The sequence below is a fragment of the Papilio machaon genome, chromosome 18 (genome assembly GCF_912999745.1).
Source record: "Papilio machaon chromosome 18, ilPapMach1.1, whole genome shotgun sequence".
NCBI lineage: Eukaryota > Metazoa > Arthropoda > Insecta > Lepidoptera > Papilionidae > Papilio > Papilio machaon.
This window is the reverse complement of record NC_060003.1, coordinates 2,282,400-2,393,931: the sequence shown is the minus strand read 5'-3', so window position 1 is coordinate 2,393,931 and position 111,532 is coordinate 2,282,400. Positions and strand designations below refer to the sequence as shown.

General features: G+C 33.5%; 4 protein-coding genes across 4 annotated transcripts; 3 read left to right on the top strand and 1 right to left on the bottom strand.

Annotated features, from left to right (window-relative positions):
• Window positions 1-5,149: 5,149 nt before the first annotated feature.
• On the top strand, window positions 5,150-47,005 carry LOC106715493 (ecdysone 20-monooxygenase). The gene is made up of 9 exons (XM_045682109.1): window positions 5,150-5,364; window positions 30,605-30,815; window positions 31,226-31,424; window positions 36,593-36,783; window positions 43,899-44,094; window positions 44,341-44,503; window positions 44,779-45,012; window positions 45,692-45,889; window positions 46,667-47,005. The coding sequence occupies exons 1-9, from the start codon at window positions 5,314-5,316 to the stop codon at window positions 46,769-46,771; spliced, it is 1,548 nt and encodes a 515-aa protein (XP_045538065.1). The 5' UTR covers window positions 5,150-5,313; the 3' UTR covers window positions 46,772-47,005.
• A 2,476-nt stretch (window positions 47,006-49,481) lies between these two features.
• On the top strand, window positions 49,482-51,327 carry LOC106715414 (putative hydroxypyruvate isomerase). The gene is made up of 4 exons (XM_014508699.2): window positions 49,482-49,800; window positions 50,026-50,310; window positions 50,450-50,580; window positions 51,076-51,327. Exons 1-4 carry the CDS (start codon window positions 49,611-49,613, stop codon window positions 51,250-51,252), a joined length of 783 nt encoding a protein of 260 aa, XP_014364185.2. The 5' UTR covers window positions 49,482-49,610; the 3' UTR covers window positions 51,253-51,327.
• A 310-nt stretch (window positions 51,328-51,637) lies between these two features.
• Window positions 51,638-54,419, bottom strand: LOC106715413 (aurora kinase C). The gene is made up of 6 exons (XM_014508698.2): window positions 54,241-54,419; window positions 53,964-54,155; window positions 53,683-53,839; window positions 52,886-53,022; window positions 52,437-52,668; window positions 51,638-51,770 (listed from the first exon to the last, which is right to left on the bottom strand). The coding sequence occupies exons 1-6, from the start codon at window positions 54,318-54,320 to the stop codon at window positions 51,669-51,671; spliced, it is 900 nt and encodes a 299-aa protein (XP_014364184.1). The 5' UTR covers window positions 54,321-54,419; the 3' UTR covers window positions 51,638-51,668.
• Window positions 54,420-59,525: 5,106 nt separating this feature from the next.
• On the top strand, window positions 59,526-103,541 carry LOC106715394. The gene is made up of 23 exons (XM_045682308.1): window positions 59,526-59,667; window positions 85,665-86,926; window positions 87,124-87,331; window positions 87,451-87,496; window positions 87,716-87,804; window positions 87,894-88,683; window positions 88,751-89,437; window positions 89,594-89,789; window positions 90,466-93,759; window positions 94,114-94,337; window positions 94,548-94,667; window positions 94,803-94,967; window positions 95,187-95,431; window positions 96,181-96,338; window positions 96,541-96,698; window positions 97,135-97,294; window positions 97,699-97,821; window positions 98,131-98,439; window positions 98,836-99,542; window positions 100,116-100,277; window positions 100,532-100,627; window positions 101,660-101,756; window positions 103,079-103,541. Exons 1-23 carry the CDS (start codon window positions 59,549-59,551, stop codon window positions 103,186-103,188), a joined length of 9,525 nt encoding a protein of 3,174 aa, XP_045538264.1. The 5' UTR covers window positions 59,526-59,548; the 3' UTR covers window positions 103,189-103,541.
• Window positions 103,542-111,532: the final 7,991 nt, after the last annotated feature.

Below are 111,532 nucleotides of genomic sequence, written 5' to 3'. Positions count from 1 at the left end.
TTACCAGCAATACAAATACATTATTTGTACCAAATATGATTTTTTAGATATTACGTACAGACGCTCTATTTTATGTATAGATATCACCTTTTTAATTATTACAAATTAACAATATATTGCAATTACGGACAACTAAACGTTAGTATTTATAAATAAGAAAAGAAACGGGTTTGCATCATTCTCGGACTTGATCTTGTATTTTGAACTTAGTCGTAAAGTCGATCTCAAACATCGTATCATTAAGTTGCCTGTTACGTAAACCTGAGAGATGTCACGTTGGCACACGCTCTGCAAGATGCCATTCATCACATCAACTAAGATGTTTCCTCATGTTTTTTTTTACCAACTTAGCTTTATAAACAATCTGAAAAAGCTAACTTAATCAATCAAAATCTTATCGAAAAATCTGGCAATTGCAAATAGCAAGATGTTTTTGCTGTTTTAGCCTAACTAAAGTGTAATACTTTACTTAATTTTGAACTGTATTCATAATATGATTAAAAATCGCTAAAGTTGTACACCGCCAAAGCGCTTTTTTAAATTTCATAGCTGTCGGTCGTCGCCCTACAAGGTTCAAGTTTGTAGATTTGCACGTTACTTACACCTCGTTAAACGTACACGTACGACGGTGTTTACTTCGATATTTTTTTAAAATAAAAGGCATCTAGCCTTTTATTAAAAAAAACACAAAGTGGAAAGTTTTCGGATCTTCTTTCAATTCAGCCACGTTCGGATAAATCTTTTTTCTTCGCTAGGAATATTTTTATCTTCATTCCAAGATCCGTGGAATGAAGATAAAATACAAAAAAAGAGCGCTGAAAGACAATCAGCGTTAATGTTTATAATATTTAATGATTATTATTATTCCTTACAACTTTTACCTATGTAATGTATGGCGCTGACTTCATACACACATGCAAAGAATATGACATATCGTGTGATACCATATGAAACGGGTGTGAATACGATATCGCATAGGATTACTTGTTATCTAAGACTTAGGTCATTGAACTACAAAATCTGGCATTAAAAAGAAACAAAACAATCTATATAAACAATTAATAAAATTGGATTGTCTGTATGTAACATTGAAAAATAAATCATATTTTGCCAATGAGATGTGTTTGTGTTGTTTATAACGAAAATCCCTTTTTAGCCGACTTCAAAAAGAAGGAGGTTATCAATTTGACTGTATTTTTTTTTTATGTGTGTTACCGCGAATCTCCGCCCCTGGTGGTCCGATTTTGATAAAAATTATTTTAATCGAAAGGAAGTGCTTGCAGATCCCATTTTTTTTAAATAACTAGAAGACTAGAAGATTTTGAATATAGCTTCAAAATTTGTTGCGAAAATTAGGGACATTTTTGCTTTCAGCGCTTACGTAGGCTAAACTATAAGACCTACATAAAAATGATGTATGGCGAATTGTAGCTCTTTAAATGTGCTAAATAAAAGTCCGCGATAGCATATATTTATCTTTTATAGTTTTCTCACAATAACCATTTTATTTTTGTATTTCTGTCTGTCTCAAATCCGCGTTTGTTCCGGTACAGTTGGGATGATTTGGACAGGAATTTGACTGGAAGGTAGCTGATGTAAGCATGGATTTTATAGGCTACTTCTTTCTGCATGACTAGCAAATAAAAAATAGACATGCCATCATGATCTGTGCAGATGAATAATGGTGATACGAAATCTATGATTTGTTCTTCTGGAATTTAAAACTTTTCGTCTTAAAGTACAAAAAGTTACTGAGCTCTCCTGCTTGAATGATAATAAGCTGATGTTAGGAAAGCAAGAAAATAACAGCATTATTTAAAATTACATTAATGCAAAGTTTTTTTTTGGAAAAAAGTTTACGTAGCACATTTACTTGGGATTATAGCTATGTGCAATACATTAAAAATTATTTTGATCAGTTCGAGGTGTTTTTAATTTTACTCTTAACAAACTTATGAATCTGTTTTTATCTTAGTGCATAGTTCAATAAACTTTAATAACATTATCTTTAACTCTGTATAGGATGGATGTTAGAAAAGTTAATGAAGATTTTAAATCTATTAAAGAGTCCATTTCTTATCCCGACTGTCTCCCTGTCTAGCCTATGTCGTCGATCAATAGACCTGTCTACATCGGACGCTTTGTGGATTTACCAGTTGCATAAAGTTCCTACTCAATTTAAAGAAATTTTCTAACTTTAAAATATGAAAATGAACTAAGGAACTAAGAACTGAACTTTAAAATAGGAAATTCAAAGATATGTGTGAATTTAACCCGCCCCTAACTTATGGTAGGCTCCGAGACCCTCAGTGGGGACTTACAGTGAGCTGAGCTGATGAGGATGTCAAAAAATAAAAATTAAGTTCTATGTATCTTTAACGCGTTTAATACGTATTTTAGATACTACGCAAAATACTTGAGATCACCAAGCATGATGCATAATTGTAAAATATATTGTCGGTGTTACTATGGTTAAGAATAGAATAATAAGTTTTTTATTGAAGATTTCTATAAAATGTTTTTTTATCTCAACTACTAAATGTGCGAGTCATTGACAAGACATGATTTAGAAGTACATAATATGACATACTCTTACGAATTGAACGTGAGTTTTCACTGCCCATATATAAATACCAAAAACTTGAGAGGTGTCAAGGGACACCCTGATGGAACGAAATTCCTTTCGATTAATTAGTGAAGGAACCAATGTTTATTCTATGAATAAAAAACTTAAGTCTTCACAAGAAGTACATTTTATTTCTATGAATTTTCGTTATATATTGTCACGTCGTTGCCATGGTGAAGTAGCGCTCATTCGTCGTTAACATACTTACTATAGCAAAAAGTGTCGTGACAACTTTTCGTAAGATTTTTTTCCGTCTAGCCCCCTTTCACAACGCGCGATAAGGAACTTCGTTCCAAAAACATATAGCTTTCGCAATTTTAATTATCCGACTGACAGTTTTTCACTCGTATTGAGTATGTATGGTCTATTGTGATGGCCTACAGCCTGACTGAACTGATTTTGACGAGTGAGGTGGTATTCGATTCGTCGTCTTCCCCGAGTGTCAAAGGGCATATTTCATCGGCACAAAACAATTTTTTTTTAATATTACAAGTTGGCAAATGAGCAAGCGGCCATTTGAATTCGCCGCCTGAAGCGACCGCTACCCATAAACATCCACAATTACAGATGCGTTACCTATCTATAATCGACGGAGAGGAGACGGACAAAAAGAGAATATTTCCCCTTCCTATGCATCTCCGCCTCACTCATCAGACGAAACGCTAAATTACTCCCACTTCACGCCTGTCTTCTGTGTGGTATTGCACCGGGCGAGCCGGTCCATTCGTGCAACAGATCTTGTTGTTGCTGCCGTCTAACACTGTTAAAGACGTTCACATGTAGTGGACACAGGAAGTAAATTATTTAAATTTCGAATCTCACTCGCCGTATCGTTTTAAATTGTAATTTATTAACTAAATTAAAAAAGTTAAAATCTTTGTTTTCTGAAACGGTCAGTGAAGTTTTTTGTTTTTTAGAATTTAGGTTAGTTTATTTAAATATAAAATCTTATTGCTAATATATTTTTTAATAGACTAAACGGCCGTTAATTCAATTATTTAAAGAAGAATGAGACGCATGGGAAATGTTATTGTACAAGTGAGAGGAATGGTAGTGGAAATCTGCTGTGACAGTCTAACTATTAAAAAACAAATAAACTTCCTAGTTATAAAATACAATTTATAAATTAACATAAAATGATGATTTAATGTTTGATTAATATCACGTTATGTCACATTAATAGTTACTTATCAGCTTATATTTTTATTGCGAGCACTTAACAACGTTTATTTATTGTGTGAGTTAATATTTTTCTAGACACTGTTATTACGTTATTTTCTTTTCGAGTTTAATGACATTATATCTGTCGTGATTTAGTGTACGTAACTAAATGTCGTCTTAGCACAAATACGATTGGAATTGTACAGATTATAACAGCGTTGCGTATTTGATTCGTATATTATCTTATATGTATTTCATAGCGACATTGCGCATACACACCATGGTTGTAACAAGAGTCACGAAAGTACAACCATACAACCTGCACGGCACTCATTTTTCTAAGCAATCGCATGTGCAAGATTTAATAAGCTTGTCACCTTCCTAAATTACAGTCGTACAACGTGACAATTTGAACGAACAAACGCACATGAACTAAGAGAGTTTGTAAAATACTAATCTAATGCAAAAAAATTGGGGTAATTGCGATATATTTGTTTAATCAAATCAAAATCATAGCCTCAGCCTAGTTGCCTTTATTCAAAAAAAAAAAAACATTTTTAATCACGTAATTTCTAAAGGAATTCCTTCATGTCTTTATTACAAATCTATATATATATATATAAAAGAAAGTCGTGTTACTTACACTATTTATAACTCAAGAACGGCTGAATCGATTTTACTGAAAATTGGTGGACAGGTAGCTTAGAACCAGGAAACGGACATAGGATAGTTTTTATCCCGTTTTTATTTTTTATTCCGCGCGGACGGAGTAGCGGGTAAAAGCTAGTATTATATAATCATAGTGCCTGTGCATTATTTATTTGTAGGTCCTATTTCCGTGCCTCGAAGTATACATAAATCGGGAGTCGATAATCTTCCAACAGTTGCATGACGTATCAGACACTATCAGTGGAACGTCCTTGAACCAGTTTATATATTTGATTCGCTAACCTAAGAGCCCTTATCGGATATTCAATAGGTCAATTGTAACTATTGTGATACATCTTTGATAGAGATTATGACCTTGTCACATTAGAGAACTATCAAGTTTGATATAATGCTATATTTAGCATTATAAATTGTTGGTGTTAAGGTGCAATCATTGACAAATCATATCAAGGTTTATCTCCTAAACACAAAATATTTTAAAACCATGTTTTTTTTATAAATTTTGACGCCTTGTGTTGGCAGAATTGGCTGACTTGTTAAGAGATACGATGCACCTTAGTGGCCGACTGGTATCCGAGATGCATAGCTATTAATCCGTGGATGTAGAGCGTGAAATGAAGCGTTCAGCTTCAAGCAAAGCAGTATTGGTATATAGGGGCTACGATCGCGGGCCGCGTTCAGTTGCCAGTCGTTTCTCTACCGCTGGGGACCTTAAGCGCGTACGTCTCCGCGCCGGCGAGTCGCCTATCGGACTTTATAAAGGAATTTCTATGTGATGTTAGTAAACAATAAGTGTATAAATAAAAAGCGAGTCTTGAACATTTATTCATTCTCGCTGTGAACTTAATTTGGTAATCATGTCTCTTCCGGTTGTTTTTCTTTTTTCACACTACGTCGAAAGCTTTTGGGTAAGATTGATTAATTCTAATTTTTTTATTTATATTTAAATGATATATTATTATACTTATGTTTAACGAATATTTATCGTCAAGTATCTATTTAAAAAAATGTTATTATAACTTGTGTTACATAAATAAAAATTATGTGCTGATTATTTATTTTTAATGAATGAAGCGTCTGAATATTGCAGTAACAATCTACTTTAAAAGAAATGTTCAACTATCTTTGTTTATTATTTTTCCATCGCAATTTGCGCCGAGTTTATAAGTGGCCAGGCACAAATCAATCCAAAGCATAAAATATAAAAAGCGTTGCCTGTGGAAAATATAAATTATTCAATCATTTCTTGTGTCCGTAGTTACATTAGAATCGCGTGTTTTCGGAAATGAATTAAAATTATGTTCATTAAGTTTTTAGTATAGTTTCTGTGTTAATGAAGTTAATTAGAAATAAAATAATACAAGATTACATCCTTAATTTTATGTAAATTACTTAAATTATTTTTTATACTTTTTTACGATCAGTTAAGGATATTTTAATCGAAACGTAGTCGGATGTGGGCGGATTTAAATGTGGTTACTGTATATAAAATAAAATAACGTTAAATGAACTTATTTTTGTTGATGTTGACTAACAATTAAGTAAAGTAAACCGATGAAGCGTAGCACTAGCTACTATTGGCATTTACGGTTGGATCGTTTAAATTAAAGTTCACAACACCCTGTGTAAAACAATAACTGTTTTACACCACCTGACCTTTCCTAAACGTTCATTGAAGGCCCTTTGGAACAAACGTGATGCGGCTGACAATGTGTAAAGTAATTCCTCTCCTCCTCCTATTATCATATCTGTATAAATAAATTACGGTTATAATAATATAATAACATAAAATTTAATTCCAAAATAGTAGTGCATTTTAAACGTGGTTTTCAACTGACAAAAGAGTTACATGAAACATATGGTCATCCCTTTTATTTTCGTTAAAAAAACAGAGTTGAAATATGTTTTGTGCTGTTTCCGTAGCGGAGACTCTTTTTTATTAATGACGGCACACGCATACCTGCTTATCGTTAACGACATACGACAAGCGAACTACGCATTACTAAATTAAAAATACCGTAAATCATTTTTATAAAAAGATCTCCACAGACACAGAAATCTTAATTTTGGTCTAGTTTAATTGAAAAAGACAAAAGCTAGCTATTAATTTTGTTTTCCAATAAAAGGTAACCAGGTTAGTTAAAAAAAAAAACATTCAAAAGCACGACCTCGGCACAATACGAATCGAATCGTATAAAGAATAAACTTCTCACACTTTAAAATCAGTCAAGCCCTCATTAAGCAGTTCATACAAAGGTAGTTAGATACCCGCGAGAAACATTACCCTCCTGTCAGTCGGGCAATAACCTAGGAATTTTAATTCATTAGGCTACTAGGTGGCTCGCTAACGTGATAGTAAGAAAACGTGCGATTAGTATTTTTTATCGTAATATAACGTCGGAGCTATGTACCATGAACTTTAGTGCCGGCATTAATATGATATACAGTGGCTCTTCTCGCTATCTATGCGCAAGCGCAGGTGCTCCTGTTGGTATGGCAACAGTGACCGTCTATTGTCTATTACTAAAAATTAGGGACAGAAAGCAATAATTGTTAATTAAAATAAATGATTGTATTCATAATTTCTGATTAAGTTTCTGCTTGGAATCCAAAAAGCTAAAAATTGAGTTCCATAAAAGAGAAGAAAGCTTATAGAAAAGTTTTGGCGAAGCGTTTTATTTTTTTTAGTATAAGGTGGCAAATGAGGACACCAGCAGCCACCGAACTTTCGCAAAAATAACGAAGGAAAGACATCCGTATTTGCAGATGCGTTGCTTACCTCTAATGTACAGAGGAGTGGACGCGCAGAGGATAAAAATTCTTGTCCTATGCAACCTTTCCTCTGTCCATTATCACCTTCCCTTCCCAACTCTAATTACAAGAAAAGTGTGGGTAGAGGACCAAAATTAGTCTTACGGCACGTATAATCGTTAAGCGAAACGTCGTATTGCTTCCACACCACGTCGTAGTATTTCCGAGCCGGCCATTTCGTGCAACAGATTTTGATTTACCACTATTAAGCTCTCGATATTTTAAGCCCAGAAACCTTAAAGCAAAAAGTTTCAAATGTAATAAGAAAGAAAGTAATGTGGCATTATGAAATTACCTTACTAATATTATAAATGCGAAAGTTTATATGAATTGATGGATGTTTGTTACAAGGTATCTCGAAAACGGCTCAAAAGATCTCGCTGAGATTTGGCATAGATGTAGAACATAGCCTGGAAGAACGTATAGGCTACTAATTAAGTTTTCTTAAATTCCGCGTGAACGGAGTTTCGACATCGAGTGATGAATATTTTATGATATTCGAATATTGTGTAAGGTAATTGAAAATCGTACGTAATTATTATTTGTGTCTACTTCAGATCCAATTGATGAGATTGAATAGTTAAATTATTTTATTTGTTGATTTGATAGGTATGATAGCTTTATTCATATATTCGTAATCAAGTATGTTACATTAGGGTGGAATAGGGGAGAGGGAGCTATTGCGTACAAACCTACAATAGTCTACGCAATAAACGTCTCACGATCGCGACAAAATGACGCCATCGATGTCTGTAAAAGAAACAGTATTAATATTGTTGTACAACTATAAAAAGTAAGGTTATAAAAAACAAGGAACAGATTAATATACTTAAAATATTAAATAAATCAAAAAATCTTTATTAAATGGATCAAAAGTTCTATGTTCTTTCTTTTATGTATTTGAAGTCTCTTTCCAATCAACGTAATATTTGTTATATTTTTTTGTTGAACACAATGATATCTTTGTTTTTTACCAACTTTATTGGACTTGTATGCTATTAATTAGACTATTGTGAAAAACGCTAAAAAAATATTAAAATATCTTAGCTTAAAGATACTTAAAATGAATTTGTACATTGGAATACAAAGTTAAAAATGTTAAATAATTTTGTCTTTCCGTGGTAAACATCGCAATGAATGAGTTTCCATATGTTGGCGTCTGTGTTCTCAATCCATTAAGCATGGACAACTACGTCATTATGGCACCCGAGTAGATTTAAGTTGAAAAATGGATAATGTATAAAACATTTCATAATTATGTTATATTACCCATTATTTAAGAATACTGAAGCAGTATTTGTTCACTTTTTTCTGTACATAGGGTTGCCAGGTCGCCAAACTTACTAGCCGGACAGACTAGTTTGGCCGGACATTTGGGTAGAAAGGTCGGACACCCGATATTATTTAGGGTTTTGTCTCAGTATTAATAGGTACACTCTCGTTTGGGAAATTTAAAAAGCCTAACAAAAGCCGGAAAACCGTTTATTTTGGCCGGACACGTAATCAAAAAGCCTACCTATGTCCGGCTTTATCCGGACGCCTGACAACGCTATCTGTACATATAGTTATGTATGTAATATTATATTTTTAATGCTTAATTTTAGGATTCACCATTTAAAAAATAATTTTATTAACACTGACTCTTTTAGTATAGGGTATATTATGTAGGTTACATTGAAGAACTGTTTTTAATTTGGCAGAATGAAAAAAATTGATTCTTGTATTGATTTCCCAATCTTCGTAAAAAATTCACCAAAATTAATTTAATTTTAATGTGAAAATCAATTCATTCTCCAATTCATCGCGCATTTTAGTCGCGGCTGATTTTTTAATTGGCGTGATAAGCAATTATTATTAATTATATTGAAGACATAAAAAAAATTAACCTTGAAGCGTAGAGTAAGCGACCGTTTGAATATTAACACAGTTGAAAAAAAAACGTTGAATATTCAACGTTTCGGTTAAATAGTTGCACGCACTGCAGTGCTCTTACAGCATACGTTTAGTGTATTACAATCCTTATAAAGACTATGATCTATTTATTATTCGATAGAATATATATCGCAGTTGCGGGCAAAGATGTTAAATGTTGGAACATTAAAAAGGTAAGATCGAGCAAAGAGCGAAGCAGACATCATCATACGGCATACTAGCTCAGGTGAATAGTCTTGTGAGTGAAGATCTTGATTTTGCCCTTTCTGGCTTCTCTTTTACAATATGATTATTATATAAATGTTGGACACATACAAGGTTCGATTTGGAAGTCGATAATTAATTGTGGTGACCACATGAAATAGAGCAGTCTACATTTTACATAATACTTCTCTGACTGACATGAAACAATTGAAGACAGTAGAATAAAGGTTAAAAAGTAGTAGCATAAATATATGAGAAGCATCACTTAGCAGAGACAACGATTTTTTATCCGTTAGATAAAGATAATTCTTCGACCAAACTGTCTAGGCTAGGTATGCTTCTTATCTAGACGACTTTCCGCATTAGTTTTGAAGAAAAACGTAATTGCGGTCGAGTAATTCATAAATGAATCGGTCATTTCAAAAACCTCATAAGTCACAAAATTATAATTTTTCAGAAATCAATAAAAACTGTTTCATACACAAACAAATGAGTTTTGAAGAGCTTCTTTATGGTTAATTTAGTATTCGAGGGGTAAAAAATTAAAATAGCGTATAATCTTTTCGCTTTATTAATAGAAATAATGAAAAAAACCTGATAAACAGTTCTTGACTTATGTTGTTTTAGCGAGAAATAGGTTTAGTGGTATATAATTTAACCAAAAAAATTGTAGTAATCATATTTTTTATTGCTTGTAATTAAGAATTACACTTAAAAATAATCTTATTAATATTTCACATGTATTAATTTGTCATGTTTTAATATCTTTATGGTACATAGTCATATTCTCCATCATTCTCATCTGGATTATCTTCAACATTTGCAGTTGGCCAGCTAAAAATGTTGTTATAAAATGGCATATGCTCTTCCGGAATGCTATCTTGAACTAGTTTTAAATCGTCTATTTTATTTTTATTGATGGGCACTTTCAAATTATAGGCTTTCGTTGATGGAAGTGAAACAGAAGTTGTTATTTTCTTCAATAATGAGAATGAATGTTCAATCAATCCATCAATATATTCCTCGGCTATGATAGTTCCTTTTCGATCTGAATCATATGAAAAACTCATGTATGTCGAAGGTGCAAAAGACTTTTTCTGGTCCTTTGGGACTTTTTTTCCATAAGATTCAGTTGACAAACATTTTTTTTTGTACAAATTTGGCCACCATTTCTTATATTCTAAAACATCTTCAGTTTTTAGCTCTATAACTGTGAATGTTGAGCTGGAGTTCGAAACCAAATCAATGTATTCTCTTGGGACGTAGATACGATCATGCTTCCGAACTTTTTTTTTTATGACTCCAAAATCACGGTCATTTGGTAAGAAGGAGTGACCACGTATGGGAAAATACTGATAAACTACCTTTGAAAAACCATTTTCTGTAAAAAAAGCATGTTGGAAAAAATGTTGACTTAAGTGGTTTTTGAAATGACCGATTCAAATATACCTTGATTAAATATCCTAATGCAAATTGTATAGTTTTTGTTTCTTTATCGTTGGCTATTTTGGTTGCGGTGCGTGCCATTGTCGAAAATGATTTTAGCCAAATGAAATCGGATCGTTTGTTTAGTATCGTGTTGCACAAAAATGGTCACTGCTTAAGGGTTTATTCAACAGCTGTGGAAGCCACCCAGTTTTCGCGTCAAAATGTCCAATGTTTTGGATAACTCAGGCGCTAACAGTTTACACACTAGAATGAATGTTTCTTTAGTACGTTTACTCGATTATTTTTAGCCGACTTCAAAAAGAAGGAGGTTATCAATTCGACTGTATTTTTTTTTAAAGTAACCAAAGATTGATGATTTGATTTAAACATCTATTCAAATAAGGTTAAGAAACCATAGACATTTTCATGAATTTAGCTGGTCAAATGTTTATCAAACATAATATTTTTGTTTTTTACTTATTTGGTGGTTCGTCGGATTATTGGGTGGTCTACCGCTATCTTTGATTTCTTGATAAAATATGCGACGACGCGTCTGAACGATTTTTCTTGGAAATATGAATATTTATAATAAGTTTAATAATTTATACATGATGAAACATTATTGTTTTGACTTTTATTTAGTTAATACGGGCTTCCCACATAATTTATTCAGGCTGTCTATTTTTGTCAATGTAAAGGTGAATCAATTCAGTTATCTTTGTTTTTAATAACCAGTGAGAATAACTCATATACTTCATTTGTATCCAACTCCTAAATTATTTAAACAGAGAAACTTCAATCATACGCCGCCATTATTTTTTCAGTTATTTTGTTAAAACCATGTGATAAAGTAAATGGTTATTATAAAAAAGAGTTGTTAGTGTTTCATTATTGTTATTATATTGGAATTTGGAAAGGAAAATTTTGTCACTTTGTCTATGGTAAAAAATGAAACTTACAATTGGAACGAAATTTAGTATTATTTTCCATTCTACATTACAGGCTAGAGTAACGTAAGTCTACTACTAAAGTCTATTATCGAGTTTGATTCAGTTTATTTTTTTTATTTTATTAAAGTACTTTGTTTGTTACGAATAAAGCAACGTAAAATGGAATATGTAAAGATATAAAATCCAGTTCACTTAAATTTAACATTTCCGTTTACTTAGTATCTAATTAAACTTTAATTGCCAATTGGTTTGATGATAAATTCAATATCTTTATGATCCGTCAACATAAAGAATAATTGGGGAATTAACAGGTTTGACAGGTCGGATTAAATCTTACTAATATTATAAAATGCAAATGTTTATATGTACGTATTGATGATTGGATGTTTGTTAGAAGGTATCTCGAGAACGTCTCAACAGATCTCGAGGAAATTTGGCATATAGAACGTAGTTGGAAAGAACACATAGGCTATTAAGTTTTTATTAAATCCGCGCGGACGAAGTCTCGGGCAAAAGCTAGTAGCTCATATTAATTTAATAGCAATATAGTACGATTAAGAATATTATTATCTATTGAAGTGAAGTTAGTCAAGAATATAAAGGTGGTACAGTGGTGACAGGCAGGCGGCCGGCTGTAAAAAATGAAGAAAAATCTTTGAGGTTTATAAAACCTTGTGTACCGACCCCACATGAGCGGGATAAGGCCAGATGATGACAATACGATTAATATTGTAATTAAAATAAATAATTAATTAATAAAGCATATAAATAATATGCTTATCTAATTTATTGGTAAAAAAATAATTGATAAAGTATATCTTGGTAGTACAAATTTGCTCTTCTTTTATAGGTACAAATGATTTTACAAGGGTGCAAAGGATGCTCTATATTACACCTTCTGCAACCACGAAAATTTTTCTCCAAAAATAGTACCCGTGGTCGTGGGTTCGAATCCGCCATTCGACTGTTATCCTAGCACTAGCTTTAAGCTCAGTTGAAATGTTTAAAATAAATATTATTAAATTATTTAAATAATCTGGTAGGATAAAAGAAATGTCATTTTGTAGAGATAGATTGTCTCGTTATATAAGACATATTTGTCGCTAAAGAAAACATAGCTTTTATATTTTCTTCTATATTAATACTAGCTTTTGCCCGCGACTTCGTTCCCGCGGAATTAAAAAAAAAAAAGGAAACAGGATAAAAATTATCCTATGTCCTATTCCTGGTTCTAAGCTACCTGCCCACCAATTTTCAGTCAAATCGATTCAGCCGTTCTTGAGTTATAAATGGTGTAACTAACACAACTTTCTTTTATATATATAGATATATATATATATATATATATATATATATAGATTTGTTAAAAAATAACCATTGCTATTATCAAACAACAGAGAAGACAGGCGTGAAGTGGAAGTAATTCCGCATTTCGTCTGATGAGTATGGTGTTGGAGGCCTAATTTTAGTCCTCTTTCTATTCTCACCCCTTTTCTTATAAGGAAAGGATGGGAGGGGAGGTGGATTTGATGGAGGAGGAGATGCGTTGGAAGGTTTAAAATTCTCTTTTTGGGCGTCTCCTCCTTCGTCGATTGAGGGTAGGCAACGCATCTGCAATTGCAATGTCTATGGTCAGCGGTCGCTTCGCCATTTCGGCGAATTCATGTGGCCGCTTGTTCGCTTGCCACCGCTTGTAATATAAAAGAAAAACAAAAAAAATGACTTTCAAAATATCATTATGTTTACGGTCTGGTGATTTAAATTGGTACTTAAATATGTTTTAAATGGCAACCCTAATAAAAATGGTATTAAACCACAGTAGGATTTTGGTCGAATTGTATTTATTTAGTTATCATTGTACCTGTACGTAAGGTAAAGAAGGAGATGCGTCAAACAAACAAATGAAAATTCGTATTTCGAACTTAATTTATTGAGATAGCTGAAACAAATTGAATGAGTTCTTGCAAGTTTTTACTATGTTCTCATTTGGAGATCCCGGTATGGAACAAAACTTGTTTCGTGATTTTTTATTATTTCTACAAGTCGTTAGTGGTTCGACGTAGTGTATGTAGACCTACCGCAACCTTTCGACGATCTGGTTAAAATTGCGAGAATCTCCAGTAGAGTTTAACAGTCTATAACAACATCTGTTGCGGAATGGGTTTGACTGGTGAAATACCACGACATCAGAGAAGATTGGCGTGATGTTGAATTATTCTGCGTTTCATTCGCTGATGGCTGACTCTGAAGTCGTGATTTTAATTTTCTACCCTTTTATATTCCAATTCTCTTATGAAGGAATGAGAAGAGGAAAGAGAACAGTTACATACAAACGACAGCTTGCTGCTTTAATCTCTACACACGCTTTAATCTCTACACACGTATGACATCACGTACTTCTTAAGCAAATACCTTGTCATAAATATTTACAATTTTATATGTTATCACATCGAGTCCAATTTTATATTTACTGAGTCAAGACCAAGGCGTATAGGTACAATCATATCGTAATGTTTACATTAAATTAACGTAGGCACAGTTTTAAATTGCGTCGTAGAATGCACAAATCAAACACATGGAATTGACATCGAAATGTTTACATCAACATTTGTGTACTAACAATGATAAGGAGAAAATGTTTTGTTTGCATGTAAGGGATGTAAAAATTCCACCATTAATAAATTACAATATTGAGCCAAAATTAATTACCCAGGCGATGCCGGGCGCGAATAACTAGTTTTATATTTCATGACTTCACTAAATTTCCTGATCCAGTCAGGAATAAAAAAAAAGTGTAGTTCGAAGTTGTTTCAAGCAAATATATTTCTTTCATTGAGACGTTACGTTATAAAATGAAAATAAAAAAAAACTTTAATCATTTATATGTATCGTCGTATAAACTGGTAACTAAAACTACCCCATTAGTATGTTAAATTGATTGCCGAACCGGTCGTAATCCTTGATACGAAATTTTCGTGTCGACTACGCGCCTACTCGCCTTGAACCTGAGAAGGACGAGGCATTGTAGACCCACGAGTCGCTCCAACTGTAGTTCACCATCCGACTTATTTATCTACTAGCTGTTGCCCGCGTCTTTGTCTGTAATTAAAAAAAAACTTTACTTTTTCAGGGGTAGTATGTATCCGATGCATTCTCCCGGACTACGTTTTATTTCCAGCTGAATTGTGATTGTGCTGAACTTTTTTCTAAATCTGTTCAGTCGTTCCGGAGTTACGTAGTAAAATATATCCTTACATCCATCCATTTAAGTGCAAGTTTTTTCGTATTTCGTTATATAACATTAAATCGTACGTACGTATCGTTTTTTTCGCACAGAGTAAATTTTCTCGAAGATTCTTTTTTAATACTTCCGTATTTTATTTTAAATATTATATTGTTGCACCATGCTATTAACTAGCTTTTAACTAGTTCGTATTAGGCTATATTGCCTGAATTCGTTCTACAGCTACATTAAAGGTCAATCAGGTTTCATGCGTAGTACATCTACGGAGTTAAGGTGACCCTTAGTTTCGATTTAGTACAAGATATTTACACTAAGGGTCGGTTTACATTTAATGTACTTAGATCATTGTGAAAGACTTGTTCGAAGTATATTTCAGTGAGTTGATTAATTGACTTAGTTCGATATTTGGAATGAATTCAAGACCTGAAGGTACGCAGGGAAGCGTATGCGTAGTGTTATAGTGACACATATCCGATGCGGCGAGACAGACGGAGACCGGGCGACCTTCGCGACACAAAACGAACATCGAGCGACGCCGGTCTGCGGGGAAGCTGCGCCCTATACGTATATACGTATCAACATATAAAGATTGTAAAAAATTGTACAATTCAACGTTTATATCAATTTTTTTTAATCGCTGAAACCAACTTTGGTTATGATAACACCGTTTCAAAAATATGATAGTTTCCACAAAGTTATGACATTTCCGAATCTTATATTATGGATACGAATGTTTAGATGGATGGATGGATATTTATTTTAAGGTATCTCCGAAACGGTTCAACGGATATCGATGAAATTTGGCATAGATGTAGAGTAAAGACTGGTAGAACACATAGGCTACTAATACCGTTTTTTTAAGTCCGCGCGGTGCGGACTTAAACAGCGGGCGTCAGCTAGTAAAATATAAAATACTGTTAATAATTTATAGTTAGTGATGTTTGTTTCCGATTTTGTACACACAATTGGTTTTTTCATTAAAATATCTAAATATTTCAGATGAAAATACAAAATGATTGTGAGATAATTTTCGTTCACATTTATATATCTGGTGTACTTTTAAAATCATATCAATACAATGTAAATTCTAGTAATTATTCTAACCTAAAACAGTCACGTCAACAAACTACGAGTATAACAATTGTATCCTTGGCGCTGATAGCGGTTGAAAATACTAAATTGGCAACAAGACATTAACATAAAAGACATGACATTAAAAGGATTTAAGAATTTATTCCGTATGACTTTGGCTCGAAAGCGAAGGGTGGATGTCTCGACGATTTTTATTTTGTTAGTATTCTTTTACTCCTCTTAAAAAAAAATTATTTTATTACCGCTTATATTGGCTTTATAGTAAACTAGTAATTAGTTATTCATTATTAAACACTAAATAATATCTTATTAAAATTACTTCACACTTGCGAGTTTTTTTAAACATACTTCGTAAACGTTTAATCGGACAGGAAATTAATGTTAATTAGTGTTATCTACAAGTTTATGTTCGCAAAAGTTAAAATAAAAGTCAACTTATAGCTTCGTTTGAAGCAGCCACGCTGTTTTCATTTGTCTTTAATTTAATTTTTAAAAAAATTCATTTATAAATTTCATTAAAAAATTGTTGAAGTTAGTAAAAAAAATCAACTAGCTCTGTACCTACAAGCGTATATTAGGTACATATTTGAAACATACATACGTCTACGCATACATACTCTTTGGTTGCGAGCACTTTTTTCCCGGCTTTCTTTTGTCATGTCTCCAATCTGGTTGATGCTCGTCAAGGGCGCCTCAATTTCGCAACATAAACTTGACTCGTTACTTTTTCTTAGTAGCCGATCCTTACATAAATACGACCAATTACTGAGAGACTAACTGACTGATAAATTTAGATATATAAAGATATAGATTATGTTTGTACAGCAAATTATATTATTACGTAGACGAGACCTAAGCAATAATGAAGTAGTACTAAATAGCAATATATTATTATTTGTACTTTGTGAGAACGGTCCACAGTGAGAGAGTAATCAATTAAAATTGCCGATGAACTATGTGAACCGGCCTCAATAAACGCGGAAGAGGTTGCCACATATCGCCTTCAAACTACACCTTGTCATCGACAATGTTTACAGATCATAAATATAACTTTCACAATTAAACTTGTAATCCTTGTTGTTATAAATACTTTTATTGCCTACTTATTTTTTATATGAATGTGATTTATTTAAACAATAACATGATAACCCATTTTCCACTACAGCTAGCCGCACGGCCGGCCCGTCCGCACCAGTGGAAATAGTACACAATACGTCTGTAGAAGTAACGGTTGTTAGCTAGCCACTAAGTGGCAAAGGCACTAAAAGCTGGCTTTTCTGGTCACGACAAAAATATAGACAAATTTTATAGCTTTGATTGTATTTATTAACCGGTAATAGTTGCCCGCGACTTCGTCCGCGTGGAATTAAAAAATGTAGTAATAAATATAATCTATGTAACCCGGAATATTGTATTTTCCCAATTTTTTTCACATCGGTTCAGTAGTTTCGGAGCTTATTCAATCTTTACGCTTTAAAACATTAGTATAAATAAATCGGAAACACTATTTAAATAATTTGTTAAGAAATCGATTTTTGATTTTATGATATTTTTCAATATAATATTGATTATTGAGCGCCACAGGACTTCTTTTCGCTTTTAAACGGGACCAAATTATATACAAGTTAGATTTCCAGGCGTGGTGGTAATGATTTTTGCATATTTTAGCACCATATAAACTACCTGTTCTGGTCGGGACAGTAATTTAAATATTACACGTTAAAGATAACCTGTAAAACATAAACGTAGCTTTGCATAGTTACTTAATATAGCTTTTTTGTATGTAGAAATTATTCAAAATGGTTCCAATATTTCAAAAAATACTCTATCTTATATGAGGCAAATGTATAAGTATGTAAGACATATTTTTTTAATTAGAATTATTCTTCCAGCCGTCGCACATCAATTTGAGACATTAAAAAAATTTATATGAAAATTCAATTATCAATTAAAATCGAATTCAATCAATTATTAGTTTCGAACAATAAAACTGGCCGCATATAATGGCGGTATCTATTGCTCATTTTTTATCTGTGATACAATGGTGTGAATAAAATAGTTCACTAAACGTTTTTACTCGTGTTTGCGTCCGTCGGTTTCTTTGTATCTAGAGATGGATTTTTAGATAATACGATGCAAATGTAAATTAATTATTATTGTGATCAACTCGAGCCATTTCGCGGTAAGTAGCAAAAAGTTTATTTGGAATTAAAAAGATAATAAAAGTGTTACAGACTAAAAATTAAGAGCTATTAAAAACAAAAGAATAAGACGGACTGCCGTTTTAATGCATGTTAATTTTATACCATTAGTGACTAAATTGAATGATTATTATGTTTGTAACTGTGTAATTTCAGTGTGGTCCCATTTTTATAAGTATTTTTTTTATTTATTTTGCCACCGACGCAACCCATTATCTAAACGAAAAATCACTTCTTTTTTTTTCGAATATATAGGTAGCTATAGATATATATTTGTTATACTCTTGTAAAATTGCTTCCTTTAAGATTGCTTCATTCTGATTATCTGTTTGTTTTTGTTTGTTTAAACATTTTTTTCGCTCGGCAAGTGTTCAGTAAATGTTTGTATGGAATATTTGTTGTCTGGTACAATGACATATTCATTTTGTATTAACAAATATAGATTAACTAACATTACAACAAATTATAAATCGAAAAAACGAACATTAATCGATCAAGAAAAATCTTCAACAAGCTTTTGTCAAGTTTTAATATTTTTTAGAAAAATAATAAACATGTCTATTTATACAACGTGATAAATTAAAATAACAAATTAGAAATTAACGTCATGCAAATAATAAAACGTGAATAATTTATATACATCTAAGAATGACCGATGTTTCCCAACCAATATTTGCGCATGATTAATTCTGATACAGGACGCAGCTCTATAAGAACATTAAAGGATACGCTTTAGGCAAAATGCCTTTGCTTTTTTACTTATTTTATTCTGAGAAATGCGAGCAAATTTTTGGCAAGTCTGGCGCAGGACCTTGTAGGTAGATTAGGAAACTGGTTCGTCTCGGGAATTTTGTGCTTTTTAAATATGTATCTTATTAATAAACCTTCTTACCGCCTGTCACTCAAAAATGATCTTCAAAGGTTAGTCTTCAGGCATTAAAACATATTTGCTTATGCTATACTATCAACCAGACATCTAACGGTAAAAATTTAGTAAATTTACTAGATTTTTTATTTAAATGTAATGAAATACTAGTCAAATACAAAAAAAAAACATGTTGATATAAGGGAAATATATAGACAAATTAAGACATAAAATGACAGACATTTATATTTAAAGATTAATATATTCAGTTCTTTTTCACATAAACATTTTCGCCTATCATTTCTAGTTATTTAATAATGAAGACGAACACGCGATGGCCAATTTTACGAGTTTTTTGACCTAGGCGAGATCTTTCGTCGAGTGAAACGGATTTGATAAAGTATGTTCGTACAAGATATTAAAATATCAAACGGTCTCCGGGAAGATAACCTTAACAGAAATAGTTATATAAAAATTTAAAAAACAATAATATGCTTTTTAATCTGTGTAAATGGCAATATTTTTATGCTAGTACCGTAGTATTGTAATGTCTTACGAATGATTCAAAAAGGGGTATCCGACAAAGTTCTGACCCGGTGGGCACAAGGAAACTAAATTATGATAGCCCACTAGCGCCCTCATAAAGTGTCTCAAGATCTTGGTCGTACTGCTTGTCATTTTCTATGCCAGAGTAGGTATTACATGTTTTATGATAGACCTAACCGCGACAGCAGCGCCTCTCTCGTCAGATCAATGTATATTTCTAATAAATCATTTTGTGACTATATGTGGTCTTAACCCCATATAGTAGTCTAGGCTCTAATATGATAATAAATTAAATTAGACTCGTCTTAAATTAGACAAACATCGGTACTGTCGCAAAATCAATTTCGTTATAGTGTAAATTCGAAGATGGTACATCAATTTAATCCGACCAACCGACCCGGGTAATGTCGTTAAACTGCGTCCAGACCACCGGAGGACGGGCAGCAGCGTCCCTTACAAAACGGTGGAGAAGCACTGCGATCGCCAACCCGCCTGCCAAGCGTGGCGATTATGGCAAATTCCCCCCACATGATGGCCACAAATGAAGTACGGCCCCCAGTACCCGGCGGCGCCGCCGTTCCTGGTTACGGTAGCGGCCAGGGTGACGGCGGTGCAGGGGGTGCTAAGAATCCCCGGTTCGGATACGGCTACCACACACGACGACCTTTGGCCCTGGCAACACTGAACACGCGCACACTGCGGACGGACGAGAGGATCGCGGAGCTCGAAGAAGAATTGAGCAAGTTACGTTGGGACATTATAGGTTTATCCGAAGTCCGAAGAGAGGGGGAGGACACGATAATCCTCAAGTCCGGCAACTTGTTCTTCTTCCGGGAAGGCGACCAACAGTCCCAAGGTGGTGTCGGGTTTATCGTCCACAAGTCCCTCGTGAACAATGTGGTGAAGATCGTGAGTGTGTCCACCAGGGTGGCGTACCTTATACTCAGAATATCCAAACGGTATTCGCTGAAGGTCATACAGGTCTACGCGCCGACTTCGACACACTCCGACGAAGAGGTTGAAACTATGTATGAGGACATCTCACAAGCCATACATAGTTCCGAAACCTACTACACCGTTGTCATGGGGGACTTCAACGCAAAATTGGGCAAACGGGACGGAAACGAGCTGCTGGTAGGCAAGTTTGGATATGGACAGCGGAACCACCGGGGCCACTTGCTGGCCGGCTTCATGGAGAAGGAGGGACTCTACATGATGAACTCCTTCTTCAGGAAGCAAGTGCAGAGGAAGTGGACCTGGATGAGTCCAGATGGTGTTACGAAGAATGAGATTGACTTCATCATGTCGACAAAGAAGCAAATATTCAATGATGTCTCAGTGATCAACGCGGTTAAACCTGGGAGCGATCACCGAATAGTCCGAGGCACATTGAATATCGATGTCAAGCTCGAACGAAGTCGACTGATGGGGTCTACGCTCCGACCAGCGCCCGTCCATATTCACAATGCCGAAAACTTTCAGCTCGAACTCCGAAACCAATTTGACTGCCTGGGGAGTAGCGTGGACGATCTGAATGACGGGTTCGTGCAGGCTCTGCACACGGTGGGTTCTAAGTACTTCAAGACCCACCGTAGAAGCGCGTCCAAGAAACTCTCAGACCATACTCTTGGGCTCATGAAGGAAAGGCGTGACATGACACTGCGCTCTTCAGACGATGCGGAACGGTATCGGCTGCTAAATAGACAGATCTCGACTAGCATAAAGCGCGACATACGCCGATTTAACACCAATCGTGTTAAATTGGCTATCGAGCGAAATCAGGGCTCCAAAGTGTTTTCCCGAGATCTGTCTATTGGGCAAAGTCAGCTGACGACGCTGAAAACTGAGGAGGGCAGGGTTGTGTCCTCCAGACCTGAGCTCTTGAGTGAGGTTGAGAGGTTCTATGGGCAGCTATACGCTACGCAAAAACCCGTCACAAATCTGGCGGAAGATCCTAGAGCCAGGTTGACCCGACACTTCACCGAAGACATCCCCGACGTCAGTCTCGACGAGATTAGTGTGGCCCTCCAACAACTGAAGAACAACAAGGCGCCGGGGGATGACGGAGTTACAACAGAGTTATTGAGGGCAGCTGGAGAACCGGCACTCAGGGTTCTTCAAAAGCTCTTTAATTCCGTCATTCTCGAGGGACATACGCCAAAGGCATGGAGCAGAAGTGTGGTGGTGCTGTTCTTCAAAAAGGGCGATAAAGCCCTTCTGAAGAACTACAGGCCCATCTCACTTCTGAGCCATGTCTATAAGTTGTTCTCGAGGGTCATCACGAACCGTCTCGCTCGCAGATTCGACGACTTCCAGCCTCCCGAACAAGCCGGTTTCCGTAAAGGCTTTAGTACCGTAGACCACATACATACGCTGAGGCAGGTGATACAGAAGACCGAAGAGTACAACCTGCCATTATGCTTGGCGTTTGTGGACTACGAGAAAGCCTTCGATTCGGTCGAGACCTGGGCGGTACTGCAGTCTCTCCAGAGGTGCCAAATCGACTACCGGTACATCGAAGCGCTACGGTGTTTGTACGAAAACGCCACTATGTCAGTCCGAGTACAGGGTCAGGACACGAAACCGATTCAACTGCAGCGCGGTGTAAGACAGGGTGACGTCATTTCCCCGAAACTCTTCACCGCGGCGTTGGAAGACGTTTTCAAGGTCCTCGACTGGAAAGGACTAGGCATCAACATCAACGGCGAGTACATCACGCACTTGCGCTTTGCTGATGACATTGTAGTCATGGCTGAGACCATGGAGGGACTCTGTACAATGCTCGATGACCTCAATACAGCCTCCGAACGAGTGGGTCTGAAAATGAACATGGATAAGACGAAGATCATGTCGAATATCCATGTTCCACCCACTCCAATAACCATCGGAGGCCATACCCTCGAAGTTGTCGACGAGTATGTTTACCTAGGACAAACTGTCCAGTTAGGTAGGTCCAACTTCGAGAAGGAGGTCAATCGCCGAATCCGACTTGGATGGGCAGCGTTCGGGAAGCTACGGGGTATCCTCTCGTCCCAAGACTTACCGCAGTGTCTCAAGACGAAAGTCTACGACCAGTGTGTGTTGCCAGTGTTGACCTATGGAACTGAGACGTGGCCCCTCACTGCGGGCAACATTAGGCGGCTCAAAGTCACAGAAAGGGCAATGGAGAGGGCAATGCTCGGAATCTCTCTGCGTGATCGCATCAGAAATGATGTGATCCGCAGCAGAACCAAAGTAACCGACATTGCCCAAAGAATTGTAAACCTTAAGTGGCGATGGGCCGGCCATATTGCCCGCAGAACGGACGGCCGATGGGGCCGCAAAGTGCTGGAATGGCGGCCACGTACAGGTCGACGCAGCGTGGGCAGGCCTCCCGCAAGATGGACCGATGATCTGGTCAAGGTTGCGGGAGTATCCTGGATGCGGGTTGCACAGGACCGATCATCGTGGCGATCTTTGGGGGAGGCCTATGCCCAGCAGTGGGCGTTACGAGGCTGAATGGATGGATGGATGGATGGACATCAATTTAATTTCCGACAGTTTTCACTTCATTGAGTTAATGCAATATGCAAGGCTTGTAATAGTTTCTTTCACAATAACTGTTGCGGATTTGTAAATTTCATTTTATCTAAAAATGAAATTACTAGATTATAACTGTATGCAATAATAATGGTTCAATAAGGTTTCATATGTCTACCTTAGCGATGTAAAAATTTGCAAGATACATCAAAGTGACACGTAGACAATTTCAGTAGATAGTTCTTCCAAATGTCTTCTTAGCTTCACTTAATTATTTCGCCAAAACGTTCTCGAAATTAGACACTGTTTTAAATTAAGCAGCTTTTACTCTGTTTTGTAACAACAAATGTACTTAATTGTGGCAAAAACAAATTAGTCTTGTATTCAGTAAGTTGTTTAATTTAATAACAATATGTTTATGAAGACAAATATTGACAAAACTAATTACACTAAAATTATGTATTATTTGCAATACTTTATCCACTTTCTGGAATATAAAAGAAATGTGAATGAACTGTTCAGAAGTTGCTTACCTAATATTATATGCTTATCATGCGAAGTAATTTAATCCAAATTGTAAACATTCTAATTACAGATTACATATTTGTTACCACAAAACGGGGGTATTGCCCACAAGGCAATTAAAATTGTTTGCTATTTTTACGAATCATCAGAGTACTTTTTCAAGTATTTTCTATGATATTAGGTTTTACAAATTGCAACAAGTTGCAGTTCAATTGCCGTTTTATTATTTACATGAACTGGCTGAAGTTTAATTTTAATTGAAACGATTTGAGATAACATTAATAAGGTGTACATTTTGCATTGTAATAATTAACAAACAAAATCACTAATAAATGCAAACATCAACTATTAAATGATACCAAATAGATACAATGTTGAATTGAGTACTATTCTATGCATTTTACATTAAGGCATAGTACCTATATGCAATCGTAGAGCTAATCCTATCCAATGCAACTTTAACCAGTTTGTATGTTCACAGATTGTTAATATTTTGTTCTTTTTAGTGATGTGTAGTATTGTGATAAAATAACGAGTATGGTTAAGTAGTAATCATTGCAATGCGTTGCCGAGTCTTGACTAATCAAAGACGGACCGAAGGAGTCTCGATCATAAATTGGCATTAAATGCTTCGCTTACAATCTTTTTGAAACATATGCTATTCGATTATTGTAATTGGTAATTAATGTTATAATATTATTTATAATTATTTCTCATCTTACGGTGGACCGACGATATAGTTCGCACGGCGGGAAGTCGTTGGATGCGGAAGGCGGAGGACCACGGAATATCGAAGACATTGGGAAAGGCCTATGTGGGCAGATAAATGCTGTTGATGTTGATGATGATGATCTTCGAGGGGTCGTTTAATTTTCATCGAATTCCTAGGAAGTTTGTGTGTATGGTTCACTAATTCGCAACTAAGTCTAGTCATATTATTCTGTGAAATTTCTGATGAAAGACTTATGATAGTCCGCGTATTCTTTGCACCAAAAAGTTCGCTCTGATCGTAGTTTTCTAAGGAGCAAATTAAAAACGAGTTATTTTCACAATGTAGTGATCCATTTTCGTTTGATAAGTTAATTTTGCATTTTGATTATTTAATTTTGTTTAACATTTTTGTTTGTTTTTTTCAATCCTGCGGTTGCTGTTATTTGATATATTAACCACATAGAAAGTAGTCTTGTTGTCCCTGAACATTGAACAGTTGTAAAGATATTGCCGGAAAATAACGCTGACTGATTGACCATGGTTTCCACTATCGTAATGCTCTTACAAATACATTCAATGTTCCTTTACTATAATTTATTTCCTGTTAAATTCAATTTATTACGGAAGAACTCTCTGGAAAGAAAATAAGCTGCTAGAAAAACAATGTTTAAATGTAATAATTTATTATTTAATAGAACATGTATATTGCCACGTACATTTTAATCACAAGAAGCGCTTTGAAATTTATCGATTCGCGATTTTTTTTCCTTAATTCAAATATTTTTTTTATAAATTACCAGCGTGTTTGAATTATCACGCCAGCACGTAACTAGGTGACCATTTAATAACGCAGTGATTACTTTAGCAAAACAATTTTCGTGCGCTATTTTTGCTTATCATTTAATTAGCTTATAGCTTCGAGAGAAATATGCTTAATGATTTAACAATAATAACAAAATGTCGTCTTGAAGATTCATCGGACTGGATTGTGAATTATTTCGGTACATCGCATGTCCTTGAAAGTTATTTTAACGTGTGACGTAATAAGCGATATAATTATGATGGTTGCTATTTTTAGCCGACTTCAAAAAGAAGGAGGTTATCAATTCGACTGTATTTTTTTTTTTTTTTTATGTGTGTTACCGCGAAACTCCGCCCCTGGTGGTCCGATTTTGATGAAAAATATTTTAATCGAAAGGAAGTGCTTGCAGGTGGGTCCCATTTTTTTGTTTTTTTTTTTAAATAACTAGAAGACTAGTAGATTTTGAATATAGCTTCAAAATTTGTTGTGAAAATTAGGGACATTTTTGCTTTCAGCGCTTACGTAGGCTAAACTATAGGACCTACATAAAAATGTTGTATGGCGAATTGTAGCTCTTTAAATGTGCTAAATAAAAGTCAGCGATAGCATATATCTATCTTTTATAGTTTTCTCACAATAACCATTTTTTTCTTCAGAAACATCAATTAAATTCATGCCCTATTTCCGACGCTATTATTCGAGTTCAGTATTAACCCTTATGTAAATAAACATGTTCATTATCAAGAGAATTTAATGTAGATTATATTTGCAATTGAAACTATATCATTCTGTCTAATAGTTTAGGAGATATCGTAAGAATAAAATTACGCGGAAACGAAAAATGCTACACGAAAAGCACAATTTTGCTTTCTGGGCTTACGTAGGTCAAACTATATGACTTACATAAAAATGATGTATCGAGTAATTATAGATCCTTAAATTTGCTAAATAACAGTCTTCGGTGGCATATATCTATCATCTATGGATGTCTCACAAAAACCATGTTATTGTGAACAAACTTCGATTAAAATGCACACGAAAAACAGCGTCGTAAGCTTACGGCGCTATTATATTATATTCAATATGAATCCTTATCCAAATAAATATGTTTGATGGCTAGAGTATTAAATGCAGATTACATTAGCCTTTAAACTATGTAATTCTGATCAATAGTTTGGGAGATATTAAATAATTAAACTCTACGCGCATTCGAAAAATGCTAGTGCGGCGCGCGGCTGGACAAAATTAAAGGCACGCTACGATGTATTAGTTCGTTAATTTTCAATTTGTATACCGATTTTGATAATTATTTCATTGTTTAAAGGATAAGTGGTTATCTGCTGCATTCTAAATTAGTTTTTGAATTGAAGTACACACATATCAAATAGGAAAGTCCTTTTCTTTATTTGTCTTATTTATGTCTTTATATGTATTAAGGAAATTTGTAATTGAACTTCAAATTCACTAAAAATTGTGAAATAAAACAAAAATTTTAAGAAAAAAAATAGCCGACTTCAAAAAAAAACAATCTCAAACAAAATGCACTCAAAAGTAACCTAAAAAAACCAATTTCAAACAAAATGCACTCAAAAGTAACATAAAAAAACAATTTTAAACAAAATGCATTCAAAAGTACCATAAAAAACAATCTCAAACAAAATGCACTAAAAAGAAACAAAATAATGACATGAAAACTTCTTTCTTTCTTTCTTCTCTCTTTCAAAAACCCTCTAAACTCTAAAGAAAGTTCTCTTCTTTCTTGTAACATGTCTATATTGTATAATTATTGTTATTTTGGAGTCGGTTTCGGCCTAAGTAGGGACATAAACGTAAGTATGTCTCATACATCTCAAATATAAAATGTATAATATTATATTTACTTCGGCCGACACCGACTGCGAAATAACAATAATTATACAATATAGACATGTTACAAGAAAGAAGAGAACTTTCTTTAGAGTTTAGAGGGTTTTTGAAAGAGAGAAGAAAGAAAGAAAGAAGTTTTCATGTCATTATTTTGTTTCTTTTTAGTGCATTTTGTTTGAGATTGTTTTTTATGGTACTTTTGAATGCATTTTGTTTAAAATTGTTTTTTTATGTTACTTTTGAGTGCATTTTGTTTGAAATTGGTTTTTTTAGGTTACTTTTGAGTGCATTTTGTTTGAAATTGGTTTTTTTAGGTTACTTTTGAGTGCATTTTGTTTGAGATTGTTTTTTTTTTGAAGTCGGCTATTTTTTTTCTTATTTTGTTTAATTGTGACAATGTTTCTGATGTTGTCAGAATCATAATACGACTAATTTACGAGTTGACAATAATTTTTTTTCACACTTCATTTCATTTATCGCCCGGTATGTAAATTCCGGTCGTAAGTCCGCACCTTATGTTATTTTCCCTTTTAAGGTACGATATTGTATTTTTTATGGATAGAAGTGTACATGAATTAATTTCACCATTCAAATGTTTTGAATCTAGATCTATTCTAGAACATTCCTTCGTTAATATAGTTGCAAGTACCATATAAGTAGGTACAAATTCCTCACTAAGGCCGATGGTTTAAAAAAGAATCAGAGCAATGTATTTGAATTTTCTATTTTAACACAGACAGACACCCAGACAAGAACTTTTTAGACGTCTAAAGTTGTCCCCGTCGATGTTCACTTGAGTTATGTTACTTTTTGTTAGCACATTACAACGTCGGCTAAATTGGCGCGCTTTTGCACTACATTTTGATCAATGCAAAAAAGATGGCGGATAAAAAAAGGCTGCCATAATGTCGAAATCATAAAATTAAGCAATATAATTATAACGTATGCTTTTAAGAGTTTAAATATTTAATATTTATAGTCATTTAAAGATAAGTTAGACTTCCTAACAAGTAATTTTTTTTTTAAAGAATTTGTACAATCTATTTACGAAATAATAACAACATAATTAAAATATAATTATGCCTTAAACCTTGGGTTTCTGAGACAAAAATCCCCGTTTAAAACATATTGTTATCTTTGTTTTTCAAAGATAACGACAGGGATGGAGATATGTTTTATACGGAGATTTGGTTTTCAGAAATAAACGATGAGTATTCTTTAGCCTAGATTTTCACTAATATATATAACCATAAATTACTATGTATTTATATAATTATTAGCAGAATCGATAACATAGAAGTTATTTGATATCCAAGTTATATTGCGACATCTCCATTCAATAACAATTTGCTGAGTCTTGTACGACATACGCCTATGTATTGTGGGTATGTATGCATTTCAATTGCGTCGTATTTAACTCGTGTCAAATTTAGCGATTAGGCAAAAAATATACACAAGTCCATTGCGACAAAAAGTAACTAACGTTGGAGTAATCAAATACCTAAAGCATTAGTGATAATCTGCAATTTTGGTTTCAACCTTTACTAAGTATGGGACTCTTATGTCAAAGACAAAATTTAAGTTGTATGATATTAGATTTTTAAAGAATTGGTAGCTTCACCTTAACTTTGCTACGCCTGCGAAAATTTATTTAAAAACACACATTGTTAGCTATTCGAATTTAATTCGGAGTCTTGCCCGACTTTCTCTCCTCTCGATTATGTCTTATTTAAATTTTGTTAAGTTACTCTTTTAGTAGCTTATTTTCCTTTGTGCAAAACTAGGGTAGTCAATCGCATTCCGCTCTTCAGATTGATTTAGCACAATTAAAAAAGAATTAAACAGCGACATAAACACCAGTACGAATTTATAGTATAATCTTCGAATAATACTTAATATTACTGATCGAAGTGGATTATTGTAGTATTCGTAGTTATATGACATATTGTTGTTTACTGTTACCCAGTCTATCCGTTACCGTAATTTGAGGCCTGGGGTGATTTACGAGCGATAAGCGGTTGCAAGTCATCGGCATACCGAGACGTCACCCGTTGTCAGATCCCGTTAATTTTTTATACATTTTATAGCAATATGCACTTGTGATGCAATGACCGCGCCTATAAAAATGATTGATGGATACAGATAAGAAATCGATCTTAAACAGTTGTTTATGGATTGCCTTTTGTATCCATAGATAAGTTTTGATGTTATATATATTTTTTTTGATAGAAAATACGTTATACATATTAATATATCTTAAAGTAGTCCAAACTTTTCTTCTCGTCTATGCTGACAATGGAATTCATATACTAGAAGAGTATGATACTTAACCTCTTTAAAAATAAACGAACAAACAGACCTAATCGTATTAAGTCAACATACTTATTCAATAACTCAAACAAACATTTGAGTTCTCCTATTTTAATTTGAGGGAGAAGTTGTGAAATCATAGATGTCAGATATGTCGAAATGATATTCGATCGTAAAAAAATACCGATCAATCTGCTGATCTGTCGGTCACTCATCGTGAAGTGCATCAGGTATTGGGGCGTAGCACTAACCGACGGTTACGTAACGCAGTTACGCAAAGTCAATGTCAAGATCGCTGCGTCAACCAACAGAGGTTAACAACCTCGATACCAAACATTCGACTTAAACACGTTCTGATGAAAAAATATTTAAGAACGAGATTCATTCATAAATGCGATCGATATATTTTCGTTTGAGTAGGTACCTGCGGTTTTGTTTCGCGTAATTTCTAAAAATAAAGTTGTAGTTACTTTACCGCTTTTTTATAGTTTTTGATTTGTGTTGGTGTTGAGACAGTTGTCATTTTTCCATACGAGTAATCTTCTACAGGGAGTAATTGTCGCATTGTTGAAATGTAGCAAACGCTTGTTACTTAGATACGTAACTTATTTGTTTCCATTCTCCCACTTTGATAGGAATAGTTAGATCAGTCAATTATGTTTCATCATGAATGATTAACCTTTGCTTAGAATGATTATTTACGGGCGTATAATGTTTTCTTTTGAATCAAGAAGGTACTTTGTAAAATTTCTATTATCTTAAAGATAACCAATTATACTGACGTTGTTAAACCAATTTCCGCATAATATGTAAAGATTAAAATAACTTCCGTTTAAAAAAGTCTCTCTGTTGAAATTATTCAAAAAACAACCAAAGCAAGAAAGGAACAATGTAAAAGCCTTCATGCTTAAATCAACAATAAGAAAAATCGATTAAAATAGTAATTGTCGTATTGTCCTGCTATTGTGATCGCAGACTACTTTTTACCTATTTTCCTACAAATAAAAGACTACAGGAATGTTTGGGTATTAATTTTATGATTACAAAGAAAAATAAACAAAGACATCCAGTTTTGCCAACATGAAGAAGTGAAGTTATATAATGTTATTCCTAATAACTAATGAAGTGATTTTTGTCAACAGAGTACACCTCCTCCCCTGGTGGACTGGTCAGGGGTGCCTACGCTCGTGTTAGTGCTGGTCGCACTGCTGATAGCAGCCACTGCACTACTAGCGCGGCCTCCCGACCGCAAGCAGTCACGGCTGCCCGGCCCTCCCGCACTGCCGCTACTCGGCACCAGATGGCTCTTCTGGAGTAGATACAGAATGAATAAACTGCATGAAGCTTATGAAGGTTAGAGAAGACAATTTTTCGAAGGTCCCAATATGAGAATACGAGAATATGAGAAATACTTTATTTATAACGTTATTTTTCTTAACGTGCACAAAAAGAAGGTGTGAAAACGAAAGAGTGAAAATGAGGATGAGAAGGGTACATCTTACCCTGTTGTTGTATGTTGCTTGTCAAGTAACTCTTAAATTGAATTTATAGGACGAAGAATTATACATAAGACCTTTTCATAAAGATTATGAAAAATAGTTAGATGCAAAAGTGAACCACTAGTAGAAACTGAGTAGTTACATAATAGTTAACAGGAATCATTAAATATCAAATGTGTATTATTTCATTACAATATGTGTAATGTCGAGATGTCGCTATCACTAACCAGCATCTCGCCGTCACAATGAGATATTTGCACGCAGACATGTTCAGGCGGTACGGGCCGATCTTCGCGGAGACGACACCAGGGGGCGCGGCGGTGGTGTCGATAGCGGAGCGCGCGGCGCTCGAGGCTGTGTTGCGCAACTCCAACAAGAGACCCTACCGGCCACCTACAGAGATCGTGCAGGTCTACCGCAAGAGCAGGCCCGACAGATATGCCACTACAGGACTTGTTAATGAGTTAGTATTTTATAGATATTGTCATATTTCTCACCGCCTCGAAAAATCTTACGAGTAACTCGGCAGAATTCAATTTTCAGTTTAGCGGGACGTAAAGGATGCGACATAAAGTATTGTAGCGGGCATGAGCCGCTAAGATATTTGAAAAAACGTAGGTGTTCATCTTAAGTACGAATAACTGCTGTACTTAGAGTCGTTTGAGGAAAAACCTTTGTATGAGAAGTCTACTACTTATGTGACCAAATAACTTAATTATTTCTGTTCAAACTGATATTTAATTTAGAAGCCTTACAGGTATATGTAAGTTATGTATTTTTATGTAGGTCCAAGTTCGTGTAATGTATGTATGTATGTATGTATGTTTACCACACCGGGTCAAGAAATATCTATAAGTTGTTCTGTAATTAGCATAATTTAAAAACAGTAATTTAATACATAATTTATAGCTAGAAGTTTTTACCGTAAGCACTAAGTCTTTGTGCCAGTTATCCAAGGCCTATCCAATCTAGACTCGCTAAACCTGCCCAACATAACCTATATCTAGGTTAAATACATTGGTTATTAGCTAACGGTTAATCTTACCTAGCTGGATTTCCATGGCTGTGTTACACCGCCATATTTGGTTGCTAAGCAACTTTACTTAAGCAGTGTTTCTAAGTAAGAAACCCGTGTTCATATTACTCGTTAATACTAGAAATACGAGAATAGTCTAACACTTCATTACTAAATTAGGAAGCACATAGTTAGTACGCCCAGTTTTTCCATAATTGGTTTTTTTACTATTATCAAATGAGGTTGCACTCTCCTGCGGCACTACGGACTGAAGGCAAACTTAATATATTTTATCAATGTTTAATTAAAAATGACAAAAAACTGTAAGACAAGACCTTTATGACATTTCGGAGGAGACTACGAATCAAATAATACCTCAAATTTTGAAATCGGTAAAGGCAAACATTAGCGAAATAATCAAAACAATTTTCTCGAACAATAACAATCGACAATACTAGACAATATGCTGATAGACGTATCTTGAATGGCGAATGTCAAATGAAAGTGCTTTAAGCAGTATTAAGGCCAATGTTAAGGCCATAAATAGTGAAATAATCTCCGCTGCGTCGTAGTCTTAATATAGTAACAACAAACAGTCCCTTGCAATAAGTCAGTAAATAATAATAATTTTGATAAAAAGCTCAGGCGCAATAAGATATTTTGACTTTTTATAAGTGCGCATATAATTTGCAAAAAGCATTGCTTAACAATTTAATAATAATTATGTAAATTTTTTTTCTATCAAGAGCAAAAAAAATGAGCAAAACGCAGATCCTCGTAGAAATCAAAGGTTTTCTCAGTTTTTAACTCTCTTTTTATTCGAAAGAAAATCGTAAATAATTAAGTTTTGTTAAACTCTACACTTTTCTAGTGATTGTGTTAGATTAAGATTGATGACAGACACATTACTATTTGAAAACGTACTCAGCGATCACTCTATGCATCATAAATGGCAATGCGGAGAACTTTTTGCTTCCCAGTACCATTTGCAATGAAAAAGCAATATGACTTCGTGATTTTTTTTTATCAACGTTTGCAACAAAGTTCCGTGACAAGAGAAAGCTGTTTTGAAACCTAGTTATATTTAATTAGAAATTGACAACTTCATTGTACTATGTTTTTCACATCAATCAATTTAATTTGTAGTATTTGTAATTGTAAGTATTTCATAAAATTTCTAACTGTATCTCTAACGATAGAAAAATAAATATTTACTGTATTACTCCAAATAAAAAAAATAGCCGACTTAAAAAAATACAATCTCAAACAAAATGCACTCAAAAGTAACATAAAAAAACAATTTCAAACAAAATGCATTCAAAAGTACCATAAAAAACAATCTCAAACAAAATGCACTAAAAAGAAACAAAATAATGTCATGAAAACTTCTTTCTTTCTTTCTTATCTCTTTCAAAAACCCTCTAAACTCTAAAGAAAGTTCTCTTCTTTCTTGTAACATGTCTATATTGTATAATAATTGTTATTTCGCAGTCGGTGTCGGCCGAAGTAAATATAATATTATACATTTTATATTTGAGAAGACATACTTACGTTTATGCCCCTACTTAGGCCGAAACCGACTCCAAAATAACAATTATTATACAATATAGACATGTTACAAGAAAGAAGAGAACTTTCTTTAGAGTTTAGAGGCTTTTTGAAAGAGAGAAGAAAGAAAGAAAGGAGTTTTCATGACATTATTTTGTTTCTTTTTAGTGCATTTTGTTTGAGATTGTTTTTTTTGGTACTTTGAATGCATTTTTTTTTAAATTGTTTTTTTATGTTACTTTTGAGTGCATTTTGTTTGAGATTGTTTTTTTCTTGAAGTCGGCTATTTTTTTTTCTTAAAATTTTTGTTTTATTTCACAATTTTTTGTGAATTTGAAGTTCAGTTACAAATTTCCTTAATACGTATGAGGAAAGAAATAAGACAAATAAAGAAAAGGACTTTCCTAATTAATATGTGTGTACTTCAATTCAAAAACTAATTTAGAATGCAGCAGATAACCACTTATCCTTTAAACAATGAACTAATTATCAAAATCGGTATACAAATTGAAAATTAACGAACTAATACATCGTAGCTTGCCTTTAATTTTGTCCAGCCGCGCGCCGCAGTAGCATTTTTCGAATGTACGTAGTTTTTAATCATTTAATATCTTCCAAACTATTGATCAGAATTACATAGTTTAAAGGCTAATGTAATCTGCATTTAATACTCTAGCCATCAAACATATTTATTTGGATAAGGATTCATATCGAATATGATATAATAGCGCCGTAAGCTTACGACGCTGTTTTTCGTGTGCATTTTAATCGAAGTTTGTTCACAATAACATGGTTTTTGTGAGACATCCATAGATGATAGATATATGCCACCTAAGACTTTAATTTAGCAAATTTAAGGATCTATAATTACTCCATACATCGTTTTAATGTAGGTCGTATAGTTTGACCTACGTAAGCCCAGAAAGCAAATTTGTGCTATTCATTGTAACGCAATGTAGCATTTTTCGTTTCCGCGTAATTTTATTCTTACGATATCTCCTAAACTATTAGACAGAATGATATAGTTTCAAGGGCAAATATAATCTACATTAAATTCTCTTGATAATGAGCATATTTATTTACATAAGGGTTAATACTGAACTTGAATAATAGCGTCGGAAATGGGCATGAATTTAATTAATGTTTCTAAAGAAAAAAATGGTTATTGTGAGAAAACTATAAAAGATAGATATATGCTATCGCGGACTTTTATTTAGCACATTTAAAGAGCTACAATTCGCCATACATCATTTTTATGTTACGGTTGTATGTACGGTTAGGCCTTTAAGTTTTTAAACATTTTAATATTTTGAATTTTCATAACCTCCTTTATGACTAAGTTATAGATTAATGTTTGATTTTCTCCGCGGAACGAATCATAATTTCCTTTCAATTGTAATATGTAAACATACGGTAGGAGATCTGAAGAGGTGTTATTAGCTACCATGTGGTTTATACAGTGGATAGGTAATTCATGCTGATCGAAGGAAATCAGGACGGATAAATATACTTGGAACTAGTTTGCTGAGATCGGTGGTGTGGCGGACTAACCTGTGCCATTAGTTTAAAATATCTATTTTCTAATAGTGTTTTTGTTCAGACAATAATAGTTCTAAGTTGTATGTAAATTCCTTTGTTGCTGATTTAAATCTATTTAGTTCATATTTAATATTCAGCTCATAAAGGTTCGTTATTAAGTGAGGCGAAGAAAGGACCCACGGTTTTCAAATTTCTTTTTATAGACCTTAAAGTAGTAATACCAACTCGTGGATCATTTACACATATAGGCGAATTATTAAAAAAAGCTTTTTTCTAACATTGTGTCAAAGTTCTAAATGCAAGGCAATAACGCCGTGTAATATTGTAGTGTCGGGTTCAGCTAGTAACTAGAGTTATAAAGTATGGTAAAAGGTATTACGAGTACAACAAAACTATCGGTTGTAGCGAAATCATCAAAGTAATTCGTGAGAGGAAAATAATAAATATTCAAACAGAACATCATTGATATTTTGACGAGGTTTTATATTTGCCGGTCACGTAGCTATCTAAACCTTGACAGTGCCTCGACTAGTTTTTTCTACGAAGTCCCGAATACCTAACTTCCTGCTGCTACTCTGTGCCCAAAATGTGAACAATATAATAACTATAACAAAGGTCACGTTTAAGCGATAACATTCTATTGTGTATTTGGTCTTTAACGTTTTAAATAGAAGTTTTCGCAATTGTATCGTTTACAATAAACACGCACGTGAGGTGAGGTCCTGAGGGTCAAAATGATTATGAAATCTCTTAGACTATATTTGTAGCGAAATTACAAGGACGCGTCACCTTTAGAATAATGCAGAACGGAAGTGAAAAAGAGCTGGTATAAACGGAACATTTTCAACGGGATTTTGTGTTGTTACATAGGAAGAAAGTAACGAACTGCTTAGGAAGCCATTTAATATCGATGTGACGATTAAGTGTGACAATTAGACTATTTCTAAGAATTTTAGGAAATATTACTATGTTTGTACTAAGTGTGGGATAACGTTGTGCTAACGGGAACATTCCAAGCGGGTTCTGATGGCTGAGGTCGATAGGAAATACGAACTGGCCTTTCACCGGTATTAACTGTTAGCTAAACGGGACTTAACCGCTTAAAGATTGTCACGTGTTAATGCAATATTATAAAGTCTTGGAATCGAGTCTTCAGTTATCTGGATTCCAATAGCAACGTGTAAAATGTTGATTTTGTCATGAGATAGAACATGCCCAGACTAAATTCAGTGGGACAGTACCTAGTACATTAAGGTATCAGGAATTATTAAATACTTACCAAATATTTTTGCATAATAAATTTTACACTAGTTATTCGGTAATCCGCATTTGTGGCTTTAAACAGTTGAAAAGTTAAAACCATTACGCAATCTTTGTTGCTTCTTGGTGGAACTTATACACTATAATAAATCACAAAAATCATACTTAACGCAATTGCCTTAAAATTGGTCTGTCATCTTTCATCATCTGTCTTCTAACTCATATCTAGTACCTTCGATAGTCGGTCTTATAGCGAACTCATCTTTCAGACAAGGTGACAACTGGGTGCACTTACGCCGCCACCTAACATCAGAGATCACGAGCCCGCAAACGATGCAGGGCTTCCTGCCGCAACTGAACTGCATTTGCGATGACTTCATCCACCTACTGAACTCCTGTCGTAGATCTGACGGCGCGGTCTATGGTTTCGAACAGCTCACCAATAGAATGGGACTCGAGTGTAAGTATTATATGACTTTGTCTTAGAAGAACGCGGAGTTATATGATAACAGCTTATGGGGTTGCGGCTTGAGTTGAGGGTTGTTGTAGACTCCAGGTAGTGGAAATAACGACAACAAATAACAACTAGTTCAGCAAGCCAGAAGGTAAATAGGCACAGTAGTTACACAGATCACAGTAGAATATTAGAATATTGCGAAGAAATTTAGGAAACACAAAAGCGTCACAGAGATCGAGCGAAGCTATGCTAATATGCTGATATCTACCAGAAACCGATATCCCCGCCGCCTAGTCGTTTCGATTGTGTCGCTTCAGAAAACTGAAGATTTTCTGATTCTTGAAAATTTAGAAAAGTAGTAACTAGTAGTCGTTTGTGAATGTCATGTGTAAAAAATTCACGACGTTTATTATTTAATAGTACATAGTTAAAAATGGTACATAAAAAGCTTCCGTTTTAATATAATTAAACTGTTTCGTTACTTGTGTAATTTGTCTGGAAAGTATTTTTTTTCTAAATAATGATTATGAAATAATTAATCAAACGATAGACAGACAATGATTTTTAAATTTTTGAGTTATCACAATTCTTCCTACACGAATCTAATTGCTTTCCGTCTAGACGAAATAGATTATACCTAAGTATAATTAAGGAATTCCTGTATAAGGTTAGTGATCTAAAATTGACATGATACAGTCAAGGAAAATTGAATTTTTTTGACGCGAAATTTTATATTTATTAAGTGATTTATATTTATACATCTATCTAACACAAAAATACGTTTTTCATAACAAAATAAGAACAATCAGAATTCATATTATTTAGAAAAATATATTTATTCATACTGATAATATTATATACTAGCTAGCTAATGGGGGGGGGGGTATGAAAAATAGATATTGGCCGATTCTCAGACCTACTCAATATGCTCACAAAATTTCATGAGAATCGGTCAAGCCGTTTCGGAGGAGTACGGGAACGAAAACTGTGACACGAGAATTTTATATATTAGATTAAATACCTTTTGAAGTCTTCCACTATAGCCTATAACCTATATTGCCCACTGAGAATGTATCTTTCTAATGCCAAAATAATTTTATTAAATATGCAATTATGAGTCATCTTACTCATATTATAAATGCGAATGTTTAGATGGATAGATGGATGGATGGATGTTTGTTTGATTGAAGGTATCTCCGGAACAGCTCAACGGATCTCGATGAAATTGGATGAAGTCGCGGGCGACAGCTAGTCATTACATAAATGTTAAAAATAATTTTAATTACTTTATATTTATTATTAATTTTAAATATATTTTACAATTATCAAAATAATGCCTGTCGCGATTTCATTACACTGAAATTTATGTTATGTAAATTGTCTCATTGAAAATTATATAAATATTAAATATAAATCTAATTTAATTTTCTTATTGTTATTACTCTTGTTATTAATTAAATTCCCAGCATGACATGTCGAGTTGTAATAAAATAGTTTATCTAATACAAGCCATTTTTGTACAGCTGTTATCTACATGTATCTTGGCGGCCATGTATACCCGAACACCATGACTCTTTTGTTCTCAAGGCTGTATTTTTTTCATGTCAGCTTAAATCTTTTATGTTTTAAATAAACTATTTCCCGTTCTCACGCTAAAAATGTTAAATTATTCAAACACTCGATAAAAGCATGGACTCAAAGTAGGGTTTTACGTATAAAATTGCTGAATTGAGTAATGGGGTAAAACATTCTTATATTAGTTCACCAATTTAAGGGGAAATATATAATATACGGTTGGATTTAGGAAAATAGCATATTTCAGGATTAAGTGTTTTAAAACTACAAAAAAAAAAACTAAACCGAACATCCGTTTGTACAATTTGGATATATAATAATTTAATTTGAAACACTGCCAAGAGAAAACAGAGATTTCAAAATAAAGATACAAAAATTCTTAAAATAGGGTCCGCAATTTTTGACGATACGATCGTTTTTCCGTTAAAAGTACCCAACCCTTTTAACCGATTTAATCAAATATGTCAAAAGGGGTCTTTTTGGTAGTTCCCCCGCATTCAAAATATTCTCGCAAATTCGGTCTGCACCTGCCTTTGTAATTCAAGGTCGAGGGAAGCAATTTCAAGTTCTGTCCCCACCAAAAAGTTGAAACAAAAGGCTCGTACACCTACGTGTGGCTACATATAGCTACCGTTCTTATATGGGCATACGGACGATTTGAGGACTTGATTAATTAAAAAATACAAGGCCATGCTTTTCTTTCGTCTACAGTTTCGTACTTGTTGGAAAATACGCCATGGAATTTACTGAATCGTGCTAAATGGTAGGTTGATGAAATAACTAAAATAAAACACTCTTTTCGTCCTTGTGATCCATTAAATTACTTTAAATATTTTCTCACATATTAAAAAATAAAGTGTTCGATTTTTTGGTTTGAGTATATATTATTTTGTATTAAACCTCTTTGTTAATCCTTAACAGTACCTATACAATAGAACTCTAGTCAATTAATGTGTAAAACAAATAAAGAGGGTTACTTACATGTTACATAGAAATACGTGCACCGAACCTAAGCCCTACTGTTTAGGTTAGGCATTGACTTTGACTTTGGTTATTTTGATTATTTATATAATTAGGTTTGTGACACACAGAGTAACAATTGCGTAATAAAGTCCTACGATTATATGTATAACATTTACAAATGTGATACTTTGTAAGATAATGTTTAACGTAAACTATGTTCATTATAGTCCATTAAATTGAAGTTAATATTTAATAATATAATATGAGATTATTATAATTAATGATAGCATACCATTATAGATACTTATGTATGAGCATGTTGTCATGTTGGAGCGTCGATGGCTCAGAGGTTAAGCTCTGGATCTGTAATCTACACATCCTGGTTTGATTCCCGCCATGTACCAATGTTTTTTTTTTGAATTTCGCACGCATATCCTGATTTGGGTAAGCTGCCTTCGGTGGTGACGTATATGAGCTGATTACGAGAGTTTTCATGATCCAAAACATTTTGATGATCTACTTAACAACATGCATAATTTATTCCAATGCATTTTTATTGGCATATATTTAATATGAACATAGTGACGGTTGATAGCAAACTACATGATATAGGGTAAGCGGCCATTTGTAATTCAAGGTTACGAAGGATCACTACAAGAAGGCAATAATGATTAACTTCGATTGTTATTTTTGTCGGTTGATGTCGAAAAATACTTTTTAAATAGATAAGTATGCATACGTTACCTAATTTAGCTCCGTAGTATTGTTATACAGTTTTAAAATTGTGGTATTTAATTCTTATTTTTCGTATGAATAAATATTATTTTTAGCTGGATTATACGTTTGATGATACGAACGATATGTAAACAAGCGATGAACAATTAACTTTGGTATAACAACGATATTTTCAATGAGATCCTTTGCCCACCTCAAAGACCTTTGCCGGGTCAACAGTGCAGTAATTAATTTACTGGTGCGATAGTGCACGTGATAGCGATGCATTTTGTTCACTTGAACGTTTCTTTTTATATTTGTTCAATGCCAACTGGTTTTATCAATGTTTAAAAATAATTACCCTTCATATCAGTCCTTAACGAAAGTGGCCACTTTACCAATAATAATTAATAGCTTCAATTAATATAATGATAACATTATAGGTATGTTTTACTATGGAAAGAATTGCATGTGACAAGAAGAACTTTAAAAATGTATGTGGAGAGAAAGAGATGGATGGATCTTGGTCTAAAACATGGTTTTGGAAACCATTTTCAAGGTTATCTTGTTTTGTGGAGGCTACGAAATTAATTAATTTAACATTTAAATAAGTGTTATCTAATTACAGTCGTAATATATTTGATACCCAAATTTTATCTGCGACAGGTGGTAGTCAAGGTCTAAACTATTTCTATAAAATTGTTTTAGTTTTTCTGTTAAGTTGGGACTAAAATTAGAATATAAAATAATACTACCTTTCTATGCATCATTTACTTAACACATCAACATCTAAATAAAAATAAAAAAACTTAATTAATCAGAGCTTGTTTTGGTTAGACAGTAGGTTTATACCTAATGTTTTTTATGAGGGCTATTCAATAATCCCTTACTCTTTCCTATTCTTACCCCATATTTGTTTTATGACAATATTGATAATACATATCTAAATAATAAATCATTCAGTTTTCCTTCAAATAATCGTAAAGTTATAGATAAATAAGATGTCATTACGTTGTTTGTTTGAAGACATGAGACATAAATCGACAGACAGACATTCAATGACGAAAATATGACGCTGCATCTGAGATAAAATCGCGTAATGTAGGTCAGATATCGTAGGAATAGCGGCGATAGTGATAGAGCCCGCATCGCATCGCCTCGCCTCGCATCACCGCGAGGAATGCAACATTAGAAGTACATCATGATACCACTCTGTTATCGACGTAAGAGTTATGACAGCTGCGAATAGGGTGACCAACATTATACAATCAATAACAGGACACCTTAAACGTTAGGCATCTCCATAGCAAACGTCAAAGACTTAATATTAATTTATCATAAACTTATTAATTTAACAGAATCTGACGTAGACTTTTTATAGGAGAAAAAATAGGGTTAGGCTATGCGAAATATAAGTCATAGGCATTTTACAATGATGTTTCGGCGTGAACTGACATGGTTTGCTGGTGCAACTGCAATTTGGATGGAAAAAAATAATTTGACAAAGTAACTATAATTATTTCAGGGTTTCCTTCATTGGTTTGTTTGAATAATATTTTGACGACATTGATTTCCGGCGTAACATTTTATTTCTTTTGTACATCGTAGATTTAAAGTTCATCGTTAAAAGTTGTGTTGCTCAAAAGTTGTGTTCTAGAAGAAGTAACTAGAACAGTTTATTTATATCAACAAGGACATGACTAAGAAATAACTAGAAATCGATATTAAAAATGGTAAATCAGGACAGTCCATCAATATATTTACCTCATGGTATATGTAGGACCTAGTTAGCGAGATATGGCCCGGCCGTAACGCTTCGTAGTTGTGGGAGATAACTCAACAGCAGATGCTATTGATTCGCTTCGTTCACACCGAGTTTGCCATGTGCAACAAAATTTTTACACAAATGTTCGTCAGATTTAACAGTTTTGTCTATATTATAAACCTAAAAAAATATTACAATAATTAAAATAAAAGATATTTCATCAGTAACAACACTAATTAATTTTTCGCATTCATAACGTTATTGTTATACTAAAGAAATTCGTTCAAAGGAGTATGGTTACCCGACAATTATGTGCATAGATGCATGGCTAATGTTTATAGAATAAGAGAAAGAGGTGTGACAGGATCGTGCAAAATGCAAATTTATAATCTCTGCCTACCCTTCGGAGCTATAGACTAGATTGAATAAAAGCAATAATACGTATAACGCCATTGGGCGTCTGAAAGGATTGCGTCTTTATTTTATCTCAAGGTCGAACCAGATTATATCTGTGAGTTTCCACTGCCAAAATACCAAAACAAAAACATAGTTATCTCTGTTTTTTCAAAGCGAATGAAAAGGACGACATTACATTTTTATACAAATCGTTGGCAGGAGAAACCCACGGTAAAGTAACTTGGGATAATCGGTCGTACCATTTTTATTTATATAAAAGCCTAAATATCTACAGGGCCACGTCCCGAAATTCTGCATCCTTTATTTGTACTTGAAACCTGTTTGACCATGTATAGAGTATGTTGGGGTGCAAAGGAAGATGTTTATTCTAAAGTTTCTGGTTTCAGCACAATGTATTTCATCTTAAAACAAGATTGCTATAGTATTGGTTAAATTATGATACAAGTATGTGGTATTGTTATTTTGACTCAATCTCTTTGTATTTTTAATAGTAAAGTGATTGTTAATACTTGTTGTCACTGTATATTTTTTATTTTGATATTGGTACACATTTTGCGGACTTTTGCAATTTTTTTTTAGTGAGACGAATTATCTATATATATAAAAGAAAGTCGTGTTAGTTACACTATTTATAACTCAAGAACGGCTGAATTGATTTGACTGAAAATTGGTGGGCAGGTAGCTTAGAACCAGGAAAAGGACATAGGATAATTTTTACCCCGTTTTCTATTTTTTATTCCGCGCGGACGGAGTCGCGGGTAAAAGCTAGTTTCCTATAAAGAAATATACTGTTATATAATTCTCACTTTTTTTATATTATTAAAGATTTAATAAGTAAAGTACAGATATTATTCAAAAGTAATGACCATAGACGAAATATTTTTTTTTATCCCGCCTATGGTTAATAAAGAAAAAGCAATACAAATGTAGAGTACATCGGAAATTGATTTGTATCAGAGCTGTATTCGTGATTTTGATATTTCAAAAATATGTTACATAAACTCTTTTGTGCGTAAAATAAACATAATATTTACGTTTGAATAATATTATCGTGCGTCGTACAAAACTCGCGTCGTAGTATCTACGTTCAAGTATGTAGGTAGTTGGTAATCGCCGCTCATTACCAACGCTGCCAAATTTTTAAGTACTTGCTTTGGCCTTGCGTATTAAAAAAACAATCGATACTACGGAACTAATACAAATGATTCCTTTAATTTGCGTCATGTTATAAAAATACCTATAAATTTGTACACATTAGAGTTTAAAGGTTTTGTTTGAGGTACTCTAATGGGTTTTCCACACTGAAGTTTTCGTGACGGAGTTGTCGACGTCAAGTAACTTTTGATATATTATTAATTATCAACAGAATTGAAGAAGATTAAAACTGAAAGCGTTTTTTATTAACTGTTTATTCCACCTGATGTTAATGATGTGGTCCTAAGTACGTGCTAGCTTAATGAATTTGACGGAGGGCATGTATAGTAAGGCAAAATATTCACTTTCTGTGCCACCCTCCTCCGTCGATTAGAGGTAAGCAACGCACCTGCATTTGTGGATGTCCATGGGCTGCGGTCGCTTTTTCATTTCGGCGAATTCAAGTGGTCAGTCGCTAGTTTACCATCTTATGATATAACGAAAATGCCTAGTACAAATAATGTAAGACATGTATGTCTTGTGTTTCTAGCTGTATGCGGTCTGATGCTGGGCACCCGGCTGGGATTCCTTGAACGCTGGATGTCAGGGCGGGCAGCGGCGCTCGCGGCGGCCGTCAAAGCGCACTTCAGAGCCCAGCGGGACTCCTACTACGGAGCACCCCTATGGAAGTTCGCCCCCACCAATCTGTACAGGACTTTTGTCAAGAGCGAAGAGACCATACATATGTAAGTGTTAGCTGATGTTTTATAAAGTGAAGTAAAAAATTGAGAAACCGCCAACTTTTTTCGTCTATTATAATTTTTTTACCATCATCCTGATCGAGTCATAGAAAAAACTAACGATAAATAAACCTTAGAATTTTGAACCTGAATTTTTACAAATGGGTGCCAGATAAAATAAAACTAAAAAAGTTTTTTTTTAATCTGGCCAGTAGACAGTACTCTAAAGGAAAAGTAACGATCGACTAATAGGATAATATCTGAGCTGATGGAGGAGGCGATGTCGCGCACAACCGGCGCGGCGCAGGACGACGGCATGCGGGAGATCTTCCTCAACATCCTCTCCAACCCAGAACTCGACGCGCGCGACAAGAAGGCTGCTGTTATTGACTTCATTACTGCCGGCATTGAGACGGTAAGGTTTCATAGAATGTATAATCATAGAGAATTAAAGACAGATGACAAGTATCAAGATTATTCGGTTCTATCATTTGTCAACGATCAATATAAACATTGCAATCTGTGAATAATACTTATTTATTCTAAAGTGCTAAGTTGACAACCTCCTTCTTTTTGAAGTCGGCTAACAAAGTTCCGTTCACAGTAGCCATGGGGACATTATTTTCTTGTGAAGCCGACGTGATTACTTTCTATGTTCTCTACGTGTACACATTGTCTGTGGTTCTGCAGTTAGCAAACAGCCTCGTCTTCCTGCTGTACCTGTTGAGCGGGCGTCCGGACTGGCAGGAGAGGATCCGCTCCGAGTTGCCGGTCAGCAAGCGGCTGGAATTAGAAGACTTGTCTGCTGCTACTTCCATACGAGATGCCACCAAAGAGGCCTTCCGATTACTACCTACCGCGCCATTCCTCGCGCGTCTACTCGACAAGCCTATGACTCTTGCCGGACATAGGTTACCTGCTGGTGTAAGTGTTACTTTTTTACCTTTACTCGACCTCTACGCCATCTTTGTGACAAAATACTACTCAAAACTATTGTTAAAGTTTTGCGTTGTAATTTTTTATTTTAGAAAAGCAGATTAGTATATACTCATGACAATTATCAAATAAAACTACAAAGTAACAAAATTTTACTACTTGACATTGTTTATTGCACCAATATAATTATAATAAAAAAAATTAAAAATAAATGAAATCAGTAAAATGGACTGTACAAATAAACATGAAAGAACAATGGACAGTTGATGGTTCATATTTGTTGCATTAAGATAAAAAATTATCATTTTTATAACAATAGCGTTAACTGTTATTGTCGTAGATTAAAACGTTATGTTTTTGTCCATACATAATACTTACTATAGGTACAATATTATTTGCGTCATACAATTAACTAAAAGCTACTGCGTCATATATTTTAACTAGTAAATAATTTCGTCGATTAAGTACCTACCCTAATAAAATCCGGACTTAACTTACCAACATAACCTGACGAAAAACAATACCAACCAGTCAGGCAAAAAACACCTTTTTCCTGAATATTTAGCGTTATTTTTATTATTAAAAAGAGTTTTATTATAATTGGTATTATTAAAATGAGTATTACAACAATGAGTATTATTAAATTGAGTATTATAACAATGATCAGACGTTCGTGTTGGCGCACACTGGTGCGGCGTGCCGGCGCGAGGAGAACTTCCGTCGCGCGCGCGAGTACCTGCCCGAGCGGTGGGCGGGCGGCTTCGAGCCGCACTCGCCGGGACTCGTCGCGCCTTTCGGCCGCGGCCGGAGAATGTGTCCCGGGAAAAGATTCGTTGAATTGGAACTACATCTGCTACTGGCCAAGGTATGTCTGACAAATTATAGGCAGATACAGGAACAGTCATAATTTCTATGTATCAATCTTCTTACTGACTGGTAATTAAGTTATTAACGCAAGTCTGTAGAGCTGAACTTGAACTTGGTACCAACATTTAGTTTATAATCTTATTCATTGATAATTCTGCTCATGATATCGAGAAACAACAAACTTCAGAAAAAATATTATAGTTTAAAAATAAAGGTGGGTTGCCATGAAAGGTAAAGATAGCAAAAAAAAGACAGACAAGAGAACTTGAGAGTTAGCTTATTGTTATAGTTTTGTAGAGAAGCATCTGTTACAAAATTAAGGGAGTCTTTGTATTGCGAATGACAGAATGGAAACAGTACCATTTTATCTATTGTAAGATTGCTTGTGACTTGTGACATGGCGGAAGTGATTCATCATAAACTAAGTATGTCGCCGAGAGGACGTTTGATTTCACAACAAATTTAAGTTATCACTCCTTAAACAAATTGTTGTTGCGCAATGTTCAACCAGATAATGGCAGAACATAACTCATAAGATAACAGGGCTATGGTTACACATGAAGCTTTCTTTGTATTAGAAATATAAATAGAACAGATAAAATTATTATGTTCTTTATGGTAATTTAGTAGAATTTAAGAAGTGATGAATCAATACTATAAAATTTTGATACCTTAATTTGATAGTTTCATAATTTTTATTAAAATTGAAAACAGCACCATCTATAGACAAGAAAATAAGTGAGAGCTTTTTCGAAGTTTTTTTTTTTTGTTATAGATAATGCAACAATGGCGGGTTGAATTCGACGGTGAGCTGGACATCCAGTTCGACTTCCTGTTGTCGCCTAAGTCACCAGTCTCACTGCGGCTGGTCGAGTGGTAGACTTTAATCCAATTTCCACTTAGCGGTTAGCCGTGCGACCATTTGTATGGAGTTGAATCTCACATTTCCACTGAGGCGGTCGCAACTTCTACACAAAATCGCAATCACGCACAACCAGAATCGCGCGGTTAATCGATAAGTGGAAATATGCATTTAGACATAAGTGTGTTCAAGGGCGACCGTTGGACTTTCCGAACTTTCTTATTTAATACACATTATATTAAATACATTCTACAAAGTAAATTTATAACGTATAATATTTATTTCCAAATAGAATTATAAATGAAGGACTACAAAAAATAAGCAAATAAATTATTTAATTTACTTTAGAGAAAGACAGTGTGCTTTTTTCACGATATTCATGTCTGAATTATTTCAATAGTTGTCAACATTGATTCCCACGCGTTGGTTTTCAATATTAATAAATGTAGATAATATATCTCGGAAGTTACATAGACAAGTCCGGTCGAGCGGGTTTACTCTTGAACACAACCTTATTTATTACAGTCGTCTACACATCAAGTGTTACATTTTATTCATCGGTAATATTATTATTACCTGGTAATAATTGCTATTGTCACTCTTGGTTTGTAGATGACTGTACCACGGTCGCTTCCGATAAAAACGGGCCCACTGATTAGTGTCGTAAGTCAAATATATTGCTTTATCGGTGGATGTGTATTAAGGATTGCATTATTATTGTTTCTTGATTTTATTGGTAGTAACAGATTAACAATAGCTATGACCAGTAATTATAGTTCGTACGTTTTGTAAACGGTGATTCTTAAAGTTTGACAGCTTTACATATTTTCTGACAGAAATAACGGCGACAACAGCGCCTCTCACCGTCATATCCTTGTTTGACTGTAATAAAGCTGTCAGATAATTATATTAGAAATTAAAAAATAAAATAAATTTGTCTATGCCTTTAACAGTGGCGCGAGAAAATCAAAATGGTTGCCATTAAAGCTCAAAGAAATAACGCTTTACAGGGTATTGGCACAGTCTGCTCAAATTTACATTTCTTTCTGCTAAATACCGAAAGAACTGTTGACATATGATTCATAGTTAGTATTTTATATATGATTGTATACATAGTTCTACGCTAGAGTAAGTTGATAACTTTACAACGTTATAAAACATGGCTGTGTTAATATCAAAAAGCATATTTATATTAATATTATATCGACCATGAATACCTCTTTATACGAAGACTGTATACTAAAAGCACATGCATTTATTTTAGATTTAAGATTTATCCACCAATCTTAAATTGATTTATAATTATTAATTAAAAAAGTAAGATAAGTGGTTTTCGTTTTGTTTACGCAAAAAAGTAACTAAACCAGACTTGGTTTAATGGTTGAAAATTAAATGGAAAATCATGTGCCCTGTGGTACAGTTACTAAGTGTTTTGTTTTTTTTTGTTTTTAATGTTTGTTTTTGTGCCCTTTTTATTTTAAGATTGATAAGAATATACTTATTTTAAACCAGCACAGTATCTTCATGCAAGTACCATTGTGTTTTTATCTTGTATCAAGGCCGTAGAATTTTCAAAAAAATCATTGTGAGTTCTTTTAAAAAATATCTGTGTAAATTGTACAGAAAGTATTTAATGGCATATTTGCGAATAAAATCTATAAATATACGCAACGTTGGTTTGAAATATGTATAATACTATATTAGTTAAGTTAATGAGTTAATTTTTAATCTGTAGTCTGTTTAAAACCTATTTTTATCAGTTGATCCTAAAAAGGCGGCCATTTTCTAATTATTATGCCTATTGTTTTTTTTTTATTTAAATAACTTAAATAACTTCCGGGTTTTGTTAATTTTTACCTATTAAATAATTATGTTGATCATTCCGTCTTTGTTGGATTTTACGTAATATTAATTGAACTGTGTTTATGTATTCATTAAAATAAAATGTAAGTAGGCGTATAACGGTATTATGTTTATAATGATAACAAACGAATTTATTATTCATAAATAAAAATAATACGGCTTGTCAGTGCTCATGTTTTATTTATTGTTACTACCTCTTCCCATATAACAAGCGGAAGGTACTAAGTGAACTGTGGACACTATGAGGGCTATTAAAGTAAGGTTATCGTTGGGTTCGTATTCGTAGGTCAGTGATAACTTTAAATCTTCGTGCTATTTCCAATTTGGGGCCTAGAAAAACTATCAGTAACGAAAAAGATTAGATTATTGATATTCCACTTAGAATTTTATGATTAATTAGCGGTCGCCCAGGACTCTCATCGCAGAATTTAAAAACAGTAGAGTTTAATATGTCCATATGTATATCAGCTATGTACCTTCACGTCGAAATCGGGATAACCGTTTCGAAGATTATACCCGAAAAAACGCGGATTTGCGCGGAGACATGCAGATAAAAATTAAGAAAATTTTTCATTGTAAGTAACCAAAAATATATCGTGTCGCAAAATGAATTTTATTCGATATTAAATCCAGATAAAGATATAGATTAATCGTTTATCCTACTTGACGAGGGCGTCTTCGCACACAATATTCCATCATTCGAATAAAATATTTAACATAACGCCGAAATCATGGGCGAAATTTTAACGAACAATTAAAACGATTTTAATTTGCAAATTGTTTTTTATTCCGGCGTACATTATAAAGAAGGTTGACATTGCTTATCTTATCACTCAGTTCATATAGATTGTGGTTTTTGCGGTGAACTGTTACTGAAAATAATATAAACATATTTTTGATAACGCTATATTTTAACTTTTGCTAATGTCATTTGTGACAGAGCAACATAACCTACAAGTTCCGTTTGTTAACTTTCTAAAAAGAGTTAATAATTATGAAGTTCTGTGCGAATCTTTCGTTTATGTTCACTGAAGGGGCTAGTATACTAGAACGATATGCTCTGGCAAAAGAAGCAGGTTTCAAAGCTGTCGAAACCGGCTTTCCCTTTGGTCATACGTTGGAACAAGTGAAAAAAGCAAAGGAATCTGCCGGGATCGAGCAGATACTAATAAATCTTAAGACCGGTAAGTCCGTACTATTATAAAATTTCAAAACACAAACGCTATGCAAAAGTTATTTCTTAGTAACATCGTGATAATAAAAGTTTTTTTTTAAAGTAAGAAAAGAGGTTGATAACAAATATTATACTTATATCCTAAAAAAAATAATGAATAATTAAATTAATGACCATTGATATGCCAATTGGTTATTATAAGTCTAATAGAAAATATATTTCACAAACTTTACAGGTGATGTGAGCAAAGGAGAATTGGGTGTTACAGCTATTCCTGGCAAAGAGAATGAATTTAAAGAGAATTTACAAGTGACCATAGACTATGCAAAAGCAGTTGGCGCAAAAAAAATACACATAATGGCGGGAAAACTGGAAAATGTGACCTCTAGTAATTGGGAAACATATGAGAACAATTTAAAATATGCAGCTGATGTTCTTAAAAATGTCAACTTGTTAGGGGTCATAGAACCAATTAATCAGCATTCTGTCCCAAAATATTTCTTGAGTGATTATGGAAAAGGTATGACCATTTTATTTAATTAGTATGATTTTAACCAATTCTCATTGATCCTACCTTATATTTGTTATATTGATTCTTTAATTTTTCTGAAATACTCAAATTAGGAAAAACATTCTATTCTACATATCTATTTTTACAGCTGTGGATATAATTAAACGCATTGGCAGTGAACATCTGAAACTTCAGCTAGATATATTTCACCTTCAGCACATTTGCGGAGATTTGTCCCACAATATAAAAAATCTAATGCCTTATGTGGGTCATGTTCAGGTAAATATTTTTCAATTATTTATCAAACATAACATTTAGGTATATTTCCTATGTATAATAATGTATAAACAAATGCAGATGAATTTAGTTTGACTGACCAAATATCTTTATTAAAAACTAGCAGTTGGTCACGACTGTCCATGTGGAATTAGAAAAAATAGTAACAAAAATAGTCTATGTCATTAGAGGATGGTGTAGCTTTGCGGCTGTGACAGATTTTTTAATATTGGTTCAGTAGTTTCAGAGCCTATACGATGCAAACAATAATCTATCCTCCTTATATATATAAAAGAAAGTCGTGTTAGTTACACTATTTTGACCCCATTTTCTATTTTTTATTCCGCGCGGATGGAGTCGCGGGTAAAAGCTAGTATTAGTATAAAAGAAACACTAATCAATACTGACATGTGCTAACTTCCAATTATCTCCTAAAATACTGTTAATCCATAACAGTTATGACAATTTGATAACACATATGAAAACACTTCTCTGCAGATTGCTCAGGTGCCAAATCGGAATGAACCAGATGTTCCTGGAGAAATAAACTATCCATACATACTGCAACATTTAGAGGCCAATGGATACAATGATTGGATTGGGTTGGAATACAAACTGGCTAAGAGTAGTAAAGATGGATTAAAATGGATTGCAAATTTTGGTTACAGTTTATAGTATAGAACCTGTTCAAAATGAAATAATTAAAAGATCAGAAAAGGTCAATTATTTAATATTTAAAGTCAAAATTTAACAGTTTTTATATTAATATGAATTATAAATACAAATTAATGGTCGCCAATTCGTCGTAATTCGATCATAATTCATAGCAAAGTTTTTTTTATTCTCAATTTAAAATAGCAAATGCACTTCTACAAATTAATATAACCATTTGTGTTATTTCCTTAAAAAGGGGTACGAAGTTTTCGCTTTACGTATTAATAAAATGAATCCTACAATTATATTTACATTAAACTGATGAAAAAAAACTCATTTTTCACCTTCAAGATAGATAGATAATAATATTTATAAAAAGTTCAGCAGTCATAAGTCATAATAAGTAAATTTAAGTCTAAGGGTATTATTATAATATGCTAATGTTTCTGTGTGCTCGGACCACTGTAATACTGTTTGACCCAAGGGTGATTCTTCACTTCTACAAGTGATATTCTCTCTGTGGCTTGATATTTTAAAAGCTGAAAAAAAATGTAACATTGTAACTAAAATTACACACTGTATCGTAAGAAAATTGTTAATATATTTATTTACAAGAAATATAATTGCTCAGAACAAAACTTGTACAAAATGTATACAACATTATTGTTTGGAACAAAGTTGTAATTCTTTCTTGCTTTTTTTTACCAACATTTATTACTGTAATTACTAATATGACGGTTTTACATTACAATAAAACCGATATTATGTGCCGAGAAAACATACAGCATTGCCAGAAGTTCTTCCTGGTGAAGACGACTATGAGCTCCGCAAATGACATTGGCTGCCTCGTCCTGGCTGGCGAGTGAAATAGCCACAGAACAGGTAGTACCAACCGTAGCTGATACCAACTGTCAACGGCGAAAGACCGCGAAATTTAAGCTAAGTATACAATGCGTCTTCATAAGCAATGCTGTATGTTTTCCTGAGGCATATAATAAACCATATTAAGTCAATTATCAAACATTCTTTATGTGAAGGAAAACATTGTGGTGTACAAAATCTGGGAAGAAATTCAATATATGTGAAGTCAATCATCCCGCACTGGGCCAGCACGGTTGAGTATGGCCTAGTCACCACATTGGGTAAGACTCCACAGACTTAATATAAAGGTAGACTAGTCATAATTGATAGTAAATAGTTATTACCTTAGAAATTAGATCTCTGGCACCTTCTGGGACATAAGAGGGGAATCTTAAGTCTATAGCAATAATCCTAGCATATGTATTGTCTTGGTCTTGACTTTCAAATGGTGGTTTTCCGACCAAAAACTCGTACAATAAAACTCCAATGCACCACAAGTCAACTGATAAATTATATACTTGTCTCTTTATCATTTCTGGAGGTAGATAATCTAAGGTTCCACACATTGTTTTACGTCTGTAAAAAATATATAATTTTCATACTTTTAACACTAAAAACTGTTTTATCTTCACAAATTTACAATCACTATTCAATAATATAAATACTATAAAGTATGTAATAATGTCAATAAAATATTGATGCAATAAATAGTAAACTAAATATTCTGATATGATTTAGTTTTATGGTTACGTATTTACCGTTTTTTATATAAGTTTATCCATCTGATACATACCTATCTGATGGGGCGTGCACAGACCAACCAAAGTCACCCAGTTTCAGATCACCGTTGTAGGAGACAAGAATGTTTTCAGGTTTGATATCTCTGTGTATGACATGTCTTTGGTGACAGTACTCCACTGCATCTGCTACCTGAAATATATGACATACTACTACTAAAAGTCTAAAGTATTAAACATTTTGTTATTTTTGTATAACATAATAGTGAAGTAGAAACCTACATAATAAAGTGCCATTTTATTAATCATTTCGCTATCAAGTCAAAATTGTATAACACTGGTGGTAGGTTTTAATATATCACACTAGCTTTTACCCGCGACTCCATCCGCGCGAAATAAAAAAAAGCACACAAGAAAAAAAAGTTCCTATGTCCGTCTCCTAGTTCTAAGCTACCTCTCCATCAATTTTCAGCTAAATCAGTTCGACCAATCTTGAGTTATAAATAGTGTAACTAACACGACTTTCTTTTATATATATATATATATTAGCTTTTACCCGCGACTCCGTCCGCGCGGAACAAAAAAAAAATAAAAAATAGAAGGTAAAAATTCTCCTATGTCCGTTTCCTGGTTCTAAGCTACCTGCCCACCAATTTTCAGTCAAATCGATTCAGCCGTTCTTGAGTTATAAATAGAGAAACTAACACGACTTTCTTTTATATATATAGATATGAATTAGCCAAATATATTTTGATGATTCTCCTAGCAAAATCACTAACTGAATGTGTCTATTTTATGAGATTTTATATTCACTAAGTAGGCCCCTATTTGCTTGGTAAAAAATTATTTGTACTTGATATATGCTTTTAGCAGCTCTAGGTTCTGGAAAGCGTCCATGTGGTGAATTAGTAAGGTGCTTGTAAAGCTCCCCACCAGCTGCGAACTCAACGACAAGGTAAATTCTTTTTTCATCATGGAACCAAGTCAGCATTCGAAGAATGTTTGGATGTCTGTCAAAAGAGTTGTTTTAACTGTAATTATATTCTTTAACTCGCACATTTAACGACATTATTAGTATATTTAAGTAACAAACAATAGTATTACATACAAAGTTTTAATAATTTAGAAACTTACTTCAGATGCGTTTGTATTTCAATTTCTCGAAGCACTTGGGGTTCACAACGTGAATCAACTAATTGCGACTTAAACAACGTTTTTATAGCAACTAAATATCCAGTTTTTTTCTCTCTAGCTACATGAACGTGACCAAATTTTCCTCTTCCCAGCCCACTACCGAGTTCGAAGTCTCTGGGAGACCATTTATATCTAAAAACAAATTATATTTCACATATATCACTATACACATATTTTATTTCAAGTTTGATTTTAAGTAAACAAAAGTGTTATTTACGGCTTTCCATAAGCTTCGTGATTTCTTATTTTGTTCCGAAGTTCTGCCACTTCAGCGGCTTTGTCGATCTGCATGGTCATAGCTTTATTATAAATGAAATCACAGCTTTGTTGAAATGTATTATTTTTACAATAGCATAATATTATCAGAATTAAGTGTACTTTCACAGACGACCGTTAACAAAAGTCCAGTTTGATTTGACGTAAGTTTAAATTCGCGCATAGACAAAATACATATAGAGTAAAATTTAATAGACAAAATTTTTATATTTTACTGTGGCAAAATGCAAACCTCTTTACAGCAAAATATTCTTTTTTTGTAGACACAAGAAAAGTAGACAAAGCCAAAAAATTAACACTTCTTTATTTCTTTCTTTTTGATATTTTTTAGGGTTTAATGGATTTTTTTTGTCGCTTAGTTTCTATAGTTTCCAGCATATGTTGAAGCAGCTGCTTTAGTAAAAAACATTTTATTTTATTTTTTAGGCGAACAGTGTCAATAGAAAGTTCACTTTAAATTCCTAAAGTACAGTGTTAAGACTAACGACGTCCATATTCCTTACATGAATATTTGCTGTGAAAACATTGCAAGGCGCCGAAAAACTTAACATTTAAAATTAAATTTATATGACATAGTAGTCTAATACTGTTTAATAGGAAATAAAATCTTGAGATAAACATGCTGTTACCACTAAAAACAATTTTTAATCATCAGCGAAAGTCTTTTTACTACTAAGAAGAATGTGTAAAAACACTTTGTGCAGTTAACACGGGCAATGATCATCACATAGGAGAGTCACTTCAGGTACTGCAACATACTTTGTTGGAAACACGTGTTTAACCCCCGACGCATAAACAAGTGTTAAATATTTATCTGTATGATTGTACTATAATAACTTCTAAACAAAGAGATCGGTTTCGATGGAGATTTTCTTTTTCGATAACTCAAAACGTCGCGAACGATAGCTTATAACATAATTTATATGGTTTTGCCTATGTCTTATTATAAAATATTCATTTATAGTTAATCAGTTGATATTGTATTTGCATAAAAAACACTTTTCAGAGGGTTTCCTTCCGTCAGGGGTTTATAAATTATTTATTTAATTTTACTACGTGACGTTGACTGAAGTTGCGGGGGTTGGAAATACGAGTAGCTCCCTAACCAACCCCAATGCTCAGGGGCTCAACCCTAACGACATTCTCGAAGCATCCCTATTGTCTATACATTGTTAGATATTTATTAAATATTTGATATCAAAGTTGTTAGAATATTTTAATGATCTTGGGGTAAGAAAAAGTTCACTATTAGCGATTTTAACAATATTTCAATAGTATCCGTATCAAAACCTGAACTAACTTACTTGAAAAACTCAGCTTTTTCGTAACAACTGTTGGTAGTTAGAATTACAATTTTATTGATATCGACATCCAAAAATCAATTCGTCTGTATGGATAATTTAAATGCCGACTTAGCTAATCCAGTTTTTCACATTACTAGACTGACAAGAGAATAATGTTTTTTGTCAATGTTTATAAGCGGCGATTTTGATTTAACGTGAGTACATTATTAGTACAAGCTTATAATGTAAAGTGAGATAAATACGTACAGAAAACAACGTAGAGCTTATCGTAGTAAATGAAGTATTCCTCGTACTACGAAATAAGTTTGCGAACATCCCCCTCCCCAGGAAAATGAGGAAAACGCGCGCACCGGGCGACGGGGTGGCTTTCATTCTGTGAGAGACGGCGATGCCGGGCGCCGCATGATCGATACGGCAAATATGCTCAAATAAAACATCAATTTTTAAATCAAAGATAGCGATTAAATTTCTAGCTTTATTACAAATGATTTTATAATAAATGTAATGAGTGTTTCCAGTTATAAAGACAATATTTTCCAATAAAAAGTGCGCAATAAAATCGTTTAAGAACAGACCGGGTGAGTGATACATAATTATTAGCACGTTGGTATGACCTACATACTCGGCTTTGATTCTTGGACATGTATTCATGTTACTGATAGATAGGAAATTGCTATTGCTACATTTGGTACGTTAAATATATGTACTTAGTCGTTAAGAGAAGAAGCGGTTGCTAATGTACTTACTTTTTCAACTACGCATTATTTTTTCTTGAGCCATTTAAATTATGAAATTTAATATTTCATATCCATTATAAAAATATGCAACTCAATTCAAGAGTAAATATTCATATTACAAATTATATAAAGCCTTATAAGTTACAATAATGTATGCGTAATTGTAACTCAGTCCAGAAAAATATTTTTAAACTAGTCGTTGCATGTAAACCACTTTTATTAAATAGTATATTTTATAACCTTTTCATATGATGCAAATTAAAACCTCGTCGTGTTATATTTTAACACCTTTCTATTAACTTTCCGCCCCATCGTTCGTATCTTCCTGAAAATTTGTCCTAAATATGTAATAAGTTCTCAAACATGAAGAAAAAAAGAAAAAGCCATGGAAAATGGTTGAATAACTTGTAACATTATTTGTCAAAAGATATAGGTAACTTACATTTTGTAACAAACAATTTTAAAAATGTAAACGAAAATTATTCCTTACACCGCACCGTAGACTGAGAATGTCAGTGCATGTCTACGTAATTTAGATAAATTGGGAATTTGAATTAAGAATTTGAGTTACTTGATTTTTCGTTTATTACTTTTAATATGTTATTAACGACAAATATTAATATGTCGTTGTCATTGAAAGTGTTCATCATTATTACTGATTCTCACTTACGTGCCGAAACGATCTTTTAAAACTTGAAAAGCTGTTTACAAACGTGAACTGCTGGCCAGTGAAGAGCTCTGTTAGAGAAAAGATCTTTTGAAGTGACCATGCATACTAAATCGTGACATTGAGAATGTCTACTACTGAAAATTTAAAAAAAAATGTCTACGTAAGTTAAAAGCGATGTTGTTTGATATTTTAATTTTAAAATAATTTTATGTCAGAAATGACAAATCAATTCCAAGAGTTTTGGGATTTTTTATAAAAATATTTTGAAGGACTTAAACAATTAATTATGATATTACTAGCTGTTGCTCGTGACTCCGTCCTCACGGAATTATAAAAAAACTTAATAAGTAGCCTATTTGTTCTTCCAGACATTGTTCTACGTCTTTATAAAATTTCATCAAGATTCGTTGAGCCGTTCCGTAGATCTTTTAATAAACATCCACCCTTTCATCTAAACTTTCGCATTTATAATATCAGTAAGATAACTTCGAAAAAATGGAAATTTAATTATTATAAATATCTTTGTTGTATAAATTGCTTAAGTTCTAATGACTTTCTCATTGTGTTTGTTGTGTAGAAATTATAGCGCAGGTACCTATAGTACTGCTATCTAATAGTTAGGTCACTTTCACTGGCACGTGGCACGCCCCTGATCATCTGGCACAGCGTACGTGCGTACCAAATTATTGCCATAACAGGCCGGTTGGAAACTTACTTAATTTTTTACTGTCTATGGTTATTACAATTTTACGTTTTTCTATTGCTGGCCGGTTGTAAATTATTTGTTTTTTTTTTAATTTTGTTACCTATGGCCGTTATATTTAATTTATTTTTAATGCTGAAATCGGCTGGGTTGTTTTGTAATTGAAACGAACTTGCGGTGCAACAAAGCGGTGAATAGGTATGAATTACAATATTAATTTCATAACAGATGTGATTTAGAAGTAGATTTGTTATCTATTCATAATTATAATTACACAGTTTAGATTTATTCACAAGAAAGTGTTTTTCGGGGATAACTTTAATCGGGGATTATGTTTTCCTGCAATTTTAGGTAGTTTGACTAATTTCGAAAATTTTAACAATTTTTCTGTATCATTTTGACTTCCAAAGTGTTTTCTTTCTTTTTCAAAGTGTTAAAAGATTATTATTAGTGAGTCGGCCATATTGAAATTTTCTATCAATGTGTTTAACTATCCAGTAAATAATAACATTGTTCAAAGTATGTTTTGATGGTCTAGTGGCCTACTTTTAGGTCTGTGTGACGACTTAACGTTTTATTCGTTACTACAAGAAAATTTTATAATAATTTTATCTGTGACTATAATGGCAAAAAAGATTTTGTTTGTTTGTTTACTACGAAATTAAAAAAAAATACATTTTGCATCCTCAGTATTTAGAATGCCACATTATTCAGAAATAACGTAGGCTAAATTATGCACTATTAGTAATTCAATAAGGAAATGCCGGGTACGGACAGAAAAATTTACATAACCTTGTTATATCTTAGTAGTACTTAGGTACATTGTAAATGTACCTATAACGATTGACCTTAGGTTTTATCACGCGATATCTCACCTCTACGGCGGTAAAGAGGGGTGGGTAAAGGCGCCCTCCCCAAGACAAAAAGGGTGAATCGTTATCGTTAACCGCGAGTCAACGTGTAAATTATCGACGTTAACCTTGGTATAAGGAATTTTACTGCCTACTACAACCTTAACTCTTGCAATGATCTCAAATATCAACAGAATAAAAAAGAAATGCGAAGTTAATTTTGAGGTTATGTGTCAGTTATGTTCATAATATTGCTAGTAATCGTTGTAAGGCGCATGAAGAGTTTTGTAATATCAGTTTTATTGATTTAACATTACCCATTTCTTTTCAGAAAAGATTTTTAAGCTGTATTAATCTTTGTTTTACACAATACTAAAGGTCATAAAAATGTAACAGAGTAAATATTTCTGCAATGACATAACAGGAATATTCTGATGCAATAAAATTCTGTGGTTTTAGTGAGCATTATGGTTGCATTCAGGAATTTATCTATTGTTATTTACAGCTAGACTTTTAATACAACTTTGATTGCCCACGTTTCTTTTTTAAATAAAACAAATAACAAAAGGCTATTGTTATTAGGTTATTCTTTTTTCTATTTCGTATTTCACTATTCATCATTCTTTTTAAATCCAAAAATACTTGCGATGGTTGTTGTATTTATTGTTTGTACTAATATAATAGTAAGAGCTTCTTCAAAAAATCTGGCAATTGGAGTTTACGGTTTTTTTCTTTTAAGCTGACGGCAAGCAGTTATTATTTATGTGTGATTTATCTGGGTTTGTCATATTATTGTATAACGTTACAAGTTGCAATTTCCAGCGATATAAAAAAATGACGTCTGCATAGTTTGACTATTTGTGTTGTCTTTATGAAATTGCTAATTGTTTATATTTTTCTTTTCAGATTTTACTTTCGTAAAATTGAATATTATCGATGGATCGAGAGATGTGATCTCGAGGTTTTGTGCTGAGTGAGGTTACAATGGGTCCGTGGGATGACAAGGACGGGCAGGACAACATGGCGTCAGCGCCACCCGCCTCCTGTATCAGCGCGGAACATGGCTGTGTCATGTTTGACTGCCTCTCTCATCTGTGGGAATGGTAAGTTTTTTTTTTAAATAATAGACGGTGGCAAACGAGTAAACAGCCACTTCTAAAGTAGCGAAGTGGCCTCTGTTAGATAAGAAGTTAGAAGGTTGCAGATGTGTATGATGTTCTTTTTTTTTTTTTACTACCGCTAATTAATTTACGTAATCGTAGAAAGCTTTCTTTATATTTAAACCCTATGCGAGCTTTGGTTAAATAACACTACATCGTTTAAAAAATAATTCGAATGAATCTATTAATGTACAAAATCGCTAGTAGGTACAATTTGCGCATTAAGTTTTTATTTTCTTTTTTTGTGCTACTGACCTAGTTATTGTACGATATTTAAGCAGAAAACTTATAATTCATGCACATTTTCACAGCGCTACAAAGGAAATTTTTAATTAAATTCCTTTTATGAACCAGATTTAAACATTTTTAAAATTAAACCATGTAATAACGTAACATTATGTGCTTGAAAACTAAAGGCAGGAAATAATAAATTAAATTAATTTATTAAAATGTTGCCTAGGGTAATTAGATTTCTAGACACATATGATGTCTTTTAATTTTTTCAGTGTTTCCTATATATACCAAATTTAATGGGCAGAAAAGTTAAAGGCTCTTCGTAGCTGGCACCACCACCAGCCAGCTTTTGTAAGCTGTCAAAGTTCATAATAGTTCACGAAATATATAAAACCTACATAAACACAGATAATGCCATAAAAGAAAAATATACATGACAGCTACCCTTTTTTGTCAGGTTATAAAACGTGGTATTTTGAGTCTATTTGATTTTTGCGCTGACGGTAGTGGTTTGTAACTGTGATGCAGATCGAATTAATAATAGAGATGAAATTAACTATCAGTAACATCAACAGACATATTCAAATCGGAACCAAGAAAAAGCTCTCATTTCCAAGCAAATCACCTATCCATTTATAGAAATTGGTTGTCAGCATTGTCGATCATAGACAACTATCATGAATAAAAGGCAGTTTTCCTCCCCATTAATTTATCATTTCAATCGGAAATAGTTTAATGATAAAAGCAGATGACCTACTTTTTAGGAGCGATCGCGAAATCTTTCGGAAATTACGCGACGATCCGCTGCGATTGCTGTTTTATGAAGACTGAGATCATAAAACGAACATTGACTGTGTCAATGTACTGCTTACTAAAGTTTTTTGATGGTCAGTAATTTTTATATGACTAACCGTGGGTTTCTGGCACCAAAATATCTGTATAAAACATATTGTTGTCTCTGTCATTAACTTTGACAAAACAGAGATAACAATATGTTTTAAACGCAATATTTTGGTCTCAGAAACCCACGGCTAGTCTATAAAAAGCGTTTTGTATAAAAGACACGCTTGATGTTAACATTTGAAACTATTGAAAACCTGATATCTACGTGAATTGCAGATGTGCGGAAATGCGCGTGGTTACCGAAATCGGCCAAATACTTTGGGTGTTAATACGGAATTTACCTACAATTTTTTGCCCGTGAATTGTACAACCACGATTATCGGGATAGTGAATAAGGGGATTTCCCTGTATGGAAAGAATTTGGTCAAGGAATATAGATACTCCAAAAAGTAAACGAATCATTTAACAAATAGTGTCTGAGTAATGCCACTTTTTGCTAGTCGACGAAATAACGGCCGACTGAGTTATCACGCCTGTGACGTCATAATATTAAAAGTATTAAAACATAACGATGCTTCACGTCATATACAAAAGGTATAGTGCAGTACAAAGGTTCCGTCTGGCTTACAACTCGGCTTGCTTTCCCGGCTTTGTCCGCGCGGCGTTTGTTGCCGCCGACACAGCCCGCAAGCCGGTAAACTCGGCAAAGGCATTGTTCATGAATATTAAATGCTTCACTGTAGAGATTTAATAATACACACTAAAGTTGACTAGTGATTTTACTACATGTGAGTGTGATTAAGTTTACGTTATGTTTACACTTTAACAAGATTAAAATTTAGTAGGCACCAGATGAACTTTGTGTTGTAGACTCATCGAAGCAAGTTTTTGTAACTTTAACAGTCAGGATATCTTTTTTCTTATATTTTATCTGGCCACTTTGTTTGTCAGAAGCAAAACATGAGTGAAGCAGTAATGTATATTTTGAAATCAAGCAAAATAAAAGTAAAATTGTACACACCGGACATACCTGGTCCCAGGTCCAAGTACCAGTTATGCTTTGTGTGAAGCATACAATGTCGGGTTTTGTTGTCATGTTTTACATCCCGAGCCATACGCAATGTATTCTTCTCGGCGAGCTTTCTTTAAATGAAGTACTATGAAATACCCAGCGTAATTAAATGTCTAGACGCATTGTTGCAAACCAAACTACATTTCGTCTCTATTTCGTTACCCATTTATTTTTGTTGGCAAGCATCTTTACGAGATGTTGAGTTATACAACTTTACGGATAATCCAAACCCCGGTTACTTACATTTTTTTTAATATATTAATTATATTTTATAAGACAACGATATGATACGGTATTAAACTAATTTTATGTGGAAATCACAGATATAAATTATTCTAGATTTTTTATATTATAAATATTTTAAACTAGTATAGTATTTTATTTGGTGTTTAACGAGTAAGGCAAACCGGGTTAAAATGACCAATCATTATTTTGCTACCAAGTTTTTAAAGTAGTGAACGATTTTTTTCTGCTGCAGTATTCAGATCAAATGCATCGTCGAACATTTTAATATTATGATTATGTTTTTTATTTTACAATCCAGTATATTTTCACTTTCGAACTACTTGCAACCAGCTGCTTTTATATTTAACGTTGAAAAACGTGTAATACAAGTTTATGAGAACATTAATGTCTTTTTATACGTCTGCGGACACTTTCCATGGGCACTGTTGGACTTTCTCGCAGTAGCGACATGTTACACGCCCTTAGGGCCATTTCGTAATTTTAATTGGAAGATGAAAGTATTTTAAAACGATTTTTAATTTATAAATGTCAGCCAGTACTTAGCGTACTTTCCTTGGATTACTAATATGGTTAATTATGCAATTAATAAGCCGACTTTATTGACTACTAGCTTGTTAGTTTAATTCTACATCTATACCAAATTTCATCGGGATCCATTAAGCCGCTCTAGTGCTTCCTTCTGATATACATCCATCCATCTAATCATTCGTATTTATAATATTAATATTATAAAACTGCAGGAGCAAATTTTTGTAGATGATGATCTTTCTCCGTTGAGTTCCTTCTTGCCTTAGAATCCATCTCAATATTTTGTTTAGTTATGTCTTTTTAGATAATTTTTTATGTTATTAATAATCCTAACAAATAAATAATTGGTTTCATTTTTCATTCCACTAAGATATGAAAACTTTCTTTTCGATTTACATGTTTATAATTTTACATTGTATAGAAAGTTATATAAGTCGCTGCTAAAATGTAACAAATATTTTTTTAAAGCATTGAAGCGTCAATCGAAAAGAAGGCTGCGACAGTCGTTAATCTAATCTTGGATCAAAAGTTTTTCACGTGGAAAGCAATTTCGGTTTCACGTCAATCTTGAGTGAAAGTGTCACATAGCGGTGTTCGATGTGGCAATGCCTTTGAAATAGATCATTATCTATTTAATATTAAATGTATTGCACAGAACTCGTACCTTCACGGTTTTCTACACAACTTAGGAACAGAACTGGATATTTTTATTTTTAGATTTTAGACTTTTTCTAGACTAAAATCTTGTCCTGAAAACATCTTTGATTGTTTTAATAAACAACTGTGTAAATTACATTCAGTAATATTGAAAATTGTTTATTCTTGTATCGTGTTAGTATATCGGTGTAAGTAGTGCACGGTGACAGTTGGAGTGGGCTCAAAACTGCGTGGAATTTAGGTGACATTGCTGACGGCACGCAAATTATACACCGAGCTTCTATTGGGGTTTGTTTGCTTGCTTCTTTTAAAGTCAACGCACACTAAAGATTACAAGGGTAGATATTATAAAGAAATGTGTTATCATTTTTTATCTTTTTAAGCACGATATGTTTTTCGCGAGTATACTTCCTTGCTTTGTCACCTCCTTTTCAAAATCTTCCAAGCTTTTTATTTGTATTTTTTACTATTTGTCCTAGGTAAACTACGATGATGATGTGGTTAATTTTGACTATCAGATAATCATAAATATAACGTTTGGTACTAATGATGTTAGCTTAGAAAAAACAAAGTCAGGTTACAGGCTTTTCTATACTTCGATGCATTTATCGGTTGCAATGGAATGCTAGTCACTAAGTAATATCTAGAAATATGTGTAGAAACACGAGATACTGTTAGTTAGCTGTGGGCACGTTTACGGACGTCAATAGAGTAGCTAATAATAAACGTAAGCCTGGAAGTTTTCAACTAAAACGGTATAGATCACGTTTATTGTAGAGTTACGGAACCTAGAGAGTTTAAAACAACAGATGTTTTATTTTCGATATGTTTTAATAACGAATAAAAGCCCACCGTTGGACTTAGGCCCTTCGTACACAAGGCCACGATAATCTCTGAAACCCGTCGATTTTTATTGCTAAACGCCTTGCCAAATAAAATGCGACGCAAAGATACGATATTAGTTTTGAAGATTTAGCCTTGTGTACGTAGGGCCTTAGCAAACTACATTAATGAGTTAAAACAGTTGCAACTAATGTCTCTCTTTGGAAAAGGGATGTAGCTAAGAAAAGACGAGGCTTAGAATGTCATGGAGAACGTTCATGACAATTCGTAGCTAGAGTTTGTGCCTGCAATAATAGTCGATTAGTATCAACTATGTTATGTTAAATAAGCTCCAAAAAAATGTAATAAAGTTACTATTTAGGTGTGAACAAGTCTCTTAAGTGTTAATAGACCAATGAGTCAACCTTTATATAAATGGATTAAAAAATGTATAGGAGACATCCGTGAAAAAACAAATTTTGAGGCGTGAGTCATCTTTACCGAAGCGAAGTCATTATGAGATGAATAGAAGACATTATGAGGCACAGCATACGACTCTCGACTTATGTCATGTTCCTATTTTTGTTACGTAAGAAAACAAGTAAATAGAAACGCGTTGTATTTCAAAACAAATTTTGAAATTATGGCTACTTTATACTATTGACTGTTTTATTGAAAATCTTCTAGATTGATATAAATTTCCCATAAGTATTTCTCAGACCTCTCGAAAAACATTTGTTTAATATTTGATACGTTATTACCAAGTTTTTTAAAAACACAGTATAGTAAATTATTAGAGTAAGAGCTTATTTACTGTGCTAAAAACTAAAATCTTATATTGACCACGAATCGAGATCCGCAAGTTATGAGTAATGCTTGCTGATGACACATTCTCACATGTCAGTTACCCAAGCTGTCGGTTGAAGGTTCGATTCTAGTGATGCGACATGCGACAGCTATTCGAGCCGCGTACGGTCATTACTATTCGATGCCGAAAGAGGTCACTCGACGAATCGATTTCGAGAATTCGAATGGCATCCAGCGAAAATGCTCGCGTCTTCTGTGTCAATCCCTTCACTTGAGACCTATTGAGTGGCACTAATGTACTGAACTCGCCTGAATCTAATTCCTATTTAGTAAGTTGTTCTATTTATCTTGTCTAGAGTATTGAAGATGTTCACTATATATATAAGCTAGGAAAAATTACAATCTTTTCAAATATATATAAAATATTCTCGTGCATTTAACAAAAGGTCACTACGGTCACTGAGTTTATCGGTCTAAAATATGAATTAATCACTTAACAGAATTAAAACTTTTAGCTTTTTGACGTGTAAATGTTAGATGCAGAACAGGTTATTGCAACATTTTGACACTATTAATAGATAGCAGTTTTAAATTAATATCTGAAATTAATTTCAGACATTAGTTTTATATAAATAAAACCTTTATCATTGGTTACCTACGAATTTTCATTGTGAAATCTAAGAATATTAAATTACTGTCAACTTTCCATTGCCGTCTAACGAATAATATGCTACTCATTTGTTTTCTACTTTTTATTTCGATTTTAAAAAGTATTAAAATTGAATACATTAAATAAATTATTTAATAATAATTATTCCTATATCACACTAAAATAATTGTCAAACAAAATTAAAACTTAGGAAAATTATTTGTAACGCTTTTAAAAATATTTTTTCTAAATTTCTCGCCTTGAACAATAGCACAAAAGTAAGATAAAAGATATAAAAGATTCATTTACAACTCGCAACGCGTAAAAATCGACTGCAATACAATAAAGCTTTGAGCACAGAACAATGAAAGCGTATGAATACTAAACAAACATTTATTATAAAGAATAAGTTTCCATTACTTAAAAGAAATATTCAAAATTTTTAATGAAACACATTAAAACGACATAAAATCTCCCACTATTTTGTATATGTATCAATCAATACATAGTATAAAACAAAGTCGCTTTCGCTGTATGTCCGTATGTATGCTTAGATCTTTAAAACTACGCAACGGATTTTGACGCGGTTTTTTTTAATAGATAGAGTGATTCTTAAGGAAGGTTTGTATATATAATAAATGCATAATATAGTAGAGAAATACTGATAAATTTAAAGTTTTCTAATGTGATGTCGTAAATAAGCACGTTTTTTTGCGCTTATATTGCAAACGCTGGCTGAACCCTACGAGATAGACCAAAATAATGTACTACAGTATTGTTCACCTTAAAAAGTTCAACAAAAAAGTCCGCGATGGTATATGTCTATCTCTTAGGGATAACCCAGCATAACCATTTTTATTCTTTTACGAAGTGATTTTAAACAATACAGCATTAATCCTTATCCATTTAAGTACCTTAAATAAATTGTGCATTTATTCTGTAGTAGGTATATTTTGCATTGCACCCGTGCGAAGCCGGGGCGGGTCGCTAGTATACTATATAAATATGTATGTACTTTAGTAGTAGTAGGTACTACTATTAGTAGTAACAGCAACCTCTATGAGAGATGTGTTGTAACGATTCTTGTCAGGATCCTAGGTGTGTCACTTCCCTTGGACTTCTGCTTAGAGTAAGTCAATAACCCAACTGTAATCGTTATTTTGTTAAACCGGAAATGATGACGGCAACTAACATATAACCGAAAAATTCTTATGTCGATTTGATTACTTATATATACTTATATTGATTATTAAATATCTATATATATTACGAAATGTAGGACATAATTCAGAGTTGCTATAATTAGATATATCAATTTGTTAGTCTGTGTGTTTCTTCTTTTATATTTATATGAATATAGAACCATTAGGATTTGTATAACGTCAACGTTTTCCGTCCACGAGTGCTCGTTAACAATGGAAACCCGCAACAGGTGGTACGGTACGCAAGTGTGTCGATATCTAGTAGATTTTAACTTGTTTTGGGAAACAAAGCGACGTCTGTCCGCATTGAGGCGTGCGCTAACTAACTAATTGGTAAAAGTGAAGCATTTCTTTGTACACGGCCAATAAGAAAGGCAAATAAAATTACAACCGACCGGTGTACTTTCTGAATCATTTTACAAATCGAACGATCGATTTCTTCAATGAATAATCGTTACACCGATACATAAGAAATACTTTTTTTTTAGTTAAAATATACTTACGTAAGTAGAAAGCTTATACATTCGATTGGAATTAAAAAGTTTCTCAGGTCCGCATTTTGACTCAAAAACGGCCCATGTTTATAACCGTTACAAAATCCAGTATTCAAATTAAAATTAAACGACTTCTATCAGTTTTATTATTATGTAGACGTGTAGACAGTCCGCCGAAACCTCCGTCTTTTTCACTCTATAGGAATCCAAATTACCTTATCGGCATGCAACTGTGTACAGGTAAAACCAGTATTATGTTATAAAAATATAGATGTTCTAGTCTTCGAATATTTATATCACGCTAGACGACAATTTTATTTTAGTAGCCTTATAGAGGTAAACTTGTAAACTCGCGATGACGTTTTGGGTATCTCTGTCGCGCAAACGCAGTTTGGCTATGTCCATCACTTTCTAACCTCCCACTCGACGAACGCGCTGAATGCTAGAGGTTCGGGTAGGTACTATGCTATGTTACTACCAGTCGCCGTCGAACTGTCGGTTGCGTTATTTCACACATAATCGTATTACCGATTATTTACGGTTATGAAACAAAACGATAGATTATTTAAATTTTTTGAATTACAACTGACATAAAAAGACACCAAAAGTAGATAACAAAATCGTGTATTTCTGTGAATGTTGTTCGAAAAAAGTTTTAATTGTTTTTAATTATATAGCAATATATGTTTTGTGTTGTGTGAAGTGTTTTGTGATTCAATGAAGTAGGTACATCGTGTCGAAGTTTAAATGAATCGAAATATATTCATTTTACGAGTGGATTTGATGCGACGAATGAATAAGGTACGAGAAACCGGATATTGTACTAGACAGTTGTTTGACTAGTTCAGACGCTAATAATTATTGTGGTCATTGCATAAAGAGAAGCCTTTTGTAGAAGGTTTTACCTTACACTGATTAAACCGTTAAAGCTTTTATAAACGTTTTACTCCCATGCTTCTGGATCTGGTCACGCAACATGTAAATATTTGTGCTTGTACGGCAAACAAGGGTTACGGATGCACCTTAGTACCTGGCCCAGGTGCCATATCAACAGGTGAAGGCGGGTATTTTTAGGTTATTTTAGAAAAAAGTACGTTGGCATTGTAGCTAAGCTTTATTTTGAAATTGCAGACGTATCAAGCAAAAATCCAAATTTAAAAAAAACTTTAGATATTTGACCAATATTAATAGACAAAAAAACAATAGCTGTAATATAGTCAAGGAAGTATGGGATCCTATCTATTATTTAAATACAAATGATTACTTGGTGAAAACATATAACGAGACATGTTATTTTAGGATAAATATGATTTATTAACTTGTTTGCGTTATTTATCGTAAGCGAAATTTTGGAATTTAATTGTAAACAATCGGCGTTACTTCATTATGAGTTTTATTTGCAACGTTAAGAATACATTATTTATGAAGTAAAATCAGAAATGCTCATGGCTTGTGTCATGAACATTGGATTTATTTTAAACTCGGATACCTATAAGCTTTTCTGCGGTCTCTTTGGCAGGTAGTCGGTCGAACCTTTGTCTTTTTTTTTTACTTTTAAAGATCTTCGATTTAGATTCAGTATTGTTTCGAAAATAGAGCTTTATATTTTTTGTTTACTGTACATCATCTTTTAACTGTAAACACAATATCAAAAATTCTTAGACATGTTTTATATTTCAAAAGTAAAGCAAGTAAAATTAAGTAGGATATTAAGTAATTACAATTCCATTATTTACATTTGATATTTTGAATAAGAATTTTCGTTATAGTACGTTATTAAATGATTTATGAAAACAAGTAATTTCCCGGTTTTCCATAGATTATTTTCTCTGTTAAAGTATTTTAAAAATAATAAAAATATAATGGTTAATTTCTTGGTATGTGTATTTTCTCGAGGACAGGGTTAGTGCCCGCGCGGGCGGTCACTCAAGAACGATCAGCTTTACAAAAAACAAGGAAGATTATAAATTTTTTAAACAGTCTTGTTCGACTGCATTCTTCCATTTATATGCTCACGTCATGCATGCATTTCGGAGTTTTGAATTAAGACATGAAGTCATAATGAAATGTGGTTTATTACAAAAAGACAAGATATTACGTTAGGAATAAATAATGAGAGACTGTAAGAGCCGGTATTATTTACATTTATCCCTGATGGATTAGATCAGATTACACTTACCAATAAGCAAAGGATTGCCTAACCGTTTGCAACGCTTGTTATTTAGCCTCGTATAATATTTAATAATTTTCTGCGAATATGGGTATAGTACTTTACTGTAAATAAAACATCTGATAGAAAAAGTAAGTTTAATATTTTCATAATAAAGTTTTGATACAACAACCCGCATATTGGAAAAGTTTATGCACAAAGAAATCGTCGCAAAACTCTTAACAATGTGCTATTACTTTGAAAGATTACCAGATTACTATAACCAGTTAGAATTACTAAAAAAACTTTGAAGTCAAGGTTCTTTCATAATATAATAGCCTGCAATGCTTTTGTTTTTCCATTTAAAGTTTTTTTAAGGGAAAATTCGACTTATTTATGAATAAGTAGCGTAATAAACACAACTTTAATATTATTTATTAAGCTAGCGCTTACAATCTTTCGTCCTACAACATAGTACTATAGATTAAAACGCTCCAGTGTCATTCCGTGGACGTTAAGCCGCTACATAAAACAGATTGTGTAGCGTGAAAGGAGCTTTGGAATGCGACGGATGTCCCTGTGCCTTTAACTGCGCCTTCCAACAAACTGCTTCCCATAATGTATACGTATGGTAGATGAACAAATACCATAGTAATTATTACAGACTAAAGAAAGATGCCTATGTTACAGAACATATAATGAAATTAATAGGATTTAAAAGGTAGATATTTATCTATTAAAACTTTATTGTAGTATTAACTTGAACTCATTTTTATTAATTGATTCAACAAGGAATTTTTGTAACATTTTATTTCTGTTGCTCAACCGCTATTTTACGAAATATCGGAGATCTCCGAATAACGGTTATTAATTAGAATAAACGAATTATTTGAATCGAATAATAGTAGAACTTATGGAACGAGCATATTAACATCGACGTAAATTGTGTTGGGTTAAATTTTCTCCCAAGGATTCTCTTGTCGTCTCTTCTACAAGTTTTAGGACATCTTGTAGATACTACCATCTCTTGCACTCGATTCCGGATACCTGTATAAGTAAAGATGCGTTAACTTCTTCACTACGAGTGCAGTGGTTTATGCAGTTAGGTGACCGGTCGATAGCTGCGGCCCGCGTTGATTGTGTAACACCTGCTTGCACCTAGCACGCCTTTTAAAGTCGGCTAAGGTGACCAACAGACTGCTTAATTATAGGACAATTTCATATCAATAGTAGTAAAATATAAAATAATTATTTATAATCTTTGTAATAGTAAATTTGTGATATGTAATAAGACAATTGTAGTTGTATGAAATAAATGTAAGAAGGGATACGTTGAGAATTTTATAATAAATAACACGTATCGAAAAAGGACAAAAAGAATCACAACCAATACAGTAATTCTAACATGACGCGTTACTAATAAATATAGTAATGTTTCTCTATTAAAACATTTGAGGTAAAATATTATAATATACTAGCAGTTGCCTGCGACTTCATCCGCACGGAATGTCACCCGGGGATAGTGTAGCTTCCCAACAGTGAAAGAATTTTTCGAAGCGGTACAGTAGTTTCGAAGAAATTCAATGGAAACAAAAAAACGAACACAATAAAATCATTACTCTCTATAATATTAGTATTAAAAAGGGTTATTTATTGGAAAAAAAAACATCTAGTAAATCGCTTTGGAAATAGGAACTTCATTACTGAAATTTTGGTATAAATAATTGTGAGACTTTTGTAAACTTATATCGTACTTCTAGTCTTTAAGAGATCTTCCTTATTTTAGAATAAGCAAGAGAAATTTTTACTAAGATTAAGTTTTGTGGACACCGTAGCGTTATCTAGAAACTACAGTTAGTGCGTTTACCTTCACACCCACAGATACAAGGTTGTTTACTGACAAATATTCGTAGTGGGGCCCCACGGCCGCATTACTGCACGTGGTCGCTTGTAGGGTAGGTACACAGGAATTTTGGAACATTTCACAACTATGTGTTAATTGCTTTAAAGTTTGTGAAAAAGTACTCGAGCGTGTAAACAAAATTACACCAGAATAGTCTTAATATTTTTTTTTAAATGTAACGACAAATGACAAAGAATTATTAACAAATGAATTACTTGTAGTACCTATACCTATAGGGCTGTATGCATATTATGTTTGGAAAACTATTAATTTACTACTTAATGTAGACAGCTTTGGAAACCAAAAATTCTGATCATTTTTCCTTACTATTAATTTATCTGTGGCAGGTACGAAAACTAACAAAACATTATGGAGACATTTCAAGACATCAGTGTGTCAAGTGTTTAAAATTACAATTTATAAGTTGCCATTGTCAGAAAAGTAAAACAATCGTAAATCTTATTTAAAAATCATAACAGGAACTCCATTTCTTGTATGGTTTTGAGTTCGTCTTGATTCTTAGAATTACGTTTAAAATTCACAGAAACATTATCAATTTAACAGTAAGCGCCAGACTTTAGAAGATAACAGACATAAAAAAACAATGGTCAGTTAAGTCCAGTAAGTAAGTAAGTAAGTAAGTAAGTAACTTTTCAACAAAAGATTTCTCGAGACAAGCTTTGAGCTATAGTATTACTTAAGCTCATTAACAAGAGCAAGTCTTATGTTTGAAAGCTTATTTGCAATATATTAGTACAATGTACCACAAATCTTTATAAGCCTTAAGGTACTGTTAGTGCTAATAATCTCATTGTATTTTGTGGATGTCTACAAAGGTAGAGAAAAGCCGAAGAAATTATGGATGGGTTGTGTGTAGATAAGAAGGGAGTAAATTCAGATATGAAGGCTAACAAATGTATGGAAGTGTAGTATATATTATGCCAACCCTCCACAGGGGAAAGTGCAAGAGCTGATGATAATTTTTAGTCATTATTTCGAGAAATACTATTTTATGTCTTGATGTTGATGTTTTTTAATAATTTTTCAACACTGAAAACGTATGAGTAGTAAACTCGTTGAGTATTAAAAAGCATATCTAACTAGTTTGAAACCAGTTATGATATTTATATGAAAAGTTTTCTTTTACCTTAAAATAATATTAAAAACTCGAGTACCGCATCAAATATAATAATACTTGAAATTATGTGAGAACAAACTTTAATGTTATTTTTATCTTAATCACTTGAGATTAATACCGTGGAAACGCGGTCAGTTTATCAAAGTGGTAGTAAATGTGAAGTGCGTAGGAAGTTTGAAACATGATTTAAAAAAAGGATAGTTTGACTTAGTTAAAAAATCTACGAAGTAAAAGTTGTTAAGGATTTAAACTATGTGTGTTATTAATCTGTTATCTTTTGTTTTATTGCCACGTCATCTTACTTCTAACTAATATTATAAATCGAGTTTGGATATATGGATGGATAGGATTGATGGATGCTTGTTATGAAGTATCACCAGAAAGATTCAACGAAATTTAATGAAATTTGACACAGGTGGGGTACTTCCTAAATTTTTGGAAAACCGCTCGAACGGATTCTCGGGCATTTTAAATAAAAAAGTTAGTTATTACATTAATATTAAAAATTGCATAATGATACCGCACGATATACGAAAAGAGTATCACGAGTACCTCGATAAGTTGTTGACGTAGAAAACATTTAAATTAAATTACTTGTAAAAGTCTATAATAAATAATTGTTGGAGACAAAAAAGGGTCTTCAACTGCCTATTCTGTACTTAATTCAAATAATTAAATTAAACGTAACATCCGATATCGATAAAGATTACCCAATATCCATCACATTAGTATTTCGGTCAAACCATCCATTTGTCCGTAATTATATCGTTTGGTACATTACGAGAATTCCGTCGCAGTAATTCGATTAATCTATCGATAGCCTAGAAAAGGAGAGATACGTAATCGCTAAATTGAATGTGGGGCAGCTATAGACCCAGATTCTTATACTTTAGTACTTTATGCGTAAAAACAAACTAATCTTATAAGTACTTTTGTAAACACTTCATTTAAAGATCTTAAATATACTTTTAAATATCTAAGATTTCTGAAAAATATATTCGTTTTTTACTAACAATAGGTAAGATTAATGTCCCAATAGGTTTTACTGGCAATACTTAGTGTCAATTATCACGGCAAATTGAATATTTCAGTGTTATAGGCGAGGCGAAGTCACGGTCAGATATTAGTAAAACAATAGTGTTACCATGGGTTTCCGTCTCATTCTTTAAAAAAACTGAGGTATCAATATGTTTTTCCACAACTATTTCAACAGTGGCAATCCATGGTTAAGCAACTAAATAAGTATTCACACACGCACAATAGTCATGGGACAAGAAAGTAGTTTTTGTGAATGGAAGGCGGTACGTTCTCCGATGAAGGCGATAAAATGGCGCGTGAGTTCGAAGAAAGCTTACACGTAAATAGTAGGTTAAAAAAACTGGTTGCTAGATAACATCGAATGCACGGGTTCATATAAGTCACGGAGCATATTTAGTGCTCGTGATTAAAAAGCTTGTCTAAATGCAACTTGAGAATTACGACTGATGACGATTATGACCCGATATTAAGTCCTTCTATCATAATAAGTAGGTAGTAAGTTAGTAGTTAGTTACTCAGTAATAACTATTGTAGAAGCAGGTTCTTCCTTCCAGTTTCCTCTCAGAGGAAACTAATTTATCGGTTATTCTAGTTGTAACAAATGAGTTGCGACTTTTACACTGTCTACCAAAAAAATGTATTCAATCAAAATTAACCACTACAATGTTTCTAATAATATTAGTACATTCGTATGTAAAGACACGGGCCAATACTATTCACGTGTTAGACGTGCGTACCGACCTATTGTATACACTTGACAACGTGATGCCTTTATAAACATAGGTTACTTTAGATTAATTATAACTGTCGAATTCAATCTAACCGTGTGTTCTTACAGCCAAAATACTCATACAAAACATTTCGTTATTTATATTATATATATTTGCAAAATGCAGATTTAACATTTTTTTTCAATATCGTTATTGACATAGCCTTTGCAAGTCATGTTTATATGTCCATATCAAGTTACATGTAAAATGCAACACGAATAAAAATATAATATAGACAAGTTATTAATCACGATTTATTGTTTATCTGTAATAGATTACATCAAAGAAATACTATCCATATAGATGCAACTCGTTACAAAATCCGATATTGAAACTTCTTGCGATATTTAATTGTATTGCATCATCATAGACAATGTATACAAGGCGATTACGCTATTCATCTATTACAATAAACATTAAATTGTATTCGTTAATATCAATGATATTGTAAGAATTTAGTATACAATTGTCATCAACGTGAAAATTATTCCAGGAAAATAAATACGCTTTCATAGAATGCTTAGGTTAAATCACCTTATTGTTATGAATAAACCCCAGGTAGTAGTTGGTTTTTCCTCAAATAGTTCTATAACTATATTTTTGTATTAAAATCAGTACTTATAAAGCAATAATGGAACGTTAACAACATTATCAATGTAATTTACAAGTAACTTGCAAACTGGAGTACTATAAATTAAAATGTTAAAGTGCGTGAAGTCCGTGAACCATCTGACAGTCGGCACCGTAACGATCTATGCTCTGATAACCTTCAACAATGTGGTGTGGGATGACACTTACATCTTTGTTTTAATATCTAACTTCTTGTCTTATTTAATTCATAGTTAACAATTAACACTAGTTGTTTATCGTCTTACAAACATGTGGGTACTAATTATTTGAAAAATACTCAAAGATGTTGAATGTGGTATGCCCACCAATAAGCTTTCGGCCAGTGTATGTTTATTAAGGCCTAGTCAATTCTATAGTAGGTTTCAGACCGTCGGTGGAGTTCTTTTTACTGAATTTCTTACGCAATACGAACATAAGAGTATTCCAAGAATTGATGTAGTTACACTTCTAAAGTGTCAAGTTGGTCTTGATAAACAGATAAAATTCTAAGAACTGTTTTGTGCAAATAAACCAGTCGTAAATATGTAACATCAAAGATCATTCATCATTATGTTTTTATTTACAATAGTTCTTAGTCATTCGTATAGTCTCAATTTGTATTAAATTGATTTATTTGAACATAAAAGTGTTTGTAAAGATATCACCTGATAAATAAAGAAACGAGTAATTCTTGCACTTCATTTCAGCATACAGGAAGTTGTATTTTATATTAGTTATTAATTTCCCGACAAGGACCACCTCTGATGTCGAAAGTATCACAAGAAATCGCCACATAATCAACGCGGCCGACTATTGCTATAAGTTTTTGCTTGGTTGATTACTTCGCAAGTGTTCATAGATTAGCCTCAAAGATTATGTAGAGTGTAGACAGTTCACATATATTATTAACTAGCTTTTACCCGCGACTCCGTCCGCGCGGAATAAAAAAATGCACACAAAATAAAAAAAGTTCCTATGTCAGTCTCCTAGTTCTAAGCTACCTCCCCATCAATTTTCAGCTAAATCAGTTCGACCGATCTTGAGTTATAAATAGTGTAACTAACACGACTTTATTTTATATATATAGATTGAGTATCGCGTTAGTAAATCTACATATGCAAAATTGATTGGATGTTTTGATGGCAAAACATATTTTTTCGTCTTCTTGCTTGAGAAAGAACTCACTACTGTCATAATTGTTATATTAAAGTTCTATTAAATACCCTTTATAATGGCTATCTACTTCAATGGACTTAAAAAAGTGTGTTTTGTTTTTTATTGCTTCATTTAACACCGTTGTTCCATTTGGAGTAAAGATTAGTGAAAAATAAAACGTAGTTCTCACTGAAGTGGAACGTAAGTTTTTATAGCGTTTCCCTTAGAAGTTAATACCGTTAAACGTTTCACTCTTTGAGTTTTTGGTTTCGTGAACTATGAAAAAGGTTTTCCTGTTTAACTCCGACCCGTGTCGAAACTTGTACAGGTGAAGAATTAAATTCGCTACCCACTAGGGAACGAACATCGAACAGCAAAGTGCTACCATAAGAGCCGTAATTTTCCATCTGTGTATTTTACTGTGACAACTTTTTGACCTAATTGCATTATGAGCATAAATGTCCTCAATTGTACTTGAGTAGTCTGTGAATCGTGGTTTATAATAGTTTCGCAGTACGCCAACTGTCCTAGTTGGGCGTTGAGGTACTTGTCTTCAGAGTTTTGTTTTGACGGAAGCGTGTTTGGAATATATACAAAATAGAAACTTGATACTATTTAACAATGTACAGTAAATAGTCGAACCTGAATAAGCGAGAGTCCAAGTAACTGTACTATTTTTCTCGCTTATCCAGTCCTCACTTGTCTAGATTCGACTGTACATTGTACATTGTAAGGAAGTATCAGGTTCTTGTTTGTAGTACATTGTACATTTATAGGAATAAGAATGAAGTACACCATGAATTGATCTTTGTTTTTATCAGAAACAGAATGCAATAAGTCGACACTTATTAACTTTTTCGAATATATTTGTTATAATTTTAATGCATACGTCAGATATTTTGAGACATTTCCTGGCAAAACGACAGTATGATGAAATTATTATTACGTCTTAAACGTCCTCGTATTTTATTGGTTATTTGCAGCACAAATTTCATCAGTTGGAGAACTGTCCCTGTCTTCTGCGAAGTATAATTGCAATAATTTGTTCCATTAGGTTTTTTCTGTGTTTTAATTAGATTTTTTGTTTTTCATTTTTAAATGTACAAAAACCTATGATAATTTGGGTTTGATAAAAGTAGGCACTCCTTTACAGTTGAGAAAATATTTTTTTTTACTTTTTCATGTTATTAAAAGTGTTAATGAATAATCATATTTAAGAAGTGATATTTAGAGATGTGACGATGATAAGGGAAAAGGTAACCACAGACCACAACATGTTCATCGTAGGAATTGGTAATTGATACTATCGTATCTTCACTTTTTATCAAGTGACCACATAGCTTACCGTAGGCGTAATGTAATGGGAACATGGCTTGTACGAGTTAATGGCAAGTAAACGTATGTGTTGGCTTGTATAACAAGATTCAAACGTTATCTACGCTCGAGTTCCTGTCTGTATAGGTGGGTGCTAGGCATACTGTGGATAGACGAAAGCATGCGCTGGAGCGTAGGTACTCGTGTCTTCTTATTACCCGTCGTTAAATTGTGTTCTGTGCAGTGAAAAATTGTGAGCTGTTATAAAGTTTGAATGACACTATAATGGGCGTCAATATAACTGTCCACGTTAACGAGAATTGAATAGTCCTATAAGGTTCAATTCACAAATGTACGATGTAGAAACCGGTATATGTTCACATGATATTTATGCCAATTACGAGTATGTGAGCTTTGCTTTTTATATGAACTGAATTTGAATCTTATTACTTCGTACCTGGGTAAATTGACGTCTCTAGATATTTGTACAGTGCACAAAAATATAGAGAACAACTTGATACAAAAACTAGAAATTTAAAACATTTTAACCATATCTTTCTTTATGTAATACGAGAAGTCGCTCGCGACTCTGTCCGTTCAATGAATTAAAAAAGTAATTAGTAGCCATTGTTTTCTTTCAGAATATGTTTTGTATCTATGCCATATTTCAACGAGATCAGTATAGCCGTTCTACATATCGTACGTAATAAAAAACATCCATCCTTCCATCATATTACATATAGTAAGATTTGTAAGACGTATAAAGATGTAATTTAGTATATTTGTTGACATTGTTTATCAACCTACTCGAGGTATATGTGTCATAGCATTTCAAGGTAACAAAGACTTCAAAAGTCGTGACACATACATCGATAGGTATAAATTGAGAGAACTTACATGAGTCTTTCCTAAGTCAATTTCGGCTGAGTTATTTTGTTACGTACACAGGTACTTGAATGTTAGAAAAACCTGCATGTTTACTAAGCGTTACTTTAGAACTTATGGTAACTATACTTTCGCACAACAGATCCCTTTTTAAGTATGTACATAAAATAACTCATAAAATAAATAGAATCAGTTAAACGAAGGTTTCTCTTTGATCAAATACGAATGAAAGTCATAAAAACTCGACGTTCAAATGTGCCTTTTTATTTTCTTATGCAAATCTATCGTTTGAAGTTAAATTTCAAGCGAAATAGTGTTATTATTTGATATTTATTTATACATGTGTAAAATATCGTTTTATTTAATATAAGCTATACATAACACTAAAGACATTATGCGGAATTAATAAAGAAATACACGTCATCATGAACTAATTCTTAAGTACTTCCAATAATGAGCTATGCCTTAACCTTGATGAAGGTATTATCTGTAGTTAATACCTAAGTAGCGTTAGTAACGCGGCCATGTTTGATAACGTCGTTCAAGAGAAAGCTGGATGTTTCAGTCGGAAGTATAGAGCAGGAGAATAAGTAAACAATATAATTTTAATTAACAAACCAGTAGAGTTGAAATAATTTTTTAATTTTGTAGATTTAAGTAAATATTAAATATACCAAAGTTGTACTAGCTTGGACTCTGTCTTCGTACAAAAATTATTTGACAGGACTTATTGTTTGTGTGTCCTGATTGGGAAAACCACACTGTAATCACTCCGCTCTACACTTAATTTTTTTTTCTGACTAATAAGGCATCTTGTCAGCCAGTATTAAGAGCAAGGAGGTTGTATAGAAAGGAGCACGCGGCTCCAAGGACGAGCTCGGTTCGTGCCGGTTGTTCACCTCGGTAGGAATGCGCCGACACTCAAGACCCGGTCTTTTGCGGTCCCGACCACCGCCTATCAATATCCGATCTCAGTGAATCATAAAATAGCAAACAAGAATTCGACTTTACGAAACGATTGAGGCTCGATCATACCGGTTTATGAATTTTCGAAATAAATACCGGTTCTATATATTCTTATACAGTTATACAGGTGGTCCTACGTAATATAGTCAATTAAATTATGACTAAAGCCCGTTTAGTTATGAAAATCGGTTTTTGATTGTGTTATGATTGTTTGTTTTGTTAGCATCCATTCAATAACGATGTCCAGTGAATCATTGTAACCTAGGTACCTATAACATTAAAAATTCTAAAATTTAGTACTGTCTTATTTAGCTCTTAAAAGATGTTGTTATTTAAAAATAAAATGACGTAAACAATTAAAAGTAAAGTAGCATCAACAATCTAATGCGTGGGATGCGGAAGGCAAACAATATTAATAAAAAAAGGTGTTGACATCACCAACTGATCATGTTCAGACACGAAAATATTAACATATAAAAAATTGATAATCAGTGCCTGTGTATGTAAGTAACAGTGCTTTTCACAGATTGCTTTAAAAAATTTCCTGCCGACAACATAGATGGAAACACATGGACTACATATTAAGTTTTTTTCAATTCCGCGCGGACGGAGTATCGGGCGACAGCTAGTTTATTAATTATTGTTGTTTTTGTCATCTTTGTTACACAGTTAATCATCAGAAACTTATTATTATCCGGATTGTTCACCTCGCATACAAGACGATAGTTTTAATTTATGTTCATGTAGAGATGAGATCAAAATACCAAGGCTGTGAACCAACTCTAAAGATGACTGTAATCAAAGCTTGAAGTAATATTTATTGATAGCGCTACTGCATTTTGTAATATATCATGTTGCATAAATCTTACGCCCTGTTTGAATGATGTATATCTAAATACAAAAATAAAAGTAGTAGTGATGGAAAAAGTGATTGAGTTCCTTCAGTTTGTCTGTTCATTAGGAAGACGTATAGTAACTTTAGCTTACAAAGGGATACGAATCAAAATAGCTACAAACAAGGTCATCAAAATATTTTGGCAACGCCTCTTTACTGCAATGCTGTTTCTGATGAAACTAAATTACAGATGCGGTCCTAGTATCGATAGCACGAAATAGGTTAGTAATGGTGTGGGAATTGTTAGTCATATATTTATGTAATCTAGACTTTCGCTGTCTTCGACTAGTCTATTGTTTGACACAAGTTGAGTAACGCTTGCTATGTATGTTTTTAAATTGTTGTTTTTTGCAAAAGTATTTTTTGTATGTACGAAACGTTGGATTTTTTTTGTGAGCGAACAGTGTTGTGATTAAAAACTGTGAATATTTAGTATGTTTTTTGTGATGGGTCTAAAAATATTGTACTTAGGTTTAACACACGCAGGCTTTTCACTTTCTTGTTTCCCAATGATGTTGTGTGATTTTTCCTATTTTAGAAGAACAAATTATAAAGTTGTAAAAACAATGTTATCTAATATATAAAATTCTCGTGTCACAGTTTTCGTTCCCGTACTCCTCCGAAACGGCTTGACCGATTCTCATGAAATTTTGTGAGCATATTGAGTAGGTCTGAGAATCGGCCAACATCTATTTTTCATTTTTGTTTAACTGCGCGCGGACGGAGTCGCGGGCGACAGCTAGTATTATTTAAATTCCTAGAAAATTACTCTGTAGTTTAACTTTTGAACTAAGATTTGTTTTAGTATGCACAGAAAAATGCTTTTGTAAATATTATTTCAGTATACGGTGTTAATTCTATTTTTAGCAACCTTCTTAGCTCTCCGTGTTAAGTGCCTCCTTAGGGAAAAGTAAAGGAGAGAGAGGACTCTAGTGGAGGTCCCTGAGAGGGACCTGAATTACAGAGCACTCGACTCCCTAGACGTGGAAGTGTTTAAGATGTTATTTAACATAAGTGCACTTTAGTCCGGTTTATCTTGTGATATTTTGTGTAGGTTATATTTTATAGGACTTATTAAATAAATTAAGCAAAACAGATTGGTATTAAATAAAAAAAATTAAAGTGAAATGAAAATAAATTGATTTATGAAAACATATTGAAATATACGAATATTATACGTTCACATATAAAAAAGTATTAAATGACAAAAGTGTTGTTCTGGAGAATAGGATCCATTGAATCCATCGTGATATAACAGCTGTTCTTTAGAATGGTCGCTTTTATATGTGTATGTAGGTCATTACGAGATTGACATTGAATAGTGAATCAATCGGGCGTCGAATCTAAATGCGTTCACCTCATTGCTCGCACGTCGTCTGGCGCACCGCCAACTAACACTCGGATATTATATTTTTAACAGTCCCAGACTAAACAGTAAAGTTGACTTAATTACCATCATATCCCGCTTACTGTGAGAAATATGGTTTTACGGTAATAGCTGAAATAATGTGGGTTTTACGCTATCATTATTTATTTTTTTGATAAGAGTAAGTACCAAGTAAAAAGCATTTATTGATTAAATCTCTTGCTAAATAGAAACAAAAAAAATTGATATTTTTAGGCTTAATAATCAAAAACTGTGTTCTTGTTCGTATTTTAGATGGATATTTATTAATGATGACTATTTAAAAAGTTAATTCGTACGACCATACCTGTATAATAGGTATGTATATTTCAAATTAAATTTTGATAGTGCAATAAAAAGTACCACACTATTAATTTTAACATAGTAAAACAGTGTAAGGGTAGAGTTCTATAGTGCACTTTAAGTAGCCACCTGTTGTTAAGCCAAGTGTTACATAAGTTATTTTAAGTAGCTGTCACGAATGTTCACTTAACAGGGAAAATTTATTTCATTTTTATTTATGTCTATGTAGTTCTATTTATTGACTTTTTAAAATCTAGGGGCTTGAAGTTAGCTACATATTGTACGAATTATTCATTTTGTTAAAGTTCAATGAAATAACTTTAAGTAAAACTTCTTAATTAAATAATATGTGTTGTTGTGGATTTTATTATTTTATAGGCGAAATTTCTCGATCTAAAATATTATAGTAGTTTTTAATAATTATTGATGGTTAAAAAAATTACTATTTAAGTGACATTGCTTAATTTTTTTTTCATAATCTCCTTAAATAACTTTTCACACATTAATATACTCTACGGTAGCGATGTTTTGGAATTTATGACTATATGTTTTTACCCCTCAGTAAGGGGCCATAAGAAGGATATCGACGAGGGGTAAACACCCTCTCAAAGTTCCTGCAGTTGACAGCTACACGTCTGCTAAGCGTCAATTGGCAGAAAATGGTACTATAGATTATATAGTCGTAGTTTTCAATGTTGCCATTAAAGTTTAGGTGGAAATAATTAATAATAATACTTCTGCTTTAGTGTTGTTAGTGTAATAAATAGAGTCCAAGGTTTACAGAGCTGTATAGCTAGAAGAATTTTTAGAATGCGTATAAAGTTTTTTTTGTTATTTTAAATATTAATAGTCTCACGACTCAAGAATAACACGATATCGATTTGTATAAATTTTGATCAATAAATTAAAATCATTATTTTTTATTGCCTATTAAAGTTATTAATTATTTAAAATTAAATGTACACTATTATAAGATTTATGGAAATAATTTTATTAATTGCTTCCAGGGTACAAAGATAATGTTGTTACTATTGTGTTAATATTTTGTGCAGCATTCAGTTGGAATACTATAGTTATAATGTATGCATCGTATCATACTATAGCATCACTATAGATACAAAGGGTCTTTTTCATTTCACCTACAAATTAGCATATATGTATTATCAGATCGAGAAACACGCGAACTATTTATGTCGAACAATCAACATAGTAGGAGCTATCTCCAATCACATATGTATGTTGTCGGTTCTAAGCTTACGATTTTGAGTCGAGTTCGAGTTACTATTTGTGATAATAATACTTTTACATTTGTTATTATCAATCACAAAGACTGTCTTGAAATCTTGGTGCCAACTAGGTCACGTAATAGACAATTGTCATCTATAATAATAGAAAGTTATTAAGTGCGCTACACACCTTCAGTTTTTATAGAACAGTGGAACTGTTCATTTTAAACGAACGTGTGTAGTAAAACTGAAACTTAGTGTTATGTAAACTGAAGGCATTTAGCGGGCTTTATACAAAATATAACATAGTCAAGAAGAACTATTGAAGAGTTTTTTGTTGGAGAAATGTTTCAAAGATCTTTGATACTTGATTTTCGATGGTTTGTTCGAGGTTATCCGAACAAAATTAATTGTTGTATTAACAATACGGGTAGTATATGGGAAATTAATTAATATATACAAATAATATTGCAGAATGTTAGAATCAGCGTAATAGTATTGCCTTTATACAGGTCGCAATGAAACCTTACGATACTCTAATACCAGAAGTACTCAATTATACAGTGACACATTGAACTTGCTACTTTTATTGTATTAACTGTTGCTTTTTCTTTAACTAAATATACTGTTTTCTACCATTTAATAATATGTCAAATCCCCATGTTCTTTAATGTTAAAATCTGTCGCTTTATATTGTGAATACAAAATTAGTTCTTTGTTTTGGAGGAACTGGTCCTAAACCAAATGCACATTTAAATATCACGGAACAATCTTTGCTAACCATTAAAGCATTTTCATGATGGTAAAGCAGTAGTATAACTGAAACTAATAGTTTAATATGTATTCATCGTACGCGTTCATTTTACTAAATTTTACTAATCTAAAGGTTTCGTCGTTGGTTTCTGAGACAAAAAACTCTAAATAAAACATATCGTCATCCTTGTCATCTTTGACAAAACAGAGTTGACAATATCTTTTAAACGGAAATTTTGGTCTCAGAAACCTACGATGAGAAAGTTAAAAATAGGAATCATTAGAATGCATCCGTAGTTGTCGTCGACTCGTCGATTGATGCCACTCATTAGGCACCGCACAACAGGAAGCTCTAGCTACGTATTGACTGACAATTGAACAGGGGTAGTCAACGTTTCATACAATTTTAAATTCTGATATTTTCAAAGCAGGTGTAGTCACCATTTATAAATGACTTTGCCGCTTTTTACTTCCTTGCTATATTTAAAATGAATATTGTTTAAATGTGTATGGAATGGAAACATATTAACCTTCTAACTTAGTTGATTGCCACAGCGCAGGTTAAGTAGGCAAGTCACGGCTAACTAGGCACATCTCAGAACACATCATATTTTTTTTTGTTGTATACTCTAAACATTGGTTTCTTTCGTGTGTTTTTTAAAATCAAATATAATTATTCAAATTTATCAACCAAGGATTGCGACTAAACAAACAGTTAGTCACCTTTCAGGTTAATGAGATTATTAACTTCAACCTACGGTCCATAAAGTTGATCTTGAAGGCAAGTTTCGAACATTTTTTACGGTTCTTACCAGCCTACAAAATAGCATTCGGTTTGAGGTCAATGACATGCTTAACTATGTTCGTACCTCTTTTTCGGATCACAGGTCACTTAAAATACACTATGGTAAATTTTGATAATAAAAACTGTAACGTTATACTTAACTGTCGTGGACAGAGGTGACAAATAATATTCGTTTATTCGACGACTATTATAGGTTTTTATAAGTAACTTAAAATGGGGTTCACTTTTCCCAAAATAGATCAAATCTGTTAGATAAAAATCCCCCAAAGAGAAAGAGAGTAATCACAGGTTGAAGCATTAACATTTAATCAATAATTTGTGGTCACTCCGTCACCTTTCCGTATGTTTATACGTTACTTTTAGTTAAGTAGTTCTCACGGGTTCCTAAGCCTTACAATTGATATGCGTGGGAACAATTAACCACGGGTAGACGGTTTTTTGTCGTGTCGATTGTTGAAGTAACTGAAGGGTTTAATCGGACCCCAATTGAGCTAGTGAGGTGTTAAAGTAATTTAATTAAAAATAATCATAATTATTGGAATAAGCTATCAAATATTTATATTTTTGATATATATTTTTTTGCTATACGCTGTATATACATAATAAGTGATTACAACAAACAACAACAAACTTTTAGTTAGATTTTATGTTTCAGTGAATACATACACATAAACTATAAGCATTAATACACTTTATACTAATGAACTATTAAACGCTCAATTTAATATGTCTTAACTATAATTAGCATCAGATAAGCAACATCAAAGCAGTTTTATGATGGGAATCTAATACCGAGCATTACGTGTTAACTCATAGTAACTGCGTTAAAGTTCTCAGATCACGCACCTTATCACAGGGGTGACGATAACGCGACTCCGATTGAGCAATTCGAACCGAAACGCTTCGCTTGCGTGTGCACTTCGACACGCGATACCTCTCTATAAGTAAATTATGTCACAATCTACTGGTAAATAACCCACGATCGTTTCGATACTTTATAGCAACGCATCTGCAATTTCTATGGTGTAGAAACATTGGCGACATCACTTACAAAGCATTTTTTTTCTTTCAGGCTTGATCCACCGATATCCCAGTCCCAGTTCCCGATGGAGAACAAAAAGACAGCGCCGGCGACGCAACAGCCGCTCACCCAGCAACATATCATGGCACACCATGTCCATCCCGATCAGATATATTCTTCACAATACACTCAAATTCCAACACATGCCGCCACTCAAACCAATCAAATACAACCAAATGGTGTCATGCACCAACTCTTACAGAGTCAATATCAATCGAACATGAACGCTAGATCTCCGCTTTTAGAAAATAGACACGAATTATACGGCACTGGGCATAATCGAGAATACGCGAGGCATTACGGCGCAAATGATAACTATAATTATCCACAGTCCCCACCCGGACAAGAGAGAACTGAAATTCACATCGACCAAAATGTCAATCACGATATCCTTCACAATATCCCCAAAGGATACAACGCTGAAGTCTATCAAGATTATTTGAAACGTAACCCACCGAAAGATACCAATCAAATATACCAAAATCATCAACCGACTTACAGGCCTAATGCTAATCAATACGGTTCAAAACCGTATTTACCTTATTCGAGTAGAATTGGACCACAGAGTAACACAGAACTGTTGAGAAGACAGTATAATGAAATACAACAAATGAAAATGCAACAACAGTTACATTATCAAAATCAAGCTCAGATGCATCAACAACAAAAATTCGCTGAACGGCAACTTCTTCTACAACAGATACATGGAGTACAACCGCCACCGAATTTACAGAATAGCATATATTCAGATGGTTCGTACAGAGATTTAGATCGGTACAGTAGTAAAAATGACTTTAAAGATTATGAACTACAAAAAGATATGGAGGCATATGCTAAGAACAATGAAATGCGCGAATCTGACAAGCAAATGAGACAATACCACGATGCACAATGGCAGGCTAATCAGCCGTCTGATTTTCGAGAAGCAGAAAGATATAGAAAACCCGAAGATGACAAAGCGAAGAGTCAATCCCCACCTTCCGATTATAATAACCAAACACAAAGAAATAATGTAAGCGTAGTTTCGCCAATGAAATCTAGTGAATCCAGTACTCCTAGTGTGAAATCACCGTCTTCTGAAAGTCGAAGAAGCAGCAGTGGTAACCAAGCGCTACGATCTCCAATCGCGCAAAGGATTCCTTCTGCCCCTGTTGCGATGTCTGGAATTTTGTACAAGCAGGGTTCGGATGGACTTAAAGTTTGGAGAAAACGATGGTTCGTTTTGTCTGAGTACTGCTTATTCTATTACAAAAGTGAGTATGTTTTATATTTATTACACACAAAGTACTATTAAGATTTTTCTAGAATCTACTCGGAACAACCGCCTTCTTATTTTTTTTTATAACAAGAAAAATACTAAAACGATAATGACGAAATTTGGTGAAAACAAAATTAATGGTTAGATTGCTGGTAAAATAATGTTTTATTGTAATTTTATAAATTGTTTCAGGTCACGACGAAGAAAAATTATTAGGTTCTGTTTTGCTTCCTTCTTATAAAGTGTCTGCTTGCACTGCCGAGGACAAAGTTATGAGAAAATTTGCATTTAAATTGGAACACGCAAATATGAGGACGTATATACTGGCAGCTTTGGATCAGGAGGCCATGACAAAATGGGTAAAGGCATTGACAATGGCTGCTCTTATGCAAAATTTCATGTAAGTTACAATATTTTATATTTTTATTAATACACTGAACTACATTTACAATCTCTTGTTACTGATTTGATTATTAACTATTTTATTGGATTGGCTGTAATAAATTAATTTTGTTCCAGTGATCAACCACAGAAGCAAAGTGATCGAATGGTTGCTAAAAATGAAGTAAGTATTATTGGGTACTCGATGTGAATTTACAATGTTGCCGGTGGTAGATAATTAGTTCGTCAGAGCGTGTCCAAGGACAGTTTTGTTATAACTGGACGTAACGGCAGCCATAGTAACTACCGGACAACCAATTTTTATACCATTACGTAAACTTTACATAATAGTATTTTTTGTCGGTGTTGTACTCTTATATTCAATATTTATTTAATGTCGCAGGATGACGAAGATGCAGGTCCTACGTATGCAAATGCCCCGCCTAAACCGAGAAGATCTAACGATGGCTACAATTCACCCAGTCCGGATATGTAAGACATTATTTATAATATTAAAAAAGTGTGATTCTATTTATTAATAAAGCGTAAATAAAATAAATTAACTATTAAAAAAATTACAGGTACGATCCTAACTATGATTTACTTAAAAAGCCAGCATCACACTATAGCCAAGGCACTAACAACACTCGCTATCAGGATCATACTAATTACCCAAGCAGCCCAATGCAAGATGCTGCATACACACGCTCTCCACAGTCACCACCGGTTCAGCAGCAACCTCAATACCAAACAAAACGATCATACGATACTCATAACCTTTCTTTGCCATTGACAAATACAATAACGGAAAGACTCGAAAGCAATCAGTACGGTTCATCGTCCATGTATCGATCTAATCCACAATCTCCTTATTTTGATAATAGGAATAGAAATCAGCAACCGCAACAGCAACCTATCCATGACCCAAAGGCAAATAATGACGCTAACATATATGAACAACGAATGCAACGGAATCCATTCTTACAAGACAATGAACAAATTGAAACACCTAGGGATAGAGAATCCCAAATGAAGAATAACCAATCAATGACAGAAGAAAATCGTCAAAGTCAAGAATCTACACCTAACGCATCTAACACTTACAATAAAGATGTATATGGGGAACTTAATAGACCTAGCAGGTCTGGTAGCAGTGTTAACGAAAGATTAATAGAAAGAAGAACGCCTGACGCTTATGGACGAGCAGCCTCGGTAGCTTACAACAAGGAAAAAGTTGAGGATTATGAAGATATCTACGGAAATGAAAATGAATACGGAAAAACCTACGCAAAGTCACCTAAGCAACATCAAGCACGGGATAATGTCAGCATATCTAGTCACAAGCAAGCACAAGACCAAGTTCCCAATTATGTAAGTATCACATTTCTACTTTTACATTTCTTTTGAAACAAGTCCACTTAGAATAAACATGTTTTAGCCGCAAGAGAAGACTTTTAGCGGACCGGCAGTTTTAAGAAGAAAAAAGATGCAGGCAAGCGGAATCCAGCCTCCGATGCCACGACCTCACAGCGCAGATTTCCTTGAATACGAATCTAAAAATGAGGTCTTAAATAAAACGGTCCCGACGAGGACAGTTACTGATCCTCCTCGGCAGCCGCAGCGACCTAAATCTAGCCTCGATATCAATTCATACTACGACCCCAGTTCCGACAGGTATTACTCGGAAGAAAGCTACGCGGAAAAAATGCGACAGTCCGCACAATATTTGCAGCAACAGGCTATGGGGTCGCGCAACATTCAAATTCCATTAGCCAAATATGCTAGTGGATTAGCTGAGAAACAGCTGAGTTCGGCCTATTCCCAGATTACCAATAATAATTACGAACCTGACACTGGAATCAATAGAAGCAGTCGTGATAATGTAAGTTATAATTCAAAGTATAGTGATATCGAAGGTTTGAATTCTAATTGGACGTTGAAAGAAAAAGAAAGTCAAAAGGATTATCTGAATAGAAGTGGCAGCGTTATGAGTGACAGTTCCAATGTAAGTGGTTATGTAAAGGACGTTAATAGATTCGATCCCACCGCGGATGGGTTCATGAGATCCGCAAGTGCGCGTTTACCCTCGACCACAGAGAAAGAAGGCGAAAAGAAAATACAACAGGTATTTTTAATGCCACATATTAAAAAGTGGTCTTATGTATTTCTAGCTAATAGACCTATAAATTGGTATAAATGAATGCACGGTGCTTCAAACTTACCAATCTTTGAATCGGTTATTGTGGATATTAGAAATAATATATATATTTTTCCTTTCCAGCGCGAAGAATCTATGAAACGGCTTCTTGAATGGAAGCAAAGGATGTTACAAAGTCCATTGACAAGAAAAAGTACACCGGCTACTATTTCTCTTGCTCGTTCTCTTAACCATAGCAGACAGTCATTGAGATCAGATCAATTTAAGCCCAAAACATACACAAATGCATCATACAACAGTTATTCTTCAGACGACGAAGGTATGAAATCACTCTTTCAAGAGTTTATAGTAGATTTTTCGTAGCATGTGTAACAGATTACTATAGATCATTTCAAAGTTTTACTTTATTTTCAATTTGAAATTATGCCATAAAAGCATGGTATGTGATATTTTTTATTAAATTAATTCATGCATGAACAAAGGTAACTGTTTTTTCAAGATTACCTTTGATATTTATTAAATGAAATTATTTTTTATATGTAGTTAAAGGTGAAGTAGTTTCGCAACATGTAACAAGTTATAATAATATTATTTATACATTTTTCTTTATCAAAAATTGCAATCAAGCGATCATCAGTTCGAGGAATGATATTTAAATAATCGTGTTTTTAAATATAAAAATGCCATAGAAAGTAACATAAATTTATTTTTAATCCTCATAGTATAAAAACTTAGACGTAGTTTATAATGACTTTGCTTTGCGGAAAGGTACCTTCCTGCCTGCTGGGACTATGTCACTAACAAGATTTAATATTGGTATATTGTCGGTGATGGGTTATAAACATTATGTTAGCGGTGGTTTCTGTAACTAGTAGTCTATCTATTTCTAACCTCACAATATTTAGGACAGTATACTACTAACATGGAAAATAGAATCAAAAATAATAAGATGTTAGTTTGAATCGATTAAGTAAAATTAAAATTTTGTACCTCAGAGGAAACAACGGGCACTGATCTGCAAATACCGAGAGATACGCAGGCAGGAAGGTCCCATAAACAGAACATAAGCCCCATTGTAATGCGACCAGATACACATGCGCCCTTCGTCGCTCAGCCTACATCAAATATCCTTACTGAAGTTAACAAAGATAAAAATGATGAAAATACTTACGAAAACATTAATTGTTCAGTCAAAAATAATTTTGACTGCGATATAGCTAGGGAGAAAAGTGATGTGCAGAATTGTGAGACAGCGAGCCCTGAAAACGCAAATGAAGTTGATAATAATAGTGGTTATGAGACACATGACAGTGAATCGGAATCAGAAACACATATTGAATATACAGATAACGATCTAGACGAAGTTTTATTAGCATCTGACAACGACAGCAAAATTGTTGAGGATTTGGTTTTAAAAACTTTGCAAAAAACAGATGATGGAAATGATGTTGAACAACAGGCAACAGAAAAATCTGATACACCTCCCGTCCGCCCTATAGGCGAGGAACATTATCTTCCTATGAGTCCACGTAAGACTTCCACGTTGGAGCCTCCTCATAAAACAATACTTCAGAATCTAAGTGTGTTTGATGACACTATGCCTCAACATTACGAAGATAATCCGTACGTTGAAATGAATTTAGGCAACGAGGAAGATGATATGCAAACTTATGAAATTGTCTGTGTGAACAACGGTAAAGTGGAGCCTGTTTATATGGAAGTAAAAAATGGAACGATTGAAGAAAATGAATCAGAAAGTGTCACTCTTAGAGATAAATCTATTTCAGATACGGCTTCGAACTTTGCTGATACAAAGCAACAAACACTAAAAAGAGTTTCCAAAGGCGACAAAACGAAAGAAAGATCTGATTGCTCTGATGCAGATGATGAATCGTCAAGAGATTTTTCCCTCGATACACCTTTTAATAGAATGAGCATTTCAGACACCTTCAGACCGGCATCGTACTATCTTAGTGATAGTAAAACTACATTACATCTACAAGATAGCTCTGATAGCGAAGTATATCCTCCACCACCAATCCCTAGTTCATCGCCACCTTGCGAAGAACTTTCCGGTGAAGCGTTATCCAGATACATTTTAGATAAATTGGATAAATCGGATATACCACAGGACAGTTCAATTTTGAAAATGTTGACTAGTGAAAATCAGAAAAAGATTAATGCTAAAAGAAAAACAACGTCATTAATGATATACGGTAGTCGTACTTCAATTCACGACACACTCACAAGAGGGGAAAAAATACGTAACAGTAGGGCTAGTTTGGTAAATGAAAAACAAAATTTTAAAGAAGGACCTTCCACTTTCCACAATAATTTAATCTTCGAAAAAAATCCTTGTTGTGGTTTAGATAACGACTCTGTGCGTAATATCTTTAATGCTGATAGAGGGTCGTCGAGATTGTCCTTGGAATCTGATGTAAGCAGTAAATTCGATATAACACCTTCAAATATCTCCTCTGAAGTTACAAGTCTTGGAAGTGATTCAATGATGGATTTGAATAATAGCAGTCAAAGAGACATAGAAAATATGATTAAAAGACGACCTCTTTCCGACGATTCACTTTTTGAGTTAACTTCATCTCAACTTTACCAAAACCATGATCTCATTTCCAATGCTGACCTTGACAAATATTTAGAAAATTTACAACCCTGTTCTAGCAATGTTGGTGAAAATAGTTATGAAAATACAAGCTTTGTCAGAGATTCAACACGCGATGATGTAGTTCATAGTGATGATGCCCTACCAACGCAGTCATTCACAGTAGCACACCAACGTAGTTCCAGTACGCCTGTGAGGAACGGTAATGCTGCGGATGATAAAGTAGATATTGGTATTCAATACAGAATTCTTGAACAACACGTCTCGGGTTATGTAGGATCTCAAAGTTCTTGTAGTTCTGTTGGTATCACTAAATCTCCAATATCATTTTACTGCAAGAACACTGATGAAGGGACTTTAATAAGAAAAAACTTAAATAAAAATTCTACGGCTAATAAGATAAAGGAATTCGAAAACGAGAAATTGGCGCCTAAACCAGAAATTGACACGAATGCTTCTTCAACAACCACAGGCTTTCACAGTAGAGAAAGTTCTACAGAACACAGTGCACCTTACTATTATTCTGATCTTTCTTCGCAAGAGCATATTAATGTATTACCTACTTCTCATTTCTTGAAAAATACTAACCTTCACCGTAAACTTAATAATCAAAGACGAAGAGGTCCTTTACATAAGAAAAATGAAATATCACATATACACAATCCAATTCGTAACAATCACGTTCTGATGTCTGACCGTTCTTTTGAATTAGCTTCGTCGGCGAGAAGCGTTTCGGTAGAATTTTTGAGTGCAGCTGACAAGGACTCCGATATTGATATGAAAAATATATACGAATCTACCGGTGGTAAAAGTTCTAAGATTCCTGAGTCGATGAATTTAATATCGAGTCTAGGTTGCAAGAGCTCTAGCCAAAGAAGGATTGATGATAGTCAATCAACAGACCTTAGTATACTGAATAATGCCTCTATGAACACAAGTTCAATACAGTTATCGTCAGCTAGTATGTCGTCACACTGTAGTGGAAATTCATCTAATACTGTTTATTATGATGCCGAAGCGGATGCTGGTGCATACGAAAACGTTTTATGCCAAGGAGAGAAACATTGGGATGAAGATTCTCTGTGGAGAGATAATTTAAGGCGGGTCTCACACCGACACGCTCGGTCTATGGACGACTTGGATACGGTTCAAGTGGAAACAGAACCTAATCGTATAGGATCGGATGCGTGTTGTATGCATAGTATTAAACGTATTAAGAAATGTTCACCCAGCAAAATAAATCGAAACGTAACATATGTAAATTGTAATATACAAGAACAGGTGCAACGACGTAAAGACGTTAATTTAGATACAAAATGTATGTATTCAGAAGAAGACGTTAAAGTTGATGACAATGATGTTTACGTTAGTTTAGCCGAAGATTCTGAGCAATGCAACGAACATTCTGATGAAGGAGTGTATGAACAATTAGCGATCGGTTCCTCTATTTCAAGTTTACCGCCAGAAAAGGAAAGTCAAAAATGTGTTGTAGATTGTAAAAGTACACGAAAAAAGTTTGAAATTGATAGAGAAAATTTAAGACAATGGGACTTAATGTCTAGTGGTTTAATGAAAGGTCGGGCGGGAGGGGCGCATTGTGTCGGGGTAAATGTGGTTGTGGGCACAGTTCACACGGACACCGGGACAGACAGGTCAAGCAATGACGATATCCTATAACATTATAAGGTCCCGTAAGGTACACTATGTAAGTTATATTCCAATTACAATTATTAGCAAAGCAAGTCATTTAAACGAATTGTAAATATTTTGGCATTTTTATGTGATTACAGATTTAAAGTTCTTGCATTTTTTTAATAAGGGTTTAAAACAAGATAAGGTGTATAGTGAGATTATTTAGCATGCAGTATTAACATGACATCCAATTGTAAATAGAAACAAAACTGAAAATAATGTACTAATACGCAACCTTTGTACACTTTATCATGTTTATACCAGGTCTTTCCTCAACATGAATTTTTTACGCGTAATGTTATCAACTTCCTATAATTTTTGCATTTTTTAGCTTCAACGACAATGCCCGGCACGAATTTGGAATCGACTATAAATAATAACACACCTCAACAAACATTGTCAAAGAAAGCTTTTCTCGGGAGCAACACTTCGATCGGCCGAAGCAATAGAGATGCTAACATACCGGTCCGCGCGGTCAGCCCTCGTGTGAGATGGGTCGAGGAAAAGCAATCAAATGATAACTTAATACAACAGCTATCAGCGTCGCAACAAAATGTAAGTTTACCAACTTTACAATTATCTTTTACATTCATTTATTTTCGAGAATCGAAGACAAAAACCTATTGTATTGACCACACTACGAGTAAGCTTAGGGCTCTGTTATTGTCAATCTTTTAACCACTTAGTGTGGAGCAGGGGCTGAGGTTTATGATATCCGTCTCCGTTTACAGACTTTTTAGGTTTATTTAGTTTTACTTCTTACAGTTAAATAATTTAAATGCTGGACAAGATACATGGGCTTTAACACGATCACCCTCAAGGACATTACAACAACCAATTAGTGCAGTCAGCCCACGCGTTCGGAGAAATGATAATGATGATTTGGTTTGTACCAATTTTCTATATAATTCATACAAAAAATTGTTTGTTGCTTTTATCTTTTCAATTATTTCGTTATTTTGCGATGTTTATTACGTTATATTTTGTTTGTCATTATGCTTTTTGTGTTCACTCAATTAGCAATATACGCCGAGTGGGCAAGAGTTGTCTGAAACGCCCACCGCTGGAGAATTGTTGGGAAGGACTCATGAAGAATTGGTATTGCTTCTCATACAATTGAGACGACGGCATACAGCTACTCATCGTTCTATAGAGCAATGCTGTGCACAAATTAGTAGCATAGAGGTGCATTTTTTGTTTTGTTTTTGCTTTTACAATGAAGTTTTTCTTTTTTCTTGCTTATTCTTTCTGTAGTTGTTTTACTTTTAAGTTTTGTTTATTTTTATCTTTAATAACGGTATTCGATTTGCTGTCTTCATGTCTTGACTACCATTATTTGAGTGCTAGACAAATAACCTTCCTGAACTTGCTTTAATAAATACTAAATAATGTGATTTTTCACAGGATTGTCTTAGCTCCCTTAAAGCATTAGAGCGTGAGGAGAGTCTGCAACGGTTGGAGCAGCTGAAGAAGCAGTTAATGGATCTGGAGTATCAATATGAGAAGAGCAAGCCTCTGGTGCAGCTGGTCGACAACATGGTGAAGCTCGGCTCACTCTACAATAGACCTGGGTCTACTATCGAACGCCTGGAAAGAAACCAGCGATTACGGCAGAAGGTGCTAGCTGAACACGCACTGGAGCAACAAAGGTGAGAATTATAAAGTTTTTTAAATTAAAATCTAATCTTTTAATGTTAATTATAATCTATATGACTGTGGGACTTTTGGGTGTTTTTTGTGAAAATGTTCTGGCGAGGCTAAGCTACGATGACCATATGATAATGGTTAAACGTAGCCACTCATAGAAACAATCACACTTGAGACGAACAAAATGTAGATAGATTTGTGACAGTTCAAATAAATATCGATGTAACATTTATTAAACTTAAATGTGAAAAAGATGGATAAATTGCTAGCAGACGGACTAGTTAAGGTTACTATTACAATAGAATCAAATCCATTCATCAGATTACATAATCATCAGCTCACTATACATGCCCATTGAGAGACTCGGAGCCTCCCCTAAGTTAGGGGTGACTAGGACATAGTCAACCATGCAGACCCAGTGCGGGTTGAATTCACACAAATCTTTGAATTTCTTCGTAGGTATGTGGGGTTGTATCACGATGTTTTCCTTCACTGTAAGAATGTCGGATTAATATACATATGTAAATCGAAAAACACATTGGTACATAGCGGGATTCGAATCCCTGGACGTGCAGAATTCAAGTCAAGTGCTTAAATCCTGAACCACTGACGCTCGCGACGCCTTCATGAGATGTGTCGTAGGATCCTTGTTTTAAACCATAAAAACAATTCTATCACAGTACCATTAGGAGAAATTGTCACTGAAGAAAACAAAATTATTTCATCCATATAACACAAGTGTCATGTTAAGGTGGTTGGAGAGTGCGGCCGCTGGGAAGTCCTTGGAGACGGAAGCGGCGCGGTCTCGAGTCGCTGAGCTGTGGGCGCTGGAACAAGAGCTGGCGGACGAGGCGGCAATACTGCAGGGGTTGAAGACTGATAAAGACACCATTGATACTTTACTTACCGGTAAATATGCAGTTTTATTGATTTTTTTCGACTTTATACAATGTTAGTGTTAATACACGAAAAATTTATTGACATTGGTCTTTATTAAGGATACAAGGTTTGAAAGTTTACAATAACAGTAAAACTAGGAAAAATTAAACTAATAGTGGTTGTTTTCATAAGAAATTGTTATAAAAAGTATTTGTCCATACATTGTATACAGGTGTACGCAGCAAGCTAGCCAGCGCGCCGCGCGGGGCGGGTGCGGGGGGTGCGGTGGGTGCGGGGGGTGCGGCGGGTGCGGGGGGTGCGGCGGGTGTGGGGGGCGGTCTGGAGGCGGAGCTGACGCGAGTGCACGCCCTACTCGCGCACAATTCTAAGGTTTATAAGGTTTTCATCTATACCATGCACTTATACCTTTTATATTTATTATTTATATCTCACATTCAATAGTGAAATGTGATTCAGGAATTTAAATAAACTTTTTTTTTCTAGTTATTTGTTTGCACGGAAAAAATAAATTTAGACTATTTACTTAACTTTTTCACTCATTTGTTCTCTGTACGCATATTATTAAGTGAACTGCAAGCTCTTTTGGAGCTGACTACTAAAATAAGTGAATATCTTGCTCGTTTAATATACAATAACATCACATAGAGGTATGAATGAGGGCCAGCAACACATCTGCAGTTCCTTTGGTGTTCTCGACGTTCATTTACCATCTTTTCTTAAAAAAAAAAAGATCTTAGAATCGACGGAGACGTGCGAAAATGCAACAAAATAGAAGTCACTAGTTATATATGATATCATTGTATAGAAATTGGAGCAGACGGTGGCCGACAATGCGCGGTTGGAGCGAGAACTTCAGCAGCTGCGACGTGCGCTACAGGCTCGACGTGCGAACGCGCCGCCGCATGCGCCCGCACACACCGCGCACACCGCACACACCGCACACCCCACTGCGCTGCTCGAAGACGGTATGCATCCGACTTCGAAGGACCAACACTTCTTTTAATATATTCATTGCTACAGTCGTTAAAACTTTCAGCTAATGGAGATTATTCATACAAAATCTATATTAAGGAGCGTCTTAAGTGATTTATAAACTCTGATTGCAGCCATTAATTAAATTTTAACTTTATTTGCTTGTCTAATATATAAAATTCTCGTGTCACGGGGTTCGAACTTGAACTCCTCCGAAACGGCTTGACCGATTCTCATGAAATTTTGTGAGCATATTGAGTAGGTCTGAGAATCGGCCAACATCTATTTTTCATACCCCCCCCCCATTTAGTTTTTTTTAACCGCGCGTGAACGGAGTCGCCGGCGACAGCTAGTATTGTATATAGTATATTTACTACTAACATGTATAATTTTTCAGAGGTGTCTCGTGTGCAGCAACTAGTGTCGGCTCTGCAGCGACAGAGACAGGAGTTGTCGCGCGCGGTGCGACATCTGACGCAGCAGTCGCGCGTCTTGCAGACAACGCACGACTCCATGCCAGGTTAATATACACCTTATTACCATTACATAAGGTAGAAAATAGAAAAGCTTTTCACTTGTTGTTATCTATTGATATTCATTTACTTATGAAACTTTGTTAAATGATACTTCTTAACTGTTTGTAGAAATTTTTGGTTGTTAGGAATTTAGACCTCAATTCGTCAAATGAAATGCTCTAGAATTATTAGAGGTGACTCTATAATCTGCTGCATGTTTATGAGGATTTGTTTTGCCAATCGTTTATTATTAACACTCGTAACTGTTATTTTTTTCCTGAATATGTTTTAAATAGATAAAAATAATATTTCAGGTAAACGTCGCCCAATAACATGTTGGCAGGAAACGAATTTAGATACCGGCCATACGATAGACCACGGACAATCGGAGTACGACTGGGCGCGAACTTTGCGCGCGCCCGGACAACGCGAACACGACCACGAATTCGAGCGCGAACTCGAGCATAGACTCGAACGTCAGTACGAACATAGAGCCGAGCGTCAGTACGAACACAGACTTGAACAAGAGCGTGCACCTCTGTATGTGGACACGCGGCCGTCTGCCGCAGAACTACCTCTCACTATGCCACTCAACAGTGATGACATGCAACATAATGCTTTCAGTGAGTATTTTAATATTATCAAATAAAATATCATTGCACCAATATTTTTGAACCTAGAACGAAAGTCAGTCAATGTACTGTATAGATCGGTGGACCTAGTAAGAATATTTGTAACAATCGCTTTCGAAACGTTATCTACAATTATGGCAAAATTAGTATGAGACTTTTGATCTACTTTAAGCATAAATTTCAATACACTTTTTGTCTATGATGATACGTCCATAGATTCAGAAATTATAAGTTTTGCATATAGTAAACGTCATTTTTACAGCGTGATTTATATACATATGACATTTCATTAAAGTAAAGGATAAAGCATTAAATCACATTAAATAATGCAATTTTACTTTTTAAACAAAATATTTTTTTTTTAGTTATTAACTTTTATATTTCCAGGTAATTTATCGAATGTAGAGAAGCAAGAAATAAAAACGGTTCGTATTGTGAAACGTGAGAGCGAGAGACGTCAGAGAGATAGAGAGAGATCACTGCAGCCGATGTCGGAATGGCCAAACGCCAACATAACGGCCAACATCGACCAGTTCCTGGAGGAGGAACTCATACAGCCAACAAACTATACCCGGGCTTCTTCTGTACCACGTACTGACTACAAATACGATGACTACTACAATAAACCACAAAATGTAGATCCGACAAATTACTTACGTTATAGCGAGAAAAATATGGAACTCAGTCCCAAATTCCCTTCAAGTCCTTCACTTTCAAACTACGATTATTCACGAGACGTTTCTTCTATGAGTAGTAGTTACAACAAAAGTTACGAAAGATCCGGCTATGATAGGACCATTTCTCTATCCACACAATATTTAAACAGCCCAACTGACAGTTCCCGGACTTTGACAAACGATCCATTATCAAAGACGAGTAGTATTATGAGTTTAACTAGATCGAATATCGAATTATCTCCGATATTTAAAAGTGAAGCTGCTAAACAAATCATAACTGAGGTTTCCGATGGACATAAGAACGGATCTTTGCACAGAAGACAGGTGCCAAAGGAGAAGAGGCGTCATTATACTGCACCCCATCATCTTAGTGCGAAGACTTTGAATGAAATGCCAAAAGACGTTTATAATCAAGATGTAAGTATTAAGTGGTTACTTCTTTTTCATGTAGTTTAAATTATTTTAATAGTTCCAAAATAGCCTCATGTTAAACATGAAATTAAACTAGTTAGTTAGTTGTTACGGTAAATGACAATATGTTTTTATACATGTGTTTCAACAGTGAAAACCCCAGTAAAAAGATGTATAGTCGAATTCAATGGTAATGAGATATTTCATAAACACAAGTCACTTGGTTAACAATATTTATTGTCTATGGATTTATTTTGAAATGTTTTAGTATTTATATTGATGATATAAACATGTATGTTGGTAATAATAGATTAACAACATTATAAAGGTAAAATTGTTTAAAATTTCTACTGAATTCTACTATATTACCACTATCAACTAAGACGATTAAAGTACCAGGGGAGCAGAACCCATAAAGAGTTTATCAGTCAAATTCCATCTACAAACAGTGACAGAAGTACTAAGTTACCAGGATAGCATGAAAAAGAAAAGTATTAGTTAGTATGCGTGGTTTTAGTCATTCGTATGACAAGTGAAGTACCAGGCGAACATGAAAGTGAAGAGATGTTGTAATCTTAGGGCAGTCGTTCGCTGGATGACGCGGACATGGAGCGTGCATTACGCGGCGCGGCGCCGGACGTTGTGCGTTCCGCGTTACCGCGCCGCGCCGAGCAATCTATCGACCAGCTGCTCGCCGCGCCACAGAAGATACTCATACCAGAGCGGTACATACCTGAAAAGGTACGTCTTAACACATTTGAAATTAAACACATTTTGAAATTAAAACTGTGCAAAAATACTAATAATTACTTTGATGAAATACTAACAATTAAATTGCAATTTTTGGTTTGTAGGCTTAAGGTCTTATTCGATTTTGCATTTTTCTTAAGTAAATTCCGTATTGATCTAAGCAGAAGAAATGATAAAGTAATTCTATTGTATATTATGTTTATTTGCATAGTTTCGTATTTAAAGATTTGAATTTCCACGTCTAGCCTCCAGAACTTTCTCCTGAGGAGCAACAAAAACGACTAGAGAAAGTTGAATCAATCAAGAAAATGCTAACCGATTCTTCTGCAGAAACTGCAAAGGTTAGTATCAAATATGTGTCATCTATTATATAAAAATCTTATTTAACATTAATATGAACTATTAATTTTATGTTATGTAATTGGATGTTTAATAAAATTTAAATATTATTAACAATATGTCTTGTTTTTTCTATTCTTTTCTAAAAACCTTTCAAAACTTCATTTAACACCCATTCTGTTAACTCTTTCTTCTAAATTCACTGTAATTACAAGTTTTACTCACAGCCTAAAAATCAGTCATTTTACTCGTATTTAGTAGAAATGGCACAGTTGCAAAAAAAAAAAATCATACACTTTTCTAAATCGTTCTCTTTTCTACCATATTGACATTTGTTCGTTATATGTTTTTAATTCATAAATATGTAACATATAAATTATATCTTTGTTCATAAACACTTTGATTTCTATTAGTATCATAACATCGCATCTTGTTTTAGTTAGAAATCGCTTCTCTAGTATTACCTAAGCATGTTCATCACTTATACAACTTTTTGTTATAGAATAAATAATGTTTTAATAAAGTACATACTTAATGTACTGCTGTTTGTTTATACAATTTTATGGTCTTGTTGGTAATAATAATAAAAAAGTACAGATTAAATATTTTTTTTACTTGAGACTTATGACCTACTAGCTTTTACCCGCGACTCCGTCCGCACGGAATAAAAAAAATAGAAAACGGGGTAAAAATTATCCTATGTCCGTTTCCTGGTTCTAAGCTACCTGCCCACCAATTTTCAGTCAAATCGATTCAGCCGTTCTTGAGTTATAAATGGTGTAACTAACACGACTTTCTTTTATATATATAGATAGATAGATGAAGTTATAAGTTTGTAAAATTTAATAATTTATATTTTTGAGGTTACAAAAACAAGCAATCTGATTTTAATTATATAACAAAAAGAGAAAAACTTAGTTAAAAGACTATAATATTGTATCAACAAAGTATCCAAGCTTGGTTAATAGTCGCTTGGAATGTTGGCTGTAAATATACCAGCAGTCATACATCTGTGTGCTTTACAACGCTGTTAGAGTCCTGACGGCGACGAGAAGAGGCAACGTGAACATTTGCTCCAGATGAACCAGATCCTAGCCAAGCAGGTCACAGAAATGAGCAAAATTATAGCCGGTGAGATATCAAATATAATTAGTATATATTTAACTTACACGCCTGATGTATATAAAGTTTAAATCATTCATAGTTTAAATATTCTAGCTCCTGTTTTCATATCGCACAGTTATTCGGTTCCTTAGAAAGTCTTAGTTTAAATATTTCGTGGCGCACTCTATACAAGTTTATTTTTTACATAAAATGACTCGATTTCATACCAAATAAACACTTAAGGGTGATTGAATTCCCTCCGAAAAAATAGATATTTTTGGCGGCAGTGAAAATACACGGTAATAGTTTTCTATGCACACATTCATGAGAATTATTCGCATGTGTTTTTTTTTAAAATTGAATGTATAAGATCACTTGTCATGTTTACTTCATTATTATATTTTAAAATTCATAATCGTTTTGTGTAAAAAAAAATCAATATAAACAATTTCACGTCTTCATAAAATTTAATTTCGATTCAATTTTGTCCTAAGATTTCAATCTTTTATTCTTGTAAATGTGTTGCATGTTTCACTTTAATACATCAGGCTAATTGTATTAATGTTAAAATATGAATTTTGTATTTCGCTTGCTCCTGTTTTTTTTAATTCATTTTGATGTTACCATTTACTTAAAAACGTGTTTGTGAATGTCGCTCGAAATTTTTATAGATTCATATTCTAGCTTTGTTAGAGAAAATTAAAAATCACTGCATTTTCAATGTTTAATTAAATTGTTGCGTGTGTTTTTTTATTACATTTTGCAACACGTGTCTTTGGATAGATTAAAAAAAATAATGGCCATTTACACAGTAAACCTCTGTTCGTATTAAAAAAATCATTTGACAGTTGTTTTTTTATACATACAGGCAAAGAACATGCAACAATAGCCATTAGAAGTAAGAAAAAATAATAATCATTAGAGGTTATAAAAAAGAATTAACTATCCAAGGGCATGGGCATGTGACTAACAATCACGTGTGTCCACGCATGTAACCTATAATTCGCTTGATGTTTGTTTGTCCCGTTCTCTGCAGGAACCAACACTGACCAAGGACCGTCCAACGCCCACAACTGATTGGCCAAACACCCACCAACCTACAGCTTCATTAATTTAAGAAAAAAGCTAATTTACCAAATATCCATTATCCCTTAAACGCTAGTATTTATAAGCAAATTGTCTCCAACTGGGCGGTCCTTTGAAGACTGTTCGTGACGACGCATGGTTTCCATTTATGCATTTTGTTGTGAGTAGTTTGTTTTTTTAATTTTTGTTGTCTTTAATGCATTTGTTTTTAAATTTTTGTAACGTCTTTTACATCATCTAATAAATATTATTTTTATCAATAGTGAGGGCTTTAGAAGAACTGCCGTTACGAGAAAATGGCGAGGATTCGGACGAACTATCGCCAGATGTGGAGTTACCAATTTACCAACAAAGAGATAACTACTTCACTTGAATTTACCCTCAAACTATCTTGAACATGAAAAACATCGACAAACTTTTCGGTCAAACACGATTGTTCAAATAATCAGATAAAAACTAAGTATGGAATTTAAAATAATGTTGTGAACTTGTAATTGAACATCGAAATTTACATATCTTTGTGTCTCATAAAAATATGTGTATTACTGTGTTTCCATAGTTGTTGTACTTGTAAAAAAACATATTAGCCCCCTCATTATCTTTGAACAAAACACAGCGGTAAAATCTAATGCTTCGGCTGGAATTTCCCGGTTACAATTAATTGTTGTTACGAATATTGTATATATATATTTGTGATTGAAACGACGTTTTTGTGTCATAAATCTAATGGTAGAAAAAGATTTTAAAATTTGTCTTGATAAATAAAATTAAATGTTACTAATATAGATGTATAATTTATAGATTGAATGTTTTAATTTTGATGTCTAATCGATTTTAAAATTACCAGTTTCTTTTGTAAATGACAACACTGAAGAAATTTAGCCCAACAAAGGGCCTCCAGTGACTTCGTCTCACTTTTATTCTCTGGATTAAGTCTTCATAGATTATATATCTATGGTTAATAGAAAATATATAATTAGAAAGATCCTAAACTTATATACAATTATTAGAAAACTACGTATCCTATGAAAACGTACTATTAATTAATATAAAATAATGTACTATACAATGTTAATTGTTAGTAAGCTTTAGAAGTGATATATAATACAATAAAACCATAGACATTTGGAATAGTTTTTTTAACGTTACTTTATTGAAACAAACTTTATACATTATTAAATATAAATAAAGTCAATTCACTGATTTAAAGTTGTTACAATTAAAATATGCAATTAATTAAAATAGATAAATCAATAAATTTAAAGATTATCTCTGTAGATATTTTTTAAATATGACATATCACAATATAAGGTCATATATTTATATTGAAGGGTAATTTTTTTGACTAGAATTTCCTGAAGGCAAACTGGATTTTTGAAGAATGAGATTTCATTAGATTAATTCAAGGTGTCATAGATATTTAGCTATAGGGGTTGCTTAAATTAACTGTTACTATATGTTTAAAGTAAGAGCGTCGGTGGCTCAGAGGTTAAGCAATTGACTTGCAATCTGTAAGTCCTGTGTTCGAATCCCACCAATGTGTTATTCGATTCTCAATTTATATATGTACATTTATCAGACGTTCTTAAGGTGAAGGAAAAACATCGTGATGCTGCACATATCAAAATTCAATGATTTGTGTGAAGTTAACCCGCACTGGACCAGTGTTGTTGACTATGACCTAGTCACCCCTAACTTAGGGTAGGCTTCGAGCCTCTCAGTGAGGACGTATAGTGAGCTGATATGTTTCAAATAAGAATGTACGTGAACTTGCATCATAAAGTGTCGTCAAAGCTCTAAAATATTAAATAAATACGTAGTAAAAAAACATAAATATCTGAATAAAAATCTGTACTTTTCTAGATTAACAGATTAAGGTCTTTGTTGGACACATTGTTATTTGAAACAAATACAAAAAAATATCTTGAACCGACTGCATTGGAATTGAGTTGAAATATCTTCCGATTGTTTGCTCAAAAGTCGAACATTCCTTCAACAGTCATTTAAACTTTATAACAAAATAATTTATTTGTTTTTAATTTTACTACTATTCAATATTTAAGGCCAGTTTTGTATGTGAAGTAAATATATTACATATATATATTATATAAAGTATATATAAAGGCCTTTAAATGTTAGGAAGTACTCGTAATGTAGCATAGATAATAGATTGTGTTTTTGACGATGCCATGTTGATTTTAGTTGTGTATTTAATAATGCGTTCTAGTATTTTGTTAAAGGCTTTTGTAAATTATGTTAGGTTTTTAAACATAAGATATTATTCATATAGATTGTCAATTGTAGTAAACGATATAAAATTCTTATGAATGTAACAAGTTAGGTTTGAGTCACTTATCGTAGAATGCAATGAATTAGGAAAGGAAAAAAACATTTTTCCTCTTTTATTACTTAAATAAAATTGACTAACTGTCATATTTAGAGACGTTAAATAATAACGAAGGATGTCCCTTAGTGTTACTAACATTTAACCTATAGATGGAGTCTTTAATACAAGTTTAAAGTCTAATCGAGAGTTATCAAAAGATCTTGGGGGCAATTATTGCCTCACTTTTGTGCTCCGGATTAGGTATCTATAGGTTAAATATTTATGGTTGATATAGTAAATATAATGAGGAATCTACACTCAGGGATGGCTAATTTGACCTTAGTGTGGCAATTAACTTGTTTGAAATTCATTAGACATGGTAATGGTAGTTATTTATTATCAATATGCCTATTTAAAGCTTTAATATAATCCATAAAATGTAATTATTACAAATACTAATTGACTAACAATTATTAAAAGTATATCTGTCTCGCTTTTAGTAGATTGAATTTTTAGGTATAAGACGAGCCCAACCTATCGATGCAGATTACATTTGAAAGAGGTATTACGTTGTAATGCCACGTAAAGAATTCAAAGTCAAAATTTTTAGTTGGGACAATAGACTACATTTAAAATATATCAATTTTGGCTTTATAGTGAGGTAAGCTTATTAAAAACATCGATTAAAGTGGATAAATCGATTCGGATTTCAAACATATTACAATCGAATTTAGTTGTTATGAAATGAAATAATTTTCGTTAGATTTTTTTTTGTAACATCCTTAGTGTTTAAAAATAAAAAGAGTTCACTGATGCAACATTGTAACGACGTTCGATTGATATAATCATAATAAATGTAAAATCGAAATTTGAAAGAATGTGAGCAATTGTGCCTTTCTAAATTCAAAAAAATAAACAATATTTTATGCTCGCCGTTATAAGGTTACGTTAATGGATTTTGATGAAGTGTCAAATGTGACCTTACAATGGCCGAATGGTTGCGAATACAAATCGTATAGAAATTATGTTTAACAGTTTTTACTTTATCCATAAACTTTGTGAATCAACAAATTACCTTGATTTATTCCGAAAAATTTGTGGCGTAGCCACATATGTACATTCTTAAATTTATAAGTAACTTGCATGAACCATTTATTTTTTTGGAATTCGTCTCTTTCATAGCACCTATTCCTAGGAAAAAGATTCATTCATTTGTTACATTTGAGAAGCTAATACTAAGATGTGGAAGGAAACAATTCCACATATCAATTACATCGGCCTAGTCTTGCCTAAAAATAGTTTTCAATTTTTTAATAGACATTTCGTGTGCCAGTTTTTAAAAATGAAAAAAAAAAAACATCGCATCGATAGAATGGGTGATTGCCCCAAACTAATATACTTGTTCTTATAAGATTATCTTGCATTAAATATGAAATGCCTTTCTTTTAGAAAACATCTATTAGAATGTATAGACTGAATTGATTTTTGCCTTAACTCCCTCGACTTGATCCTGTATTTGTATAAATAATCTGTATTTAGATAGGTAGTCAATTATATATCTATATCCTATCCTAATAGTAATACAAAGTTTTAAATATGTATACTCTCCTAATTCTATCTTGTCTATAACGTCTTCTATTTTTAAAATGATTTTTAACCGACTTTAAAAAGGAGGAGGTTCTTATTTCGTCTGTTTTTTTTTTACTTTTTTTTTACTTAGTAAGTTATGAATGATTCAATAAAAATTGTTTATTGTTTTAATTAAAATTCCCGCCAAATCGGCATATGATTTCTGTCATTTATAATTTGTATATTTCGACATAAATGAAGTGAAATTTCAATTAATGAAAGCCTAGAAAAATAAATGTTTTCTTTAATTATTTTATTTATATCGTAAATTAAATAAAATACAAGATTACCTGAAATTTATTTGTAATAATTTTATTATAAATAATATAATACTTTGTCTTTTTTATGCGTTTGTATATTCTTCCATTATAATTAATTAAATTTCATTGTATTGATTATTTAATGAAAAATAATATTGGATACATATGTAACAATTATTAATATATGTGACATAAAAGTTTATAATTATTAATATCTTATATATTCTGCACTATATCTAAATAACAATATACCATGAGCTTTATTTACCTTGTTATATTCTCATTTGTACGTGTATATTGTATACAGATATATAAGCATACACTTTACACTATGATCTCTGACAGCTATCAAATACTCCATTCAAATATAACCTTTTTATTTTATTATTTTATAGAAGTGACGATCCTGTCTCAATTGTAAAGGTGGGTATAGACTAGAACATTTACTTGGAACAAAACAACGAGCCGCTCTATGATATGTGTACACCCTTTCATGAACCAGACGTGCTTTGGAAACTATGCTTTTACCTGTATCATATCATTAGTTAAAACGTTACATTACATAGAAATGCTTGAGGTAATGCTCTAGTGTGTATTCACCTTTAGACTTCGGGCATGAAATTAACGACTGCCTGACATTGTAATTAAAAGTATGCAGAATACAGTGTCGCGTTCAAAACGAACGGTAGCGAAGTACTTTTGGTAACATCGCCCCGCTTGTCGCTTTCGTGCCCGTAGCCTAAGTAAAATTTTGTGTTCTCTCTTGTAAAATGATTTTTTCTTTTATGAAAAAATCTTTCGACAAAAAGAAACTCATTTTTGAGTGACTTTGTTTATAAGCGAAAAATTAATTTCTTTTAACTGTCAATGGTCATAGCATAAAGAATTACTACTATACTGTACTATGTTAACTTATATGTTGTTGAGTAATGTACAGGGAATTTCGCATATTATTTAACCACTGTAACAATTCTTTATATACTACGAACCTAACAGCGTGAATGATTAAATAGACATGTTGAATAAAATATTTGTTTTATTTGATAATAAATACCAATATTAGAATTTAAAAAAAACAATATACCTAATCGTAATGAGTACTGATTACCGTTTACGCGGTAATGGGTTCGATTCTCGCCATCCGACCATTGTGAACTAACAAGCCTAGCGCTTTTTTACCGTCCTCTAGTTAAAAAACATAAATCTAAAATGTGAAGCCTAGAAAGTTTACCTTTAGTAAAGTACTATTAATAAAAAATAGCTATAGACTCACAAAGTTATCTGACCCGGTTAGAAATAAGTCAAACTAATTTACGATAGCTTACTAGCGTCCCTATGTTAATATTAAAAAGTGTCGAAAGATTCTTCTTGTACTGTAGCTATCTTGTAATGTTTATATAGTTATAAAATTTTCTTTTCTTAAATTAGGTTTCCTTCTGACAGAATTAAACGCGATAACGCCTGTAACTGGGTCAGATATGCTCGTCGGACTATATAACAAAAATTATGTACTTTCTAGTACAGAAGATATAAAGAATGTTAACGACCCGCATATGACATTCCGTGTCAAACAAGACCCAGAAATCAAACAGAGAATGTGATATGCAAGAAATGTGACAAGCCCCTGTATGCGGGCAAAAGCGCCATCTACAAAAACAATCACATATTTGAAAACCGGATCAAGTTAGAAATATTACGGTCAGGTCACATTAGGAAAAGTTACATGTGTAGTTAGGTATATGCACAACAAACATGTAAATAAATACCAAATAGCTTGTAATAAAATGTGGATATGTTCAGCATTCTTACGACAAAAGTAGATGTGAGAAAAATATACCTAAAGGCGGGATAAGCTCGGATTTTACGACATACGATGTTTTAAAATTTATGGCGCATATAAACGCACCTTTACAAGGTTATATACTGACAAACAAAAACGAATAACCACAAAAGTTTTAAGAAGGCTACATACTTAGGATAAGGTACTTGTATGTTATATTACTAACCATTGACACTGGGTAAATGGGAATATGGTCAAATATCAATATGGGAACTGAAGCATGACAATTTGTTTTAGCTCAAATGTTTCGTCTGCGGAACCTCATGTTTTTAAAATGTTTGACTCTACAAGATCTGGCTTGCGTATTATTCATAATAGTCATTTTATATCTTAATTTTATCACATAAGAACTAACCTTCAAAAAATATCTAATTATCAGCTTTTGTATAAATAAAGTTTTAATTATTTCACTAAATTAATTAATATAATATTAACATAATGAACTATTTTTGATTTATGATGACCTAAAAACCAAAAATACCAAAATATCCATAAACCATTTTAGTGTTACAAATTACAAATGAGTGCTGCTAATCCCATGTAAACATAAATTAAAAAAGAAGCATTAAACAGTAAATAAAATAAATTAAATGCTGTTGATTTCAAAGACATAATTAACGAAGTACATTAAATCGTATCTAATTTTATAGAATCCAACTTTAAAACATATTTACAGTATTTTATTTATTAAAGTTGTTGTAATGAAAGAAGTTATAAAAAAAATAGTTAAAATAGTTTATGAATTAGTAGCTTTGATAGTACACATATGTAAAGTTAACCAGATATTGCCAGGGTTTGTATTGAACATTTTATTTTGACTACGAATAGTTTATTTAAAAAAAAATGTATTTATGAAAGAAAAAGGGCACTTCGGAACAAGTAAGCAAGAACAACATCTGATAACAACAAAAGACCTCTGTTCTTTTCCTCTCCGTTCTGGTCCTAAATATCATAGCGTGAGGTTACGTAGTCTGTACCTTCCTTCATAATTGAATTTCCAAACAAAATAAGGTTTTTTTCAAATCTAAGCGCTTATTTCTGAAATAAGAGCTATCAAACAATCTAAGCTATTATTGGCTTAGATTGACTAATATAAGTGGCTTTCTTATCAAATATAGACTTGATCAGAAAGGTTTTTGAAATGTATGTTATTATTCTTTTTCAAATTAATTGGAAGGCAAGTAAGCCACGTTTGTTAATGAAGCCATAGAATGTGATCCCCAAATTGAGATTGGGTAATAATAGAGTATTGATAAGGAAAATTGCTTCTATCGGGATTAATATTGAAGAGCGTCTGTGATATTGTTTGAGATTTCAAAATATAATTAATCTTAACAAGAATATAGTTAAAACCGCTGTTAAGTACATAATTAAAAATAGAACCTAACAAGATGTATCAGTAACAAAATTTAAATGAAAAAAGCGATTACAGTTTTGAACATGTCTATTTTTAGGTTATACCTAACCTAAAAATTCAAATTAGGTTAACAGAGAAAATTATATGTTTGATATCTCGGAGATATAAATAACTACAAAACTTTTTTTTTATTTTTTATTCCTGAATTACATTATGCTAGTACAATAGGACAGTAACGATGGCCTGGTGAGGACTGTTTTGACTCAGCAGCGGCGCCAGTTGTTTACCTACTGTACTGGCTTAATGTAAAACAGACATTTTTATCTTGTTTGTAATCTTCTTGAGACTATAATAATAAAAATAATCAGTATCAACTTACTTCATATTTAGACCTTAAACAATTACGTGCGCTTCGTTATTATTCATTTTTTGCCGTTACCAACACTGTAAATTAAATTTAAATGAAATACAATATAATATAGGACTAAGAAAATATTTCTGAATTACAAAGTTTTTTCTTTATTGTTTGATCAACATAGAGGATTTAAGTATGAATCTCTTTAAGAGTAATTAAGGTTGACGAGTCCCTCGGGAACCTCAGCGGACGGTAGCTTTGTTTGTTCCCGCATTGCGAAGCGGCATTAAGGGGTTAAGCTTACAAAAGTGCGGCTATTCCTTTAAATTTCGAAAATTTTTCTATTCTGTTAAGAGTTGTTACCGTTAGTACTGTCCAATTTTTTTTTTATAAGAGAAGGGGGCAAACGAGCAGCGTGAACACCAAGGTGTTCATCGACGCCCATGGACATCTGCAATCATGAGGAATCGCAGATGCGTTGCCGGCCTTTGAGATAATGATAAGCTCGCTTCTTGAAGGATCCTAAGTCGTAGCGGTTTGGAAATACCGCCGAGGACAGACCATTCCACAACGCGGCAGTACGCGGTAGAAAGCTACGCGAAAACCGCACGGTTGTGGATTGCCAGCCATCGAGATGGTGTGGATGGAACCTGGCGGTCTGTCGTGTCGTCCGATGACGGAACTCGGCGGCAGGAATTGTTCCAAACATTTCTTCTGAGCACTTCACTGAGACTAGAAAGTTTCACTTATGCAGCAGGTCAGACAAGTTTATCGGTCTATACAATCCAATGGATCTATTGTCATTTAGAATCACTTTTGTCCGGAAAAGTTTTTCGCAATGTTATAAAGTTAATATAAATATCTGTAGCCCATTACAACTTGTGAGTGAACAGATGTGAACTCAACGTAGCTGGTAACCTTAATCCAGTTGATTGCATTCTGAATAATGA

Excerpts from the sequence above, each read along its gene's own strand:
- LOC106715394 (XM_045682308.1), top strand. The coding sequence starts at position 59,549 with ATGGGTCCGTGGGATGACAAGGACGGGCAGGACAACATGGCGTCAGCG. Across the intron at positions 59,668-85,664 it reads CTCTCTCATCTGTGGGAATG|GCTTGATCCACCGATATCCC; the intron begins GTAAGTTTTTTT and ends TTTTTCTTTCAG. Across the intron at positions 97,295-97,698 it reads CACTGCGCTGCTCGAAGACG|AGGTGTCTCGTGTGCAGCAA; the intron begins GTATGCATCCGA and ends ATAATTTTTCAG.
- LOC106715493 (XM_045682109.1), top strand. The coding sequence starts at position 5,314 with ATGTCTCTTCCGGTTGTTTTTCTTTTTTCACACTACGTCGAAAGCTTT. Across the intron at positions 31,425-36,592 it reads ACTACAGGACTTGTTAATGA|ACAAGGTGACAACTGGGTGC; the intron begins GTTAGTATTTTA and ends CTCATCTTTCAG. Across the intron at positions 45,013-45,691 it reads GACATAGGTTACCTGCTGGT|ACGTTCGTGTTGGCGCACAC; the intron begins GTAAGTGTTACT and ends AACAATGATCAG.
- LOC106715413 (XM_014508698.2), bottom strand. The coding sequence starts at position 54,320 with ATGACCATGCAGATCGACAAAGCCGCTGAAGTGGCAGAACTTCGGAAC. Across the intron at positions 53,840-53,963 it reads GAAATACAAACGCATCTGAA|ACATCCAAACATTCTTCGAA; the intron begins GTAAGTTTCTAA and ends CTCTTTTGACAG. Across the intron at positions 52,669-52,885 it reads GTGCACGCCCCATCAGATAG|ACGTAAAACAATGTGTGGAA; the intron begins GTATGTATCAGA and ends TATTTTTTACAG.
- LOC106715414 (XM_014508699.2), top strand. The coding sequence starts at position 49,611 with ATGAAGTTCTGTGCGAATCTTTCGTTTATGTTCACTGAAGGGGCTAGT. Across the intron at positions 50,311-50,449 it reads CTTGAGTGATTATGGAAAAG|CTGTGGATATAATTAAACGC; the intron begins GTATGACCATTT and ends CTATTTTTACAG. Across the intron at positions 50,581-51,075 it reads CTTATGTGGGTCATGTTCAG|ATTGCTCAGGTGCCAAATCG; the intron begins GTAAATATTTTT and ends ACTTCTCTGCAG.